The 114,523-nt window shown below is 49.4% G+C and overlaps 4 protein-coding genes across 11 annotated transcripts; 1 reads left to right on the top strand and 3 right to left on the bottom strand.

Moving 5' to 3' along the window:
• Nucleotides 1–5,226: 5,226 nt before the first annotated feature.
• On the bottom strand, nucleotides 5,227–38,033 carry LOC116955634 (very long chain fatty acid elongase 4-like). The gene is made up of 7 exons (XM_032976821.2): nucleotides 37,873–38,033; nucleotides 28,360–28,460; nucleotides 17,218–17,405; nucleotides 16,466–16,546; nucleotides 15,355–15,526; nucleotides 14,825–14,952; nucleotides 5,227–13,566 (listed from the first exon to the last, which is right to left on the bottom strand). Exons 2-7 carry the CDS (start codon nucleotides 28,424–28,426, stop codon nucleotides 13,129–13,131), a joined length of 1,074 nt encoding a protein of 357 aa, XP_032832712.1. The 5' UTR covers nucleotides 28,427–28,460; nucleotides 37,873–38,033; the 3' UTR covers nucleotides 5,227–13,128.
• Nucleotides 38,034–46,633: 8,600 nt separating this feature from the next.
• Nucleotides 46,634–53,933, top strand: RWDD1 (RWD domain containing 1). The gene is made up of 7 exons (XM_032976835.2): nucleotides 46,634–46,873; nucleotides 49,526–49,594; nucleotides 50,028–50,158; nucleotides 50,450–50,593; nucleotides 51,379–51,514; nucleotides 52,744–52,806; nucleotides 53,400–53,933. Exons 1-7 carry the CDS (start codon nucleotides 46,804–46,806, stop codon nucleotides 53,522–53,524), a joined length of 738 nt encoding a protein of 245 aa, XP_032832726.1. The 5' UTR covers nucleotides 46,634–46,803; the 3' UTR covers nucleotides 53,525–53,933.
• On the bottom strand, nucleotides 53,167–70,217 carry ZUP1 (zinc finger containing ubiquitin peptidase 1). Of its 7 annotated transcripts, none has more exons than XM_076053342.1 (12): nucleotides 69,794–70,217; nucleotides 68,114–68,194; nucleotides 67,011–67,594; nucleotides 65,123–65,255; nucleotides 63,926–64,027; nucleotides 63,117–63,229; nucleotides 61,298–61,466; nucleotides 59,012–59,209; nucleotides 57,824–57,992; nucleotides 57,083–57,249; nucleotides 56,054–56,307; nucleotides 53,167–55,330 (listed from the first exon to the last, which is right to left on the bottom strand). In XM_076053342.1, the coding sequence occupies exons 3-12, from the start codon at nucleotides 67,587–67,589 to the stop codon at nucleotides 55,283–55,285; spliced, it is 1,932 nt and encodes a 643-aa protein (XP_075909457.1). In that variant the 5' UTR covers nucleotides 67,590–67,594; nucleotides 68,114–68,194; nucleotides 69,794–70,217; the 3' UTR covers nucleotides 53,167–55,282. The 7 variants fall into 7 exon arrangements, with proteins under 7 accessions (XP_075909457.1, XP_075909459.1, XP_075909456.1 ...); XM_076053344.1 differs by having other exon boundaries at nucleotides 68,141–68,194; XM_076053341.1 differs by having other exon boundaries at nucleotides 69,882–70,217.
• A 5,464-nt stretch (nucleotides 70,218–75,681) lies between these two features.
• Nucleotides 75,682–103,403, bottom strand: RRAGC (Ras related GTP binding C). 2 transcript variants are annotated; one of them, XM_032976818.2, is made up of 7 exons: nucleotides 102,553–103,401; nucleotides 91,866–92,065; nucleotides 90,967–91,081; nucleotides 87,600–87,742; nucleotides 83,639–83,698; nucleotides 81,411–81,559; nucleotides 75,682–80,004 (listed from the first exon to the last, which is right to left on the bottom strand). In XM_032976818.2, exons 1-7 carry the CDS (start codon nucleotides 102,979–102,981, stop codon nucleotides 79,859–79,861), a joined length of 1,242 nt encoding a protein of 413 aa, XP_032832709.1. In that variant the 5' UTR covers nucleotides 102,982–103,401; the 3' UTR covers nucleotides 75,682–79,858. The 2 variants fall into 2 exon arrangements, with proteins under 2 accessions (XP_032832709.1, XP_032832710.1); XM_032976819.2 differs by lacking the exon at nucleotides 83,639–83,698 and having other exon boundaries at nucleotides 102,553–103,403.
• Nucleotides 103,404–114,523: the final 11,120 nt, after the last annotated feature.

Here is a 114,523-nt window from a genome sequence, read left to right as displayed (position 1 = left end):
TGCTGGTGCTGCTGCTGACGCTGCTGCTGGTGGTTGTGGTGGAGACAGCAGGAAACCAAACTGTTTTTATTTTATTTCTCCAGGTGAGCCCCACTGAGCTACACAGCTCTTTTTCAGAAGTGATCTCGCCTCAAATGATAACTCAACAAAGTGGCTTATGACGTGGAAATTTACAGCAGCAAGCAAAATGCCGAATACGCACTTTGATTCTGAATGTGGAGGGGAAAACCGGAGGATCCGCAGAAAATTCCACTCACGGGGAGAGAGAGACACACAAACTCTAAATATACAGCAGCAGGCGTCAGGGTCAGGATCGAATCCATGACCTCCTGTAGACCAGGCGAGGTAGTTAACATCTCCTAGCCACCGTGATGATGATGAGAGAGAGAGACACACAAACTCTAAATATACAGCAGCAGGCGTCAGGATCGGGATCGAACCCACGACCTCCTGCAACCCTGGCGAGGTAGTTAACATCTCGCCACTGTGGCGCCAAAATTAAATGTACATTGATGGTTATAATGGTGACAGTTATTAGTGTGAAAGTGATGATGGTGTTGTACAGAAAATGGTCAAACATCAATTGGTTGCACTTCCCTCTCGACGAAGATGATACTGAGATGGTCTGGATTGTCTCGCATTCTTTCGCGTTCTTTACGTTAGATTTATTTTCCAGATTGAAAACAAATCAGGATCTTATGGTAAACATTTCATTTCAAATAGTTGCTGGGCCCTGGGCTAACTCCACAATGTGGGCCCGTTAGCCCAGGGCCAATGCCTTCGAACTCCTCAGTGGGACCCGTTCCATCTGACTCCGTGACGGCGAAGTGCCGCGCCCCGAATCGCCGTTCCCAAGGGACGGCTTTGCTAGCAGCTGCTTCTTCATCGTCTCGGCTTGTAAGAGGCGTCTCTGGCTACGAGTTGACAACGCTTTGCCCTCTTGGTGATGTTCAAACACCAAGTAGACACTTGGCATCACGAGGCGCCAAGTCCGCATGAACCACGCATCACGCTTGTGGTTAAACGTGCAAACAAATACACGCACGCGCTCTGGTGATCAAGTTGTGACGCCTTGTCCCTGGAACTGACTGGCCTACACCAGAGCCTCAGCCTCCCTCTGTGTGGCCTTGTTAGAGAGCAGAGAGCAACTCCAGAAGGCGAACATCATAAGGTGACGATGCAAACATCACACAGCGTTCATACCTCGGGTCGGACAGTTACATCAATTTTTTGTTTTTCACCAACTTGGTACCGTAATAGCCAAAAAGAAGGCTGCCATCGACTGAAAGGGCAGCATCTCTCCACAGCTCTGTGCTGTCGCCTGCTGCTGTTGCTGCTCGTAATTACTGGTGAGACGTCACGGTATGGGAATTGTAAATGTTGTGGGTTTTACTCTCCAACACATAACAGGGTAGTGCTGAACTAGTAACAAATCGGCACGTTCTGTTGACGTGGCAAACCTTTCTCATGGGCTGCGTTGTTTGGTGGCTGGTTAGTGCTTCAAAAACATGTTAGCACTTCGGAGAATTTGCATACCACAATCAATGTGCTGCCTCCAGGCTCTGAAGACCACCTGGAGAAGATTCCGGGCACGCGTTGACAACGACGGCGAACGAGTGGAGACTCTTTGAAGCTACTAACATTACATTTGTTAGTTTAACACGTAGGCTTTCGCGACCAATATTCATAATAAAGGTTTTTGGGTTAGATCGCGTTATTTGTAAATGGGTCGTAACCCTCCACCACCCGACACGGCCAAACAGTAAAAAATGTCACGTTTACAAAGGACAAATAGTTCACTACTTTAGCCCACCGGTGTGTTGAAGAGTGAATCAACATCATTTACAGTTTGAGTACGACGTTTCGCTGGTAATTACATCCAGCTTCATCGGGCAATTCGCCAGAATGGTAAAGCCCTCATATAATCACAATAACACACATGACAACTGATTACTAATCTACAACTCATTACTAATCATAAGCATTGACTGATTACCAATCGATTATATAATTACAATACCCCCTCCCCCCTCCGCCTAAAATCGCTGCACCTGAAATGAGTTAAATGATGACGTCACCCTGCTGCTCTATTTAAGACCGGGAGCAAGTAAGAGCTTTACCATTCTGGCGAATTGCCCGATGATGCTGGATGTAATTACCAGCGAAACGTCGTACTCAAACTGTGAATGTTGTGGATTCACTCTTCAACACACCTGTGGGCTAAAGTAGTGAACTAATTGTCCTTTGTAAACGTGACACTTTTTTTTACTGTTTGGCCGTGTCGGGTGGTGGAGGGTTACGACACATAAATAACGCGATCTAACCCAAACACCTTTATTATGAGTACATTTGTTATCGTGTTACAGTCTATTGTCCGTTCTTTCTCTATTAAAAACGATAGTCCTATGTAAGTGTTAACATTAATTTGAGGCGCCCATTTGCCCGGTCTTTCCCGTTGGTCGCGAAAGCCGCCTGGTGCGTGTTAAACCGGCGTGGTGCCGTGTTTGCTTGCTGCAGCGGGGACAACGACGTTTCGCAAGTGCCATCCGAACCCGTGCGGAGTAAACGCGTGCTCACGTCCATTGCGCAAGATCGTGAGAAGGATCCAGCTGAAAATAGCGGCGGCGGCGATGGTGGTGGTGGTGATGATGGTGAATGACGAATGGTAACGGTGGTGGTGGTGGCATCGTGTGAGCATTGCACAACGGCGTGAATTAATGCGCATTCCCACCTCGAGCCCCGGGATGGTCTGCGGGTTACCGATCTCCATTCCAACAAAGGCAAAGATCCCCCGTGTAGCCTTTGCAGACTGTTGGGGGCAAGTGCTGTTCGCGAGCAGCACCTGTGAAGGCCGGCACGGCACACATGGGGGTGGGTGGCCAGCACCACGCCCAGCCGCCTTTGTCTCCCCAGTGGCGATGTTTTTACGCACCGCACTGTGTACTCATTTGAGTCTGAGTCGACCTAGGGGAGGCCCAGGACCTGTTTAGATAATCGTCACTGACGTTTGCCATGGTCGGGAATCGAACTCGGGTCACCAGATTTGTAACGCAGTGCCCTTAACCACTACGCCACCGCTCCCCACTCCATTCCAACAACGACATTCGCCACAAAGTGGCGGTAATGCCACCACGGCGCCTGCACCAGGCTAGGTGCACTTTGAGGCCACGTGAAGTGTCGAAGGCCCACTGCTGACAGGAGGTCACGGGACAGATCCAGGTGCCATGGGTTGACGGACTGAGATGACTGGCAGATGCACACCAGCTGTGCCCAACTTGCTGTGTTTTAGCCGCTGGGCGCTCCGCTCGTTGTTGTGAGTGTCGCTCCTCTGCCCTCCGCTGTTGCTGGAGGGCGACTGCCTCCAACCACCCAGTAGCAGCGTCCTTCACGAGCCTCCACCACCACCTATTTATTATCTCTTTACACCCAGCGTCCGCCTCGCCTGATTGGTATAAACGTCAAGGATCGTGCGTGGGTGAGTTAGTTGTTGTGACCTGCAGGTTGGTGTGTGGGTGTGTTGTGTTGTGATCTGCAGTGTCGTGACTGGGTGAGTGTGTTGTGACCTGCAGTGTCGTGACTGGGTGAGTGTGTTGTTGTGACCTGCAGTGTGGTGAGTGAGTGAGTTGTGTTGTGACCTGCAGTGTGGTGAGTGTGTGGGTGAGTGTGTTGTTGTGATCTACAGTGTGGTGAGTGTGTTGGTGTGACCTGCAGTGTAGTGAGTGGGTGAGTGTGTTGTGATCTACAGTGTGGTGAGTGCGTGGGTGAGTGTGTTGTTGTGACCTGCAGTGTGCTGAGTGGTGAGTGTTGTTGTGACCTGCAGTGTGCTGAGTGGGTGAGTGTTGTTGTGATCTACAGTGTCGTGAGTGTGTTGTTGTGACCTGCAGTGTGGCGAGTGTGTGCTTTGTTGAGTGGGTGAGGCCGAGTCGACCTAGGGGAGGCCCAGGACTGGTTCACATCATCGTCACTGATGTTGACCGTGAGCGGGAATCGAACTCGGGTGGGCCGGTTCTTCGGGCAGCGCGCGAACCGCGACCCGACCGCGCTGGTTGGCTGGCGCTGTTGTTGTGTTGCACTCCACCGCAATTCTGCAAGTTCGAATCCCACCTAGGGGAAGGGGGTCGAGTCGGTCCATCATCTGCACTCCAGGGTCGATAAAATATTTACCACTTTGGGAAGTCAACAGCGGATGGATACCTCCTACACAAATTAGTCCGTGGGCCCGAACAAAAATCGGTAATCGCCTAAGGTAGCAATACTTTAGTATCATTAATGTATTTTGATTTATAAGCTAGATTATTTGATAACCGACTCAGTTCAAATTCTTATCGCATAATTCACTGTTCTTGGCCACACCAAAACTTCACCTCGGGTGGAGCCGACAACGACTACAGTCACCAGTGAGTTTGTCAGTGTCTGTGAGTCCACAAGAAGTTTACGAATCTGCATGCAAGTTCACGTCTCAACGGAGCACACAAGCAGGCCAAAGCCCCCCCCCCCAACCCCCTTTGGAAACATTTCAGATATTCCCCAGGGCTACTCCGGAGTGCGAGGCCTTGTCTATATTTAAGTCCATGGTTCTCGATGTAAGTTGATGGAGATCACGTGACGTTAACTACCTCGCCTGGTATGCAGCCGATACGGGGGTTCGGTCCCGACCCTGACGCCTGCTGCTCTCTCTACTTGGAGTTTGCGTCTCTGTCTCTCTCTCTCCCCGTGGTCGCTTGGATGTTTGCTCCGGGTCCCTCCCCTCTACAGTTAGAAACATGCGTTTGGGATTGTTTAGATTATTCTGCGGCTATAAATGTCCCAATGATACGCCACTTTGTTGAGCTGTCATTTGTGATAGCCAGGTCGCTTCTGAAAAATAAAGTTAATACCTCGGTGGGCTTTACTTGGTAGGATGGGGATGTTTTAGTGTTGTATTGTGTTTGTGTGTTGGGAGATTTGTGAACCTTTCTCGTACTTTGCACGACTATCGTGTGTTTGTAATTTGTTGTTGTAACGTTCTTACCCTGTGCCCCAACTGGACATCTGTGAACAAAGAGCTTTACACCTCATTGGATTCCTCCAGCATAAATACATTTGATTCTTATGCAAATGTATGGAAAATCGATCGCCCTGTACCGACTTAATAATGACGCCGATACAAACATTAAGTTTCGCGGCAAGGACTGGCGTCCCTGTGGGTCAGGGTGGGCACACGGAAAATTTCGAAAAACTCCCGACTCAATGGGCAGTCTGCTTTAATAAGCATCGCGATACACTGCTAAGCGTCAGGAATAATGCATGTCGCAGCAACAGCATTACACACACACATTAAAAACCACACCACAAGTTTTATTTCCCCAGACATTGCCACGAGTAAAATGACGCGTGTGCATTCAGCAATACTCTAAAAAGACTTCAAGTCCCCCCGAGGTGCTTTCAGGCTTGTGCCGTGCGCAGGACCCGAGGCGATGTTCCGACGTTTTGCCGCAGGTGCCGGGAGCTTCTTTAGGTCCCGAATTTGCCGGTACGATCACAAACGGAAACGCATGGGAGAGCTCTCCAGCACAACCGCAAAACGAGCCTAGAGTGGCTTCCAGTCACCTAACAACTGGCACGGATGGCTACGTACGGTGCGTAAGAAGTTAAGCGTACACACACACATCACATTCCGAGTCTGGATCTCCCCCACGTCTATTCTTGTGCATTATACAGACAGGGTGGCCCAAAAGTCACAGCACACGTGGTTATTTTAACAAAATCACGTAGGGTTATTTAATTTAATGTAACATTTGTTCAAACTGACTTCCATTCATATTAATGCACGCATATGTTATCTTTCGAAACGGATTGAGAACTTTCTTTATTTACTTAAAGACCACAGATCTTTGAACATTACATCAATTTAGTTTGTTCGTCTCAAATTCATTCGGGCTTCCTTGGTCGAGCTTGGCAAAGGGACGGATTTGATGTGACCTCACAGGAAGACGACAAATAAGAGATCAATGATAAATAATAAGAGATAGAATATTAATTTACAGAAGAAACAACGAAAATGCTTCAATGCCAGTGTTAAAAATAAATAAAATAGCCCCGTGCCCCGACTCGGGCCCCCTTGCCTGTATTCAGGAAGCCAAATGCACAAAGTCGAGGTCCGCCAGCCAGGTGGAGGACATTCGGCTGAGAGTCATTTTCGGGGTTTCTGCTTCTCCATTGATGGAGCGCAGATGACAGTGGTTTACTCTGATGGTCATACCACACCATCCCCCTCTTTCACAGTCTCAATGCCTCGGTCACAGAGCATGGTTAATGTATGGTGGGATCATTGGGGGGGGTCCACGTAGGTTGATTATGAATAATGTAGGGGTGTCCCCTTTGATGTTTATATTGATATTGAATCGTCAACAGTTGAGACGAGCTACAGGCGACTCCTTGCCACCGATCCCGACGTAACACGACGAAGACGACGAGAACCCGTCAGCCACGTCCACGATTGTTCTTTTAAGCGCGCATTTCGGCGACCAACCCGACATTTCGAGTTTGTGCAATCCCACGCGCAACTCGTTATAGCCAAACCACGGCGGCGATGTTAAGTATATATGTACACGGCACAGTTTAATTAAACCACCCTTCCTTTTTAAATGGTGGTGGGGGGGGGGGACTCGAACAGAAGTGAGCGGAGGGGCTGCAGGGAGAGCCAGAAAAGAGTGCCCTGGTGGTAGTGACGCGCCGGGTGGGTTTCCTGGGCGGCGGACGGTGCGAACCGATGGTCACCGGTTCGATCGATCGTCCCGCCGATGCCTTGCGTGTCACCGGACAGTAACCACGCCGTATCACCCACGCCGCCTTGGCGCTCAACCCCCGACTCGGAAGGAGTTGGGAGAGTTACTAATCAACATTAAACTCCTCCGAATTGTGGTCCGCCACATTTGCAGATTTGTTGATTGAAAAAAAAATCGAATCTGTACAATGCAGCGGTTGAACGATTGCTAAGGAAATAACAATGGGTCACGGTGTTTATGCTTTGCACCCGAATGGATTGGTACATCAGTTTGTACTCCAAGGACTCCTCTATTTACTAACGAGTTAGGTTCCAGAGGTCTGTTCGCAAGTCGATTTGTTCGTAAGTCCAACTTGACTTCTGTAAACTCCAAACATGTTGTACGGCATGCACACTAAACACGGAGAATGGCTTTAAAAGTTGTATAATCTCCTGTAGATGGAGAATGCCACTGGTTCTTCACGCTCTGTAGCTGTAGATGCCACCCCCACCGTTTATTGCGCGGCAGTTGAACTTGTGTCTCGGTCCGAAACGGCAACTGGACATACGGACAGGTTTGTTCGTATCTCTGAAAGTTCGTACGTCAAATGTGCCTAAGTAGAAGCGTCCCTGTAATGTTAATTTACTGTGTTATAAGGGAAACCCAAGGCATTTAAAATGTGGCGTTGCCGATTTTGTCTGTGGCTCACCGATGAGCACTGCGAATTAGAAACTGATCAGCACGGATGGCCACGTACGGTGCAAAATAAGTTCAAACATGAACGCGCACACACACCAGAGCCACACGGCCATTTCTGTCCAGGCCATGCACGGTGAGAGGAAAGAGGAACTTCATCCAGCAGTGGATTCATTCGCCAAACAAGCCTCTGTACATCGTCCGTTAAAATAACCTGCATCTCTTTGCCCCCCCCCCCCCCCCCTTGTAGGATGTTGTTCCCAAATTGTATTATAAAGCAGTAACAAACTGATGCAAAGTTAACGCAAAGAATAATGGTGCGCAGTCATAATCGTAGCAATCCATTTCGGAAAACAACAAAACCCGTGACGTGCGTTCCACAACCCCAGGTCACGGTTCGATTATAATTGCAAACAATTCGTAAGGAGGCTCGCGGACGGAGGATAGGTACCGATTCACAGAGGGCTCGACCTTAAAGAAACCATTTAAACATTGCAAATAAAGTTTTACACGGAGGCTCTCACGACCTATACTATGTTTCATAATTGGTTTATTTTGGGACAAATCGCGTAGGTATAAAGTTAACAAGGAATCTTGATTGCTTTAACGTAGCCGGTTTGGTGAAAAACCAAATCAACAGGCACACATTTGCCCATGTGGCAAAGTGGTTTTATTGGCTCTAATCGAGTGGTTGATTGTTTATTTTTTACATTATTCCTACACTACGATATAACCGCCAAAATAAACCAATTAATAATCACCGAAAATTAAATTCAGTTTTTTCTTGCATCTCAATATAATCGGCTTTGACCATCACGTAAAGAACAATATACTCCCAGTGGCAGAGCGGGCGGCTGCTGTGCTGTGGCCTAAGGACGGCTCCGCCTCCCGGTTCCAATTCATTCATCCCACAATTGCTCATGGGGGGGGGGGTATGATTAAAAGAAAAAAGTTAACTTACAAAAAAAACTTCAAATAAAGAAAAACTTAACTGATGTATGCACCGACACAGGAAAGCCATTGCATTTATCAAGCACTGTACTACAACCACAACTTCATAAATTAACGTTCAATAAAAACATTAATATAGTTTAATCACGGTAATTTAAAGCAGTCACAGTATATATGCTTGGACTCTACAAGGGCTTAATATTTACAGCGGCTTACAACCAGACGCACTTTGTATTCATGGGACAAAAGCTGGCTGCTGCGAGCTTCGAGCGAAACGTTCCAACTCGACCACAACCCACGCCTTCGCAATGCTCACTATGCTAATCATCCGGCATGTGGGGTGCGCAACGGGCCTGGCACCTCAAGTGGGCGTTTGGTGGAACTGTGGTGGAGGGCACCAACGATGGGGGGAGGGAGGGGGGAACGCTGCCCTCTGAAGCTTCACCGAATCTCAACTCTTTTTTTTAATCAAGGGAGTCCTGCTTTGGGACTCATTTCGCATTCCTGATTTCGCTTGGGATGGAAGATACGGCAGTGCCTGGGGGGGAAAAAAACCCGATGCATACTCGGGGGAGAACTCAAGGCAGGGCTGGGCTATCTGATTATTTCAGGAATCTCTTAGAGAGTATTCGTTTCAGTTACACGACTAAAACTAAATCGGACACGAAAATACGTATGCTTTCGCGACCAATATCATCGAGGTTTTTTTTGGGTGAGATCGCGTCAGTGACGACACATTTAAAACACTATTTAATACTGAAACAGGAGGAATCCTCCCCAACTCTGGCTGTCGCCTGATGATGCTGGTTGTAATTACTGGCGAAATGTTACGGTAGTCGAATTGTAAATGTGCGTTTCCTCTCCGACAGAATTGGCACGCTTTATTCACGTGACCAACTTCACTAATTGGCTGTGCCGGGTGGTGGTGGGTTTAACGGACACATTTAGATTTATGCAATCTAACCCAAAAAAACTCCTATGGACACGAAAATCGCTTGAAAAAAACGTCACATCCGTTCCCACGTGTGTCTCTGGATGGGAGGTGATGGGTGGAATTTGGTAATCATCAACCGGCTTGCGCAGACAACAGCTCCTGGGGGGGGGTTTCATGCCTTCAGAAAGCAGGATGTTTGGGTGGCCGACATTTTTAAGGTCTGAGTAACCAAACTGACAACAGAAAATCAATTATAATTTAGTCAATTAAGCGACTCAATCAGCCTTGCTCTACTCTCAAGCTCTAAATATACAACTTAGCAACCTACTTGTGTCACTGCCTAAGATAGGAATCTCTACAAATATCAAGAAATGTGGCGCGCATGTGTGTTTAGCCGACTGGATTGTGACGAGTTCACAGATCCATGCAAGACCTGGACACAGTCCCATCAGTGAACTCCTCTGGCTAGCGAGGCTGTGTTGGTTGGGTCATGTAAGCCCACTTTCCCAGCCATCACATGCCCAGGCAGCTTCTGTTTGGCCAGATAGAGGGCGCTAAATGGGCACGGCATAGGCTGGAGAAGAGATGGGCTGATGCGGTACAGAAAAGATGGAGTTGATTGGACTTGCAGATTGACTGGTACCAGCAGTGTCAAGCTCGGCCTCTGGAAGAGGCTCGTAAAGGACGCTACCGAGACAGTCGCCCTACAACCAATATAAGCGGGGTGCCGGGCGGCTAAAACGCTGCAAGTTGGCACTGGGGAATAAAAGTGATGCATCTTAAAGTCTTCCCAGTCCGTCAACCTATAACAACACCTGGGTCTGTCCCGTGACCTCTTTTCAGCGAGCCTTTGACACTTGATGTGGCCTCAAAGTGCACCTCGCCTGGTGCAAGCGCCGTAGTGTCGTCACCACCACTGAGTTGTCGTGCGTGCACGCGAGTTTCGGTTAAAAAGCACAGATTTTATTATTATTATCAGGTCTGGTTGCGTTCAGAGACATGTGAATATTGTAATTTGGAGATAGAACACAACAATGTGAAAACAAAACCAGTCATAATAACAGTTAAAAAGCTACATCTGGTAAGCATGTGCGCTTCAAAGTTGAGAATATAAAACAATTATTTTCCCCCCCCCCCCATCATGCGTGACTTTTACACTCGCACCCGATATCACAAAATACAAATCCTACGACACAAACATCGAGCAAGAGCCCTTGGTGCTCCAGCATAAAACATCACCACAGGCCGTCATCGCCAGCGTCACACGCAGGACGCACATCTGCTCCGAGGACCTTAAGACTACAGCAGCGCTTCGCAAATCGGCGCTCCACGGTATTTTCAGAATCCTAGGAATTAACCTCACCCCCCTTCCAGGCGAGGACTGGCGAACTCTCCTCCTTCTCAGTGTCCTCCAGTGGCCAAACCAGCACCCACCCACCACCCCTCTGCTGGTGCGCGTCACGGCAGACGGGCCCCACCGCAGGCCCCATCCCCGCTGGGAATTGAGGGCCGCGCATGGGCACGCACGGGGGTTGAGCTCGGTGTTCCGTGAAGGTCGAAGAAGCTCAGAAGTGAGCGCCGTGGGGTGAAGGGAGGTTGAGAAGCACCGGACTACAGCCGCACGCGTGCCACTCCCATCACGAGGAAGCCACTGGAGCAGCTATGCACCTTTAAAATCAGTCCAGAAGTAAAAAAAAAAATGAGTTTCCAATCTAGATTCCGAATCAAAAACTCATTCCTTTAGAACTTGCTTTAAGCGTTTAAGTTTGTCGTCCTTCCCCCGCACCTCCGATTAGCACGGTTGGTTACGCACCGTGCGAAAGACGTTCAACAAACATGCGTACATACGGCCATCACAAGTCACGCTTACATCATGGAGCGGGGAACCGACACGGCCCATGGGGGCCAAACCAGACCAGGGCCCAGGGCCACAAGACGCCGACATGTCCGCAAGACGACGTTCATCCGTCGCCCGCAAGCATCCGAGCTGCACGAGTTGGTTACGAGAGCGAGGGGAAACGCATCCGACACATCAGCATGCGGCAGCGCATTTCTAATTGGATCGCGGCCACTCCCGCGACAGCGACAGCAGGGTGCGTGTGGACGAGCGGTCACGCGCTTGACGTTCGCCAGCCCCCACTTTAAAACCTCTCGCCGTTTGTCGTACCGGGGGGGAGGGGGGAGTGAAAGAGCGCTACCTCGGTGTAATTACAGCGAGGGCGTTAAAAACACTTGCTCCCAAATTTCGCTTCAAAGTTCAGTTGTATATAATAATATATATTTTTTTTCTAAATCCCCGTTTAGTGTTTTTTTTTACGTCGCTTCACTAGTGGCCAACCCTTGCGAATGAAATGAAACGCCGCCGCAGACACTCGAGCGGAAAATCCACGCAAATCCTCGTCAACCCGCGTGATGCGACGGCATCTCGCGCGCGTGCGTCCACCGTAGAGCAGACTGGACATGCGCTACCGAGCGGAATGGAATGGGCGATGGGAAAACTCGGCAGTGAACAACGACCACGAAAGCTCTCCCATTGGTCTGTCGTGGAGCTGTAACCACTATCAGAGGCCATGATTACAATCCAATAATGTATGTCCCCCCCCCCCCCCACCGATCTCATTTGTACTGTTCACCAAGTGTTGGTGCTTCGTTTGGACCACGATTCTAAAAAAGGGAAATATTTGTACGTAAAATTGTGTAACATATTCCGCAGCAGTTTTTTTTTTAAAACGCACGTCTCGATGCTTGCGTGCACTGCGAGCGTCGAGAACTGACGAATCGACGTGACGATGATTGCCCACGATTCACGTTGTAAATGTCAATTCAATCGCATGCAAGCAAAACATAAATCCCGTGAAGCCATACCTTGGGGTAATCCCCGGAAAACGAAGCAAACCGGAACAGCTGCCGAAATATTAAAAAAAAAGTAATAACATTTTTAAAGGCTGCGATCGTAAATCTGTTAAGCTGCATGGCTGCCCGCTGCAATAATGCGTGTATGTAATTAAACTTGGGCAATGATGTATTCGCTAATCGGTGAACTGATTGTGATGTGCTGCTGCCGCAGCCGCCCTCTCTCCGCTTGCGAGGACTCCAGGACCGTCCCCTCGCTCCCACAATGAGTGCGGTGGCTTCCAGACGGGTTTTTGAATTTGGTCAAGGAATGAATGCGGTGCGCGCTCCAGCGAGCCCTGCCTGCCACAACAAACCCACCAGAGTGGCAACCTGGATCGGCGGCTCGCAAATGGGACCCCCCCCCCGTCCCCCCCACCGCAGTAACTAAAGCAGCCACGACAACTCAATGATAATCCTGCACAGCCGAAACGAAAACCAAACCATCCCTAACCATCGCCGCAACCCCCCCCCCCCTTTTTCCACTGGCACATCCAAAGCCAAGCCGGTGCGAGGCCCTCTTTTTACACCGGCTATTTGCCGTGCCGAGCCAGAACCAAACCGTGCTACGCCGGCCTAACTAGGGACGTCCGAATCTGGCTCGGCGGGGTACTTGAGGAAGGGGGGGGGACGGGGGCCAAGCAGGGCCAGGGACGGGGCTTAACGACGGGTTCTTTGCGCGCGACAGTCGGCCAGTCGACGACTCGGACTCTGCGTCGCCGCGTCACCGACGCACGTCTCGGACTCGTTCGATGTGCGGCGTCGGAGGCATGGCACGGGCTCGACTCCCGCAGTGTAAAAAAAAAAAAAGAAAAAATCTGGTGGTGCGTCTCGAGCTGCGCACGGGGCTAAGCTCGGCACGGCCCCCGGCTCGGCTCGGTTGTACAGTGGAAAAACAAGAGGTTTAATCTACTCCTTCTTGGCCTTGGCTTTCTGCTTCTTGCCACCGCTCGAGGCCGAGGGCTGCTGCGACGGCCGGCCGTTCGCAGCGGCCCTGTCTGCGTGGGCCTTGCCGTCGGGCGCGGCGGGGCGCCCGCCGTTGGCCCTCACGCCCCCCCGCCTGGGCCCGTCGGCGCCAGAGGAGAGGTCGTCGGCGAGGGCGCCGTTTTTGGCGGCGGCGGCGGCGGCGTCGCGAGCCAAGGTTCTGTCGCCCCTGGACCGCTTGCCCGCCGCCCCAATGGCGCCGGCCTCCCTGCGCGCCTTCATGTACGTGCGGTAGTAGAAGTCGGCGAAGAGCAGGATGAAGGAGACGGAGTACGCGATGAGCGACCAGTGCATCCACTTGGGGAAGGGGCAGTCGACGTAGAGCGAGTAGCCCGTATGGAAGGTCGACAGGTGGAACTGCACCTGCGTGGCGACGAAAGAGGGAACACGTGGGTTGGCGATTGGGTGGCTCACAGGTCAGAGAGCCGACTTCACAGGACCCGACTCTGACGCCTGCTTGTGGTTGGCGAGTGCGGTGGCTGTGGTTGGCGAGTGCGGTGGCTGTGGTTGGCGAGTGCGGTGGCTGTGGTTGGCGAGTGCGGTGGCTGTGGTTGGCGAGTGCGGTGGCTGTGGTTGGCGAGTGCGGTGGCTGTGGTTGGCGAGTGCGGTGGCTGTGGTTGGCGAGTGCGGTGGCTGTGGTTGGCGAGTGCGGTGGCTGTGGTTGGCGAGTGCGGTGGCTGTGGTTGGCGAGTGCGGTGGCTGTGGTTGGCGAGTGCGGTGGCTGTGGTTGGCGAGTGCGGTGGCTGTGGTTGGCGAGTGCGGTGGCTGTGGTTGGCGAGTGCGGTGGCTGTGGTTGGCGAGTGCGGTGGCTGTGGTTGGCGAGTGCGGTGGCTGTGGTTGGCGAGTGCGGTGGCTGTGGTTGGCGAGTGCGGTGGCTGTGGTTGGCGAGTGCGGTGGCTGTGGTTGGCGAGTGCGGTGGCTGTGGTTGGCGAGTGCGGTGGCTGTGGTTGGCGAGTGCGGTGGCTGTGGTTGGCGAGTGCGGTGGCTGTGGTTGGCGAGTGCGGTGGCTGTGGTTGGCGAGTGCGGTGGCTGTGGTTGGCGAGTGCGGTGGCTGTGGTTGGCGAGTGCGGTGGCTGTGGTTGGCGAGTGCGGTGGCTGTGGTTGGCGAGTGCGGTGGCTGTGGTTGGCGAGTGCGGTGGCTGTGGTTGGCGAGTGCGGTGGCTGTGGTTGGCGAGTGCGGTGGGCTGTGGTTGGCGAGTGCGGTGGGCTGTGGTTGGCGAGTGCGGTGGGCTGTGGTTGGCGAGTGCGGTGGCTGTGGTTGGCGTGATGCCATCTCCCTCGCCTGGTAAGCAGGGGGTAGTGGGCTTGATCCCTACCCTGACACCTGCATGTTGGGAGTTTGCACGTTCTCCCCGTGGTCACGTGGATTCTTCTCTGGGACATCCGGTTTTTCCCTCCACATTTAGAATCAACATCACCGTGCGTTCGGAGTCTTTAGCTACTGCTATATATTTCCGTAGGAGGATTAGCCGCTTTGTTGAGCTTATATTGGTTGCAGGGTGCCGACTGCAACCAGGCAGCCCTGAATCTCCCCCGCCCCTGCCTTAGAGGCGAGGGGGGGGGAGGCAGAGTTGGCTGGCTGGAAAACACGGAGGAGCTGCGTGGGAGGGGCGGTGCTCACCATTTGAATGATGGTGAGGTAGCGCTTCCACCACAGGTAGGGCTGCATCTTTGGCCCGAAGGCGGAGAGGGCGTAGTAGGTGTACATCACCACGTGCACCATGGAGTTGATGTGTGCGCCGAAGAATGCTGCGGAGGAGTGGTGGGCAGAGGGGGGCACAGTAGATCATGACAATTAGGAATTATAATTAGTCCAACACGTAGGCTTGTTATCTGTGGTTATCCAAGTTATCTATGGTTCCTCGCACCTCCGAGTTCTCGCTCTTCAAGAGTGAGCGCAGCGATTGGCGCGTGCCCTCCGAACCCGACAAAGACTGGCGAAATGTCTCACCGCGGCTGTACACCGCTCTCCCCCACAACCGGAAAACACTTCCGGCCCATCAACATCCCCGGCTTTTTGCCGCACACAAAACTCGCGCGTGAAAGGGGACAACGAGAAAGATGAACGTAAAAAAACGACGAGTGCTAAAATATTGACGGCACGGGAACGATGGGGGGGGGGGGCGAAAGAGGTCAAGAGGAGCTACTCACACTGGCCTCCGGCGACCCACTTGATGCCAATCCACCACAGGGTGAACATGGTGGCGTGGTGGTACACGTGCAGGAAGGTCACCTGGTTGAACTTTTTACGCAAAATGAAGAGGACCGTGTCAAGGTACTCGATGCCCTTCGACACGTAGTACCACCAGAGGGCAGACGCGATCTGCGGATGCGAGGGAGTGGGGGGGGGGAGACGGACGAGAGGGCGACATGAGACGCGAGGGCGACATGAGACGCGAGCGGACCATCCGTTGGCGGCGGCCCTCCTCACGGAGGAGCGGCGGCACTTTGGGTGGGCGACGATTCTGAAAACGGACGACGACGAAGTGAAGACGCGCGTCCACAAATGGTTCAAGGAGAGACGCACGTCCGCCTGTGCTGCACTGGGGAGTTCGAAGACTCGAGCTCGAGTGGGAGAAGGGCCGTGTTGGTTGGCGCGGTAGTCGTGTCCGTGGGCATCGTGGCTGTGGTTGTGAGTGTGGTGGCTGTGGTTGAGAGTACAGTGGCTGTGATTGAGAGTGTGGTGGCTGTGGTTGAGAGTGTGGTGGCTGTGGTTGTGAGTGTGGTGGCTGTGGTTGCAAGGGAGGTACCGCGGTGGTGAGATGTCATCTCCCTCGCCGGGTAGGCAGGAGGTTGTGGGTTCGATCATGACCATGACATCTGTGTATTGGGAGTTGGCGTGTTTTCTCTCCCCGTGGTCATGTGGATTTTTCTCCGGGTCGCTCCGGTTTTTCCCCTCCACATTTAGAAATCAACATCACGCGTTTAGAGTATTTGGCTGCTGTAAATGTTCACATGATAAGCCACTTTACCGAGCCATCACAATTGCGGCCAGGTTGCTTTGGTATAAGAGCTATATAGCTCAGTGAGCCTTACCTGGTAAAATAAAACAGTTTATTGCAATTTTTTAGAGTGCAGTGGCTGAGAGAAGTGCCAAAAGTCTGGGAATTGCTTGACCCTCCTCCTCCCCCTTGTGCGTTTGCTGCACAGCACTGATGTGAGAATGTCCAACAATTCAGTTGGGCACCTTAACCCGAGATGGCGAGCAATGTACGGGTGCGGCAATTTTCGCCGCGTGGAGAGCGCGCGCTAAAACGCTTACCCTCATCTCGTTAACGTCGTCCGTGTAGTTGACGGGCTGGCAGATGTAGCTGTACACGGCAGCACGCGCTCCCAGGAAGAGCTGAAGATAACGCGGAACACGGAGGGGGTGGAGGGAAATGGGCGGCACAGTACGCGCACACGTATGACGGATATCCCCCACATAGGCTTAGCATCAACTATTGGCGCAAGTGCTGCTCACGATTGCCTGCCATTTATTTTATACATTATTCCCTTGCGCTCATGACCTATATATATCTTAGAATTCAAGGCGTTCAGGAGGGTTTTGCCAAGTTTTTTTTGCAGTAGGAGGCGATGCTGTCGCTGTGTGTGACCCCAATTTGAGTTATTTGACGGTAATTAATCATTGGGATGTTTTGGCCACTTCCATTGTGTGTGCGTTTTGTAGCTATGCGACTCAGCCAAAGCACACATAGGAAACCCCATGCAGGACAGCATGACGGGGTAGTGTGGACAGTAACACGGCCAGACACCTTTGTCTCGCTCGTGCTGATATGTTCACGCACCGCACCAGGTAAGGTTCTAAGGTTTAGTCAGCCGAGGGGAGGCCGAGGATCGGTTCAGACACCGCTCACCGCCGATTATTATCCAAGGCCTGCGTTTTAACCCAGGCTGCGGAACCATCGCTCGACAGAGGTGGGGGATGCGAGCGGCAAGCAGTGGGTGGTGGGGGGGGCGGAAGAGGAGGAGCGACCCTCCGCACGGGTAACCGGGGGGCGTGCGGCGTCCCACCTCGAGGAAGATGTAGAGGTTGAGGAGGACCATGGCGAAGTTGTAGATGATGAGTGGCACACGGAGCTGGTACGCTTCGCGGTTCTGCATCCACTTGGGGCCGAGCCACACGAAGAGCAGGTAGAGCGACGAGATGGCCAGCGTGGGCAGCGGCGATTGCATGAGCGGCCAGTCTGCTACACGCTTGTCTGCACAGGAAGCAACAGGATGCACGCACGTGCCCCCACCATCACGTACATTACCTTGCCCCAGCCTACGTCAGAGGCAGTGTTGCCCCCATAGGTCCCCCCTCAAGGCCTCGTTGATCTGGTTATGCAGATCTTCTCCCGGTTCCCAGGTCGTAGAGGCTTTGGGCCTACGGGCGACCGAGCCGTTTCCCCACGAAGCGGCTCCCAGACTCTGGAACCCTCTTCCACGAGATCAGGATCCCGGAGTCAGTGGAAGCTTTCAAAACTCGACTCGAAAAGGTATCTACACACTTCTGCTTGTTAAAATTTTTGTTAATTCAGCCAATGGCTTTTAGCATTTAAGTTAATGTTTTGCCGTTTCTCAGTTTTTTTTCTTTCTCACGAAAACCCCCGGGGCCGGCCCAGGACACGCTGGCGGGACTATCTCGCTCAGCTGGCCTGGGAACGCCTGGGAGTTCCCCAGGAAGAGCTAGAGTCTGTGTATAGCAGTGTAGTGTATACTAGTGTAGTGTATAGTAGTGTATTAGTGCTGCAGTCTGTAGCCAGGGAAAGGGAGGTCTGGACCGCCCTACTCAACATGTTCCCACCGCAACCCTCACCAGGACAAGCGGATTGAGAAACGACCGAACAAGTTATTGCCACGCCGAGTGTCTCGCGTGTCTTGTGCAGTGCAGTAATTACAGGGCTGCACCTTTACCTCTATTCTGTTTGCGAGCAACTCGGCCTTGCGCAGCTCAGCGAGATTGAGTTGGCGAGACGCAACTCAGTCTAGGCAACGTTGCAAAAAGGCCTCCCCAGTCTCAATCCCTCGCAATCCAGGAATACAGAATGAGAGAATTGCACGGATCGTCATAACTAGCGACGAGGAGATGGAGCGATTAAACTAGCGCGTGTGCAGCTGCTCGAGAAGTTGTTGAATTTCGGGACCGTGAGAGATGGGCAAGGCTTGGAGAGGCATTCATCCAGCAGTCGATTCATCATGGCTCACGATGATATCAAGGACGGCAAAGCAGATGTTAAATCGTCAACTCTGCATAAACTTGCCCCTTTAAAAAGGGGCAAGTTTATGCAACAGGAATTCAGTCCACTGCACATATCCCTTGAATGAAAAGCACCAACCCACATTTCAATTATTTTCAAGCAAGGTTCTAAAGGGTCGACGCATTCTCTCCGCCTTCGCACTCCTCAATGGCACGGGTGTTGTCTGCACGTACGGAGAACTTCTAAAATCGCACCGTACGTCGCCAACCGTGCTAATCGGAGGCGCGGGGGGGGGGGGGGAAGGTGGGTGGGCGCCTACCGCTCGCACAGCGTCGTACAGTAACCACCGAGGGACCAGCGTGTCGTCACCACCGCGGGATCGCTTTCAGCCGGGGCGGGTAACCTTACCCGGGGCGCGTTCACGGCAAGACCGGTTCGCGCCATTCACCGCCTTCGTGTTCCACATTAATTGTGCCACCCAGCTGCTCGCGGGCCATGCCACTAAATTTACTCGCAGACCCCAATTGAAATCCTGCAGAGAGATTGCCCCAATTTGATTGCCGGCTACTTTTCAAGGTGACGGTACGCCGCTCGATGGAAAAATCCGCAAGCCGTGTCGCTCCGGTACGTCGCAAACACGGCAATCAAAAGGTGGGAACGACGGAGTGCGTGACCGCAACTCTATGAGCACTTTCAAAATCGAGGTGGCCCTGGTGGCTCAGGAGGTCGGAGCGCTGGGCTGGCACCGCCAGATCCCTGGGCTCACGTCAAACAGACAGCCGCCTGCAATTAAAGCAGTGTCGAGCGTAGCGAGTTGACGGTCTCAGCCCGGTCACCAATGACTACACGCACACAAAAAAAACCCATTGCATTAAATTTGGATCGGCACTTAATTTGTCTGACGTGCGACGAACTTTTTAATTTTCCACGGTAGAGCAGACAGAGTGATGCGTGCACCAGAGGTCACCCAAAGGATTTTCAGAAGTGGCTCTGTGATAACCTCTTCCATGGGCCGTTCTATGACAGGAAGAGTTGGGTTTAAACGTGTAGGCTTTCACGATCAATTTTATCCATCGTAAAAGGGTTTTTTTTGGAGAGTTGCATTGCTGTACAAGGGATCCGAATGGATTGCGTCTCATGCCATGGATGCTGTCAGCACAAAAATCTGGTAAACTAGGTGAAAATTTGTATTAAAGCAACGGACACCGTTTAAAATGTACTCTAGTGACATCACTCCCATATGCTATAGCACGTCAATGCAATTACATCACTAAAGTGTGAATGATGCAGCACGCGACCCAAACTTTCAAGTATTTTTTCTCATTAATAGGACCGTCGGGCTGTCCGGGACACGAGGCTTAGGAGTTTACAAGATCTTCAAAGAACAATTTGCTTTTTTGGGCTGCGTCTTCCTTTAAGTAGAGTGTCAACCTGGTCATGAAATCAGTGGGAGTTGACGGTATACGACCATAATATAATACAATGCAACGTGGAATAATATAGCATGGAGGAATGCAACCACATCAAGATGCTGGAGAAACGAACCTGGCGACCAGAGTTCGATTCCTGCTCACAGCCAACATCAGTGACGATTATCTGAACCGATTTTGGGCATCCCCTAGGTCGACTCCGCATCAAATGAGTACCTGGTGCGGTGCGTAAAAACATCGCCACTCGGGAGATGGCCTTCATAGGTACTCCCAAACAGCACTTTCCCCAAACAGTCTGTTCATGCTATGGTGGAGAATCTTTGTTTTCATTGTTATGTTAGAGAAAGAGGTGGTCCAGTCATGGACATAGAAAAACAATGCCAAGGTCTTGAGCCTGGAGCCTGGGGGAAGGGAGTCGACAGCACAGCTAGCTGGTGGAAGAGGTCGTCTAGGCAATGCGAGCTCCAGCTGAAGAAGCATGGGTTAACGGGGGGGGGGGGGGAAGCTTCGGTAGACAGCGTTGGTTGCCAGTGGAGAGAGCGCCGGGGAGGGGAAAATGATATCATAACGTTCGGGGGAAAAAAAAATCAATGGAACACGTCAATGTCATTACTGGGAACTTAAAGAGCTCCAAGTATGGGAAATGACGAAAATCGTCGGAATTAAAGCAGCCAACTGGTGGCACTTTCCTCTGACACCATAGCGCAGTGGAGGAGGCAAGGGTTGGTGGATCAACGTATTCCAACCCCAGTCCGAATCCCACTGTAGGGTAGGGGGTGAGGAACCTCCTATGGTACATGGGGGGCCAGACAAGGCCCGTGACTCTATTCACAGTCTGGCCCGTGACCACACCGAGGTCCAAGACTTTTGACAATAAAAGCCCGCAAAACAATATTTATCCATCGCTGCGAACATCCAAGCCATACTAAAATCGGGTAGCAGAGGGCAACGTTTTTGGACCTGGCAGCTTTGGTGTTTGTAACGTGTCGTGTCACACTGTCACTTCCACCGGAAATTATGAAGGTCTGTGTTTATGCGTGGCCCACCACGAAAAGGTGTTTGATAGTCCCCAAGCTGGCCCTCGGTAAAGACAAAAAGGTTCCCTTGACCTCTGCCAATTCTGTGGCTCCGGAGCCGCAGGTGGCAAACCCCTGGCACAGGACGGTGCACGCATACACGGAGATTGCACAACTCGGGGGGGGGGGGGGGGGCAGCCCCCGTTACCCACCGTCGTCTCAAAAGCTGGCGACACTCGACAGTGCGAGATCGGGTTAATCTGTGTCCCCATTACAGCCCGGCGGACTTAGGGGCAGCGAAATCCGCTCATGCACTTGCCCCGTGTTCCCTCTTGATTAGCAAATGGCTCCTTGGACTCAGTTGGCACAAAAGGCAAAGTCGCAGTCTTCCCTCGGTGATGCCGGCGGTTTCATTAACGTCATCAGTGTTCATCGCAAACAAGAAAATTAAACTCGTACACGCGGATTCGGCGCCGCCTTCCAGCGTGCGTTTGGGCCACCCTTTCATCAAAATCTCGACAGGTTCTCACGGATTAGCGGTGCCTCCGTTATAGGCTGACAGTGCTAATGCAATAAACGCTTTCAATCTCAGGTTAGGTAAACGCAACGTCGCTCGGTCCGAAACGTTCACACCGAGCACCCGATTAGTTCTGCGAAAAGACGCTGGCCAACCAACGTCGCTCGCGGGCCGCTTCTAAAGGGGCTTGGCCTCGGGCGAGCACGTGCACCGGCTCTGTGAAACGAAGGGGGTGGGTGGCGGGTTCCCCGCAACCTGCCTCACGATGGGCTTGTAGAGGCGACTATTTTGTCCCCCCACCAAGGGTTGATATTTACACAGAGATTCTCGGTTTAGCCTCGGGACAAAGCGGATGAGCAGCCCTTGCCCCGAGACACGAACGGCACCTCCGATTAGCGCTGTTGGCTACGTACGGTGCGAAAGAATTTCAACGTATGTATGTACGCACAGTGAGGGAAAAAAGTATTTGATCCCCTGCTGATTTTGTACGTTTGCCCACTGATAAAGAAATTATCAGTCTATAATTTTAATGGTAGGTTTATTTGAACAGTGAGAGACATTAACAACAACAAAAATCCAGAAAAACGCATGTCAAAAATGTTATAAATTGATCTTCTTTGGTTCTTTCGGTAAAGTCACGTAGAATGAGAATAAAATAATAAATTGATAAAATAAAATAACAATATTCTCATTCTACGTGACTTACCGAAAGAACCAAAGAAGATGAATCCTTGCAGTCAGGAAAGCTTTAAATCGAAATGTTATAAATTGATTTGCATTTTAATGAGGGAAATAAGTATTTGACCCCCTCTTAAACAGAGATTTCTGGCTTCCAGGTGTCTTTTATACAGGTAACGAGCTGAGATTAGGAGCACACTCTTAAAGGGAGTGCTCCTAATCTCAGCTTGTTACCTGTATAAAAGACACCTGTCCACAGAAGCAATCAATCAATCAGATTCCAACTCTCCACCATGGCCAAGACCAAAGAGCTCTCCAAGGATGTCAGGGACAAGATTGTAGACCTACACAAGGCTGGAATGGGCTACAAGACCATTGCCAAGCAGCTTGGTGAGAAGGTGACAACAGTTGGTGCGATTATTCGCAAATGGAAGAAACACAAAAGAACTGTCAATCTCCCTCAGCCTGGGGCTCCATGCAAGATCTCACCTCGTGTAGTTGCAATGATTATGAGAACGGTGAGGAATCAGCCCAGAACTACATGGGAGGATCTTGTCAAGAAAACAATTGGTAAAACACTAAGCCGTGAAGGACTGAAATCCTGCAGCGCCCGCAAGGTCCCCCTGCTCAAGAAAGCACATATACATGTCCGTCTGAAGTTTTGCCAAAGAACATCTGAATGTTTCAGAGGACAACTGGGTGAAAGCGTTGTGGTCAGATGAGACCAAAATGGAGCTCTTTGGCATCAAACTCACAGTGTTTGGAGGAGGAGGAATGCTGTCTATGACCCCAAGGACACAATCCCCACCGTCAAACATGGAAGTGGAACATTATGCTTTGGGGGTGTTTTTCTTCTAAGAGGACAGGACAACTTCACCGCATCAAAGGGACGATGGACTGGGCCATGTACCGTCAAATCTTGGGTGAGAACCTCCTTCCCTCAGCCAGGACATTGAAAATGGGTCGTGGATGGGTATTCCAGCATGACAATGACCCAAAACACACGGCCAAGGCAACAAAGGAGTGGCTCAAGAAGAAGCACATTAAGGTCCTGGAGTAGCCTAACCAGTCTCCAGACCTTAATTCCATAGAAAACCTGTGGAGGGAGCTGAAGGTTCGAGTTGCCAAACGTCAGCCTCGAAACCTTAATGACTTGGAGAAGATCTGCAAAGAGGAGTGGGACAAAATCCCTCCTGAGATGTGTGCAAACCTGGTGGCCAACTACAAGAAACATCTGACCTCTGATTGCCAACAAGGGTTTTGCCACCAAGTACTAAGTCATGTTTTGCAGAGGGGTCAAATACTTATTTCCCTCATTAAAATGCAAATCAATTTATAACATTTTTGACATGCGTTTTTCTGAATTATTTTGTTGTTATTCTGTCTCTCACTGTTCAAATAAACCTACCATTAAAATTATAGACTGATCATTTCTTTGTCAGTGGGCAAACGTACAAAATCAGCAGGGAATCAAATACTTTTTCCCCTCACTGTATGTACACACACAAGGGGGCGGTGGGGTGCGACAGACGACACGTCTGGTCACCCGCCGTTCATCTCCACCACTGCGGACGCCAAAAAACGAAAACCGCACCAGCAGCTCGTTTAAGACCGAGTCGACTTAGGCACAGGATTCATGGCACTGGCTAAACGACTAAACGACGTTGTCCATAGTGCTGCAAGGAAACACTACACCACCGCTACCCCGTGCTCGCATACACAAAGAGAAAGATCGTTTCCCCCTTTAGCCATCGTTTCCTCTTGTTGGGACCAAGTGCAGTCAGGGAGCGCACTGGGGGGTGGCGTGGTTAACACCGCACCTTTGTCTACCGAGTCATCATGTTTACACCCCGCACCAGGTACTCATTTAAAGCAGTTGGCCTGGGGGAGGGCCCAATCCCAAACCGGGTAAATCGCCGTGATGAACTGGTTTGGCCCAGCTCGTAGTTAGTCGAGGTGTGAACACGTAGAGCGCGGAGAAGACATCTGAAACGAGCGCATGCAGGCAACGCGCAATTTCCCCATTCTCGCTTTACACTTCGTCAGCGCAGCTCTATGCTCGTATCCCATTGGGGCTATACATCGGTAGTGGACTTGTCAACTGGTTGAAAGGACGATGAAGTGATTGAGAGCTTATTGTTTATCAGTGCACATCAGTTTGCTTTATGCAATAACGATGCATACTTTCTGTGTTCCAAGTGGTGTGCCGTGCAAACAATACAAATCGATTACATTCCATAGGTTTCACGACAGCTTGAAACCCAAGGTCACTGCACGGCCGGGGCGCGCACAAAGCACGCGGTTCCACTTCAGCATACAAACGTCCGCCTGGGAAGCCTCCCTCGGACCATTCTCAGTGAAAGTCACACACCTTGTTGCACGCAAGATTACGGGTGCACAAGTGCATGCCCGGTCAACAACAATGTCACGAGCATATTAAAACAGGCAAGCGCAGGCAAAGCCCCGCAGCTGTCGAAACTTGAACGAAATAATAATAATAAAATGGGCACACCACACACCAACTCACTAGGAGAATGTAATAGGACCAGTATTGACAAACGGGTGTATGCACGTTGAACTTATTTCCCACAGTACGTAGCCCACCGTGCTAATCGGACGTGTGTGTGACTGTTATGACTCTTAGATCCAGGGACTGGAACAAAGGTTTTGCACCGTGGGAATAATAAGAACGGATCCACACAGGGACCACAAGACTGGAGAGGGTCAGAAGTGAAGGCCAAGAAAGTGTACCAGAGTGGTGGCATCTTATCTCAGACCAGGTGGCTATAGGTGGGGGCATGTTGTGTCGAAGGAGAAAGGCTGCGAGCACAAGAAGACGCACGCCCAGAGAGTGGCGGATCAATCTCCACGGTGGACATTCTCCTCTCGGACGCGTTCCACTCCGTCCGTCATCCGTCTCAGCCATCAGTCAGAATTGCGTCCAGCGCGGTGTACGTACACTGAACTTCTTCCGCACCGTACGTAGCCAACCGTGCCAATCGGAAGTGCGGGTATCTTGCTCCAAGATTTTTTATACACCCTTCCTAACCGTGGATATAATGGACCTCATTTGATTGCGTTCTCGGGTCCATGGTGCTGCTTCTTTCCGTCTCTTAGCAAGCACCTCAAATTTTGATTTAAAGCTTTCGTGACTACAGGGATTCATATTCTTGGTTCTTTCGGTAAAGTCACGTAGAAGGGAAACAATAAAAATATAAAACAATAAAATTATCACGACGTTTCAACTGCAACACAAGCAATCATCATCAGGTGTGAAAACCAGTTGGATCTAAGAGTCACACCTGATGATGATTTCTTGTATTGCAGTCGAAACGTCGTGAGAATTTTATTGTTTTATATTTTTATTATTTTATTGTTTCCCTTCTACGTGGTGACTTTACCGAAATAACCAAGAATATGAATCCCTGCAGTCACGAAAGCTTTAAATCAAAATTTGGTTTATTTGTTGACCTTTCTTGTACTTTGCACTCCTATTGTGTATTTGTACTGTTTGTTGTTGTGACGTTCTTACCCGCCCCTACTGGACAGCTGCGAAATAAATATTCTGATTTCCGATTCTGGCTCCGGTTTGCGACGATTCCATTTACTGCGGTGGTTTGCCAGGAACGCGCTGCGTCGGAAAAGTGGGGACCGCCTGCATTTACATACCAGTCAACCCATTCCGTTTACCCGTATTCTTATACAGGGAAATTGAGTTTTCAGGTCCGTAATGAATACAGCCGTTTCAATACGGGGGAAAATGTGTCTATATGTTTGTGTTTCTCCCTTGTGATGGAAATGACGAACGTTGACATTCATAAGGGCACGGGGTGACCAATGAGGTCTGAATTGGTCCGTAACACTGGTCTACAGCCAAAATGCTTCCAAAATAAATGTAGTCCAACTTGACTAATTCTGGGTCACTGAGAATGAAAATGATGCTTAAAATTGTTGATTGCCTCTAGTTTGCAAGATATGCTACTGGGTCAGTATATACGACCCTTGACTTACTATTATAATAAGGCAGGCACTGATAAGGGGTTGCTGACAGGTCTGCATTTACTTCCCTGTGAGAGATCACCATGTGCTGTGGTACAATGTCCACGCTGTGCCAGAAGCCAGCATATGCTCGTACAGCCAATATTCTGCTGACCTGGGTGGCGTAACAGTGGCGATGTTAACTCCCTCGCCTGGTATGGAGGAGGTCGTGAGTTCAATACCGACACTGACGCCTGCTGTATATTTGGAGTTTGCGCGTGTCTCTCTCATCATCACGGTAGCTAGGAGATGTTAACTCCCTCGCCTGGTATACACAGGAGGTCGTGGGTTCAATACCGACACTTACGCCCGCTGTATATTTGGATTTGCATGTCTCTGCCACTCCCCCGTGATAGCGTGGATTTTTCCCCGGGTCCTCCGGTTTTTCCCCTCCACATTTAGATTCAACATCACGCATTTAGACTTTGTTCACCATATTCTTGGTTCTTTCGGTAAAGTCACGTAGAAGGGAAACAATAAAATAATAAAAAACGTAAAAAACGCCACATTTTTCAAATTTTCTTGCTGTGGTTTTCACACCTGATGATGATTGCTTGTATTGCAGTCGAAACGTCGTGAGAATTCTATTGCTTTATATATATTTAAATTATTTTATTGCTTCCCTTCTACGTGACTTTACCGAAAGAACCAAGAATAAGCATCTCAAATATTTTTCGTGTGCTCTTTATTATTACTCGACACGTTTGGCATGTCCATTTTTGGCATCCAATTTAATGAGCACTCAAACCTGCCCTTGCAGTTTTTATTTCACCATTTCGCCAATTCCTGCTCTGCCAAAAATCGATTCCCCAGTGTCCCTCCATCAAGTTATTTTTGGAGAGAGCATTATTGTGGTACCCCCGACATCACTCGAATGATACAGCAACACTGCAGATGCCCTATGGAGCTCACTTTGGTGGAGGGGACGTTGCACCAGCAGTGGCATAGGCAAGCTATCGCAGGGCCGCAACCTTTTACTTTAACCACCTTCGCGACGTCGATATCAAAGCAATTGCGTGAAACAAACCTCATCACGAATTTGACCAAAGTAGGTCACAAGGTGTCTAACGTCACAACCCAAGATTAACTTTAAAGTCCTTAAAAATGCTGACACGTTTGCAATGAGTTCAAATTTTTTTGCCAGGATGTACTGCGCTTGCAAATGCTAGGGAAAGTTCCCCCCCCCCCGCACCACTGAGTGAAGCGTTGTCAGGCAGAAACTTTGCACGGGTGATACGACACCCAAAGACAAAGATCCCCCGAATAGCCTTGACAGACTGTTGGGGGAGGTGCTGTTAGCGAGTAGCACCTATGAAGGACGGCATGGCTTACGAAGGGGGTGGGGGGTGGCCAGCACCACGCCCAGCTGCCCTCTCTAGTAGCGATGTTCTTACACACTGCACCAGGTACTCATTCGAGGCCGAGTCGACCTAGGGGAGGCCCAGGACGGGATCAGATAATCGCTATCACTAGTGTTGCGCTGTGAGAGTGAATCTAACTCGGGACGCCGGGTTCGTAGTGCAGGGCGCTAACCGCTACACTACCGCTCCCCCACTCACATCGCCACACACAGGCGAGAACCGAACCAAGCAAGTGGTAAGGAAAGCCACAAACTCGCACGATGTAACCCGGGCACACGAGGCACAGCGCCCCCTCGTCAACCCCACTGCTGGACGAGAGAGCCTGGATGCGCCGTGTGGGTCGTGCAGGGCCATTTGACCTTATGTCATTGCGCTGGTCGGCGCGGGTTGAAGGCGGGGGGAGGAGACAACTAAAAAAAAATGTTTAACCGGGTAAGGCCGACCAAGCTCTTTTTCAGAAGCGACCTGGTCACAAATGATCGCCCAGCAAACTTGCTAATCGTATGGAAATTTATGGCAGCCAAATACTCTGAACGCATGTTGATTCTAAATGTAGAGGCAAAAATTGGAGGACTTGGAGAAAAATCCACGGGACCACGGGGAGAACATGCAATACAGGCGTCAGGGTCGGGATTGAACCCATTAACCTCTTGTATACCAGGCGAGGTAGTCAACATCTCGCCACTCTACAACGACGAATTTCGCCACAATATTCTCCGACGCCCACACACACCTGCCCAGCAGCAGCAGCCTAACAGCAGCCCGTTTCCGTGCACACGAGTCACAACACCCACACACACACCAGCATCCAGGCTCGACCCCTGCTTTGGGTTCATCTATAATCGGACGAGACTGGGGGCATTTCCGGGAGACCGGTCACCAAGCAAAAAAAACCCGGCTCGCGCAAAGAGCTGAGACAACAGAAGCACGCACCTGCGAAGGTTAGAGTCCACTCGTAGAACGCCACGGCGCCTTTGAGATGATCCCCCACGAGCTCCATGACTTCTTCTGTCGTCGCGACCGCCAGAGATGCCCTTAAACGCATGAACATGCAAACGATACACGCAAGCACACAATACGCCCAAGCAGGTCACGACAGGAGGCAACAGTGGTGCGTTTGTGTACGCGGGTGTGTGTGGTAGGTGTAGCGGTAGCGCACTGCGCTACGAACCCGGTGACCCGAGTTTGATTGCCGCTCACGGCCAACATCAGTGACGGTTATCTGAACCGGTCCTGGGGGTCCCCTAGGTTGTCTCGGCCTCAAACGATGACCTGGTATGGGTGCATAAACATCACCACTGGGGAGAAAAAGCCAGCCTGTGTGGTTACTGGCCACCCACCCCCTCGTGTGCCGTTCCGGCCTTCATTGGAGCTCGCCTTCAGCACTTTCCCCCAACAGTCCGTTAAGGCTATACGGTGGATCTTTGTCAGAGTGTGCGCGCACAGGACACTATCGCTGCATCCCGCGCATGAGAGGGGCGAGCTGTAAATAATTGAGAGGCGACAAGAGGCCCTGGCAACGTTCTCCAGGTGAGGGGTGGGACACCCATCAGGCATCATTTACCAAACGCACAGACCATGTACACAGCAAGTTGATGCCCATACACTTTGGTCAGGAGACAAATGTACCACTGTACATACATACATCCTTGTCTATTAGCATTTTCAAATTTGTGCTTATATACTTCATTTATATTTTTAGTGACTTTATCACCATTCCGATACTTTGTACTGCTATTGCGTTTTTGTATTGTTCGCTGTTGTAACTTTGCCCTGCCCCGACATATGTGAAAGAGTTTTATAGCTCATCAGATTCCTCCAGTATTAATACATTTTCTGATTATGATAATATAATCACCCTCATTTTTGTTTCATGTTTCTGCAACTTACAGTAATTGTACTTCATCTGCCCGAGCTGATTTTTACGCTATGGGGGAATTTATAATCTAACATCGATTTGCATTTGTGTGCAATATTGCTGATCGCTCATAGGACGCAAATGTTTTTTGCTCCGATTGCCATTGGCTTCATTGCGGTACTTTACTTGTTGCTTCCGTGAATTTGTGACCCGATGTCAATCTTGCAAACGATTTACACTAAAACAAACTTGACATGGACAGCTATATTAATCCACTGCTGGATGATGACCACCTCACGATGCGCCGGTCATGGAGGATGCTTGACCATACTTCGCCACACCGTAGTATTTATCATAGCAACTATGAAAGAAGTGGACTTGCAGTCACAGTATTAATATAGTAGCGATTTGTAATTGTTACGAAAGCATTCATTTGATAAACTGAGAATTAATGTTACATCCCTGCTTGCTGGATGAAGGCCTCCCCATCCTGTTGGATATGGGTGCTGTTTGACCATATTTCACCACTCTGGTCAGTGCGGGTTGGTGAAGGAGGAGGGAGGTCCATGACCGGTTCAGGTGTCACTCGTCGCATGTGTTAGCCATGGCTGGGAACATAATTATTTCAGTGAGCAGCGGACCACCTTGTGTCCGAGACTATCCCAGGACTATAACAGGTTTTTGGGTTAGATCGTGTAAATATCTAAATGTGTCGTTAAAACCCACCACTACCACCTGACACAGCCAACTAATAAGGGTTGTCACGTAAACAGAAGATGCCAATTCGTCACTAGTACAGCACACCGGTGTGTTGGAGAGCCAAGCCACAACATTTACAAACCGGGTACAACGTTTTGCCAGTAATTGAAACTAGCTTCATCAGGCGACAGCCAGATTTGTGGAGAAGTCTACCTCTTTTGTTCCTTATCTAGAGGCGTAGATGTGGTGACCACCCTTCTGCACTCTTGCACAATGTGGGGGAGGGGTTACTGAGGAAACGTACATTACGCACCCGAGAGGCACAGCTCTTGTATATTCTCTGCAGAGAATGCCAATTCAATGACTAACGAAACAAAGTTTGTTATTACATGTAGGCTTTCGTAAACAATATTATTCTATCAGGTTTTTTTGGGTTAGATCAAGTAAATATAAATGCGTCATTAAACTGCGTTGGTGGGTTTAGCGACTCAATTATATTTACGCGACCTAACAAAAAAACGTATCCGCTGCTCACTGAAATTACGCCTTTTGGCGTCATCTGGTCGAGCACCAATTGGGTCGAGGCTCAAAAGAAAGCCGTCCCTTGGTGTGGACCTATCAGTTTCAAGGACAATGCATATATTATCAGTGTTTTTTGTTTGCATTTTGACTGCAGGTATTGTGGTTAATGCAGACATGAATCCTTGCAAAAAGGTTTCAGTTTTGTTGCCAGAAAAAAGGGGAAACCCCCTATTATTATTTTATGAAAACAAAGCTTGTAATTCCGAGTCGGATTACGCCAAATTGTCCAAACTCAAATTTTACTTTAACCGAGTTTTTCTTGGTGACCAACCAGGCAGCGACAATGAACTCACCAAGCTTGAGAAGCCGATTTAAATTTAAACCTGTATTTGATTGCGGGATCTCAGTGGTGCGGGCACAGTGGCGAGATTACGTTATCCCCAAACAACCTCGCCACCTCGCCAGCGGCCGCTTGAATCCCCTCGAGTTGCGACAACGCCGCCGACGGCAGCGGGTGCCCGTCCGTGTACTCCAGGGGGGGGGGGGTGAGAAACATTTTCTTTTCGGAACTTTCAAAACACCCTCCCCTTTGGGAGGGGCCCCACACTTTGACAAACGCCCTTGGTCAATTCTGAAGCGTCTGCAATGTATGTAATCTAGAGGATTTTGTCAGTCCACTCCTCGATGAAGGTTGATGACCGTACTTCGCCACACTGGTCATTGCGCGTTAGTGAAGGGGAGGGGCAAGGACCGATTAGGATATCGTTCACACACCGCTTATGTTATCCGTCGCCAGGAATAGAAATCAGGTCGCCGGATTCACAGCACAGTGCGCTTCATCCCTGTGAAGTGAATTCGAAAGACAGTGTTCTCGCCGGGGAGTATATATTCCTCTCTCAAACCCAATTCGTGCGGCTAGAAAGCTTGCCAGTGACGGATAAGTGTCGTTTTGTGGGCTGGCTGGCATAACGTATTCATGTATATATGTATGCCAACCGTGCTAATTGAAGGTACGGGGGTTATGACGATTATGCGGTGGTGGTGGGCTGTGTTGAATTAAGCCATGGGTTGCATCTGTCGGTTCCCCACCGTTGGTTGAGTGTATCGCGACGCGGCGTCTCGCGACGCTTCCACACACATGCAGCAGATCGTTACACAATGACTATTAAGATGGGTTGTGTATAAAAAGCCCAATGAAAGGTGTCGTAAATGTATGCGCAGCGCACACACCACACGTCTCTAAGCAACCGTTATGCTTCTCTCAGCAAGCGCCATACTTTCCAACCTGGCACCATGCCCTTTAAATCAGAGCCATGCCTCAAGTCCACAGCATGCCCTGTAAGTCTGTGCCTTGCACTTATTGTCAGTGCAATGACCTCTAATTCAATATCCTGCTGCTCACCAAGTCAGCACCATGTCCTTTAAATCAGTATCCTGCTAAGTCAGCACAGCATGATGTAGTTTTGCAATTTTAACATATTTTTTTTATTTCATCAATTACTGGCCGACCTTTTTGGAAGGGTTTCTTCATTGTTACTATTCTTTTTCCTCAGAAGAACCATTAACGTACCAACTTTCTTTGACATTTTCAGTGCCCTATGGTGTGTAAAGTGCGATTCTCGTTAGAATTCAAAATTCTGTCTGCCGTCTGCTCTGAACAAGGACCATTTACCGAAACAGCAGCCTGCTCTGTGTTAATGATAAAAGGCGGCATTAATTGATGAAGATTCGGTTTTTCTTTTGCTTATATCCCACGACCAACAGTCACTTTAGACTTCATTTGAATTCAACCACTACTTCAGCTACCCGAGGCATTACACCAGCACGGGTGCTCGCCCCGTTTAATAGTCTATCGTTCTACCCACCTTCCAAATACTTTCTAGCGTACTTGTGTACCTTCATACTTTATTGGCCTTCTCCCCGTGTGTCCATTTACTTACCCCATCATGCTGCAGGTTGTCATAGGCTGCTGTGGGGCAATACGGTGGGCGGCAAAGGGCAGTGCGGCAAAACCCATTGTGGTACTGACCTGCACTTCCATGCACTCGAGTTTATACCATTCGCCCTCTTCCTCTTCTTTCGAATAGCTGATGTAGATGCAGAGCAACGACGACAATTTCACATTCAGGTGGTCAAGCCAGACAACCGCGCCAGGAGCAGCGGAGTGCATATCACTGCGAAGTCTCCTTCGGAGTTGTGGACCGGGCATTGCATTGTTATACGTTTGTATGGCCCGTTCTGACCCGCACTGACCAGCGTGGTGAAGTATGGACTAAATAACCCCTGCGATCTGTAAGTCGTGGAGAGACCCTCGTCCAGCCATGGATTGAACAAAAGGGCTGTACAATGTAGCTGTTCCTACCTACCACATATTTCATCCTGCTTACACACCTATTGCCAAATTAAATACTCATGTCTCTGCTTAAGAAATTGTATCCACTAGAAAGAACTCTCCACAGTATTCAGACCAACTCTTCTAGGCTGACAGGGATGGGAATACTAACACTTTACCCCTCCACACAATGACCTGCCGATAAGACTACTGGGGTGGCAGAGGTGGGGGAAGATCGAAGGCGCATTCTGCTTTGCAAGTCCAATTTGCAAAACCATCACACCAAAAGCGAGACGCCTTTGTCTTTCAATAACAAAAAACATGCGTGTGCATATATATAGCTAGATATTTGTACATGTGCGGCACACCAGTTAGCAGTCTTTACCGGGGTTTTGTATTTCATGCGATTACCGGTAATGCAAAAACGAACAACCGATTTTAAACAGTCCTCGTTTTAAAGTTCATCTCCGTGGTGCATTTCCTCAATCCTCGGCTAGAAAACTCATGTGCAACACAGCGAGAACAAGAGCGCTACTGCTTTGCTGCTGCACTGGACTTTCGGGGTCACTGAACCATAAAAAGGGACCCGCATCCCATTCCTCATGACAAACGTGCCGATCTAACTACGAGATGGGGGGAAAAACATTTTGCTCAACCCACAGGTTTAAAGCGCGTGTTAAAATTTAACCACGCAGGCTTTCGTGACCCATGTAACGATTCATAATTATAATTTATGTTTTTTTTAATTTGGGTCAGGTTCACTGGGCAGTAAAAACGTTTTGTTGTACACCCCTCCTCCATCCGATAAGACCAGTGAAATAAAGTTGTAACGTGAACATAACACTTCCATAATGCAGGATTTTGGGTTCAATCGCATAAATAAAAATGTGTTGTTAAACCCGCCACAGCCAATTAGTAAGGTTTGTCACGTAAACGGAACATACCAATTTATTAGTAGTACAGCAATTCCAGTAGTGTGTTGTAGAGCAAAGCCACAACATTTACAATCTGAGTACGACGTTTCGCAACACTTCTTAAAAGGGGTATGTGGCTTGCTCTCCAACGTGCACCGGTGTTCATGCAGCTCGAGTCAGAATCCAACGGGCACACGTGTGTTCATCACGTGACAACCTTCTTTGGCTGCGTCAGGTGGAGGGAGGGGGCACGACGCACGTTATTGGCATTTTACTCACGCAGCGATCGGACCCAAAAATCTATTCTTCCTCGTAACCTTGCATTCGTTAAATAAGCTCGCGCTAGTTAAAAAAATAACATTGATTTACAAATTACAGAACACATGCAGTCATCCACTTACAGTGACACTGCCAAGTGATGAGTGGACAACTGCAGTCATTAACGCGATTATTTCTTGCCCAAATCGCACAGTAAAGTTTTTGGTCAATCAAATAGCGTAATACCATTTTTTTTCCTCCCACAAAAAGATTTGAATGTGTATTCCATTCAACGACATGGTAAAGGGAAAACGTTGTCCATTCTGAGCCATTACTAACGGCATATCTGTAGTCAGATATATTTTTATATTTAATTTTCAACAATGTTTCATAAACGTTATGAATGTATACCTCGATTATTTAAAAAACGTGTATTTAAAAAAAAAAACATTACATACTCGTCAACCCATAAGGTTTAGCCGTATTGTACAGGGAAGTGGAGTTCAGGTCCATACGGCCTACATCCATTTCAATACGGGCAAAAAAAAATATTGTCTATTTGTTAGTTTCTCCCTTGTGATGGGACTTTGTAGGATGAACCTTGAGATGTATAAGGGAAACGGGGGAAACCAATAAGGTCTGAACCGGTCTGAAATAAGGTAGGCACTGATAAGGGGTTGACAGGAATGAATACACTACTATACACTGCACTAAACACTCCACTCTACACTACACTATACACTACACTAAACACGGTTTACCCAGTGACGGATTAAGCTAGCGCAGGGCCTGTAGCATATGTTATAATGGGGCCCTAAATTTGAAAAACCCACAAATATTAAAACACAAATGGTTTACTTGCATAGTAAAGTAATTGTTTTTCTTCATTTTCTATACAGCCAGATAATACGACAAATCGCCAACCTTAAACAACCAGTCGTTCATAAAAGCTTTAGGCAGTATAGTACTACAGTAATAGAGCAAGTGCACTGAACCGGAATTGATAGCTTGAAAGCATTTAGCGCGGGGCCCTTGAAAGTGCGGGGACCGTAGCATCATATGTAGTAGCTGCTACATATGTAGTAGCTACTACATATGTAGTAGCTACTACATATGTAATAGCTACACCAGTAGCTACTTTTGCTACGAGGATAATGCGGCACAGGCTTTAACCCGTATTGTTGCACAGGGGAATTGAGTTCAGGTTTATACGGCGCACAGCCGTTTCAATACGGGCAACAACCAAAATGTTGTGTCTATTTGTTTGTGTTTCTCTCTTGTGATGGGACTTTGTAAAGATGAACGTTGAGATTTACAAGGGGCACGGGGCTGACCAATAAGGTCCGAATTGGTCTGTAATGAGGTAGGGAGGGCACTATATAAGGGGGTTGTGGCAGGTATGACATTAAGAACCACGCCAAAATAATTCAGCGCGGTCGTGAACTAGAAAGCGGCACGGGAAGGGTCTCTGTGTCCACCAGCCTGGAGGCAATCCTTGTCGAGACCAACGTTGGGACATCTGGGGGAAGGGCGGGGGCTAGTCAAAGCAGACATCAGTGGGAACATCCACAACATTGTAATATTTATCATACACGTTCGGTGACTGAACATGTTTTTTTAAAATAATCTCTTGATTTTATACTTTCATGCTGTCGAGAATTGAGGATGCGTTTATTTTTTTAAATTAATGTATTGCTTCGATAATTATGATACACGGTTGTCAATAAGTTAGTGTAATTCGATATTGCCGGAAATCTAAAATACATTGGGTAAATATCAAAACATCGTGCCGTACGTGACATTATTGATATTTGATAGTTGAGAAACGTGGATAATTAAAGGGTTAAATAACGAAATGGACACTCGAATATTTTGTTCCATTTGTCGGATAACTGGTTGGACTACATTCGGCAACGATGATCGAGCAAGGCGAAACACTGCACGTTGTTGACGTACAGTCTATATAGACTGTACTGCCATGTGCAGTCTTTATAGACTGTACGTTGTTGACGTAGTCTTTATAGACTGTACTGCCATGTGCAGTCTTTATAGACTGTACGTTGTTGACGTAGTCTTTATAGACTGTACTGCCATGTGCAGTCTTTATAGACTGCATATGGCAGTATAGTCTTTATAGACTGCACGTTGTTGACGTAGTCTTTATAGACTGTACTGCCATGTGCAGTCTTTATAGACTGCACATGGCAGTACAGTCTTTATAGACTACTGCCATGTGCAGTATTTATAGACTGCACGTTGACGTACAGTCTTTATAGACTGCACATGGCAGTACAGTCTTTATAGACTGCACATGGCAGTACAGTCTTTATAGACTACACGTTGTTGACGTACAGTCTTTATAGACTGCACGATGTTGACGTACAGTCTTTATAGACTGCACGATGTTGACGTACAGTCTTTATAGACTGCACGATGTTGACGTACAGTCTTTATAGACTGCACGATGTTGACGTACAGTCTTTATAGACTGCACGATGTTGACGTACAGTCTTTATAGACTGCACGATGTTGACGTACAGTCTTTATAGACTGCACGATGTTGACGTACAGTCTTTATAGACTGCACGTTGTTGACGTACAGTCTTTATAGACTGCACGTTGTTGACGTAGTCTTTTGGGGTCAACTGGTCGAGCACCAATTGGGTCGAGGCTCAAAAGAAAGCCGTCCCCCCTTGGTGTGGACCAATCAGTTTCAAGGACAATGCATATATTATCATAGTATGTTTTTTGTTTGCATTTTGACTGCAGGTATTGTGGTTATTGCAGACATGAATCCTTGTAAAAAGGTTTCAGTTTTGTTGAAAAAGGGGAAAAACCCTATTATTATTATAGACTGCACATTGTTGCAGTACAGTCTTTATAGACTGCACATGGCAGTAGTATTAATGACTGTTAGACTGTACATTGCAGTATAGTATTTATAGACTGTACATTGTTGCAGTACAGTCTTTATAGACTGCACATTGCAGTATAGTATTTATAGACTGTTAAATTACGGTAATTGTATACTGCACTGCTCAGCCACCAAAGCCGGCTAACCCCACAGTTCAATTCCCGGCCACGGCCAACATCAGTGGCTCGTGATGTACTGTATACAGTGTGCCCTCCTATGCCACTCAACACACCAAACATGACCGCCACGGGCTGCACATTTTTAGTTTTTTTAATTATCCCCACAATCGTGAATGTATATAATTCACGAATGCTCGATGATGACGACGGGAGCCGGCGCCTGGTGGACCTTCTGAGATTGTGACGGCGCTTCCGGGCACGAGTCAGCGGCGAGGTCACCGTTCACTGCAGCGAATGAATGAATGCAGCACCCACCCCCCCAGGGTACGGTGCGAAAGAGGTCCAATATATACACACACACAAACCCAAAGACACCTCTCGTAGAGCCTGTAACAGACTGTGGGGGCAAGTGCCGTAAGCGAGTGTACCTATGAAGGCCCCGGCACTGCACACGAGGGGGTGGGGGATGGCCAACACCACGCCCGGCCGCCTTTGTACTCATTTTGAGGCCGAGTCGACCTAGGGGAGGCCCCAGGACCGGTTCAGATAATCGTCACTGGTGTTGGCCGTTAGCCTGAATCGAACCCGGGTCGCCAGGTGTCGTAGTGCAGCGTAGCGCTAACCGCTACACCACCGCTCCCCGCTACATACATACAACGCGCGCACATACACAGCCTCCCATGCAACACCCATTCATTTAGACGAACGCACAACGAAGTCAAAATGCGTTTGACTTTAACACACAAAAATAAAATTACGTAATTATTTTCGTAAAATATGTTTGCGTTACATATTTGACCTCGTTGTTTCACAGACACCTTTCCGCATACCTGGAATATAATTCCGTCGCTGCCTTGTTGGCTTGCTGCTGCTTGCTGTTGCTTGCTGCTGCTTGCTGTTGCTTGCTGCTGCTTGCTGCTGTTGCTTGCTGCTGCTGTTACCTGCTAGATACAGCTCCCGCGACCCCCAGACTGAGAGCTCCGTCCGGCACGGGGCGGGACGCCGGAGCCTTTTATACTCCGCAGCCCGCACGCGCACGGCCGCGCGTCCCCATTGGTCCAGACGCGCCCGACCCCCGCCGCCCCCCTACGGCGCGTGCGCCGCCGCTCCAACCAATAGGCGCGCTGGAACCAGAGACTACAATGAATCCGCGAGAGAATGAGTAATAAATTATGTTAATGATTTAGGCACGACAAAATTAATTATAAATTATGTTTACTGATTTAGGCCCGACAGAGTGATACATTGTGTGTAATGCTTTAGGCCCGACCGAATTAATTCTAAATTTGTGTTAATGCTTTACGCCCGACAGAATGAATTACACATTTGTGTAATGTTTTAGGCCCGATAGAATGAATGATAAATTATGTTTAGTGATTTATGCCCGACAGAATAAATAATAAAATATGTTTAACGTTTTTTTAGGACTGACAGAATGGATTATAAATGATGGTGCGATCCACAAATCGTCAGATTCGACGGGACAGGAATGAGTTTTAAATATATCTTCTAAATATCACGGCTATCTTCTTTCGTTCTTTCGGCTATGTGTTCGAGCATGGATCAAGCATGGATCGAGCTGTGTAGCCTTAGAAATCGGTCGGTTCCCGATTAATCGGGCATTCGATCGTTTAAAAAAAACGTCGATTTCCTTTCCAGTATCACTTATACGGGGGGGCAAAGCTACTCCCGATTACTCTAGATATGGGCATAAATCATTAAACATGTGATGCTTTCGTGACTGCAGGAATCCATACTCTTTGGTTCTTTCGGTAAAGTCACGTCGGTATAAATAAAATAACATTTATTTAATTGTATACCTACGTATTATTTATAATTATTTCTGTCGGGCCTAAAGCATTACAAATAATGTATAATTAATTCTTTACTGTTCGCCTATTATCGTCGTTTTCCGGTCTGCCACTGGTGGTGAGCCTTGACCATAAAGGAAGCTGCTGTCTCTTTTAAATTTCGATTTAAAGCTTTCGTGACTGCAAGGATTAATCTTCTTTGGTTCTTTCGGTAAAGTCACGTAGGTGAAAAAATAATAAAAAAAAATATATATATAAATAGAAATAAATAAATGTACATTGTTTATTTTTATTTTTTCACCTACGTGACTTTACCGAAAGAACCAAATAGTATGCATCATATATTATTATCATCATCATCATCAGAGCATGTTTGTTTGCGTGTTAACCACAAGTAACGTGTGTGGTTCATGCGAACTTGATTCCTTTTAAAAGGTTTCTATTTGATCCATAATGCTGGTTTTCTTGGGTGGGGGGAGTTAGATCGACACAGCCACTTAGTAAGATTTGTTACGTAAACAGAACGTGCCAATTCGTCACTAGTACAGCAACACCGGTTGTGTGTTGGAGAGCCAAACCACAACATTTACAATCTGGGCATATTCTAGATTTGAAGCTTTCGTGACTGCAAGGATCCATACTCTTTGGTTCTATTCGGTAAAGTCACGTAGGTAAAAAAATACCTACATGACAGCACGGTCCCTTCGCCTGATGAAGGCCACTTGTGTTGTGGCCGAAACGTCGTGATTTTCGTTGTTTTATTTTTTACCTACGTGACTTTACCGAATAGAACCAAAGAATTTGGGCATATTTACGCTATCTACCCCTCCCCCCCCCAAGCAAAAAAACCCTGTATTTTGGAAAGCCTACGTGTTAAACTTTCTACTTGGTGTTTTAATATCTCAGCACCCCTTGTTTTATTGCCAGCAAGAGAAAAACGCCCCCCACCCCCCATATTGTTGTCTTCTTCATATCACTCACTCACTGTCGCGGGTTCACGTGAAAGTCATCCTCCTGCTGCACCCAGCGCGTCGGATACCCTCGCGGGAGGTGACGTCACCCCCCCCCCCCCCCAGGGCGTGTTCCATGTTCGGTGACCGTACCACGATTTGAACCCCGTGGGTTGTTGAGTCGCCGCTTGTTGCTGGCTGCCTGCCTGATGGATTTTTGTTGGAGTCTTGTGCAACAACAACAAAGCAAAAAGATCCCCCCGTGTAGCCTTAACAGACTGTCGGGGCAAGTGCTGTTAGTGAGCACACTATGAAGGTCGGCACTGTGGCACACGAGGGGGGGGGGGGTGGGTGGCCAGCACCACGCCCGGCCGCCTTTGTCTCCCTCGTGGCGTTGCCAACACATCACACCAGGTGCTCATTTGAGGCTGAGTCGACCTCGGGGGGAGGCCCAAGACCGGTTCCGATAATCGTCACCGGTGTTGGCCGTGAGCGGCGATCGAACCCGGGTCGCCGGGTTCCGTAGCGCGGCATCGCGCTGACCGCTGCACCACCGCTCCCCCCACCACCAACAACAACCACAACAACCACTGTGTTACTGGAACCGATATATAATGTGTATGAGGTTGTTGCCACTTGTCCGCTTTTGAGCGCGACAGCCAGCAACACCACCCCCGACGGGAATTGGCGTCACCTGCGTTGCGGGTGACCGAAATCTGGCCCCGTGTTGAACTTATACCACGGGAGGCCGTCAGAGTATTGATGGGAGAGGCCCCAAGTGCTGACCGAGGCAGGGCTTGGTCTTTGGAAGGAAAAGGTGGCAAACCCCATAAATGATGTCACGCACCTAGGGGGGGTGGGGTCCGACATTTGTGACGATGTGTGACGAGGGAGGGGGGGAGGTTTTGAGAAATGTGACGTCACATCAAAATGCGCAACTTTGAATAAATATAAACAACACTTCTACTTAATTAAATATACTTTTTAATAAATGTTTTCTCCTACAACATCAGAGTGCAGCGCCACATTAAATACGCACTACAATGACAATTGTTTAAAGCGATTTGAAGCATGTTTTATGTTTTGGGGGGGAGGGCAGAGCTTTGTGATGTCATATTTGAGGAGGGATCTGACTTTTTGTGACGCCGTGTGACTAGGGAGGGAGGGAGGGGGGTCAAAAATCGTCCAAAATCGCGTGACGTCATTTATGGACGGTCCCATACCGCCCAACCTCGCTCACCTCACCCATTCACGTCCATGGGCCTACTGCGGTTGCCACCTTCTCGGGATTTGACCCGGAGTATTCATTCACAGGCGTTCGGCTGCTGCCAGCAATTGCTTCGTACCGAGTGCCGGGACCGGTGTTTAACTTTCATTATCGTGAACCGCACGGTTCTGATAATAGCAGGCCCCGGTGCTGTTTGAAAACTCTGATATGGTTGGGGTCTGCAGTGGAAACGGTGGCGATCCTAGGAGGTAAGGCTGCATACCTGTCAACCCCTTATCAACTCCTTATCAACTCCTTATGCCCTACTTTATTACAGACCAACTCAGACCTTATTGGTCACCCCGTGCCCTTATAAATCTCAACGTTCATCCTACAAAGTCCCATCACAAGGGAGAAATACAAACAAATAGACAAAACATTGTTGCCCATATTGAAATGGCCTTATGGACCTTAAAACTACAATTCCCTTTACAAGAATACGGGTAAACCGTATAAGTAGACAGGTATAAGACTGATGCGACGCTTTTCAGAGGGTTTGTACTAACATATCATCACCTCGGCACATGTCCTTGGCGGCAATATTCGGAATGTCTGCTAATGGTGATATAACAAATTAAATTGTTCCCCAATGCGCCTCTAAATCTCGGCTCCAAGTGATGTCGGGCACTAAGAATGTAATTTCACTGTCGTTCCTTTGGACGCTAGGCGGCAGTAGAGTCTTAAGGTTGCGGATTTTTTAAAATAAACTTTATCGCAGTCATCATGGGACCTCCTTTGCCAATATCAAAATATGATAATAACTTTTCCCCCTTTTTTCTGGCAACAGAACAGGTGTTAAGATGTTAAAACACCAAACTGAAACCTCGCAGTCCGTGACTTTTGAAATGGTTGTAAACTAAACAATGTTTTAATTTACCAGGTAAAGCCCACTAAGCTGTATAGCTCTTTTTCAGAAGCGACCTGGCCAGAAATGATAGCCCAACTTAGTGGCTTATGCGGAAATTTATGTCAGCAATAATACTCTAAACGCATGTTTCTAAATGTGGAGGGACAAAACCGCAGGACCCGGAGAAAAATCCACACGACTACAGTGAGAGATAAAATACAAACTCCAAATATGCAGCAGGCGTCAGAGTCGGGATAGAACTCACGACCTCCTGTATACCAGGCGAGGTAGTTAACATCTCCTAGCCACCGTGATGATGATGAGAGAGACGCACACACCACGACCTCCTGTACACCAGGCGAGGTAGTTAACATCTCCTAGCCACCGTGGTGATGATGAGAGAGACGCACACACCACGACCTCCTGTATATCAGGCGAGGTAGTTAACATCTCCTAGCCACCGTGGTGATGACGCACACACCACGACCTCCTGTACACCAGGCGAGGTAGTAAACATCTCATAGCCACAGTGGCGCCCTTATTTAGAGCTGTCATTGGTTCCCAAAAGTAATCGGATGTTATCCTTCTATTTTGTTTAAAAGTATTAATCAAGTAACTCAACAGAGAGAATCAGCTAATCCTTAGCCATAGATATTTCCACATCTGACAGCTGCATCGTTCATTAAAGAATGCCGAGGCACTGTTACTTATCGGCGTATTGTGTCGATGAGGATTGTGAAAATAGACAGATCTAAATTTGCTATTGTGTTCATTGTACACATCACTAATTCACACATTTAGTGTATACCTGTGATGGTCAATGCATTGGTTTATACCAGTGATGGTTTATGTATTGGTTAATGCCAGTGATGGCCAAAACACCAACTATTATCCATCTTCTTTGGTTCTTTCGGTAAAGTCACGTAGAATGAGAATAAAATAATAAATTGATAAAATAAAATAACACAATAATATTCTCACGACGTTTCGGCCACAACACAAGCGGCCTTCATCAGATGAAGGGGACGAGACTGTCTGGAGGACAGCGCTGGAGTGAGAAAGCCACGCTGAGATCACGACCTTTAAGCTGTGTGAGAAGAAACAAAGCGCCTTGACAAAGGAATTAGCATATAATTTAGCATTGAAATGGCTGAGTGATTAGCTTGTGACTGGTCACAGAAAAGGTTATGTTAAAGTTAAAGCATACACATCTGCAAAGGCACCCCTTGACAAAGGAATTAGCATAGAATTTCGCATTGAAATAGCTAAGTTAAAGTATACACAACTTTGCTAAATTCTATGCTAATTCCTTTGTCAAGGGGTGCCTTTGCGGATGTTAACTTAGCTATTTCAATGCTAAATTCTATGCTAATTACTTTGTCAAGGGGTGCCTTTGCGGATGTGTATGCTTCAACTTTAACATAGCCTTTTCTGTGACCAGTCACAAGCTAATCACTCAGCCATTTCAATGCTAAATTATATGCTAATTCCTTTGTCAAGGCGCTTTGTTTCTTCTCACACAGCTTAAAGGTCGTGATCTCAGCGTGGCTTTCTCACTCCAGCGCTGTCCTCCAGACAGTCTCGTCCCCTTCATCTGATGAAGGCCGCTTGTGTTGTGGCCGAAACGTCGTGAGAATATTATTGTGTTATTTTATTTTATCAATTTATTATTTTATTCTCATTCTACGTGACTTTACCGAAAGAACCAAAGAAGATGAATCCTTGCAGTCACGAAAGCTTTAAATCGAAATTTAACTATTATCCAATGTGGTGGATCTCAACGGCATCCGCGGTCCATCAGATCATAGAGCTTTGACTAACAATTATCTGGATTTAACCCTTTAATACAGTATAGAGTACTGTACTAGAGATGTAAAGTACTAACGCCATCTATTGGTAGAAATTATCACTTTAATTTAACCATTTTTAGTCGTGGATTTTTATTTGCCATCAGTTGTAACCAATCCTGAAACAGGAAGATTTCTCCACAAATCTGGCTATCGCCTGATGATGCTAATTGTAATTACTGGCGAGACGTCGTACTCAGATTGTAAATGTTGTGAATTAGTAAAGAATTGGCATGTTCTGTTTACGTGACAAACCTTACTAATTGGCTGTGTTGGGTGGTGGCGGGTTTAACGACACATTTATATTTACGCGATCAAACCAAAACAACCCTCTTATGAATCCTGTATTGTTGCGTTGTGTGCTAATGTTCGTGTTTGTTTTCATTTCTCCCGACATCCACCAGTGGATCGCGATCCATATTCGCCATATGGGTGTGATGTTGTACACCAACACAACACCTATGATGTATGTTTCACGTTTAAGACCACACAGTGTTATTGACGAATGTGCCGAGCGTTCTGTTAATTCATGTACAGCTGGATGTCGATCTACCACACTTCACAACAGACTGATCGCCATTGTGACCGACAACTTGGGGAGGCACTCATCCAGCAGTGGGTTGCAAGCTCTTCATATGCATGTACTGTACACGTACTACTGGTTGTACAGGCACTCCTCTACTTACGAACGAGTTAGGTTCCAGGGGTCTGTTAGTAAGTCGATTTGTTCGTAAGTCCAACTTTACTCCTGCCGATTCCAAACGCGTTGTACGACATGTGCACTAATCAGGGGGAATGGCTTTACAAGTTGTATCATCTCCTCTAGATGTAGATGCCACTGGTTCTTCATGTTCTGTCGATGTAGATGCCACTGGTTATTCACGTTCTGCAGATATTGATGCCACTGGTTCTTCACGTTCTGCAGATGTAGATGCCACTGGTTCTTCACGTTCTGCAGATGTAGATGCCACTGGTTCTTCACGTTCTGCAGATGTAGATGCCACTGGTTCTTCACGTTCTGCAGATGTAGATGCCACTGGTTCTTCACGTTCTGCAGATGTAGATGCCACTGATCATTCACGTTCTGCAGATGTAGATGCCACTGGTTCTTCACGTTCTGCAGATGTAGATGCCACTGGTTCTTCACGTTCTGCAGATGTAGATGCCACTGGTTCTTCATGTTCTGCAGATGTAGAAGCCACTGGTTTTTCATGTTCTGCAGATGTAGATGCCACTGGTTCTTCACGTTCTGCAGATGTAGATGCCACTAGTTCTTCACGTCCTGCAGATGTAGATGCCACTGGTTCTTCACGTTCTGCAGATGTAGATGCAACTGGTTCTTCACGTCCTGCAGATGTAGATGCTACTGGTTCTTCATGTTCTGCAGATGTAGATGCCACTGGTTCTTCGTGTTCTGCAGATGTAGATGTCACTGGTTCTTCACGTTCTGCAGATGTAGATACCACTGGTTCTTCATGTTCTGTCGATGTAGATGCCACTGGTTATTCACGTTCTGCAGATATTGATGCCACTGGTTCTTCACGTTCTGCAGATGTAGATGCCACTGGTTCTTCACGTTCTGCAGATGTAGATGCCACTGGTTCTTCACGTTCTGCAGATGTAGATGCCACTGATCATTCACGTTCTGCAGATGTAGATGCCACTGGTTCTTCACGTTCTGCAGATGTAGATGCCACTGGTTCTTCACGTTCTGCAGATGTAGATGCCACTGGTTCTTCATGTTCTGCAGATGTAGAAGCCACTGGTTTTTCATGTTCTGCAGATGTAGATGCCACTGGTTCTTCACGTTCTACAGATGTAGATGTCACTGGTTCTTCACGTTCTGCAAATGTAGATACCACTGGTCATTCACGTTCTGCAGATGTATATGCCACTGGTTATTCGCGTTCTGTAGATGTAGATGCCACTGGTTCTTCACGTTCTGCAGATGTAGATGCCACTAGTTCTTCACGTCCTGCAGATGTAGATGCCACTGGTTCTTCACGTTCTGCAGATGTAGATGCAACTGGTTCTTCACGTCCTGCAGATGTAGATGCTACTGGTTCTTCATGTTCTGCAGATGTAGATGCCACTGGTTCTTCGTGTTCTGCAGATGTAGATGTCACTGGTTCTTCACGTTCTGCAGATGTAGATACCACTGGTTCTTCATGTTCTGCAGATGTAGATACCACTGGTTCTTCATGTTCTGCAGATGTACATGCCATTTGTTCTTTACGTTCTGTAGATGTAGATGTCACTGGTTCTTCACGTCCTGCAGATGTAGATACTAGTTCTTCACGTTCTGCAGATGTAGATGCTACTGGTTCTTCACGTTCTGCAGATGTAGATGCCACTGGTCCATCACGTTCTGTAGATGCCATTTGTTCTTTACGTTCTGTAGATGTAGATGCCACTGGTTCTTCATGTTCTGTCGATGTAGATGCCACTGGTTCTTCTTGTTCTGTCGATGTAGATGCCACTGGTTCTTCATGTTCTGTCGATGTAGATGCCACTGGTTCTTCATGTTCTGTCGATGTAGATGCCACTGGTTCTTCTTGTTCTGTCGATGTAGATGCCACTGGTTCTTCATGTTCTGTCGATGTAGATGCCACTGGTTCTTCTTGTTCTGTCGATGTAGATGCCACTGGTTCTTCACGTTCTGCAGATGTAGATGCCACCACCGCCATCTATTGCGCGGCGGTTAAACTTATGACTCTCGGTCCGAACAGGCAACCTGGACGTACGGACCAGGTTTGTTCGTATCTCTGAAAGTTCGTATCTCTGAAAGTTCGTAAGTCGAATGTTCATAAGTCGAGGCTCGCCCTTGCCTGGCACAGCGAACGTCCCGCGGCACCACGCGGCCCCTTTGAAGATTGCCGATCGCGCGATCGCGACGCCGCGAGCCAGACTCGAGCAGTCGCGCGTCGACTCCACGTGTCGCTCTCTCCTCCAACACCAACCAACACCACCAACACCTCCACTTTCCACGCGCCGCGATTGTACGGCCTATGGGGGACTAGGCGGGCGAAGTCGACCGCGATGGACTACGAGGAGGAGCAGAGGAACGAGCTGGAAGCGCTCGAGTCAATCTACCCGGACTGCTTCTCGGGTGGGTTGCGGGTGCGCCGAGGTGCGGAGCCCTCGCCTTGCCTGACCCGCACGGCCGGGGGATCGGATCCGTCACGGGCGGTGAAAGCAGGAGAGCCCGGGGCTGCGCGAGCTCGCCGACGAGGCCTCGGTGTTGTCAGAACCCGAGCGGGGGTTCACGATGCGCGCAGTGTGCTGGGTGCCGCGCCAGAACTGCTCGGGGTGTGTGGGCGACTTTACCGTTTCACGACGGCTCTGTCATGGTTCACTGAGCCAGCACTGCCGAGAAGCTGGGCTCAAGCCCCGGGGCTTCCTGCTGTAAATCCCCACTCGCCGAAGGTTTCGGCGAGTGGCTGTATCGGAGACGGTGAGCCAAGCGTGGTCTGCTGGTGTCAGCCCTGTCAGGGTGCGTCTCTGGTTCACAGCCGCCGTGCCACTTGCTTCAAGTTCACTGCATGCGGTGATTGACCACGGGGCTCAGAGAAACAATTCCCCCCCCCCACCACGCTCGTGAAGCCGTCTTACTGACGGGCCAACTGCGCGGATTCAAACTTTGGAGCCTGGCCATGCCAGAGCTCAGTGCTCTTGACCATTGATCCACTAAGACAACCGAGACTGAAATTCCTACGCGTCGTGTACGTTTGTTGAACTTATTTCGCACGGAACGTAGACAACCGTGCTTATCGGGATGTGCGGGGTAAGTGTTTGCTTCCACAGAGCCCTGTCCAGGTTTTGAGTGAGGGCCGGTCTATCTTCGCTTGCATATACACGTGTGTGTGTGTTTTTTTTATCTCCATACCAAGCCCCACGCGCATGCGACTGCGATATATTTATCTCTTTAATCCGTCATCTTGACATGTAATTACGTTATAGGGCCTGGGTGGTTGCGTGATTGCGCGTGACGAGAGTGTTTTAGCAATGCAGTAATATTTTAATTTCTGGCTGAACAATTTGCCATTAAAGTACCGTGTTTTTAGATAAACGGACTCAATTCAGTGGTATCAGGATTCAGATTACAATTTATGTGGGTTCTTTTGTCACACCTGTTTTGAATTTTCGCCTTTCCTTGAGGAAAAAAAAAACCCCGAGTGATTTTTAAAGACGCAGCCATGAAATGTCTCAAGACGCGCTCAGTTGCTGCTGTGTCCTGTACAACGCTTTCAGATCCTCGATGAAAAGCGCTCTCTGAATTTAATTATTATTACACCACTGCTGGCAGATGAATCTCCTAGCTGTAGAGCTCTTTTCTACATGGTATTTTGCCTACTCTTCCACGCCAGAAATTAAAGAGATGGGAATGCCCACATTTTACCCCACCATACGTGACCTGACGATCAATTAACTGTGGTACATGCATACCTGTCAACCCCTTATCAGTGCCCCTACCTTATTACAGACCAATTCAGACCTTATCGGTCACCCCGTGCCCCTTATAAATCTCAAAGTCCCATCACAAGGGAGAAACACCTATTTTTTTATGTTTCCCGTATTGAAGTGGCTGTACGCTGTATGGACCTGAACACTCAATCTCTTTGTACAGGTATACCATATGGGTTGACACGGTATGGACACGGTACCCTGTTTAAACTGGGAAGAAGTGGCGGTGGTATTTGCAGCTGTCACGCCGGGAGATTTGACTGGTAACCTTTGCTTGAAGAGTAATCTCACAAACAGCTGATGCCAGAGTTAGGAATACTGTTTCTTGTTCGGGCTAGTGCCATAATGAGCATATTTATATTCGTATTTATAGTACGTACTGTTATTTGACTGAAATGTATTTAATGCCTCTGAATGTGAGAAGCTATTCAAATTATGAACCATTGAGGTCTATTTATATGTTTATTATTCAACGTTAAATCAATGTGTGGGTGTGTGCGAGACCAATTATTCATTTGGGTCTCATGAAAGGCTGCTTGAATTCTTGATCTGCAAAATTGCTTTAATCGAGCCCACTGTAATTAAACACATCTCAGCGCTTTGCCTGCATCGTTGCAGTATTTTTTGTATTTAATGCATGCACGTGTGCTTAATAGTAGTCACACGCAAGTCGAAACAGGCTCTGCTGTCAGAAATCCTAGCCAGGCACTCGTGTAACGCACGGGTCTTTGGGGATCTTCGTAGCATGGAGATCCCTGCTAGGCGATCCTCAGCCGGCACCGTTGAAATCCTGGGTTCAAATCCAGGCGATTAAACGAGAGTTCGCACGTTGCTACGTACAGTGCTCTCCTTAAGTGTGACGCAACAGTCAAGGCGATTGAGTGGGTATTGGTGAGATGGTTGGGTGACTTGGGGATAATGCCCTGTCGATAATGAGCCAGGGCCACCGAAGTCATGGGTTCAAATCGGGCCGGGGTTTCAGTTAAGTGAGTTACACACACAAAAGTATCCATTTCCAGCTCTGAGAACCAAATGGTTTGGTTTGCTTGACATGCAAGTAATATGTGTGCCTCTTGTGTGAACATAGAGGCCTGCTTAAATGACCTTGGATATACTTGTAGAGTGGTTATATGGATCATCTGACAGGGCTGTCCTCTGACAAAAGGAGGTGCGCAGCTCGTTGTATGAATTTGAATAGGAATATAATTGATGGCAATAGCACCATTTGAGTAAAATTATGGAAAAAACCTCTGAAAATCTATGGTACATGCTAACAAATATTGTCACCCTTTGGCAGTGTTGACAGTGGCACCACCAGCCTTCACGATAACACTGACTTCTGACATCGGAGACGACAGCAATCAAGGTATGACCACATTACTCATAATGCACTCGGGATGGGTTGTGGATTTCAAATCTTTAGTTTTTTTCAAGACTTATCATGTTTTGGATTTTCGACCATTTACGTTTTGTAAAATGAATGCGTTCGCGCGAAGTAACGTCACTTATGCCATGTGACACCACCGTCCCAGAACTTCACCCAGTCACCACCACCAAACCACAACCCAACCACCTGCATCACCAATCCAACCAATACCACCCACTGCCACCGTCCCAATAGCCTACTCAACACCACCTCTCCCACACCTCCCACACCTGACTCAACCACCATCACCACCACTATCTCAACACCCTACGTAACTGCCACCACCAACCCTCTTAATCAACTGCCACCAACCACAGCCACCCACACCGCGCCGCACCCAGCGTAATCTCGTCGGTTGCGCTGCGTTGCGCAGATGTGCAGGTCACGCTCAAGTTCACATACGTGGAAAAGTACCCCGACGAACCTCCGCTCTTCGAGGTGGTCGGCCAGGAGAACCTGATGGACGAAGATGTCGCCGACATCACACGGCTGCTGGAGGAGCAGGTAGGGGCGTCGGCGCTGGCACAGTGCCAGTGATGACCCAGAACCTCCCACCTCTTTGTCCACTGGCACATCTGTGCTTGAACAGGGCCAACGATGACCCAAAAATACCTTTGTTTTTACTGCACAACTAAGCTGTGCAAAGACAGCCTGGTGGAGCTGTGCTGCCGACGCGTTTTCTTCAGTCGAACGTTTGCGAAGATTTTTGTCGCCTCAACCAAGAAATTGGGTGCTGTGCCCGAAATTTGACGGTGCGCTTGTGTGTGTCACGTGTGTCACGTGTGCAATACCAAGGCCACGGAGAACCTGGGCATGGCGATGATTTTCACCTTCGCATCCGCCGTACAGGAGCGACTCAATGAGCTCGTTGATCAGATGAAAGTGCGCAAAGAGGAGGACCTGCAGCGGCAACAGCGAGAGGCTGAGGAGGCCGAAAAGGTACGGACGAGAGCTGAGCTATGCCGTGGCCAAGCGGGAGCGCCTCTTCCACTTGTTGCAGGGGGGGCAAGATGTTAATTACCTTGCCTAGTATGCAGGAGGGGCATGGGTTCGATCCCGACCCTAACGCCTGTATATTTGGAGTTTGCATGTTCTCCCCGTGGTCGTGTGGATTTTTTTCCGGGTCCTCTGGCTCCTCCGGTTTTTCCCTCCACATTTAGAGGCATGCGTTGCGAGTATTTGGCTGCCATAAATTTGAACATGATAAGCCACTTCGTTGGGCTATTATTTGTGGCCACGTCATTTCTGCAAAAAGCGACACAGCTCGGTGGGGCTTACCTGGTTTCGTTTTTAAGTTTAGCTTGCGGTTTGGGTGTACTCGTCATAACCTAATATTATTATCACGCTTGTTTACCCAGGAAAGCCTCACTGAGTATCATTACTCTTTTCCCAGAGGGTCCTGCCACTTGGGGAGGCATTTGATCGCTATTTATATTCCAAATGAGCAATTTGCGGGTAATGTTTGGAATGTCATTTTGTTTCCACCGTTGTGCCGCCTAGCTCTCCGATGCGTTTTCGGATTGTGCCACCTGTTATTCAGCACGATGTCCGACATTTCACTCCCAAGTGGTGCGAGATTCTTCAGCTCCAGCACGTGTGGAGCAAAACATCGGAGGACACGCGGCGCAACCCGAAAAGACACATCAGAGAGCGCTCGAAAAATACGTACATGGTCACAGCACAGCATCTTATACCGTGATCGCCCACCCGGTGTGTTGCCCTAGGTAACCTTCCATGGCACACCAGTCACGATCGAAAACTTCCTTTCCTGGAAGGCGAAGTTTGACCAAGAGAGGTTGGAAATGAAAAAGAAGAAACAACTGCGAGAGGAGGAGCAAATTGGGAAATCGAAGCTTTCAGGTATCGTCACGATACGTCTGCCGCATGTGGCCGGGGAGCGTGTGGGTACTCCGATCTCTCCCAGGACTGTCTGCCTAGCGTCAGTGAGTAGGCTAATCAGAGCAGGGTACTCTCTCCAGAGCTCCCTCAAGTGGAGGCCCCTTCTGCCAGCAGTGGCATGAGCAACCAATTGCAGGGCTGCACCTTTACCTGTTACATCTTTATATTTTTGCGAGTTGAATAATATGGTCATGCTGAGACGCTTCATTACAGAAGTTGCGTATACAGTAGACTCGATTAGCAGCGCTAATGACGGGGAGGACGGCCGCGAATAATAAAAAATGGCAGATAACCAAAAAATATAAATTTTCTGCAGATCTCTATCCCAAAAAATCACTAATATAGGTATTTCTGTTTTTGTAAGCACAACTGACGATTTCGATTTAGAACGAATACTAACGATCGACGCATGTGCTCCGTGATAACTTTCCTGCTCCCACACAGAAGACTCGGGCCACTAAGTGGGTGATAGCAGAGCCACGCCAATCAACATCAATCAAACTCCGCCCACTGTTGTAAAGATATGCAACTACTGTACTGTAGAGGCGATCACGTGGATTTAGGATTAACTGGAGCACATATTTGTTCGGTTTAAGCACGTGACTTAAAATAAACATTTCCAAGAATAACATGTATAACTGTTTTTAGACGATTAATTTGGGCTAAAGGGAAAATCCACGAGTAATTAATTTGTCAATCTCAGGTGCGCGGTTAATCCATAAATCGTATAAACTGCACGCGGATAATCGAGTCTACTGTATATATCTGCCTGTTAGATCGTGTTTATTTTGACTCAATTACATGTTGTATTCGGTATTAGCTCAGTAAACGAATGTAGCGTAGCATTGGTTGATGAAGGCAGGCACCACAGATGTGGAAGCGTCAACGTATAGCACAATGAATTTTGAAAGTGAAAAGTAACATGCGCATTGACCATCTACCCAGAGGGGCCCTTGTGCTAACAGAAGTCACTTGAACGCGTGTGTTGTTGTCGAGTCGAAAATATTTGCCTCGTGCACAATTAGTTCAGCTAATATGCTTCAGTGACGGACGATCACTTGTGCAGTGATGGATAATCACGAATGGAAAGTAGGTTGCCACCCCTGCTTTAGCATAAGCCTCGAGTATAACCGCTGATGTTTGAATGGACCCACGTGCGCCAACTTCCATCTCTCTTTCTCGAAACGCAGGGAAGCAGCTGTTTGAGACGGACAGAAACCTGGACACGTCCGACATGCAGTTTCTGGAGGAAGGTACGAGGGCGGTGCCTTTTGGCAGCGTCTTGGACCCACTTTCATTTCACACACTCATTTGCTCCGGGTGGTGCGGCAGAAATGGGAACGCTGGTAGTCAGCACCCCGAGGCGTACGAATGTATGCCAAACTGCTTTCACACCGTACGTAGCCACCTGCCCTAATCGGAGGTGCAGGGAAGACCCACAGATCGGGCTGTGCGCTCGCACCCAGTGCTTGATGTTAAGTTCCAAGTCAGCCTTCGCTCCGTGGGAGGTGTTTTGGCCGCTTTCTGTGGGCCGCCTTTCCCCCAGCCAGCATCTTCAGACGCTGCTCTGTAAATTCACATTGTTTTGTAAAGACTCACGCGAGGACCCAGGCTCGGATAGACTCTGACCGCCTCTTTATCTACAAAACAAACATGCTCAGCTTTCTGTACAGTGCCTTGAGATGTGGGGAAAATGTCCATGCAATATAAATCCGCATTGTATAGTACACGTGCGTGCGGGTGTGGCTTCTGGTGTTGCCACGAGTCACCTCCTTCCTTGCCGCGCTACACGGAAGCCGTGAGCAGTGGGATTCATGCGCCCGCACCCCTCCCCCGCCCTGCGCAGGAGACAACGTGGAGGTGGACGAGTCGCTCTTCCAAGACATGGAGGACCTGGACATTGACGAAGACGACGATGAGGATGAGGACCCGACCTTTAACCCCGCCGATCTGGACAGTGACGAGAACTGAGAGCCCCCCACGCTCGAGTAAACTACAAAAAAAAATACTCTACCTACCCGACGCGTCGGAGGAGCGCGATTGTCGACACTGGCTGCGTGCGTGCAATGTCGTGTCCCGTGGAGTACCAGAGGCCTCCACGATAGCGTGTCGATTCTTTTGTCTTCATTCACCTGGCGGCTTCATATGCACGAGGCTCCGTTTGAAGCGTTGCCTGCCTTTGTTTTACAACGCGGGAGGTGGAATCCTCCAGGCACTAATGTTACTGTCGTCGGACAAGCGCAGTAGTGCACACAATGACAAAGTATTAATGGCCTAATTATTTTGAAGCTCGCTCGTCGATTCACCCGCTCGTGTGCACGCCTTGCATCCCATCGTGACAACCAGCGACGCAACACCGGAATAAACATTTTTACATCGACGCACGAGGGGGTGAATCGTTTGTGATGACAGCGTCTCTCAACGGTGATAACGATGGGGACTTCGCCAGGGCCAAGATCTAGCACGGCTGGTATGGCAATCGAGCTTCCTTTTATGAATTCAAATACCAACGAAATTTACAAATCGTCATCAGCAAAGATATGTTTTTGACATAGCAAGCGTCTATGCTGGGATGTCTCAATTCCCCTAAACCGCTGAAACATAATCGTCAATTATCAAAAGGTGTAAAGGGACAGGCAGACCGAGAAGCGAGGTGGTGTGTCGGGGATGCGACGGACTGGATGTTGGAGATGATGGCCCAGTACGAGTGAGTGTAGAAGAAGCGCAGGAAGGTCAGGCCCACATGAGAGGAGAAACAAGGAAGGAGAATCGATTATGTAGGTTCATAAGACAGGTTTTTTTGGGCTAGATTGCGTAAATGTGTCGTTAAACCCCTAAACCACCGGACACAGCCAATTAGTAAGGTAAACAAAACGTGCCAATTCGGTACTAGTACAGCACACGGGTGTGTTGGAGAGTAAACCCACAACACAACATTCACAATGCAGGTATGGATGTTGAAATTTCGCACTGTACGTAGCGAACCCTGCTAATCGGAGGTCATTAATCATGATCATTTACCACCAGCTTTGCTCGGTCATCAGACATCATCCACCACTTTAAATCTTTTCCTCATCTCAGGGCTGGGTATGAGTATCACGTGGTGTGGCTACACTAACAGGACGGGCTGAACCCTGGCATAGGCACACGGGCGTCATTGTGCACAGTCACAACCATACTTAAAATATATTTTAAAAATATAAAAACGCTTTATTGCAAGCTTTAAAAAATTCTGTGATCAATCCCTGGGCAGACTTGGTGAATATCTGCAGCTCTCACTGTAATGTTTGAGTGTAAGATGGCAGCCTTAACCCGGCCCACTGTTAAGTGAGAAAGCGCGACCTCATGCCACCATCAGCCTGGCGGCCGATCCTCAATCGACGATCTCCCAGCCTGCAGGGCAATGAATCGAGCCACTGTAATGTTCTTAACTTGACGATGTTGGACCACCCTGTCCATATACAAAAGGCACCAGACACGTTTGGCGAACAAAGGCGGCAAATATCCAAACAGCAATGCATTTGTGGCTATCTACCCACAGACGCCACGGCCGTCCTAAATCCTGACATCGTCATTTTAGTCTCGTCAACTTTCGTGACTTCTTGCAGCAAAGCGAGGCAAAGGCGTCCTCGGCTGTGTCGAGTGGTGGCGGGAGGGTTGGAGGGTTCTCCCCCTGCTCATAGGGGCGGCAGGGAGCGGGCCGGCACGCAGTCCCCCAACCAGCGTGTCTCAGGGAATCCTCTCGGCCATGAAAATCTGGGAAGCCGTGCGACGAGCCTGCGTATGGAGAACAAAGAATACAACGATGGCACAGAGAGAGGGAAGTTAATTGGTACGTGCCGGGCATGGGAGTGCGCAGCGAGGGATGCGGGCAATGGAGAGAAATCGGTGGAGTGATTTGCGACCGGACTGCGACGACGAGTGACGAATCGCCCCTTGAAAATATTCCGCTGGTGGTAACCCTGGGCGTTGTTATTTGTTGAGAGATGGCAACGGTTTAGGGAGGGGTAGCCCAATATACGTTTCACGCTTTTATGTCGCGTACAAAAAAAGAGAAAGGGGCGAGGAATCTACGGCCCGGTGAGCCTCGTTTCTTACGGCTTGAGATGGAATCGAGGCCTTAACGCTCCGAAGCGGCCCACAACCGATATTTGTCCACCACTGCCAGCACCTTAGCCGCACTAATCGGGTGCTGGGGGGGAATATTTTCGACCTGGCAACAACACCGTTTATAGTTTGCAAGGGCGTCTCACAGTGACAGAAGTGACTTGAGATCTGTGTTAATGTGTAGTTACCCTTCAAAGATATGAAAACAATCCTATTTGGTGCTCAATAAGGTAAAGCTTTATCACCCCGGTTTTATACTGAATAAATATTTGGCACCCCTCCTAGCGTTGCACCCTGGGCATCCGCTCTGACCGCCCACTCCCCTATAAGGCCGTGCCCTCTTTTCTGTCAGGGAGGGGGGGGGGTGTGGCCATGCGTCTCGTACGCACTGACCTCTCTCTCTGCGTCGGTGAGCTCCGTCGTTTCGGCCGCCAGAACCTGGTATTGGCGGTGCCGCAAGGCCCCGAGGGGCCGGCGGAACGGGCGGAGAGCTGCGGTGGCCACGGCGGCAGTGGCCACGGCGGTGTTACCGGTGGCGGCACGGAGTAGCCGGTCCGTTGTCTGCGCGCTGTGCGCCGGGTCGAAGATTAGCAGCCACACAGTGCCATCTCGCCTCTCCTCCAGCCCCACCACCGTGCGGCTGTGACCTGCACAGCAAGGTCAGAAAGGTCAAGAAGATTAAGGAGGGCTCTCGTTCACAGCAGTGTGAAAATGCTAAGCAAAAACATCATCGACAAATAGCAGCGATATCAACAACCTCAGAAACGGCATCATCGTCATCAACAGCAGCAGCAGCATCAATTGCATCGTCATCATCAGCAACGTTAATATTATTGGTGACTGTGTCGGGGATCTGCGAGCCATCCTCACGCACTCGCACCATGCAGACATGAAATCTCCGTACTCAGCATAGCACACACCAATCACACGCACGGGAACACACTAGACGGGGGTCAAGGGTTAAAGGGCACTGACGTCACACGGACTCGGCGTGCGAGACGGAGATGGAGGGGTTAAAAAGGGGCTGTTAAACGCGTGTTTGGGGTTGGTTTTAGGAACGAGTGTGGCTGTGGTTTAAAGAATAAAGAAGCGCTTAAACAGCCTCCGACTCCTCTTCAACTGTACCAAGTGGGCAATTCAGAGAAGGCCCGAGCACAGTGTAGCTTGTTATTATATTTACTTTCCCATTTTGTTACGTGTAAATTGTCGATACTGCGTTGTTTGCAAACATTGTATTTCGTCTACAATGACTTCCTCAGTGAGTAATTATCTCAAAAAGCCCTTTGCTCTCGTGCCTCAAGATGTACGGGACGGTGGCGCGGAATGAATTAAGTGGCGACGGCGGCGATGATGATGATGATTATCACCACCAGCGAACGTTCGTGAACGCTGGCAAATTTTCGTTTGCGCGCCAGGTCTCACCCTGATGCTGCAGGTAGAGCGGAGGCAGCCGAGTGGACACCACGAGCTGACCCGGCGGGGGCGCCCTCTCATGACCCCTGCCCCGGAAGTAATCCGTGACCCACGCGAAGAGCAGCGGGTGGGTGCCGCCCTCCCCCGTGGCGCGGTGGAAGTCGACGACACGACAGCTGCGCACGCGGGACCAGTGGAGCAGATGGGAGACCGTCAAACTAAACTATAAACTGTTTTATTTTAGCAGGTAAGGCCCACTGAGCTACATAGCTCTTATTCAGAAGCGAGCTGGCTGCCACAAATGATGGCTCAACGAGGTGGCTTATCATCATGTGGGAATTTAGAGCAGTCAAATACTCTAAAAGCGTGATGTGGAGGGAAAAACTGGAGGAACCTGAGAAACATACATATGACAACGGGGAGAGAGAGTACATGGAAACTACAAATACACAGCAGGTATCGTCAGGATCGGGATCGAACTCGCGACTTCCTCCATACCAGGCGAGGGAGATAACATCTTGCCACCGTGGCGCCCAAATCAACACGGAAAAGCAGGGCGGCAGGGCGGCAAGCTGGCGCAACGGTGACGCCCGTTGCCTCGGCAAGAATCGCCCGGGTTCGATTCCCAACTTGGGCGCCGTTCTGTGTTGAGTTTGTATGTTCTCTCCCCCTGCTCCGCATGGGTTTCCCTCCCATAGCTACATAAAACAACACGGTGTAACCGGCCTTTGCCGGTCGCACCGCACACACCGCACTCGCTGCGAGGTGAGCAGGGCGTAGAGCTCCGTGGCGCCGATCCAGGCGCGCGTGCCCCGCAGCTTCCCGGCGAAGTTGGAGGCCCCCTGCGGGTCGAAGCCCTGCTCCCACGCCTCCTCCACCAGCGCCTGCAGCCGCGGGATTCCCGGCATCCGGGCGCCGCCTGCCAAACCAGGCCAGAGAGGGGAGCGGCATGAACTTTAACCTCGTGGGACTAAGCTGTATACAAACCCACGACGCATACATAAAGCGGAACTTTGTTCTGTCTGCACATTATCCAGGTCAATCGACGAAACATCACATTTGCTTTTCTGGTTAGGCCATGTAATGATCTAGCAAAAGTGTGCCGTACACTCGTCCACCACCCGACATAGCCAAACAAATTACATCGTACTCTTTGGTTCTATTCGGTAAAGTCACGTAGGTAAAATATAAAACAACAAAAATCACGACGTTTCGGCCACAACACAAGTGGCCTTCATCAGGTGAAGGGGACCGTACTGTCACGAGGACAGCATTGGAGTGAAGACAGTCCAGCCCAGGTCTTCACTCCAACGCTGTCCTCGTGACAGTACGGTCCCCTTCACCTGATGAAGGCCACTTGTGTTGTGGCCGAAACGTCGTGATTTTTGTTGTTTTATTTTTTACCTACGTGACTTTACCGAATAGAACCAAAGAGTATGGATCCTTGCAGTCACGAAAGCTTCAAATCTAGAAATTACATCGTCACGCGTGCAAGCGTTTAACGCACCATTATTGTTTCGGCTTTGTTAAAACATTGCCTAAAGAGGACAAATATACGAGGCGACGTTTCGGGCAATGACCCTTATTCACTGCACTTAAATTCCGATATATAGTACGGCAAAAAAATTATGGAAGCAACCCAACTTTAACTCTCCATTGCCCATTCTCTTCCCTCCCCTCGCTCCTCCAGTCCTTCCCGTCCTTCCCCATACCCTCTCGTGATCCCCAATTACCCTTCGATCACGGCCACTCGTTCCTCAACCCTTATAGCACGCCCAACGCCGCCTACATCATTTCATTCTGTCGCCGTTTTTTTTCTTCTTCCCAAAACCACATCTTGAGCCTCGAGCGATAGGCACCCTGTAAATAAATAAATAAACTGTTCGACTATCAGATTTCCAGGGCGCGCGGGGAGGAGGTAGACGCCCACGTTTGCACCTTGCAGCCCCAGGAAGCTGAAGCGGTCGAGTCGCGCCAGGCTCGACATGAGCATCTGCAGGTTCCTGTAGCCGCAGCCCCAGCCCCGGTCGCCGCCATCGCCCCGGTAGTGGCTCGTGTCGGCAGCGAGCCACACGCACGCCACGTCCCGCACCGCCGCGCCCGTGCCGTAGACACGTGCGAGCGCCGCCGTGAGGCCTGGGATCCCCGCAGTGCGCGCGGTCAAGTGCCGGGCGGCAGGGGGAGGGAAAGGCTTCTTCTAGCACAGGACCAGAGGCGTTCGTGCGTACGCGTAGATTCTTAACGCGGGCGTAGATTCTTAACACGCGCTTGTACTCGGGAGGGATTTAAAAGGTCGATGAAGCTGCAGGCCTGCAATTGCGTGCTCATGTCATCGCTGGTGGAAGGGCCACCACCGGAGAGAGCTCTTGCGAGCCTCTCAATGAGGTATTTTGGTCTACTCTTCCACGCTGAATGGACGTATTGGAAGAGGTGGGAGCATCCAAGCATTAACCACCATATGTGACCTGCCAATTCGACTGACTGTGGTGCACCCATTAACAACGCTAGGCTTGAAGTATTTAATTAATCATCTTAATGATACATTCCAAGCTGCACAATGAGATGGCACCATGCCTAACCCCCCAAGCGTGTTGAGTGCTGTGCGTCGGGAGGAGTTGATTTAAATCGGTGAATTGTTGCCCGGCTAACAGCCCCCCCTCCTCGTGTGTTCAACGTCGTGCGTCGTTCCGTCTTGTTCGTTCTGCCCCAATCATTCAAGTCTTGTTCATTCCTGTAACCCGACTGCGGTGTCCCGTTCACCGCCGAATCTCGGAACATGCGAGCGGCTCAGCGTTAATTTTATTTGGAGAGGCGTAGCACGGTTGTTTTCTTGAAGACACCGTACTCGCCGCATCGAACTGTAGCGACACGACCGCACTCTATGATAGCTGGCGCCAAACTGTGCCACACCCCCTTCCGCATGTCCTTGTGGGAGCCTCAGTACCGATAAAGTTATTTGATTTTTTCTTACAGTTCCGTTCTGATGACGTACATGTACGTCATCGGTTCCGTACCAATGATGGACATGTACACATACGTCATTTAAAATGTAATCAGAAGAAAAACGTACGTCATCGGAACGGGGAAGGTTTCATAATTCGTATAAACTGTAAAAAATATACCAATTATTATAAATTAAAACCTTGTACTGCGAGTAACTTGGTCTGCGAGTGTTTTGCAAGACGAGCATTTTTTTATAGAAATTTTAACTTGATAAACGAGCGAGGTCTTGCAATACGAGTAGTACGGACAGTATACGTTTTGTCTGCTGAGCGTCACGTGATCACAACTGAGCCGTTGGTTATTTTCTCTCGCTGCGGGATTGTGGGTCATCGTCTCCCATGCTCGGTCTCACTCGGCGTGCCTCACTCGTATAGTCAACATCCGTGCGAGCGTATACTGTTTACTATAGTGTTGTGACCACGTGTGTGTGTTAAGCATTTTTTTATTTTGTGTCCAAGTGTAGTGACTGTTCTTTAGTAACTGTACTGCAAGTGAAAGTCGTCTTACACAATAACCCTCCTCCTCTTCTCCCTCGTCTCCCTCACACCAGCCACGATTAAATTTATTTAATACATTTGATTACTTTATATTAAATTTACATAATAAAAATATAAAAAGGTATTTTGTATTAATAATTTTTATATGAATATTTTTGGGTTGTGGAACGAATCATCTGAGTTTCCATGATTTATTATGGGGAAATTCGCTTTGATATACGAGTGCTTTGGATTACAAACACGTTTCCGGAACGAATTATGCTCGCAATCCAAGGTTTTACTGTATCGACGATTCAATGGTTCGTGGGCATGAGAATTGATTAGAAAAGTACTATATTTTACCAGGTAAGGCCCACTGAGCGACATAGCTTTTTTTCAGAAGCGACCTGGCCACAAATGATAACTCAACGAAGTGGCTTATCGTGTGGAAATGTATAGCAGCCAAATACTCTAAATGCCTGATGTGGAGGGAAAAACTGCAGGACCCGGAGGAAAATCCACGCGACCACGGAGAGAACACGCAAACTCCAAATATACAGCACGGTCAGGGTCGGGATCGGACCCAAGACCTCCTGCATACCAGGCGAGGCAGTTCACATCTCGCCACCGCGGTGCCTTGTTTTATATTACCAGGTAAGAAGGGGTTACACAGTCAACCTCTGTCTGGCCTACCCCGCCGCCGGACGCCGCGTGCTTAGCGTCGGCGGTGTCGCCGGGCGCTCACCGGCGGTGCGAGTGTTGCCGTTGTCGCGGCCGTCGGCGAGGTCCTCCAGGAGCTGCGCCCGGCGCTCGTGGAGCTCCAGCGGGGAGATGACGCCGCGCTCCATGTCTCTCTCCAGGCTGCGCTGGGCCTGGCGCGCGAAGCCCCCGCGCCCGTCCATGCCGTGCTCGCGCTGACGCACGGCGCAACGGCGAGCGGGCACAACGGCGAGCGGGCACAACGGCGAGCGGGCACAACGGCGAGCGGGCACAACGGCGCGGTTTGTTGAGGCGGCGGTGGCAACGGCGCGCTGGCGCGGCCCCACGTCACCCCCCCCCCCCCACCCACCCCCCGCGAGGTCGACGTACCCACTTTGGCCGGGTCGACCGGAATTGGAATATTTATTTATACCGGAGGAATTCGATGAGCTATAAAGCTCTTTTTCCACAGATGTCCAGGAGGTTTCGCAGATATCCAGGCGAGAGGGAAGGGACCCACGGACCTTCGCGGGCAGTATCGTATTCACGATTGGAGTGACGGCACAGTAACACCTCACTGACCAAATCTTTTTGCGAATGCAAATTTAGAATTCAACGGACCGGGTTTATGGCTCAACGTTGAGTTTGGAAAGCAAAATGATGGCGTCTGGAGTCGCCAGATGGATTTCGTTTGTGCCTCCAGAAAACATGCGTATCGGGAATTGTTTGGTGATTTGAGTGATGGATTGCACTTCCTGAAAATTTCGGATCGATTTTGGATTATTTCAACCACGTCCAAATATAAAAAATACATCCTTCGTGCTAACAACAGGGACATCACCGAATGCCACGAGACGTCACTCAGATGATGTCATAGAAGTTAGGTCACTTCCGATTTTGGATAAATCTGAAACAAAATAATTTTTTAGATTGCGAGAAATGTGTTTCAGATTGCCGGAAATTTCTCGGCTTTATGTGGATATACAGGCTGCTTCAAAAAAATGTTAACACTGTGCCTCCAGGCTCTGGAGACCACCTGGAGAGGATTCCAGGCACGCGTTGACAACGACGGCGAACAAGTGGAGACTGGCTTTTTGAAGCTATTATCATGTTACAGTGTATTATCTGTTTTCACATTAAATGATAGTCCCATGTGAGTGTTAACATTTTTTTGAAGCACCCATACATTTTTATGTACCTAACTCCTTAATGAATGAGGGGTTATTTTGAAGTTTATGATGTAGTTTTTTTCAAATGAGGTTTAAATTTCCAGAGTGGCGGGTTTCAGGTGAGTGGCATAGGATGGGCTGCCAACCACTGCAGTTACCAACAGAGGGGAATAAATGAGACTATAACAAAACGCCAGGCACCATTCTTTCCTCTCTGCCATGCTGGCAATGCGACGTCTCGTCAAGTAGGCCAGTAGAAATCAGTTACGTATATAACATTTCTTTCGCACCGCACGTAGCCGTGCTCTTCCAAAGTGTGGGGGACGCACAATAAACTAAACACGAAAAACAGTTCTTAAAGAAATTGGTTTTAAATCTCGATGTAAAAGTGCACAGCTCCAGTGGCTTTGTTTGAAGGAAGAGTGTTCCAGACAGCCACGGAAGCGCATCTGAAAGCGCGCGGTACAGTGACCGTCTTTGTTCCATGGTTGGCCTGAAGCCGCCGCGAGGACGACCGGAGTTTTGCGTGATGATGATTTATGCTCCTTGTCGAGGTCAACCGAGGTATCCGTGGTTCATTAGCGGCGAGCATATTGTGTGCAATGGTGAAGTGGGCTTAAGGCTGGCGGCGCGGCCCGCCCCGTATCCCACTGTGCTGCCGCTGCCTCCGCGATTCACGCCCGCGCTCGTTCACACCTGCAGGCGACGGAACTCCTCGCTCTCTCGCCGGTCTTCCTCCTGGCGCCGCACGACTTCCTCGTTCTGCAGCGCCTCGGCCAGCAGTTCATCCTCCAGTACGCCAGCCTCGCCTGTATCCCGGGACATACGCACGCACGCACACACACACACACGTGTTCACACAGGCATGCAAAAGTGCTCACGAACGTTTACACACGCATTTCATGCACGCGCACAAAGGCAAAGATCCCCCATGTAGCCTGCAACAGACTGTGGGGGCAAGTGCTGTCAGTGAGTAGCTGCGAAGGCCGGCACGGCAACACGAGGGGGTGGGTGGCCAGCACCATGCCCTGCCGCCTTTGCCCTCCCCAGTGGCGATGTTTTTACACCACCGCTACACCAGGTACTCATTTTAGGCCAAGTCAACCAAGGGGATGCCCAGGACTGGTTCAGATAACCGTCACTGGTGTTGGCTGTGAGCGGGAATCGAACTCGGGCCGCCTGAGCGTAGCGCTAACCGCTACACTGCACCCTCTGGGGGTGTAGTGTAGACACGCATGCGCGCACATGCACAAACAAACACACGTTCGCACGTGCAAAAGCCCACACGCGTGCGCGTACACAAGCTCGCATTGTCGCACATGGACGTACACGCGCACGCACCGACGCACGCACGTAGAAGCATGCGCACGTGCTCTCGCGTGCCAATTGGTCCGATCGTTACAAACAAAAAATTCGATAAATTATAATTGATTACCACGCCAGCTTTTGGAATCGAAAACAGATTCCGCATCTAAAAATCAGTGACCGGTGAAGCGGTGACGAACCTCCGGAGAAATGCTGTTCCACGTGCAGCTGCAGCTCCCGTTCCGAGCAGAGGGTGGCGTCGCAAAGCGGACACGCGGCCCTGCCCACGGTCCGCTCCCCACCTACAGAGACGCGTCCGCGGGGCAACGCGTCCGCTTGTGAAAGCACCCCCCTATGGCCGGCCGCCAGACACTCTCCGCCGACACTGGAAATAAGCGGCCTCTTTGCACGGGCCTCTTTGTCAATCCACTGCTGGATGGAGGACCTCCCCGTGCTGTTGAGGGATCGTGGGGGTTAATTTGACCGAGAGGGATCCCCTGGTGGCAGATGTCCTTTTGCGGCACAAGGTTAGCTCCGAGGACAATGTTGCTACGTGGCATTGCGAGAAATATCTAATATTTGGAAGGTTTTGACCAAGATGCCGGCACACATGGCCTACGTCGTGGGATCTATAACGTCCACCGTGTGTAGGCAGATGCACGCATATTTTTTTCGGTTAATACACCCCGCATCATTTACCGGGGGAAGCCTGCCTGATTCAGACCACAAACCTCGGCAGGGAGTGCCAAAACGAGCTTCCAATGGTCCACGTCACCGCCCCTACCTATCATGCCATGGGCTTCATTTTCCAGCGTCATGGAGTCCTATGTCACGAGACACAGGAAGGGAAATCTCCTCGCAGGGGGAAGTGGTGGGGTCTATCGTTGCAGACAAGTCGAAGTGTTCCGCAGCAGCGAGCCCGGACAATGGTGACACGCGCCCGTGATCCAGCGCTGTGGAGGCGGCGAAGGTTGGTGGGTCGCACACACACGTTGACAAACTCTCTTCCCCTGCGGGTCAAGGAGGAGCCATACACTGGGTCGCCGGCGAGAACGCGGTGGAGCAAAGTGCGGACTCCACCTGTGTCCATCTGTTTGGGATTGCGTTTCCCCCTCGCATGCATGGGTTTTCTCCGGCCGCTCCGATTTCTTCCCACATGCAAATGCTTATTAATTGACTGATAACACCTTTATAGACAGAGGACCGCAGATCTTAGGCAATTTGTTGGCACCGGCTCACCGCATAGCTGCCCTTCCTGCTTGTCTGTGGTTCCCGGCACCTACGAGTCGCTATCCGTCTCTTAGAGAGCGAGCGAATGCTGTGCGGCGCATCGCACGTTCACATTTGTATTAATTACGACTGCCATCGGCGTCATAGGCATTTTAAACCTCCGGTACCTTGACTTGGCGGTCGTGACGCGGCCTTCTGAGGAGTGTCCATGGCATCTGCGTGGACACTTTGCAAATGCTGCAGGATCTGCTGTTCCCCCGACTCCTTCAGCCCGCAGAACGGGCACTCCACGCGTACGTCCTACGAGACGTACGTGAACAATCAATGCACGGTGGTCTTAACTGATTGTTCACACTTACGGTGGCTTTCAGACCGCATCCATTATTTTCGTCTCCCCCCTCCTCTTTTCCGAACGTAGATGGACTTGTCCATCTGAATAACTGCCAAATCGCTCTCTGTGGTGCTAACGTTAAAAAAACGCCACTTTTTTCAAATTTTGTTGCTGTGGTTTTCACACCTGATGATGATTGCTTGTGCTGCAGTCGAAACGTCGTGAGAATTTTATTGTTTTATATTTTTATTTTATTGTTTCCCTTCTACGTGACTTTACCGAAAGAACCAAGAATATGAATCCCTGCAGTAACGAAAGCTTTAAATCAAAATTTACTGTGACATCGTGTATAAATCCGCCCCAAGTACTGTACTGAAGAAGCTTGATTCCATCTATCACTCGGCCTTAAGATTTGCATTGAACTGCCCATATAGGACTCACCACTGTGATCTCTACATTGGGTCAAACTTAACATCTCTTAATGTTCGACGGCTTGTGCACCAGATCTTATTTATTCACGATGTACTTACAAAAAAATCCGCAGACTACCTGCTGGATCTCCTCTCTGTTTCAAATAACAAATTTGACCTCAGGTCTTCGCTCATTTACCAGCTTCACATTCCCTATTGCCGTACAAAACTGGAGGAAGGGCCTTTGCTATTGATGCTCCCAGGGTCTGGAATGCTATTGCCAATAAACTGCAACTTGAATCACTACCTATGAGATCTTCATTCAAAACTGCTCTAGAGGAGTTGTACACCCCTAGCTGCCACTGCTATTCAGTTGCCTAAAATAAAATAAAATGTTTCGCTCCGGATGACTGCTGCAAAGTATTAGCTGTATTTTGATTTAGTGTGCTGATCTTAAAGGTGCATTGAAAAATTTGATACTCCGACTGATGCTCCTGTTGTTGTGGAGTGACTCATGCAGCCAGCTGTGGCTCTAGGGTTTGGTGTTACATGTTACGTCGTTTATTGTGAAAATTCGGTCACAGTTCCTATGATCACTGTTATATTGCTTTTATGGCTTTATTTTGGTTTGGCCATGTTTGTTTGTTGTAGTACGGAGTTAGAATGATGGCCGTAATCTAAGTTGTATTGTGGTTGTTGTTGTTTGACTTGCATCCCACTGGGATTTTTGCACACAGTGTTGGTGTATGGTGCTTTTTCAGGAATATTTTGCTGTTTTTTTTTTCCCTGGATTTTCTGTTTGCACAGTCACATAGTTACTTTAAGGTGTTTTCTTGTTCATGTTTTTTTTTGTTTGTTGCGGTTGCACCCGATTCAAGAGCCGAATGGCTCACAAAGCTATACCAAATAAATGAAATGAAATGTGTGCAACAAAGTGACTCAGCACCTGCGAGTAGGTGGCAATGATTGCTGCTGGGTGTAACTGCGATTTGAATAATTTGATGGTGATTTTAGAATTTGCCAAATTGGTTGTTGGCTGCTGTGGGGTTATGTTGCGAGCAGCTGAGATCAATGCAGCAAAAACAAAGAAGAACTTATTTTGTCCTGACGTCGATGCTTCCTGCCTTCACCAACCTGCACTGACCAGTGGGGTGACGTATGATATCAAAATAACTACGAGCCGCATGGCGTGGCGAGGCCCTCATCAACCAGTGAGTTGACAAAAAAGGCCGCACGTAAAAACAACAGAGTCGATAACAAAGCCATCAACTCCCATAACAATTTCACACGAACCACGATCTCACAGCAACGCACCTCCACGCCTTTTCGTCTGCAACGTGAGGGACTCGGAGCCTCCGCCTCCTTGGGGCCACACTCAGAGACGCCGCCCTCTAAATGCCACCGTTCACTCCGGGATTCCTCGAGCCTGCCCGGGAAGCTCCCGTACTTCTCCCCACGGGGACGGGTCGAGTCCGCGGCTCGTGCGGCGACCACTGGCTTAGCGCCGTCGGCCGTGTCGGCACCGTCCGGCGAGGATGTTGCCTTTTGGCCGCCGCTGGGACTGCGACACTTCCAGGGGCCTTGTGAAGGTGCCGGTCGAGCCGAACTCAGCGCATCGTCAGCCTCTCTGCCATCCGCCCCACCCCGCGCTCCGTTTTCCCGACTGGCGGGTGGCGGCGGCGGAGGCAACGGCGAGGGCGCGCCAGCGCTCGCGCTCGTCTCCGCGTGCGCCACGGCGATGTGGAAGTGGAGCTCGTCGAGGGAGACGCCCGACAGGGAGCAGAATGGGCACGAGGGGGAGACCTCGGCGTGGATGAATAAGTGCATCTGCACCTCGGACGCCGACAGCCCCACCTCGCCGCAGATGACGCACGAGTGTGTGGCCGAGGACATGGTCCCTGAGAGCAAGGAAAGCAAACAGGTGTAGGTAGGTGAGCTGGGCAAGCCAATGCAACGTGGGTGTCTACTTAAGCGACAACAAAAACGAAGCACTTTCGTGGTGGCACTGTGACTAGAGCAGGAGTGTATGGAGTGTTTGGCCAAGGGCATGCTTGCTAGGAAAGAGAAGGCTTTTTAAACAGGGTAAGCTGGGAAAGCCAGGCGAATGAAGGTACCTTCCTCGATGGTAAATTTTATCATTTTTCAGGGGGTGGCGCAGTGGCTACGTGGCGGTGCACAAACAAATCAATTGCTGTAATGTACTTCTATGCTCCCACGTCTATCCTTATTGCCATCAAATAAAAAGTTTAACACACGTGGTATTCATGCTCTTCTTATAGTGCAAGGCCATAAAGAAGGCGCCATGTTTTACAGACGATTCTAGTCTGCAGTCGTGTCACAGTAGGGGGGGAGATGCTGCGATGTAGTTCTAACCACATAGGTAATATGCAAGTGATTTTCAACCATCCCGCACTGACCAGTCCGGTGAAGTATGATAAAATTACCCCGACGAGCCGCACGGCGTGGGAGGCTCTCATCCAGCAGTGGATAAAATCGCTCTACAAATACACAGGTGCATTTATATCAGCCTCAAAGTACATGTGTGATTCCATACTGTACAGTATTGCATGGGGTAAACGAGATGACACGGGTTTGTACTCGGCTAATCTGTTCCTCTTTCTGCCTCTCTGTAAATAAAATGTGCCAAGTATCTCGCACCGTTTAGCTTTAGCTTCCTTTTCTCTGTTCGTTATCATTCTTCTGGTCTATGTCACAGCTGGTACAAAACAAAAGCCATTTGCCACTAAGTGGCGGTGACGTCACCACGACGCTTGTGCCAGGCTAGGTGCACGTTGAGGCCACGTTAAGTGTCGAACGCCCGCCGGCAGGAGGTCACGGGGCAGACCCAGGTGGCACGGGTCGACTGACTGAGATGACTGGCTGATGCACCACCTGTGCCCCCTACGATGCCAACTTGCTGTGCTTTATCCGCCCGGTGCTTTACGCGTTGTTATGAGCGTCGCTCCTCCGCCCTCCGTTGTTGTTGGAGGGCGACTGCCTCCAACTGCCCAGTAGCGTCCTTCACGAGCCTCCTCCACAGAGGCCGATCTTGACACCGCTGGTACCAGTCATCGGCAAGTCCACTCAGCTCCACGTCCTCCTGTACCACACCACTCCATCTCTTCTCTAGCCCGTGCCGCTCACTGTTAAGCCCCCTCGATCCGGTCGAACAAAAGCTGTTAGGGCACGCGGTGGCTGGGAATGCGGGCTACGTGACCCAGCCGGTACTGGTATACGGTACTGTATTAATAGTTTAATACACACCGACTGAAAACGTAGTCAGGCCCATTGGTATGTTGCTTGACTCGAACCGATGAATCTGATATGACGAGGTTTCTCATCATTTACGGATCTGATCTCTCTGTTATGATGGGGTTACCTGTCATTTACACGTTTGATTGTTTTGCTGTGATGAGGGTTCTCTTAATTTAAAGATTGACTTCTCAGTTATGATGAGGTTTCTCCTCATTTACAGATACGCTTAATGGTTCTTGTCATTATCAAACGTAGTCTTCAAAAACACAAACGAGAACAATTCTCCACCTCAAGACTTGATCACGACACAGTCAATATTACGCAATATTATACGATTCAATACATGATGCTGATTATATAACGCCAATTACAGGATGTAAATGGATAAATATTATGTAAATATACTCGATACAGAGAGGAGCACGTAGATTCGAAAACATTCGCGTGATAATCACGTCGCGTTTCTGAGACGTGTACATATGTATCCATCTACTGGACATCTGTGGCAAAAGAAGAGCTTCATAGCTCATCGGATTCCTCCGGTATAAGTATTCAGATTCCGATATATGTTGAACTTCTTTCGCACCGTACGTTGTCAACCGCGCTAATCGATGCGCAGTAAACGAGTTTGACCGAACGTCATCAAATGCAGAGTGGAAGTTTGCAAAAGCAAAGTGATCGTTTCGAGGGATTCGATATTTAAATCGGTGTCGCGAACGGAACGCGATGTCGAGGCGGGACAGGGCTGAACATTGCTGTTTGTCGTAGGGAAACTCCGAAATTCGGCATTATAACACATTATAATAACAGCCCCACAAAAACAAGCCCTCTTTGTCTCTCACCAACTCAGCAGACGTTAAAAGTCAAACACGGAAATGTGTTTTTTTAACGTAATTAACAACGCGCAGGATCGGTGTCGGTGAGGCCTACGCTTCGGCGCGGGCAGTCCCGGCGGGAGGTGAGGCGTCTCCCCCCGGCAGGGAAACTAGTCGAGGACGGTCTCCCCGGGACCCCGCGGGAGTCGCTCTCAATCCGTCCACGGTAACCGGGCCTCTCCGACTTCCGTAACGAAACTCCTTGACGAGGTTCACACACGCAGCCACCGACGGCCGGGAATCGCCGTCACTTTAATTATGGCGAAGTTAACGTAAAGTAATAAATGCGAGACACGCACGGGACGACGAACCCGAAACCACCGAAGAGCCGGCGTGCCGGACTCGCGAGGTGACGTTACCCTCATGCCACGCCCATTATGCTAATGAGCAATCGATCTCGACTGTGAGTGACACTGTTTCATTGCATCGCGTGTCAACCCACAGGGTTCACAACTCCGTGCTCTTGTGCAGGGAAACTGAGTTTGCAGGTCCACACGGCGTTTCAATACGGGCAACAACAACAACAATAACAACAAAATGTTGTGTCTCAGTTTTGTGTTTCTCCCTTGTGATGGGGCTTTGTAGGATGAACGTTGAGATTTATAAGGGGCACGGGTTGACCAAGAAGGTCTGAATTGGTCTGTTAATAAGGCGGGGCACTGCTAAGGGCTTTACAGGCGTGTTATCGTTACAATAAGATAGAACCATATATGATAGGCGACGTGTCGGACTAATGGCCCTTTTTTTCACAGCTTATACAGAGAGACGAGTGGATCACAGTTAGAGACTTGCACATTCCACCACGAGGCCTGATGATAATTATTAAATGTTGTTAATCTTGCGAGTGTGGAGACCAATCTCCTTCGCTATTGACCTCATAGAGATTGCATAATTGAGTTCCTTTATACTAAAACTAAACTTTTTATTTTTTACCAGGTAAGGCCCACTGAGCTATGCCGATTATTACTCATTGGTGCTTTCGGTAAAGTCACGGAGAAAGAAAATAAATTAAATAATAGAATTCGACGTTTCGATTGCAACACAAGCAACCGTCATCAGGTAGAACTAACTTTGAGAGCGAGACAAAATACAGACACGGAGACACACAGACGGACACACAATCAGAGAGAGACAACACAGACACAGAGAGAGACACACAATATAGACACACAGACAGACACAATCAGAGAGAGACACAGAGAGAGAGACACGCAACATAGACAGACACACAAGCAGAGAGAGACAACACAGACACAGAGAGAGACACACAACATAGACACACAGACAGACACACAAGCAGAGAGAGACAACACAGACACAGAGAGATACACACAAGCAGAGAGAGACAACATAGACACACAGAGAGAGACACGCAACATAGACACACAGACAGACACACAAGCAGAGAGAGACAACACAGACAGAGAGAGACACACAATATAGACACACAGACACACAAGCAGAGAGAGACAACACAGACACAGAGAGAGACACACAACATAGACACACAGACAGACACACAAGCAGAGAGAGACACACACAGAGACACACAGAGAGAGAGACACAGAGAGAGACACCATAGACACACAGAGAGAGACACGCAACATAGACACACAGACAGACACACAAGCAGAGAGAGAGACAACACAGACACAGAGAGAGACACACAACATGGACACACAGACAGACACACAAGCAGAGAGAGACAACACAGACACAGAGAGAGAGATACAATATAGACACACAGACAGACACACAAGCAGAGAGAGACAACACAGACACAGAGAGAGACACACCATAGACACAGACAGACACACAAGCAGAGAGAGACACACAGAGACACACGGAGAGAGACACACAGAGAGAGACACCATAGACACAGAGAGAGACACGCAACATAGACACACAGACAGACACACAAGCAGAGAGAGACAACACAGACAGAGAGAGACATACAACATAGACACACAGACAGACACACAAGCAGAGAGAGACAACACAGACACAGAGAGAGACACACAATATAGACACACAGAGAGACACAAGCAGAGAGAGACGACACAGAGAGAGACACACAACATAGACACACAGAGAGACACACAAGCAGAGAGAGACAACACAGACACAGAGAGATACACACAAGCAGAGAGAGACAACATAGACACAGAGAGAGACACACAGAGAGAGACACACAATATAGACACACAGACAGACACACAAGCAGCGAGAGACAACACAGACACAGAGAGACAAACAACATAGACACACAGAGAGAGACACACAAGCAAAGAGAGACAACAGACACACAGAGAGACACGCAACATAGACACACAGACAGACACACAAGCAGAGAGAGACACACAAGCAGAGAGAGACAACATAGACACAGAGAGAGACACGCAACATAGACGCAGAGAGAGACACGCAACATAGACACACAGACAGACACACAAGCAGAGAGAGACAACAGACACAGAGAGAGACACACAAACAGGGAGAGACAACATAGACACACAGAGAGACACACAATATAGACACACAGACAGACACACAATCAGAGAGAGACAACATCGACACAGAGAGAGACACACAATATAGACACACAAACAAACACACAATCAGAGAGAGACAACACAGACACACAATCAGAGAGAGACACACTATATAGACACACAGACAGACACACAATCAGAGAGAGACACACAATCAGAGAGAGACAACATAGACACACAGAGAGAGACATGCAACATAGACACACAGACAGACACAAGCAGAGAGAGACACAATATAGACACACAGACAGACACACAATCAGAGAGAGACACACAAGCAGAGAGAGACAACACAGACACACAGAGAGAGACAACATAGACAGACAGACACACAAGCAGAGAGAGACAACACAGACACAGAAAGAGACACACAATATAGACACAGAGACCCAATGCCCCCCCCCCCTCCTCTATTTAAGGCCTCGATACAGAGGCATTGGGTCTCTGTGTGTCTATGTTGTGTCTCTGTGTCTGTGTGTCAGTGTTTTGTCTCTCTCTCAAATTTAGTTCTACCTGATGACGATCGCTTGTGTTGCAATAGAAACGTCGTACTTTATTATTTAATTTATTTTCTTTCTACGTGGCTTTACCGAAACAACCACAGAGTAATTCCTGCAGTCACGAAAGCTTCAAATCAAGTTTTATTCCAGTTCTTTTTTTTAAAGACGCGACCTGGCCATCACAAATGATAACTCAACGAAGTGGCTTATCGTGTGGAAATTTATAGCGGTTGCCAAATACTCTAAAGTCTAAACGGACATTTTTCTAAATGTGGTGGGGGAAACCGGAGAGACGCGGAGAAAAATCCACTCGACCATAGGGAGAACACGCAAACTCCAAATATAAAGACGTCAGGGTCGGGGATCCAACCCACAACCTCCTGTATACCAGGCGAGGGAGTTAACATCTCCTAGCCACCGTGATGATGATGAGAGAGAGATGGAGACTCCAAATATACAGCAGGCGTCAGGGTCAGGATGGAACCCACGACCCCCTGCATACCAGCCTAGAGGAAATTGGTGCAATAAGCGCTCGCAAACCAAAGGGCCGCATCACATACATCTATATAAAACATATCGTAAAACAAAAATACAACATATTTTACTCGGAGATTTCGTGGAGAATTAAATGCATTTTAAGAAGGGAGTGATTTAAGCAGATATGACATCACCACAGCAACATTACAGAACTCCCCTGCTCTGCAGCCCTATTACCCGCAGCAGCTGTTGGATCTGCAAAACGCCCTCTAATTATGCACAAATGTTTACCCTGCGATTAAGAGGAATATAATAGCGGAAACCCCCTGCTGAATCTAATTAAATATCATAATTTACTTATTTATTCAGGAACGCCAAACTGAGGCATGTGGCTCTTTCAGGAGGGTCTTGCATTTGGGTTTTAAAGATGTTTTCAGCCAATGTCCGTTCATTATACAAGTGGGAGGAAACCGGAAAACCCAGAGAAACCCCCACGCACGCGAGGGAGAAACACTCTATCCCCGTACAGATGCAAACAGATGGCGATTAGGCAATTTGCTGTACTGCCTTCTTCTGGCGAGCCCGGGTATGGTACCCCGACTCCCACGGGGAGTTTCACAACACTTGTGCGTGATCCAACAACCCTCGCTGCCTCCACGGCGCTGGATTAAAGGCACGCGTGGCAATACCGCTACCACCCAGATAAACATTTGTTGAAAGAACACAACAACTGCAAAATGCGTCAAACGCACACCGAGGACAATAGTTAAAGGTGGGATAAAATCAGGGTCAGGACACTGAGCAGCCTGCGGTACTGTTGGGAAAACCTGAACTTATCTTGGATTTCACGAAGCGCTTTTATCAAAGCGCTTTACAAGAATTACACATTTTTAATTAGTTATTAGCTCGATGGGGAAAAGGGATGGGGTTTGAGTGTTGGGGAGGGGAAGGGATGGCAAGGGAGGGTGATGGTAGGGAGAGGGAGGATAGGAAGGGATGTCAATGGAGGATGATGATAGGGAAAGAGAGGCCCGGCGAGGCGAGGGAGGGGAAGGATGGTGAAGGTTTTAAGGATGCGGACAGGAAGTAGCAGATAGATACGCAATGGAAAAAAAACTTGATCACGAAATGCAACATTTTAGCCACGCGTCTCAAAAAATGAAGTTTCCGATGCTTTATTACTGACCGCTATTACGCGTGGATGCAAAACATGCACGCTGACAAAAGGGATACACGCTGAAGTGTGCAAAGCAGCATGGGGGAAGGGCACGTGTTTAAAATTACGTATAAACGTAAGTACAGAAACCATAATTAGACACTATAGACTTAACAAACAAAAAGCTGGCTTAAGCGAGAAGCATCACTCGGAGGGATGATGGCTGATGGACAAGACTGATCAAGGAATCGCAGGCCAAGGAGAAAACGGCCGAGAAAAGTCAGCTGCGGAGATGGAGCGGCGTGGTCTACTCGTGCGCAGGAGCGACAGACGGATGGTTGCAGTCGGAGACCCGTGACCTTGGGTGCCTCCAACCCTGCAGTGGATGGGATGCGGTTGATGCCGAAAAGCCCATTAGGGTGGGCGTTATCAGCATCCTTATTTAACCAAGTTAGAGCTCACCAATGTAAAATCCATATTACTCACAAGTTTTCATTGAAAAATATCAGTAACAAATCAAAAGCTAATAGATGGTAATATTTTGCCCTCTATTACCAAGGCAGGAGTCAATTGTTTAACCACACGAGCGCCTGTAGAGATGCGATGATTAACGCATCGTTAGAGGAATTAATGCCCCATGAAAGAGGAACCGTGTCCTTGACCTTTATTCAAAACATTATTTCGGCAATGCTGCATTGGCAATGGTGCACGAATCACTACAAAAAGAAAACAACCCAGCCATTAACAGTGTCCCCTTAAAAGGTGAAGTATACAATAGGCACCGTTGCAAGCAGTGGGCCGCCTTTATGTGCTACGAAGGGCCATTGCTGTGCTGATGTGCGTGTAGTTTTTTGTTATACGTGGTTATATGCTCTCGAAAGCCTGGTCGCATGCACGATCTTAAATCCTTTAAGCTAATGTGCCAGATGCATCTCACATCTCTCATCACGCACGACGCACCAACCTATTTGTCCACCGCTGGAAAGCAATTCGGTTTAATGTGGGCCAGCAGACAAAAAGGAATCGCTCGATTCCTTTCGAATCAAATCGCTTTCTCGACAAGCATGGGCGCGGTAAGCAATTTCCATCCGTGCAGTCAGAATGACACGGCAGACACACAGAGGCACCGCTCACCTGCACGGTTAAATGAACGCCAGGACACGCAGCAAGCGATTTCAAACGTATTTATTAAAGCATAATTATTATCATTACAATACGACAACCCGTTTAGAAGATTTACTCATTCGTATGTGTGCGAATCAAATGGGTACAAAAATAGCTGATCACCTTCGAGAGAACGATACACGACTCACCTTTGTGCACTGGCCTTTAGACTTGATCGTGTGCACCGAGGTTCTGAAGGCATTCAGAGTGGTCAGAGCATCTATGGCTCAAAAGTCTGTGCAGGCTGCAAAAATCAGTGGTGGAACTTTCAGTTTAGCCACTCGACCAAACGTGAAGACGGCGGGCGCAGCGATTGTACTTGTGTATGTAAAAATATTCTTTGAGTTTACGTTTTTAGTCGCCCACGTGCAATGGTTTGAAAGCTCTCCCGACGCGTTTTTTCGGGTCGCGCCACGTGCTGTTCGGCGCAATGTCCGACGTTTCGCTCGGGGTACCCCAGGAACTTCCTTGGGGAACCGAATGAAGCAGTGCGCGTCTCGGGGGCTACACAACGCAAGTAGCAAAACCTCAATGAAGAACGAAAACAAAACTTTAAAACCACAGCTTGGAGAAACTCAAACCCTCAATTCAGCTCGACACGAAAAGCCGAGTTCAGTTGCCGAAGAAGCTCCAGCGGGGGTTGGAGCGAAACGTCGGGCGCCCCCAAAAAGAAACACATTGGAGAGCTATACAGCAACAACACGCGAAAAACCTACACGGCACTGAGCTTTACAAGTCGCGCCAGTTTGCCGCGAGGGTACGAACGCGGTGCGCGGGCGTTGTCGGTTTCCCACTCTTTCCCAGTGAAAGGGTCGATGGCAGAAACCCATCGAAGCCCCCAGGCAGCTATAAATAATCGCACACGAGACTCGCCCACAAGAGATTCACAAACCACGCGTGCATCGCAGCCGCCAACCCCTAACATCCCTGTGCACGGGCCATAGTGCGCCGGCTTGGCGAACAACGGCCAATCAACTCGAGACACCAACTGCTACCTAGCCCAGTGTTTATTTAATCAGGTTTAATTCGAGTCAGCCCGAAGTCCTTAGTCGATGGCAACATCTGTGGGTGTCATCCAGTCATTCTCTTCATCTCGTCGAATAAGGTCCACGTTCAGTTATTCAATGTTTAAGTCTGAGCATATAAACGCTGCTTTGAGGGGAATAGAAATTCAACAGTCCTCCCACCGATTTTGTCTGGTCAACCAATCGGTGCACTCCGTAAACCTTTTTATATACATATACAGTAAGCCAAATGCTATTTTTAGTCTTCCTCAGTCCACCAGATTTTCTAATACATTGATCATATTAAAAATGTCTGAGTCTTCGGACTCGTTTAGTTTGTCACCAGCAAGTCACGCTTCACTCATTGGTGGAGAGTCGCCGTCATTGGTGGAGTCCCCATCACTGGTGGAGAGTCCCCGTCACTGGTGGAGTCCCCGTCACTGGTGGAGAGTCGCCGTCACTGGTGGAGAGTCGCAGTCATTGGAGAGTCGCAGTCATTGGTGGAGAGTCACTGTCATTGGTGGAGAGTCACTGTCATTGGTGGAGAGTCGCAGTCATCGTCATTCATGAGAATCTTCATTCCCGTCGACTAAAATAAACAACGCACGTGGTTTATGAATATTTTAAATCACAAAAACACTGCCGTCAAAAAAACCAGCAAGGGGACTGTGCAGATGTGTGCGTCTTGTGCTATCCAACGGGAGCTGCGTCAGTTAGAGAGAAAACGTCACTTAACATCACGGTCAGGTTGGCTCTAGGTTCGTCAATGCGGCATAGTGCACGTTTGTCGACGTTATCACCTGCAGTCACATGGCTGGGGTCCTGCTGCTGATTTTGAATGATTTTTTCGTCGATGTTCGTTTAATAAAATTTGAACAACTTGCGTCAAGACAGCCCGAGACTCATAGCACCGCTGTATTTGGGATGAGTTTCAAGATTCCTTTTAAAACGACGTCATGCAACGCCGCGCGGAACACACGGCACACAACGGCCCACAGTCAGTGACGACTTATCGTGGACGCCACATTTCCGGACCAATCGTAAAACGTCGAATTCAAATCTTTGTATGTAAATCACAATTAAATTTTGTACTAATCCGAAATTGGGAAACACATCACCCAACTGGGTATGTATCTACAAAGGACTACGTGTCATTTTTTTTCCGTTGTCTTTCTTCAATTAAAGCGGTGTGCCCACACAACCAAAACCACCGACACGTTTTTTTTGCTTTGCCTCGACGCGATCACCCGAGAACGTGGCAGCCTTGCAGGCCGCGCGCGCAGAAAAAAAATCGCCAACGCAAAGGGGCACCGTGTCCGCAACCTTGGACACCCCAACACAGGGGCACGCAAAAAACCTTCGGGCATGCTGGCCGCTTACGATGGTCTACGACTCCCTCCACCGCTTTCCACTGTTCACTCGCAAAAGGGACGGTCGTCCCCACCCCACCCCCTCCCCCCACAGTTCTGCCCCACCGTGGCTGGTAGCCGGTGCCGGAAGCCTCACCCACGACCCTTCTGCCTCGGAGAGACGACGACCACGACGTTGCGACTGGGCATGGGGCATTGTCACGCTCGATTTTTCCACTCGCACGCTGAAGCCATTGCCGGCGAGCGGGGCACTCCTCAACAGTTGCGGGGTGTTTTTCCGCTGACTATTCGGGCAGCCAGGGCAGTGCCTAAACCATAAAAAAACGCCGGGTGTCTCGCAAGACACCCGAATCTGGCTCGGGGAAAAAAAAGGGCCACAGGCACAGAGCTAATCTCGTTATTGTCGTAACGCGCAACTAAATGCATTCATTACGGATGACGTCAGCGGTGAAGGAAATGGCTCCTGCAGTGGAAAAATAGCGTGGCGCCTGGCGACCCGTGCCGGGCTGGCTCGGCGCTCCAATTGCATCCAAATGCATGGTGTCACATCGCGCCCCGATTCAATGTTAAAACAGGTAACCTTGCACATCAAGAGTAGCTAACACTGACAAAAAACTGTACCTTAAAAAAACATTCAATGCTATTCTTATATTCCGCAATTGGCCGGTTGTCGGCAAAGCGGCTAACATGCGCGCCGTCCTTACTGCTTCAAATGACATTTATTTTTAAAAGGCGATCGATTATGCGTCAACGGTGCAAATGCTGCTCGCCAAGCTCTGCTTGTAGCACACGGGTTGCATCGGCCCTCCCTGCTTGCGTCAGCATCTTAAAGCGGGTGTCCCAGCTTTTTAAGCCTCTGCAACTTCCGACCCGACCCCGACCCGAGGCTGACCCAAGGCTGACCGCTCAGCGGTCACACGTTCCTCAATGGGCACAGGGCCACGAGAAAAACGCACAAAAGATTCCCCCCCCCCCCACCCCATACTTTTCTGCTGGGGAGCGAGGAAGAGTAGGCCAAAACACCTCTCCGGAGGAGCACTCTAGCGGAGCCCTTCGGCAGAGAGGCCCGCACCATTACGTCCACGCTCGGGCTATGGCCGCGTGGGGGCAGTGGGCTGACCGCTCCGTGTCCTGCGGTGTGACATGGGGCAGCAAGAGAACGATCGAGGCACCACGCACACCTGTGTGTGTGGGGGCCCACGGCTTTGGATCGAGGACGCTGTACAAGCAGGGGCATCGGCAAACCCGCCAAGCCTCACAACCCCGAGTTGCAGGGAAGAAGAAAACTAAATGACACACGCGTATATGTAAACGGGGAAAAAAAGAAACTTAATAATTTACAGGTTTTACTCTCAACGACAGCAGTGAGTTGTGTTGTTATGCAGCACAGAAAAATAGTGAAGAGTCGCGTGCGCTTTTTACAATCAAAATACTTACGGATTTCTTTTCTTTTAGTTACACTATTTTTGCCTTAACTTATTCCTGTTTCATTCGCCCCCCCCCCCCCATCTCCACCCCTCCCCACCACCCCCCCTCCCACCTTTCCAAGCGCAGGTGGTGGTACAGAAAAGAAGCGTGGAGTCAAAAATGAACCCACACGCAGCCTCGATACAAAACAAAGAAAAACGGTGACGGTGTTTTTACAAAGCGCAAGTTGCAGACGCTACAGCTGTTCCTCCCGATGATTCGTCGCCATGGGGCGGTGGTGACAGCGGCGTAGAAAGGAGGAGGGAAGGTCTGGACCCCGAGGGCGCTGGCCGGGCGAGTGGCGCGGTCGCGTCGCGGGATATCTCCGCCCGGGTCAGGGGGTCACGCCACGATGCCGTTGTGCGAAAAGGATTTCCCGTCGGACAGTTCAGGCGTGCCGTGCGCGTTTGTCCGGTGCGAGTTGAGCCGCACCTCGAACACCTCCTGGATTGCCTTGCGGAAGCAGTGGAAGTTGTAGTCGATGAGACCTGGGTGGTGCCAACGGGGACGGGAGGAGGGAAATGACACGTGCACACGTTCGCTATTACAGGGAAATTTTAATATAAAAAAAAACAAAAAATCCGTCAAGGTAAAAGTGCAGCCCTGCAATTTCTTGCTCACGTCACTGCAGGCAGAACGGCCTCCGCGCTAGACGGAGCTCCTGGGAGCCCCCTTACTCTTCCACGCTGGTTAGAAGCCTTGGAAGGGTTTGGGGTACCCACAATTAACCCCAATCACACGCGACCTGCCGATCACAGACTAACCGTGGTGTACCCATTTATAACGCTGAGTGGACACAAGCGTCGCTGGAGATTTTTTTTAACAAAACTTTCCTCATTGTTTCAACTGCTGCAACCAGGAGATAGGATCAAACCGGCGAACTCTGGACCGCCAAAGTGCGGTGTGCGGACTGCTACGCCATGGTGAGATCCCTGGTACGGGAAAACTGTGGCCGTAAAAAAAACAGATTGGGCCTCGTTTTGGAGACACCCAAGACACTGTCCCAGACTGCCCGATACACTCACCATCGGCATGTGACGTCATCAGCCACAAGTGCGTGACATCGCGGAGTGGGTCGATTAGGCCCATATGATTGACGAGCCAAGTAATGAATTAATTTTGGCCAATTTTGGAATGTTAAACATCTTCACAAGAGTTATCGTGACCCTCCTTACAAACAATAACTCTCTCAAAGTTTGCAATCGACATGTATCCCGGTCAGCTTACATATCAGTACAACATTCACCCTACATATGTTTAATGTTTCTTTAACTCGATGGTAATTGTACTTTGATCAGTAAAATACACGCTGCAGGGAATCTTATTTTTCAACGTTGATTTCTGTTCGTGCAATGTTTTCGGCATCTCATGTGGCTATAAAACTGAAAAAAAATTCACCAATGTATGACAAGAGTGGTTTTTGCTCCGATTTCTATTTTCTTCGTCGTTCTGCTTGACTGACTTTGTCCTTTGTCATTTTGGTGACCCAGGTCCATGCACTCATCCTGCTCTCTTGAATTGTCACCTGGTTGCATGTACATACATATGATGAACTTCTTTCGCACCGGACGTAGCCAACCGTGTTAATCGGAGGTGCAGTGTGTGCATCATGAGGAACTTCTTTCGCACCGGACGTAGCCAACCGTGCTAATAGGAGGTGCGGTGTGTGTATTATCTTGAACTTCTTTCACACCGTACATAGCTAACCGTGCTAATCGGAGGTGCAGGGGAAGGAAGGACAACAAGTGGGGGGGATGGGGGGAAATACCAACAAAATAAATGTGGAACTTAAGCCGATAAAGCGTAGCAAGGGCTGAGTGGGCGTGCGTCATGCGTCCAGCCGTGGGCGAGGAGCCAGCGCGGGGGGGGGGGGCGGGGGGGAGCTTCCCTTCACCTTTCCTCTCGAAGCTGTCCTCGCGAAGGATGCACACGAGCGTGAGGAACTTGGTGACCTCCTTCAGGTAGAGCACCGTGGTGTTGTTGAGCTTGATGATCGCCATCGAGTCCTTGTCGTAGGCACCGCCACTGCCGTCCTCCTTTAACCTGCGTCGTGCAACGCCGGGGAGACACAGCGACGCTCCCGTTGCACTCGGGCGCCAGCAAGTCCCTTCTTGGGCGACGCCATGGGCCCTTCTCAGGCCGACCGAATTTTCACCCGAATTCGAAAATTTGCACTGCCGATTCCTCAACCGGGATGATTCATGGCAATTGTCGCCCCCCACCCCCCGCCCCCCACTACTGGCAGTCAGGCCCCAGGTCGCTTGCGAAGGGGACTGTATATCCTGGTCTCTTGAGTCCTCACCCTGGTTAAACAAAATGAAACTTGACCTATAGCTTTTGGCCGCCATGACCTGTCTACGACCACGGAAAGCTATGCTACTGCTGCTGTCCCAAATGGCCACAATTTCGCGGTACAAACACAATGACAGCACGGCGAGGTCACGTGACACGCAAGGCGTGACCGGTGGACCAGCGCTTTGGTCACAATAAGCCATCTAAACACCACCCCCTTTGCGTGCGTGACGATTGCTCTCGTTTAGTTTCCAGCCTGTACTTTGTCCGATGAGTTTCTCATCATTTACAGGGAAGCGTCAAATCGATTCAGCAGTGATGCAATTTGGAGTTGGTGGAGTAGGAACTCACTCCTGCCACCGTTCGATGGCCTTATCACAGATTGGATTCTTGATTTGCTCCACGAATAAATAAAATTTTGCACCCATGGTGTACGTAGAAATTAGTTTTATGCATCTATAGGATATAGTTTCATAATCACACGTGGATATCTACGCATCATGTTCAATCCACTGCTGAATGAGGGCATCCCCACGCCGTAACGGTCTTGGGGGTTATTTAGCCACGTGACCACGCTGCTCAGCGTGGGTTGGTGAAGGTGGGGAGCATAGACGTTGGTGCACAGCACAGCTATTTATTTTGCGGTCCCGCCTTCCGCTCACAAACTTGGGCTCTGCAGCAGCGGGACGTTACCATAAATATGCGCAATTTGACGCGCGCATCTTGGCCAAGCAAATAACTTCAATCCATGGCCCGCTGAGTCACTGCAACCCTCGTTTCTTGCTTATCCCTACGTTTTAAAAAAAAAAACACAAAGGAGATTTTTGTGGTCACCCCCTTGAGGGGGAAGAATTAAACCAAAATTATTTTTTCCTCTTTAAATCTTGCATAACACTAGCGGTGGTGGTGGGGGGGAGTGCCAAACAGAGGCAGCGCTCGAACAGCGCCCCGGCGTAAACACACGCTGCGACGCGACGGCCAAAAAAGGCTTAGACGAGAAATTAACTTCTCAAGCCAAGGGGGCTGCCAAGGGGCTGCCAAGCGTCACGCTACACCGCCTTTACCAGCAGCCTGGGCCCTGTCGTATAGACGCGGGAGTTTCACCGCCAATTAGCTCAGGGCTTTTAACAAACAAGAGATGAGCAACGCCTCAATGCTCGCGCGAGCAACAAAATCACTCGGATTTTGAGAGCATCGCATTGTGTAGACTGATGGCGTATCGCAGCGCACGGCGTTACATCGAGGCAAACCCGTGCCTTATCATCGAATAATTGACATCTTCCACGCCGATTTTGCCCCACTGCAGCAGCCTGGGCGCTGAAAGCTTTCCGCGATACATTGCACATTCATCGTGTCGCCCATTTAGCAAAAATAACTTAACATCATTTTTGTTTGTGCATCATTTTATGCCTCTATGTTTTTTTGTGAACAAAATTAACATGCAAAGAACAGGTGCGAAATAAATCGTTGAGTTCCAAGTACACAGTTACATTACGAAGCCAACGCGCTTGATTTCCTGCATGACAATTGAAAGTAAGTCGAGTTCACTGAACTACTCGTCTTTTTGTGTAACCGACAGCATATGTGCGTTTTTGGCCGAATAATGTATCACGAGGATTATGGCAGTCATTTGACGGGAGAACCACACTGCAAGTTACAGCACAGCACCAAAATCAGTAACCGACAAAAAAAACGCGGAATACAATTACAGAGTTACGGGTAAAATTACATCGCGATAATCGCAACATCGTGAAAATTAACATCGTATTGTTAATGATACAGATGATATAGCAGCAACCCCAGGGGCCTGTGTCTCTCTCTTTTACTCACCTGCCTGCCGACTCCGTTTCGTCTCCTATGGCCTCAGTTGTCCTGCCGAAATGCGACACACTGTGGGGGGGGAGATGGTGCCTACTTAAGTACCGGCCTTTATTTGTAGCTGCTTTCTCTCGAAAGCTGGCCAGCAAAGTCAGCAAAGTGCTTGCCGTCGACCAAAATGCAGGCACACAAGCGCGGGGGGGGGGGGGGCGAGGGCTGTACAGACAAAAAAGCAAGCGTGAGGGACGTGTGAAAAGCTAAAACGCAGACCCACATCGGTGGCCATCGGTCGGTGTTTTGATGTCGCAAACTGGAGCGAATCTCTGCGACCGCGTAGGCGTTTCACGGTCGCGCTGCTGCGTAGGCTCTCTCCGATCGCTGTCGGTCAGGGTTGCGCCGAGCGCCGTTTCGGCACAACATCCCGACGTTACGCTCGACACGCTCGGGGAGCTTCTTAAGGAAGGAACCGGCACGGAGCAAAACGTCCGAGCGTCGCGCCAAATGGCACGGAGGTACAGCCACAAAACGGACACGTCGGACGGCGGGACAGTCTTGCTTTTCGTGCGTACGTCGAAATTGGCAGTCTTGTTCCATACGGAAGCGCCTATTGTCCAGATTGTGTCGGCCTGACCAGTTGGAGCTGACAGACAAGACCTTTATTAGGAAGCAGTCAGGAGCCGGTCAAATACGTCGCTGGTACATGCCAATGTATTTAGCATCAACGGCTCAAAATTACTGGGGACACGCCGAGTAATTAATATCAATGGGTCCATTCAGCACCGCAGTGGCCACGCGCATCCTTGACTACTACGGCCCTGGGATTTAGAATCTTCCTGCAAGCTACAGCAGCCAGCAGCACAACAACAAGCAAACAACAAAGATAAAGATCCCCCGTGTAGCCTTAACAGACTTTTGGGGCATGCGATGTTTGCAAGCACCTACGAAGGCCAGTACGGCACACACGGGGTGGGTGGCCAGCACCACGCCCGGCCGCCTTTGTCTCCCTAGTGCCAATGTTTAGACACTGCACTAGGTACTTATTTGAGGCTGAGACGACCTAGGGGAGGCCCATGACCGGTCCAGATAGTCGTCACTAGTTTCTGGTGGATGGGAGCAGGAACCGAACTCGGGCCGCCAGGTTTGTTGTGCGGCGCACTAACCGCTGCTCCACTACTCCCCACAACAACAAGCGAGAGGGAGGGGACAGCGATGAAGCGATGCAGCAAGTGCGAACGTCAGAGTGGAGGAAGACGGGACCGCAAGCGCAGCCACAAAACACAACGATCTAACTTGCCACGACGTCGAATAACCCTTGACCCCACCGCCCCCCTTTGCCCCTACAAAACCCAGTCCAAGCTTAGTTAAGGTGAAATTGTATTTTGCAGGGAATGGAAATTGAGCAACTGCCCAAGTCAAAGGCACTGTTTGGAGATTGTGTTTTGCAAAAGGCCCAAGATGAAAGTGCCAGAATCAAAAGTGACCTTTGTGGAATCTCACCAAAAAAGACGGTGCTTTATTGACCGTGCCAAGTTTGCCAGCGAAATGTGTGAGGGCATTTGCTCACACGCATCCCAAGACCCACATCTGCTCTATCCAGTGGTCCCTCGCTTAACAATATTAATGGGTTCCACGAAAACCATCGTGAATTGAAATTATCGTTAATCGAATATAGTAGAGCCCCTCTTAAGGACCAATCGCTTAGCGACGGGCCTCCATAAAGCCGAATGTGTTTCGCTTACCGACCATTCCCCTGTGAACGGCGGGCTGTTGTATGTACAATGAATATTAAATAATGCATTTATTAACAATGTTTATTTTAATATTATATTTTTTTATCTTGTAAGCATCTTTATGTATTACTATCCATTGTTTAAATATTATAAATACATTTTTGGATTATATGTAAACTTCGATGCTATCGGTACGAATTAAATAAGTGGGTCCGCGTGATATCGTAAAACAATATCGTTAATCGAAATTATTTATCGTTAATAGAAACAATGGGACCCTATGAGAGGAGGATCGTTAATCAATGGTATTGTAAACTGAGAGGCCACTGTATAGTTTTAAACAAACTGTTGGGGCGAGTACCATGAGCGAGTGCCTATAAAGGCCGGCACGGTGCCGGCGCACAAGGGCGTAGGTGTGGCCAGCACCACGCCCCGGCCGCATTGTCGTCGTCGTCGTGCAGATGTTCACACACCTCATCACCTGCTCATCTGAGGCCAAGTCAACCTAGTTCAGGAAAAGGACCGATACGGATGACACTCGGCCATTGACTTTAGCCACAGCCGGGAATGGAAATCTCTAGGTTCGTAGCACAGCGCGCCGACCACTGCACCACCACTGCCCACTGTACAACTGTTCATTACAGTTGTTCACACAGACACACAAAGACAAAGATCCCCTGTATAGCCTTAGCAGACTGTTGGGGCATGTACTGTTACCAAGCACCTATAAAGGCCGGCACGGTACACGAGGGGGTGGGTGGCCAGTACCACGCCCGACCGCCTTTGTCTTCCCAGTGTCGATGTTTACACACTGCACCAGGTACTCATTTGAGGCCGAGTTGACCTAGGGGAGGCCCAAGACTGGTTCAGATATTCGTCACTGGTGTTGGCCGGGAGCAGGAATCGAACTCGGCCTGCCGGGTTCGTAGCGCAGCGTGCTAACCGCTCACCAATGGCTCCCCATGACACACACACAAACACAGGAACACACGCGTGCGTGCAAAGATCCAGACGGAAACTCTGCTGTGAGCTCACGAGGACTCTGCTACTTATTTGCAGGCTGTGTGTCAACGTCGCTCGTGACAACAGTTTTCGCTTGCGGAGGTTGTTTTGGCAAGAGATGCTTTCCTCGCCAATCAAGTCCAAAGTGCGGGCAGATCCGCTTGTCCAACAGTTGCCTGCGTGTGGCCCAGGGATTTAAAAGAAAAAAAACTATGCCCTAAACCACTCTCCGCTCGCCGTGGTTATTTAAAAACGCAGGCCGTCACGAGCCGATGGTTCAGCGGCCAATGTTTTTTTCTGGGAGACGAGCCACCGTGGCAGGCTTCACAATGGCTCGTGCAAATGAGCTCTTACTGAAACAACAACAACAACAAGCCGGGAGAGCGTCATATTCAGACAGACCGTGCCCTATGGATTGAAATGTGCCAGTGGCTCACAACATTGGTTTTGCCAAATTCACAACTCGTGACGGTGAAGACCTTCAAACCAAGCCGACTTAATCATGAAAATGTATTCAGTTCCACTATTCAATTTGTTTGATTTTGTAGCCCATACGGTCACACTGATGATGGAAGGGCTCTGTGATAATGTGAGCTTATTGGCCAAGCTAGCCTTTTCAACAAAAGCCTCTTCTTTACCCACTCAAAGACTTATTGTCTATAGACTATCTCAGGAGGGTCATGCATTGGGACATTGGCTAAATCTCTCAAAGCATGCACGAGAAAGAGAGAAAACTTGACTCGCTGGGAAAAAACAACCCAACCCACACATCCGAGGGAAAAACTAAAAAATGCCTTAATAAATTCTAGGACAGCAACCTACTTGCTGTACAGCTGCTCGAAAACCATAGGCAAACCGAGACAAGGGATGAAAGCGGAACAAGCCACACGATTAAGCTACAGTCCACAAAAACGGCCAGCAAGCGGAATCACGCCGGCAGGAGGCAGTGGAAGCAGGCGGCGGCGGTGGTGTGGGTGATGGTGGCGGCTGTGTTGGCAGTGGCGACAGTGGTTATAGTGGCGGCGGCAAATGTGGCGGTGGTGGTGGCGGCAGTGGCGGTGGTGGCGGCAGTGGCGATGGTGGTGGCCGCAATGGCGGCGCTGGTAGTGGAGGCGGTGGCAGTGATGGCGGTAGTAGCGGTGGTGGCAGGACAGTGCAGGGAGGGGACCAGGCAGCGGGCAAAGCGCAGGAGAAGCCGAAGCAGCGGTGGTAGTGGAGGCGGCAGCAGCGGGCCGATTTACCCGTAGATACAGGAGACGTCGATGACGACGTCGATCATGTCGCAGCACAGCTCGTAGGACTGCATGTCGACCGGCGAGCTGTCCGTCGCGATGTAGATCTTGCTGACCACGTCGAACAGGAACGCCTTCTCGATCCCCGAGTTCTGAGCCGGGCAGGGAGAGGGGACAAAAGCGACGAGTAGGGGTCGGTAGGGGTGGGGGGAAGAGAGGCAGGGAGACAGGGTAGGGGACAAGGAGAAGGGGTGAAGAACACACGGAGGAAAGAAAACAGACCAACGTGGTGGAAAGAGGCAGACAGAGCCATGAAATGAGACGTGGAGAGGAAAGGGGGCGAGAGACGTGATGGAAGGAAGGCGGAAAACAGAGGGAGAAGAGACACCGAGACACGGAAGGAGACATGGAGGAGAGAAGACATGGGTGGCAGGCAAGGAAAAAGAGCGAAATAATTCTTTCGTAAATTACATCCATCATTCTAGAGGTGTAAAGGTTCAAAGATGAACCAATTCACAAACATTACAATTTAAACAAGATGTAATTAATGCATTCAAAACACCAGTCTAAAAAAGTATAGATTCGCACCTCTATTTTATATTCTACAGATGCATACGTCGATGGAATCGCACCTCCGATTTGCACGGTAGTCTACGTAAGGTGCGAAATAAGTTCAACATACATACGTACCACAACAGATTATGCGAGTGATCCACACTACTACAGATTATACAGTTCCACACCCCACTATAAATCCTACACGTGCTACAATGGGAAAACAGAGTTGCATCGTCACCCTGAACAGTGACAATTCGCCGCGAATCGCGAAGCGGTGAATCGCCGCGGCGCGCCTAAATCTACAACCCCGGGGGGGGCTTCACACAGATGGATCACAATGAGGCCCTGTGACAGCGAGAGGAACGTCGCTGCACACGCAACCAATGGCTCCTCGAGCCGCACACGAGCTGCTTACCGAGGAGGCGCTCAGGGTCATTTGCACATTCACATCTGGGGGGGCTCATCACAAACGCGCTCGCCACGGTCGCCAAGCGTGGCGGTGGCAAAACGCGGGCAAACGAACGGCTTTTACGTTTGTGCCCAAGCACCACGGGACGGGTGGCTCGGCGGTGCAGTGGTTAGCGGTGCAGTGGTTAACTCGGGCCACCAGAGTTCTATTCCCAGCCACCGGTAACACCGGCGGTGAATTGACATCTGAATGGATCCTCTGGGCCCGTTTCCTCCTTCGCAATCCCGCACCGACCAGCAAGGCGAAGTACGGTCGAACAACGCCTGCGAGTGACGCGGCGTGGTGCGAGGCCTCCGTCCAGCTACATGTTGGCGATGGGCAGGTCGGTTGCTTTTTATCCCTTTACCATGAGATATGTAAACATTGACAAGCGAAAGGACTGAACAGCTGGTGCCACCACTCCTGCCGTCTAGAACCCATCTAAACGAGCGAACGCAACGGGGCCGGTAGCGATGACGATACACCTCCCGGCGGACACGCAAAAACAAAACCCGGCGTGGAGAAAAGCCAACCAGGCAGCGGTGGCTAGGTGCCTGGCCTGGAATCCAGCACCGGTGGAGACGAGGGGGTTGGTGGATCGCACAGACGTTGGGAAACTCTGTTCCCGTGGGCGCTGAGGAGCCATGCCCCCTGGCAATCCACGAGAACAAGGTTCAGCGCGATCGCGGGCTGATATGATTTGTCTCGTCTGTATGGGACAATGCCATGCCATACCTGTCAACCCCTTATCAGTGACTACCTTATTACAGACCAATTCAGATCTTATTGGTCACCCCGTGCCCTTATAAATCTCAACGTTCATCTTACAAAGTCCCATCGCAAGGGAGAAACACAAACAAATACACAATATATTTTGTTATATTCTTTGGGTCTTTCGGTAAAACCACGTAGATAGAAAAAATAACAAAAATCAAAATCACTACGTTTCGATCACAATACAAGCAATCGTCTTCAGGTGAAAAAAAAGAGCGCGTAGGAGAGAGAAATTTTCTTGTAAATGTAAGCTCCGTGGGGGCCAAGCTTGACTAGGGCCCGGACGACGCAGTGGCAAGCCGCCATTTACTAACACGTAAAGGTTGGCTGTGTTAGTGAATGTAACTCAGAGAGTCCAAAATAACTGCTAACATAGGTAGGTAGGATAGAAACATCACAGCCAGTTATGACCTAAACTGGTTAATGACGTCCTTCCAGCGATTGCTCAGTTTGTACCCATCTTCTCGGTTGAAAATTGTGCCTGTGTTTATATATCTGGATGGCTTCATGAACGAATATTTGCTGATAGCCCGTGGGTTTGCAAAGTACCTTCGTCTTGGCAAAATCTATTTCATGTGTGCCCACCGCATTACAATAATGATCAGCCACGGCTGAGGTATTGGTCCTACCGTGTTTCAGATCTGCCTTATGTTCACAAACCCGGTCTGAGACATGTCGCTTAGTTTCCCCAATGTAACTGCTGCCGCAGACACAGCTTAGTTTGTAGACACCGGGGTATTGCATATCAGGGATCACATCCTTCATAGATGGGATAAAATCACGAATTTTATGTACTGTGTTGAACCGTACCTGGATCTTGTGTTTGCTCATGATTTTGGAAATCTTTTTGGTGACCCCTGCCATGTATGGCAAGGTGATGGTTTTTATTGGGTCCTCGGATGGTTCTTTCCCAACGGTTGGGGTGACAGCTTTACGGCTTGTGTAGTCTGAATATCCATTGGTCTTGAGGGCTTGGTGTACGTGCTCCAGTTCACCGACTAGGTGGTGATGGTCGGAAATACATCGAGCTCTATGGTGTAGAGTTTTGATGAGGGAATTCTTCTGGGATGGATGGTGGTGGTTAGGTAGGTATCCGTGTAGGTGGCTTTCCTGTAGACAGTGTCCCATTGAGCCATCAGGTCTCTTTTTGATAGAGACCTGATGGCAGGAGGGATCTATACAAATTGTACGCAGCACTAGAGACACTGCTCCCCTTCCATTGCATAACTGTTGCTGCTGCCATTTTTGCTGCTACTGTTGCTCCTGCTATTACAGCTGCATCTGTAGCTACTGCTTCTGTTGCCACTGCTGCTGCTACTGAATTTGCTGCAGCTGCTATTGCTCCCACTGCTGCTGCTACTGTTGTTGGTGCAACTGCTGCTGTTGCTGTGGCTGCTACTGCTCCCGTAGCTGCCACTGCTCCTGCTGTTGTAGCTGCTGCTGCTCTATAAAAAATGCCAGGCAACCAGCTAAATGGGATAATCTGTGTAACAAATAAACTTAAATAGTAGCTGCTACTGCTGTTGTAGCTGCTATAGCTACTGCGGCGGTGATGGTGATGATGGCCGATGCTGTTTGCTGTGTTCCAACACTCACCGAGATGAAGATGTTGAGGAGGTTCTCCAGGGTGGGCAGCTGGGGGATGAGCTTCTGCACCACTTTGCTGAATGCCTCGAAGATGGAGTGGTCGTAAATACTTGTCAGGTAGAAGCTGTAACGGCATAGAGAGGCGGGGGACACCGCTGTTAACATCGAACCTCCCTTGGGGTGGCCGGGTGTGGCTCAAGAGGCCTCAGCCGGGATACCGATGACTGCACAAAAAAAATCACATTCAATTTGGTGACGGATAAATTCCAGGATCGAGAATTCAAATATCGATTCGACTGTCATGCGACGAAAGTACCTCTGAGGTCCGCTTGAACGGACCTCAGAGGTAGTTCCATGATATCCGCTTCCATGGGCCATTATCTCACCTGAAGTGTGATGCACTGCTCGGCGAGAGGGCCGAATAAATGCAAGGTGCCAGTCGCACAACCGGGTCACTGGAGATAAACCTCAAAAACATATTTTTTAAAAAGATAAAATCTTCCCTCAAAGTGCCTGATCTCACCAGATGCCAGCAGCTAAGCAAGGCTGAGCCTGGTGCGAGAGACTGCCTGGGAATGCCACGTGTTTGGGCTGGCCGGGGAGAAGATTATCCGCCCCCATACGAGCGAGGTTTCCATCAGCCACTTGGGTTTCCTAACCACGAGTCGAGAGATGTGTATACCTTCATGAAAGTGGCCGTGGTAACCTCTCACCCTGCATCGATGTTGGCCCAATTCCTCAACAAAGATTTAGCAATTCCATCCAAAGCGTCTTCCTGCCCAAACGAAAACGGTAAGGGTGTTTACGAAAGTGGTGGGGATAGTGTTTTTGCCCAGCCGGCGGCGATGGAAATATCACATTCCCCAACCCCCGCCTTCCCCTGCCCCCCGTAAGCGTCCCTGTCGCACCTGAGGTGGATCTGCTCGAGGCCGATGTCGGCCAGGTCGTCGTTGGCACGCTGGTGGATGTCGCGCTGCGTCTCGATCTTGTGGTCGTCCGAGAGGCCGTCCACCTTGTGGATGAAGACCTCGAAGCGGATGTCGGGGTTCACCTTGTAAGCGCGTGTCACCGTCAGGTGCAGGCGCAGCAGGGCCTCCATGTAGTCGTCCTGGGGGGCAGGGCAAGGGGCACAACATAAATGCCAGAAGACCGAGGACCAGGAGGGTCACTGCCAGCCGTCGATTATCCGCGGCAACACCTGCCATCAGGAGCGCCATCATGCCGCTGCACATTCACAACAGCAGTTGACCTACACCGACCTGAGACTTAACATCTTACCTCTTTCTTGAAGGTTCACCTCTTTCTTAAAAGGTCAACTCTCTTAAAGGTCCACCTCTTTCTGAAAGGTGTCAGCTCTCTTAAAGGTCCTCCGCTTTCTTAAAGGTTCAGCTCTCTTAAAAGCCCACCTCTTTCGCCCGGTTTTCGAGTGCGACACTCAGCTTGACTTCAAGCCTCACGGTCACATATGTCCATCGAATATCATGCGTGTTATGAATTGCATTACTGTTATTATGACCATTCACCACAGCGGTGAAGCATTTATTTAGTCAGCATTCGTTATTTTCATAGAAACATTTGTTTAGTCGGCAACACGTCGTGGATTTGTAAGACATTTGAAGTGTTACTCTGTGGACGTTTGTGCCAATTAAGCGTTGGGGTTAAGTAAATTTTTTTATTATCGAGAAAAATTGTGAAACCTATATGCTGGTAGGGCAGGGGTGTCCAAACTACGGCCCGCGGGCCAACTGCGGCCCGCCATCCATTTTTAATTGGCCCGTATCAAGTCTAAAAATATAATGGACTACGGCCCACTGTATTGCACTTCTTAGTTTAAAAACTAGGTGGCGCTATTGTCTTGAACAAGGCAGCGCCTCCACAAAGCAAGCAATCGAAGAAAAAAATTGCTCAGGGTCACCAGAAATGCCGGAACCGAAGGGACGCAAGATTGCAAGCGAGTGCAGAAAATTTCAGACTCGGTGGAAAATTTAATATTTTTTCATAGAAACCAAGGGGAAGTGTGTTTGTTTGATTTGTAATGAGAGTGTTGCCGTGATGAAAGAGTATTGCCGTGATGAAAGAGTACAATGTACGACGGCATTATTAAACGAAACATCAGACCTTCACGTCCTACACTGGCGCCGAGCGGAGAGAGAAGGTAAAGCAAATGGCAGCTAGTCTGCTAACGCAGCAGCAGCAGGTTTTTTTCCGTGCTAACAAAGCTCAGAAAATGCAACAATAGCCAGTTATGAAGTAGCTCAACTCATTGCCCTACACGGGAAACCTTTCTCAGACGGTGACTTCATCAAACAGTGCCTCAATAAAGTCCTGGCAATAATGTGCCCGGAGAAAATGCAGGATTTCAACAATGTTAGTATGTCCAGAAATACGGTTGTGCGGCAAATTGAAGACTTGTCGGCTAACTTAAAACAGCAAGTGTCAGATAAAGTTTGTGCTTACTCGATTGCATGTGATGAGAGCACAGATGCCACGGACACTGCACAGCTGTAAAAAATTTTGCGGGGAGTTGATGATAATTTTTGCATTACGGAGGAACTGCTCGATCTTCGGAGTCAAAAGGGGACAAAAAGGGGAGAATATGTGTCTGTGATAACATCTCTCATGACAGAATTCAGTCAGCGCTTCCAAGATTTTTCTGTCATTGAGAAGGAAATCACACTGTTCGCGGCTCCGTTTTCAATGGATGCAAAAGAAGTGGAGGAGAGTCTGCAATTAGAACTGATCGAAATTCAGTGTGATGATTCTTTGAAGAATCAGCATTAGCTTCTCTCCCTACCGGAGCTTGAAAAAGGCCAAGTTTCCCCTGATGAGACGCCACGCAAAACGAATGATGAGTCTGTTCGGCTCAACAAACATCTGTCAGCAGACATTCTCTCTGTTAACGCTGAACAAAAGCAGACTGAGAACCAGAACGACAGACAGCCATCTCCGTAACGTCCTTCGCATCTCAACCACCAAACTTACTCCTGACCTGCCAGCTATCCTTCAGACCAAAGCGCAGCATCACTGCTCCCACTGAGCGCAACATTCTTCCCATTACAAGTGAGTTAAAAATATACACGCAGTTTTCATTTGTTAATAAGCCCAATTACTTACTAAATTCAGTCAATTAAAGTTGATGACAATTTTTTAACGAACGTTAGTTGATGTGTTAACAAGCCCAATAATTTATTTGTGTAATAAGCTTGAAATATCCACATCCCCTATTTCTCTTCTTGTCTCTCCCTTCATACAGGACAATGAAGGGGGATCAGCACCCTAAGAACCAATCTGAGGCTGTCACTGAGAGAATGACCTGCCAACCTTTTTGTAAAAAATAAAATGAAAATCTACTAATGGAGAGCTATGATGGAGGCTTTTTTTTCTTCAAACATGTTCAATTATCAAACGTAATTTACCTGCATTTGATTGATTTTGCCAATATTAGTGCATGAGAAGTGAGGCAGTATACCTCACGTCTAGTGAGTGGCCCAGTCCTTCGTATATTTTTCTGTATGTGGCCCTCGGGAAAAAAAGTTTGGACACCCCTGTGGAAGGGGGTATGAGGCAATCTTGTTTCACAGTTGACACCCAACCCACAATGAAGAAGTATTTCACCACTACTTGGATTTAAACGTTATCCCTCTTTGTACAGCTGACCCAAAGCCCACTCACGATATCCCACCATGTGGGCGTCAAGTCTCTCCCTTGGTCGTCAACCTCTGGATGCCACTTTCCAACGCCCGCGATGTGCTCTTTTCATGCCATGTAGTGTTTTCAGGCCTTGTGGTGTTTTTCAGGCTGTGCGGTGCTTTCAGTCTGTGTGGTGTTGTCAGGCTGTGTGGTGTTTTCAGTCCGTGCGGTGTTTCCAGTCCGTGTGGTATTTTCAGGCTGTGTGGTGTTTTCAGGCCGTGCGGTGTTTTCAGGCTGTGTGGTATCTTCAGGCCGTGCGGTGTTTTCAGGCCGTGCGGTGTTTTCAGGCCGTGCGGTGTTTTCAGGTTGCACCGCGTTATTCGATACGACGCCCGACGTTTCGCTTCACGTGCTGGGAGTTTAAATGAATTCAGTTTAAAAAGTAGTAGGCTTTCACGACCAATGTTATATGTGTCATTAAACCCGCCACCTCCCGACAGCCAATTAGGAAGGTTTGGCATGTAAACAAAACATGCAAATTCGTTACTAGTTCAGAAAACCGGTGTGTTGTGCGCACTCGAATTCGAATGTTGTGTGTTTACTCTCCAACACAGCGGTGTGCTGAATGAGTAACGAATTGGCATTTTAGGTGGCAAACCTTACTCCTGTAATTGGCTGTGTTGGGCGGTGGCGGGTTTCACGACATATTAATACTTTCGCGATGTAACCCAAAAACAACTCTATTATGGAAATGAATGCAGTTGCTGAAGGAGCTCCTGACAAGCAGACAGATCTCATGCCGAACAACACGGATCGGAGAGAGCGCCAATGTCTGCATCATTATCTATTGCTGTGCTTCCACTACACACAAACTCCCACTCGTCATCACAACCTCTCCTCTCTTGATTACATTTGTAGCGACATCGCTGGATGTCAGTGTGGCTGGCCTGGGAAAGGCACGCCATGCAATGTATTGATATCACGGACACCACTGACTGACAGTGAGTGATGGCACCACGCTCCACGTGCAGTGCCAGCGCCTACAGGATAGGGTGCGAGAGTGCCGGCCTCGGAACGGGGTTGGAGGGGGCCATGGCACTCTGGTTGACCCCGGAGGACACGTGACCGGAGGTGTCTACCCGGGGAGCCCCAAAGGGGGGGCTGGGGGTGACCACGTGTCAAGTGGAGATCCTCCTCGAGAATTCGAGAAGGGGGTCGTGGCTAGGGGCAGAGCGAGCCCCGCCACAGAGGATATAAGCCGGTCTCCCAGTGGGACCGGCTGCTGTTGTGATCATCAAGAATCTACGTTCGTCACCCTACGTCCGGAAGACAAGATCAACACGGGGACCGGGACCCAAGCTGGGGTCCCGTCCATAGTAGCTACTCCCAGTGCTGTTAGTGTAGCTAGCCTGGTAGACCACCACCATAGGTTATCTGGTGAAGGGGCAGTTACCTCTTCGTAAGTACGTGTAAATGTTAATAAACGTGTTGCCTCCAAAGTACGACTGAGTCTGCGTTTGAGCCCACTCCAAATTTAACAACACTGTGCATTCCAGGTCCCGTTGAGTCTTAAGAGGCTTTGTAGAGGGCATGTTTGCATGGGATACTTGGACAACTCTTTTTTTACATGTGGAGAAAACCAGTGTCCAAATAAACTCGACTCGTATCTCCAAGATTATCTTTAATTTTTACAGTGTCAAAAGCCTTCGGTAAGGTGGGCAACTATTCGTACCCTAAATGTTTACATCTGAGTTCAAGTTTCCAAGCGATGTGAACAATGGAGCGATGCACAGGCGCTCGATTTGTTATATATACGCGTTTCAAATGTATAATGCGCATTCCATCCTAGGGTCCCAATGCGCAATGCATGAAAAGCAGGAAACAAAAGCAGAACCAGGGCAACCGCATAAACGAACGAGGGAAGGTCACTTCAAAGAAATGTATTTTCAAAGCAGACTTAAATATATCTACAGACTCCGATTGCCTGATTTCAAGTGGCAAGGAGTTCCACAGCTTGGGTGCCACGATAACAAAAGCACCGATCACCAAATGAGCGCAACCTAGACCTGGGAGCGCTGAGCAGTTGGAGATCAGAAGCTCTTCAGGACCTTGATGGCATATATACATGTATTAGTTCCTGCAAGTAATGTGGGGTTGGGCCCTTTTAAAACCTTCTAGGTTAACTGCAGTCTCGGCAGTATCTTTGCAGTAACCGTAACCGATGGCGGTGACTTAGGGAGGGGCCCTTCATGCAGCAGTGGATTGATCATGGCTGCTGACCGTCCAGAGGACAAACCCTTCGTGTTACTCTACTATTATGCAAAACACTGCTTGCCTCCACCTACGATTCTGGCGTTTCTTGTTTTGTTTTAAGAAAGTGGCATCATCATTCCGTACCCCCCCCATCCCACCCCGTTTGCCCGGAGCTTAAAATTCCGTTCTCAGTGGGTGGAAGGTCACGTGGGTGGTGGGGGGGGGGGTAAGGCCGAGGAGTTGGTTGCTGAGTGGGGGGAGGGGAACTCATCACACCAACCTCCCCGGCCCAACCCCGCGAGAGAGCACGTGAGACGCTCCACACTATAGACTGTGACGACGATGAGGATGATGGCGGTGACGATGAGGAAGTGGGGGGCAGGAGGATTACGATAAGTGCCTTTTTTAGATGACTGTACAGTTCCATTACATCGTGAATGGTTGTTTGACCACACTGCTTCGCCACGCTGATCAGTGTGGTTATAATAGGCGATGCTTCAGGCAACGTTCCTTCTTCATCGCACATATATCCATTGATTTTAAGGTCACATTTTTTTCTGTCGACGAATGCATGGAGGTGTTTTTTACTGGCCATCGTGTGAAAGAGCTTCATGGCTCATCGGATTCCTCCGGTCTCAATAAAGATTCTGATTGTATAATTGGTGCGTGCGTGTGCGCCGCTGCCAACGCAGCTGCATCACCAAATAGTTTGATCAGTGTGGGCGTGTTCGGGAGGTGGACTTCATCCAGCAGTGGATTGCCAAACAGGGGGTGCGCACACAACGACACTCACGCTGTGCTTCTATCCAGAGCGTACCGGTTTTACGAGTTTGCCCTTCGACTTTCCCCCCCCACACACACACACACAGTGCCATGTAAACATGCGATGCTCATATTAGACGTGTGCTCGTATAAAGTTGTACGCATGTACTTGTATGTTGGCCTTATTTCGCACCGTACGTAGCCAAACGTGCTAATCGGATGGCTGAGTGTGTGGGTGAGTGTGTGGGTGAGTGACTGTGTGAGTGAGTGACTGTGTTAGTGAGTGACTGTGCGAGTGAGTGACTGTGTGAGTTAGTAACTGTGTGGGTGAGTGACTGTGTGGGTGAGTGACTGTGTGAGTGACTGTGTGAGTGAGTGACTGTGTGGGTGAGTGACTGTGTGGGTGAGTGACTGTGGGTGAGTGAGTGTGTGGGTGAGTGACTATGTGGGTGAGTGACTATGTGAGTGAGTGATTGTGGGTGAGTGACTATGTGAGTGAGTGACTATGTGAGTGAGTGACTATGTGGGTGAGTGACTGTGTGGGTGAGTGACTATGTGAGTGACTGTGAGTGAGTGACTGTGTGAGTGAGTAACTATGCGAGTGAGTGACTGTGTGAGTGAGTGACTATGTGGGTGAGTTACTGTGTGAGTGAGTTACTGTGTGAGTGAGTTACTGTGTGAGTGAGTGACTGTGTGGGTGAGTGACTGTGGGTGAGTGAGTGATTGTGTGGGTGAGTGACTGTGGGTGAGTGACTGAGTGAGTGATTGTGTGGGTGAGTGACTATGTGAGTGACTGTGGGTGAGTATGTGGGTGAGTGATTGTGTGGGTGAGTGATTGTGTGGGTGAGTGACTATGTGAGTGATTGTGTGGATAAGTGACTATGTGGGTGAGTGACTATGTGAGTGAGTGACTATGTGAGTGAGTGACTATGTGGGTGAGTGACTGTGTGAGCGATTGTGTGGGTGAGTGTGTGGGTGAGTGACTATGTGAGTGATTGTGTGGGTGAGTGACTATGTGGGTGAGTGAGTGACTATGTGAGTGAGTGACTATGTGAGTGAGTGACTATGTGAGTGAGTGACTATGTGGGTGAGTGACTGTGTGAGTGATTGTGTGGGTGAATGTGTGGGTGAGTGACTATGTGAGTGAGTGATTGTGTGAGTGAGTGACTATGTGAGTGAGTGACTATGTGGGTGAGTGACTGTGTGAGTGAGTTACTGTGCGAGTGAGTGACTATGCGGGTGAGTGACTGTGTGAGTGAGTGACTATGTGGGTGAGTTACTGTGTGAGTGAGTTACTGTGTGAGTGAGTTACTGTGTGAGTGAGTGACTGTGTGGGTGAGTGACTGTGGGTGAGTGAGTGATTGTGTGGGTGAGTGACTATGTGGGTGAGTGACTATGTGAGTGAGTGATTGTGTGGGTGAGTGACTATGTGAGTGACTATGTGGGTGAGTGTGTGGGTGAGTGTGTGGGTGAGTGATTGTGTGGGTGAGTGATTGTGTGGGTGAGTGATTGTGTGGGTGAGTGACTATGTGAGTGAGTGATTGTGTGGGTGAGTGACTATGTGGGTGAGTGACTATGTGAGTGAGTGACTGCGTGAGTGATTGTGTGGGTGAGTGTGTGGGTGAGTGACTATGTGAGTGATTGTGTGGGTGAGTAACTATGTGAGTGACTATGTGAGTGAGTGATTGTGTGGGTGAGTGACTATGTGAGAGTGATTGTGTGGGTGAGTGACTATGTGGGTGAGTGACTGTGTGAGTGATTGTGTGGGTGAGTGTGTGGGTGAGTGACTATGTGATTGATTGTGTGGGTGAGTGACTATGTGAGTGAGTGATTGTGTGGGTGAGTGACTATGTGGGTTAGTGACTATGTGAAGGAGTGACTATGTGGGCGAGTGACTGTGTGAGTGATTGTGTGGGTGAGTGTGTGGGTGAGTGACTATGTGAGTGAGTGATTGTGTGGGTGAGTGACTATGTGAGTCTGTGTGTGTACGTTCACTGGCAGAGCCAGTGGGGTGGCACGTGCCCCCCCAATGATCCGATCGAAATCCCTAATTTCGAAATCCCTCATTTCGATTGGATCATTGGGGTTTATTAGTAATAAATCGGCATTTTGCGGCCCACACTGCCACCGTGTAGCATATTATTACGTGCCAGGGACTTTATGAGATGATAGGACAATAGTCTGAGTCCATAATTGACAATAGTCTGAGTCCATAATTGGCAATAAGTAACGGCAAAGCAGTTATAAGTGACTCACAGAATTGTGCACGGTTGCGTATACAGGACACGACTTTCCTGAAGGTATCAACACCTTCAATGAGTGCAATGCCGATCACACAACGCGGTTCCAATTCGACCCTCGATCGATGTCTGCGTCATCGCCACACACGCATCGAATAAAAGCAAGGGACAAGTCCTTACTAACAACTCCTTACACACTAACAACTCCTTACACACTAACAACTCCTTACTCACTAACAACTCCTTACACACTAACAACTCCTTACTTACTAACAACTCCTTACACACTAACAACTCCTTACACACTAACAACTCCTTACTTACTAACAACTACTCACTAACAACTCCTTACTCACTAACAACTCCTTACTAACAACTCCTTACTCACTAACAACTCCTTACTCACTAACAACTCCTTACTAACAACTCCTTACTTACTAACAACTCCTTACACACTAACAACTCCTTACTAACAACTCCTTACTCACTAACAACTCCTTACACACTAACAACTCCTTACTAACAACTCCTTACACACTAACAACTCCTTACTAACAACTCCTTACTAACAACTCCTTACACACTAACAACTCCTTACTAACAACTCTATCGTTTTTCATTGCTGGAGGGGTTGCCCCCACTACCTGATAATCCTGGCTCCACCATTGTGTACGTTGAACTTCTTTCCCACCGTACGTAGCCAACTGTGCGGTAAAGTTGCTTACCGGATATCCAAGCTTCGACTGCATCGACATAATAGTCGTCCCCGTACAGCAGTTTAGCCCTAAAGTTATTTTAGTTACTCAAATCCGGGGTGCGTGGTCGCGTTACAGTCGAGCGCTGGCGTTTAAAGTCGCAGCAAGGCCACGCGCACCATTGGATGGACGGGCCTCCCCTAGGTCGGCTCGGCCTGAAATGAGAAAGCTGTTGCGGTGAGTATAAACATCGCCACTGGGGAGACAAAGGCGGCCCCCTTCGTGGTGTTGTGGCCACCCACCCCCTCGCGTGCCGTGCCGGCCTTCACAGGTGGCGCTACTCGCTAACAGCACTTGCCCCTAGAGTCTGTTACGGGCTACACGGGGGATCTTTGTCTTTGGTGGAACACTGGTGCGGAACTTGGTGTAATAATTAGTGTCTAGGGGTGGTTTTAGACAAATGTATAAGACTCAGGCTTTAGTATGTGTACGCTTTAAGTTCGCTTCTGTGTGTACCTGCATTGTCCTGTTATCAATGCACCGCTGAATCGGGGCCTTCCCACAAGTGGCAGCCTTTTGACCATACTTCACCTTTTTTTGCTGCACCTTCCTCTGAACAATATATACATCCTCGCCGCAGCCTGGAAGCACCAGCTTCACTCCAAGATCTTGACAAGATTGGATGCAGTTCGAGTGACCATGCTTAAATAATCGGTTAGGTTTACAATTAGTATTACGCTTACAGCTGAGCTTACGTTTTAATTTGAGGCTCAGGGTTTTAAGTTTCGTCCATGTGTCCTATGCTTAAGTGTTAGGCCTACGCTTAAAGTTCAGGTCAGGGTTATACGTTTAGGCTTAAAGAGTCTGGGTTAAGGGTTACGGATATAGACGTACTGTACCTGAAGGTGGGCTTAGGCCTAAATCTAAAGCGCATCTTAAGTGTAGGCTGAGAGTTAGGCCGGGCTACAGGAGTCAGCGTTAGCGACAGGCTTGGCCAGAGTCATATAGGCTTGTAGGTATAGTCCGTCTGCGCCGCTACAAGTATTTGTTTACACTTGGGATTGTGTGAAAGTCGGCCAAGACTACGTCGTAGGTGGGGCCTTGCGTTCAAGCCTCAAGATTTATGCGTAAAGCTGAGCCGCGTTCTGTCGTCAGCTTCGAGGTTTTTTTTACCCGAGCTTTAGGCGAACAATCAGACTTAACCTTGCCTAGGCTTATACTTTAGTGTTATATTGACTTGTAGAATTTGGCTAGGCCTCACGTTTAGAACCAGTCTCTTCTAGAGCTAGGCTTGGGCCAATCCTTGCTCTTGCGTAAGCTTTAGTCGGGTTCAAGCCCAGAGGCTTAGCCTGAGCACTGTCCTGGTCTCAGGAACCAGGATCATGAGCCTTGGAGTCTGGGGGGATCATGGGGTCTGGGGGGATCATGAGCCCTGGGGGGGATCATGAGCCATGGGGTCTGGGGGGATCATAAGCCATGGGGGGATGAGCCTTGGAGTCTGGGGGGGGGGGGGTCATGAGCCTTGGAGTCTGGGGGGGGGGGGGATCATGAACCATGGGGGGGTCATGAGCCCTGGGGTTTGGGGGGGGGGGGATCATGAGCCCTGGGGGGGATGATGAGCCTTGGAGTCGGGGGGGGGGATCATGAGCCATGGGTGGGATCATGAGTGGAGTCTGGGGGGGGGGGTCATGAGCCCTGGGGTCTGGGGGGGGGGGTCATGAGCCATGGGGGGGTCATGAGCCCTGGGGTTTGGGGGGGGATCATGAGCCCTGGGGGGGATGAGCCTTGGAGTCTGGGGGGGGGGATCATGAGCCATGGGGGGGATCATGAGTGGAGTCTGGGGGGGGGGGGTCATGAGCCCTGGGGTCGGGGGGGGGGGGTCATGAGCCATGGGGGGGGTCATGAGCCCTGGGGTTTGGGGGGGGAATCACGAGTCCTGGTCTCAGCATCATCACGAGTCCAAGCCCCAGGATCCCGAAGCTCCGGGCAGGACGAGGGGGGGGAGGGGGCCGAACCTGCGCGTCGATGACAAAGATGAGCGCCCCGGTTCCGCTGAAGATCATCTCCGAGTCGAAGGTCGGGTCGAAGAAGTCAATCTGCCCCGGGAAGTCCCAGATCTGGAAGTTCACGAACGAGCTGTTGGAGATGTCGTCCTTGTAGATCTTGTTGGTGGACTCGAGGAAGAGCGTCTCGTTGGGCGACATCTTGTGGAAGACCACCTTCTGGATGGACGATTTCCCCGAGCGCCGCAGCCCCATGAGCAGGATGCGAGGCTTCGAGTCGCCGCCGCCGCCGTCGCCACCGCCTCCGCCGCGGCCCGCGCCCTCGTCCTCGTCCGCGCATCCTCCGCTCTCCTCGGGGCCGTACCCGAAGTCCTTGGGGAAGGAGGAGACCACGTTGAAGCTGCCCCCCAGGGGCTCCTCCTCGGCGTACTGGATGGACATGGCCCCGGGCCGGTGGACGGCGCCGCCGACGTCGCCGCCGCCGCCGCGATCGCTGCGCGCTAATCGGCGCGAACTCGCCGAGTGTCGGGCCGGGGTGGTGGGGGGGGGGTGGTGGTCGCCGAGGAGCGACGCGCGGCTCCTTCTGCTGCTGCCCCTCTCCCTGCTGCTGCTGCCCTCTCCTCCTACTGCTGCTGCTGTCCTACTGCTGCTCTTCTCCTACTGCTGTTGCCCTCTCACTGATGGCCTCTCCCTGCTGCTGCTCTTCTCCTACTGCTGCTGCTCTTCTCCTACTGCTGTTGCCCTCTCACTGATGGCCTCTCCCTGCTGCTGCTGCCCTCTCCTACTGCTGCTGCTGCCCCACCACCCCCTTGAAGCACGTGACGCGGGGGGTCAGCGAGGTGGGGGGTGCGCGCGCACCATCGCGCCCGCCCATTGGACGGTACAATGATCGTGGGGACGTCATTTGCGCGTCGGGGTTGAGATGACGTCGTCCAACAAATGTGTTGTGTTAGGGGACGTCACCCAGCTCGGTGTTGTGTTTGGTGACGTAATCCTGGGACTGTACTTGTGCGCGGTCGACGTCATCTCGCGCTGTGTCCTCTGATTCGTCTCGCCCAGCTGTGTTGGTGACGTAATAGCTTATACTATGTGGGTGACGTATTTTGTTTTGGTCCGAATCAGGAGATGAAAGTTAGTTTGTACAAACTTAAGCGCGCATTTAAAACCCCTGGAAGCACGCGCTAAACGAGCCAAAATAGATACGCAGACCGTAGGCCACCTTCCCACATCTGTCCCCACACAATAAAAAATATATAAAAGTATTTTTACACATCCCGTCAGCCAAATGGCCTTCCTGTGAAAAAAATAAGAATGTGTGTTTTTTTAACCCTTTCTGGCAATGAAACAGGAGGTGCTAAGACGTTCAAACACCGGATAGAAACCCTTTGAAAGGAATCGAGTCTACATTAACCACACGCTACTTGTGGTGAACATGCAAAACAAACGTCTGATAATATTTGATGCATTGTCTGATTAACCTACACTAGAGATGGCAGCCTTCACCACCAGCGTGTCACCAGAGAATGCCGAAAGGCGAACAAGCACAAAGACACTGCATCATATTATCAGCGCATATTTTTGTTTGCATGTCCACCACAAGCGCTGTGTGTGGTCAATGCAGTAACTTGAGCCCTTGCAAAAGTTCCTATTTGGTGTTTGAACATCTTAACACGTCTGTTTTATTGCCAGAGAAGGGTAAAACCTCTTCTTATTTTCTCATACTTTGATCCTGGCAAAAAAGGTCCGATTTTGGCATTCCTTCTCTGTGGGTGAGCTTAATTCCAGCAGCATTGCTTCGGCACAAACGCAAACCTCTGGAAACGGCTTCGGCGTTCAGTGGCTCATCAGCAGAGCCGGGATCGCTTGGGCCAATGTTGGTGAACTGTCTAATGCTTGTAGGCGAGGATTCTATCTTTACCATAACACGAAACAATCATTAGGTCATTTAAATAATTTAATTTAGCCTGGTGTCTATAAGCACAGTGTACATTTAAAGTCAGGAGTATGCGAGTGCCAAGCTACGTCAGTCACAGAGATGAGGATGTTGCTGTGGGTGTTGGGTTTAACAAAGACAGGGTGAGAAATGAAGACAGTTTCAGTTTCATTTATTTGGTATAGCCATGGCTCACAGGGCTATACTGCTCTTGAATCGGGTGCGACTGCAACAAACAAAAACATGAACAAGAAAACATCTGAAAGTGACTATGTGACTTTGTCCAAACAGAAAATCCAGGAAAAAACATCAAAATATTCCTGAAAAAGCACCGTACACCAACGCTGTGTGCAAAAATCCCAGTGGGATGCAAGTCAAACAACAACAACAACAACCACAAGACAACTAAGATTAAGGCCAACAGTCTAACTCCGTACTACAATAAACAAAAACATGGCCAAACCAAAAAAACTTTTCTAAATCACCAAAATAAAGCCATACATGCAGTGTAACAGTGATCATAGGGACTGTGACCGAATGTTTAACAATAAACTACATAAATAACATGTAACACCAAACCCTAGAGCCATAGGTGGCTGCATGAGTGACTCGACAACAACAGGAGCATCAGTCGGAGTATCACATTTTTCAATGCACCTTTAAGATCAGCACGCTCAATCAAAATACAGATAATACTTTGCAGCGGTCATCCGGAGCAAAACATTTTATTTTATTTTAGGCCACTGAATAGCAGTGGCAGCTAGGGGTGTACAACTCCTCTAGAGCAGTTTTGAGTGAAGATCTCATAGGTAGTTATTCAAGTTGCAGTTTATTGGCAAGACGTGAGAGGAAGACTCGAGGTGGTTAGAAATCACAGAGAAGATGAGAGAGAGAGAGAGAAAAGGCTCTGGTGAGGTTCGGTCATGTGGAGAGACGACAGGGAAATGACGTGGGTCAGAAGGTGGTGAGTGATGCAGGTGGAAGGAAAGAGATGAAGAGGAAGGCAGAAGAAGACGTGGGATTGGGGAGATGTGGTGCGAGCGGACACGGTGGGTCCGAGGAGCAGAAAGAGAGACGGCGCAGGTCAGGTGCAGCGTGGAGAAGGTTGCCAAGGGCAGCTGGACACCCCTACGTGAGTGGGGCAAACGCGTGGAAGAAGAAGAAGAGTTATGAGTGAATAAGGACAACAATATTCTTAGCTCTTTCGGTAAAGTCACGTTGAAGGGAAACAATAAAATAAAAAAATATATATAAAACAATAAAAATTCTCACGACGTTTCGACCATAACACAAACGGTCGTCATCAGGTGTGTCGGTTTGTATTAATTAAATTTTAAACGGTTTATTTATTTATTTATAAAAACGTCAGCGCCACGCGCAGCGATTTGGCAGTTTATTTAGAAGGACGAGTCCATCTATGTTCTGAAAAGAGGAGGGGGGAGACGAAAAATTAATGTATGCTGTCTGAAAGCCATTGTAAGCGTGAACAATCAATTAAGACCTGAAATGGTTTATCAAATCTTTCCAATGATTGCTAAGCCAGAATCCATCTTCTTGGTTGAAATTGTCTCTATGCTTGTATATGTGGATAGCCTCATGAACGAATCTCTCATGGTAGCCAGATGGCTTACAAAGAACCTCTGTCTTGGAAAAGTCAATGTCATGTGAGCCTACTGAATTATAACAATGATCTGCCATGACCGAGGTGTTGGTCCTACCGTATTTAAGGTCTGCTTTGTGTTCACGAAAGCGGTCCGAGACATGGCGTTTGGTTTCTCCAATGTAACTACTACCACAGAGGCAACTTAGGTTTTTTTTAAAAATAAATAAAAACACCGTTTAAAAATAAATAAATGCAAACCGACACTTCTTTCAAATGTTTCTTGCCGTTGCTTTTCACACCTGATGACGACCGTTTGTGTTATGGTCGAAACGTCGTGAGAATTTCTATTGTTTTATATATTTTATTATTTTATTGTTTCCCTTCAACGTGACTTTACCGAAAGAGCTAAGAATATGAATTACTGCAGTCACGAAAGCTTTAAATCAAGGACAACAATGTTTAGCCTTTAGGGAAGTCGGATTATTCCAAATGCCTCCACTAGATGGCAAACGTTGTACACTATTTTGTTATTTTATTGTGGCCTTTGGAGAGTATTAGATTCACTTGTGAGTGATTTTGCCATTTAATTGCTTTGATAGTTGGTGAATTGCAGATTCACTCATACACTCACTCAAACATTCACTCACTCACCCACCCACTCACTCACTCACCCACCCACACACTCATCCACCCACCTACTCATCCACTTAGCCACCCACCCACACACTCACTCACCCACTCACTCACCCACCCACCCACACACTCATCCACCCACCTACTCATCCACTTACCCACCCACCACCGACTCATCCACCCACTCACTTGATGAGCTGTGTGGTGTGGAAGCCGAGCACTGCCGATGCTGGTGGTGGTGGGGCTCGCTGATGGGCTCCGTGTGGTTCGGGCTTATTTATCCAAGCCCACGAGTTGCTCCCACGCCGTCTCAATGCTGACATTCGCGTCACGCAAAGTCTGCACTGGCCGAGGTCTCGATCCGAGCTGTTGTGCGTGGGAAGTTGTTCAGATCATCACTGATCCGCCAGGAGGTGGTGGTGGAGGGAGGTTAGGTGTTGGTTGTGTTCCGATCGGTGCCCTTCACGTCGTCGTTGTTGTTCTATGAGCGTCGCGACGGTGGGTGGGATATTTGGCTTCGGGAAGCCGAGGCACTGGCGTGGGGTTGTCAAGTTCCCGTGAGCTTTCTATTTTTACATCACAGCCATTTTGTCAATCCACTGATGGACGGACGGTCCCTCGCCTAGTTGGACTACACCTCACCACGCTGGTCAATGCGAGTTGAAGAAGCGGGAGGCAGCTGGTCATGGCCCGGGAACGGAACTCGGGTTTGCTGGCTTTGTAGTGCGCTAATGGCTGCACTGGCGCACCCCATCCAACCCCTTCTGTCATCAAGTTGTTGCGATCTCCTCCTCTCCATCGCTGCCTCGCGAATCCTGCGACGTTCTAAATCCACCGCGCGCCTTCTTCCCCCGAGCCCAGTGTCGTCTCTCCATCCCAGCCGGTGGAGGACGTCGCCTGTCCCTCTCTCTCTCCCTCTCTGGGACACGCGGTCACCGACTTTGTCTTGCCACTCCATCCCGGCATATTGGCGGCGCGTCCGACCAAACCCAAGGCCATTTCCTTCTCTCTGACGGGTTAAATTGTTTTTGAATCTGTTTGTGGTCTCTCATCCACGCTGTCCCCATTTCCTGTGACTTTAATCTGGTATTATAATTAAGAAACCACTGAGGGCTGTGTACTTTTAAATCTAGATTGAAAACGAATGTCTCTAGAACTGCTTTTTTGTGTTTAGTTTGTTGTCCTTCCCCCGCACCCTCCGATTCGCACGGTTGACAAAGCGCGCATCTCTCCGCACTTTGCCATTGCGATATTGTGCTCCATTGTCCTCGTTCCATGTCCACGTGAGCGATGCCTCTTGTCACGTGGCAGCGCGGCCCAGAGGTTCCCTCGATGTCCCGGGCACCGGAGGTCTGGGCCAAATGTCAGGTGGGGACCCGTTCATTATTCAAGAGCGACGTTGTGGGCAGGACCAGCTCCCACCTCCCTCTAAGGACGGACAGGCCAGGTGAAGTTTATGTGTGGGCACCACCGTTACAGCGATCCACCGCTCAGGAGAGTGAACGTGAGTGGGCCGAAGGGACATTTGGTGGTTCGTGACCCACTTCATCCATCCCCCCTTTTCTCGGGGCCTGGTTGTGGCGGCCCTGTCTTTTGTGCGAGTCCCGGGAGGGAATTTCCCTCCTTTTAGCCCCCACCTCTGTAAATAACAGCTAAAACTGAGCTGTAAACTTGATTTGTATTAGACCAGGTAAGGCCCACTTGGGCTTCATAGCTCTTTTGCAGAAGCGACCTAGCTATATCACACATGATAGCCCAATTAAGTGGCTTATCGCGTGAACATTTATAGCAGGCAAATACTCTTAAACGCGTGTTAATTGTAAATGTGGAGGGGAAACACAGAAGGCCACAACAACGGAGAGAACATGCAAACTTCGAACGTACAGGCGTCAGGGTCGGGATCGAACCAACGACCTCCTGTATTCCAGACGAGGGGAGCTAACATCTCGCACCGTACGTAGCACGGTTGGCTACGTACGGTGCGAACGAAGTTCAACATACATACACCGATCAAACATTGCTCTTGCAGTGAGTGCTCCGATTCGGTATTTAATTTCATAGTGCTCCATTTTTTCCTGGCCTTGTACATCGCAGACGAGAGTTTCACCCTTTGCCCGCGCCAAGTGGCACGTGTCAACACTCTTGAGAGGGAGGGCATGGCTGGTTTGCTGGAATTTCCGCCACTGCCTCGGGGCTGCCCACGGAGACGATGAACGCAGCACTCCCTGCTCGCTTTAAGCCGGGGAAGAGAGATCCGACTCGAGCGTTGCCAAACGATGGGAGGCCACGTGCGTCACGTCTCCAAGACAAAGTTCGGCTTCGACGTTCGAGCGACCCGGCTGCGGCCGACGTCGAAAATGACCACCTCACACGGGGGACCCTACCATCGAACCCCACTGGCTACAACCTTCCACGGCCGACCTATGGTCGACCGTCAACACGGAATCAGGACCGGGCACGCGGCCACCCGATGCGCGAATCGTCGGCGTGCGAGTGCGGCCACGACTTCCAAAAACCGTCGACCACATCGTGAACACTCCGCCGCTGGCTGCCGCCTTCACTCCTGCTGCTGTTAATCCATAGGAAAGCAGATGACGGGTGAGGTTACACAAAACCTCAGCCACGACGCGCACGGGCTTGGTGGGGAGGCGCCTCCCTCGCCCATCGGCGGAGTGACCGATGGACGCGTGCACCATTGGGAGCGTACGGCACGGCCGGGCCCGCTCCGTCTCGTGTGCCGTCCCACGGAGCTCCGTGCGTCACACGGAGCTCCGTGTGACGCAGGGAGCTCCGCGCCAGTCATTGCATACCTCAAGAGAAATCCAAACTCGCCTCCTGCGTATCTTCATCGTCACCCTAATGATATTCCCACGTGTTTTTCCTACACGTGGGAACCCACGCGAAATGTAGCTTACTCTCTCGGTCTTATGAATCACTGACAACGTAGCCTCGGAAGCACCTGTGTTTATACTGTATACGGTGATCGCCCATCCAAGCACCATCCAGGCTCAAGGCCTGCTTAGCTTGTTCGTTGTTGTCACGTTCTGACCCACCCCGACTGGACATCTTTCAAAAAGAGCTCTCCAGCTCATCAGATTCCTTCAGTATAAATACATAAATTCTGAGATCAGAGGGTAGAGCAGCGAACCCCGCTGTTGTACTGCACTATGCTCCCTCTGTGCTCCCCGTCTTTGCCAACCCGCACCGAACCAACGTTGGTGAAGTATGGTTAAAAAAAACCCCATCACTCCCACGGCGCTCATCCAACAGTGGAGCGGCTCAACGCGCTGTGAACGCAACGTGCTTGGAACTTTTCCAATGAAGGTTGAATGCACCGATGAACCACAATTTGCCTGTCCCATCGGTCCTGCCTGTCTGTGACTGGATGGGGTCGCCACGACGGCTGTCGTGTCAGATGGTGCAAATATGAACAGAACTTTTATTCGTTGATTCTTTCGGCAAAGTCACGTAGGTATCAAATAAAATAAATCACGATGTTTCGATCGCAACACAAGCGGTCGTCCTCAGGCGGAAAAAAATATAATCCAGCAGTTGCGATCGAAACGTCGTGACTTATTTTATTCTTCTACCTACGTGATGACTTTACCCAAAGAACCAAAGAGCATGGATTCCTGCAGTGACGAAAGCTTCAAATGAAGATTGAACCTGTTTTATTATGAAGCCGCGTTTTGCTGCGAGGGGCTTGGTCTGTAAAAAAATCCGGGCAAATGTATCAAAGGGCCGGCCATAACTCGGGTTTTTAAAAAAACAACAACCACACACCAAATGGACCCAGCCACAATTACATACACACAGGCGGCATCTTGGCACACCGAGATGTGCCATTCTTTGTTATGCGCATCTTAAATACACACACACATACATTCTTTTTTAGTTGCTGCACGAGTCAAAAAAAATTGTTCCCCCCTCCTCCCACGCCTTTTGTGTGCATCGCCAAGGAAACTGTCCTCTTCGGCAAGAGAGAGCGCGCCCATGTGTTTCACATCAAGGCGCGTGGCACCGTAGCCACGCGAACACAGCAGCGCCACATGTTGTACAGTCAGGCAGCTCGCCCGCCCCGAGGCCCCTGGAAAACCACCGATGGAGGAGGCGGCGACGGCGGTGATGGCGATGATGCCACCCGTGATCTCACCGTGACATTGACGCGCAAACGCAGGAACGCGTTGTCTGTGTGTCTCGCACCGTGCGTAGCCGCCCGTTGCTCATCGGAGGTGCGGGGGAAGGACGACAAACGATGAACCCTCACACCCACTCCGATGACGTTCCGACGTTTCGCCTCCACACCTTCCGGGAATGTTTTCTTCGCAGTGTGTTAAGTTAAGAAATGCTTAAGAAAAGAAGAAGTTAACGTTTTAACTATTTTTTTTTAACCAGGCAAAGCCTGCTGAGCTACACAGACATTGTTCAGAAGCGACCTGGCCACAAATGATAGCTCAACAAAGTGGATTATCATCGTCCGGACATTTACAGCAACTAAAAACTCTAAATCTTGAGTTTAATCGACGACAACTAAGTCCAGGCCTGTGGATTCCATGGTGTCCTTCCCATGGTCTGGGGAACGTTTAAGTCAAATACTGTGAGCTGCAGAACAGCATTCAATGTTGGAGCGAGGAGCACGCAATTTCCTCCACCCTGATTCATTTTCAAGTCAGCCAATCGGTGAACTCGGCGAATCTACACGCGTACACATACGGTACATAGCCAGTCGCCATGTTGGTCTTCCTAGGCGTGCTGTCGTCACGGTTAGTTCCTCCGCGTCACAGTTCCGTCGCGTCACGGTTCTGTCGCGTCACAGTTAGTTCCTCCACGTCACGGTTAGTTCTGTTGCGTCACAGTTCCTCCGCGTCACGGTTAGTTCTGTCGCGTCACGGTTAGTTCTATCGCGTCACGGTTAGTTCTATCGCGTCACGGTTACTTCTATCGCGTCACGGCTAGTTCTATCGCATCACGGTTAGTTCTATCGCGTCACGGTTAGTTCTGTCACGTCACGGCTAGTTCTGTCGCGTCATGGTTAGTTCTGTCACGTCACAGTTAGTTCTATCGCGTCACGGCTAGTTCTGTCACGTCACGGCTAGTTCTGCCACGTCACGGTTAGTTCTGTCGCGTCACGGCTAGTTCTGTCGCGTCACGGCTAGTTCTGTCACGTCACGGCTAGTTCTGTCACGTCACAGTTAGTTCTATCGCGTCACGGCTAGTTCTGTCACGTCTCGGTTAGTTCTGTCGCGTCACGGTTAGTTCTGTCGCGTCACGGTTAGTTCTGCCACGTCACAGCTAGTTCTGTCACGTCACAGTTAGTTCTATCGCGTCACGGTTATTTCTGTCGCCTCACGGTTATTTCTGTCGCGTCACGGCTAGTTCTGTCGCGTCACGGTTAGTTCTGTCACGTCACGGTTAGTTCTGTCATGTCACGGCTAGTTCCATTGCGTCATAGCTGGCCTGAGTCATTGACTAACCATGACGCGATGGTTAGTCAATGACGTCATTGCCATGCTCGCTGCTCACCGTCCACGTTTCCAAGTGATCACGTACTCAAATGAAAGTACAAAGTCACTTTAACACGACTACCAGGGTCGTCGATATAATGAGCCCCACTTTGTGGAAACTCGCCCCTCTCATAGGAATGTGGAATTTTCCACCGCTGGCTCTGCATTGGCTGTAAACAGGCGATTAGCACCAGTGCCTCAACGTTCACTTGAGCAGTGGGAAATCACTTGGACCAGACTTCCATCTCACGAATAAAAAAATGAGCACTGTCCATTCCCGAGCCACGCAGAGTGTACGGCACTGCCGCGAAACCCCAGGGCAGTCAATGCAACAACCTCTCTGCCTCCCCATCGCTGCCAAGCGGAATTTGCCCAAAGAAAATAGCGCACCCCCCCACCGCATGTGCGCACCAGAGCCTTTTGAAAAACAAATAGTAAAGGGGAAACACATCAGAAAGCCAACACCGTGTTTTTGGTTTTTCTTTAAAGAGGCCGTGGCTTCAAAAAGAATCCTTCCCATAAAGGCATTTGAAACATCTTGGGGCCTGCCGAGAGCAGATGGAAATGGTGGCAAGGCTTTGCAGGTTGTCTTTGGCCGGCGGTTGGAAGGGGGTCATGGTGTTCCGGTGAAGCGAGGCCCCTTTAGATTCGGAGCCGTGAATTTGACTCCACGGCCCATTAGGGTCGGCGGGCACGGCGGGCGAGAGACTCCGAGCATTTGCTCGGCGCTTCACCATCAGCAGCTGCAGGAGCAATGGTCATTATCTATATTCTTTGGGCCTTTCGGTAAAGTCACGTAGATATAAAAAATAATAACAATAAAATAAAACAAAAAATATGACGTTTCGATCGCAACACAAGCAATCGTCATCAGGAGAAAAAAGGAGTGGGAAAGCCGCTGCGGCAGGCTCTTTTAAAGGTTTGAAATGGGTGAGGCCCAAGGGTCATAAACGAAGTGGGCAGGGCTAGTGATGGTAAAGTGAAAAATTTGCATGTAAATGTAAGATCTCTCCGATCTTACATTCATTCACTTTACTTTTAAAATTGTATTGTTATTTTTTTCTATCTACGTGACTTTACCGAAAGACCCAAAGAATATGAATTCCTGCAGTCACGAAAGCTTCAAGTCAGGGTCATTATGAAATCTTGATTTAAAGCTTTCGTGACTGCAGGAATCCGTACTCTTTGGTTCTTTCGGTAAAGTCATCACGTAGTAGGTAGAAAAATTAAATAAAATAAAACAAATCACGACCGCTTGTGTTGCGATCGAAAGGTTGCGATTTGTTTTATTTAATTTCTAACTACGTGACTCTACCGAAATAACCAAAGAGTGCGGTCATGATCTATTCACAGCTGGATGAAGGCCACCTCAAGATGGCGACACGTTGCAAACAATGGACATGTTGCATTTTACAGAGCTCTGTTCGAGGCAAAATCGAGAGATTTGGACGTCAGTTTTCACGTCCAAACGAAAGTGAACAATTAACGTCGATGCTTTGCTTACTGCGCTCGTTGACTCATCCCATCAAACAATCAACTGCTTGATAAAGGCCTCTCCAAGCCATCGCCACCTCTCACTAAACCGCATTGTAACCATCTACCCAGCGCCTGCACTGGTTTCGTCGCTCCATCTCCGCAGTGGAGGTCCCTCAGGGGCGTGCGCTCCCTCCTTTGGCTGCCACTCCCTCGCAAGTCACGACCGCCGGCCGTTGTCCCTTCTTGGCACGACGTGTGCCGCCCAGGCAAGCTCGCTTTGCTTAGAACGTCGATAGGACATCTGCGTTCTGCAATCCACGTGCCTCCTTCTGTCGTGGGGTTTCAATCCCAAGCAAGCAACACTCTTCAGTTTATACTTGGCCTTCAGTGTCCGTGGTTTTTACGCTTAAAAAGACGAAGCAACCTCAGAGGCATCACAAAGAACGACGATGATGGTGACCCAGGGGCAAGCGTTTCTCCCTTTGTAGGGAAATGTCTACCGATGGGAGAGCTTTGAAATGTTTTTTTTTGGTTGCGGTGGAATGAGAAATATGTTAAAGGAAAAGCTGTGGCTCGGATGGCAGCGAGCGCTACAGTTAGGGACAGGGTTAGTGTGAGGATGAGTGTTATTTATTGTGGCTTTTATGCCTAGAATTAGACTCAAGGTTAGCGTGAGGATGAGTGTTATTTATTGTGGCTTTTATGTCTAGAATTAAACTCAGGGTTAGTGTGAGGATGAGTGTTATTTATTGTGGCTTTTATGTCTAGAATTAGACTCAGGGTTAGTGTGAGGATGGGTGTTATTTATTGTGGCTTTTATGCCTAGAATTAGAC

This window comes from Petromyzon marinus, chromosome 60, assembly GCF_048934315.1.
Source record: "Petromyzon marinus isolate PM22_M1 ecotype Great Lakes invasive population chromosome 60, UKy_Petmar_22M1.pri1.0, whole genome shotgun sequence".
NCBI classification, from domain to species: Eukaryota; Metazoa; Chordata; class Hyperoartia; order Petromyzontiformes; family Petromyzontidae; genus Petromyzon; species Petromyzon marinus.
Note: the sequence above shows the minus strand (reverse complement) of the source record. Positions and strands in the feature narration are given on the sequence as shown.

Bases quoted from the DNA above. Each gene is read 5' to 3' on its own strand.
- LOC116955634 (XM_032976821.2), bottom strand. From the start codon at position 28,426: ATGGAGCTCGTGGGGGATCATCTCAAAGGCGCCGTGGCGTTCTACGAG. The intron at 15,527-16,465 runs GTAAGCGTTTTA...TCGCATCCGCAG, and splicing joins ACGACGTTAACGAGATGAGG to ATCGCGTCTGCCCTCTGGTG. The intron at 13,567-14,824 runs GTGAGCACCGCC...GTCGCCACGCAG, and splicing joins ACCTCACCATCATTCAAATG to GTGCAGTTCCACCTGTCGAC.
- RRAGC (XM_032976818.2), bottom strand. From the start codon at position 102,981: ATGTCCATCCAGTACGCCGAGGAGGAGCCCCTGGGGGGCAGCTTCAAC. The intron at 81,560-83,638 runs GTGAGTAAAAGA...TGCACGACGCAG, and splicing joins GAAACGGAGTCGGCAGGCAG to GTTAAAGGAGGACGGCAGTG. The intron at 80,005-81,410 runs GTGAAGGGAAGC...GGCACCACCCAG, and splicing joins GGACAGCTTCGAGAGGAAAG to GTCTCATCGACTACAACTTC.
- ZUP1 (XM_076053342.1), bottom strand. From the start codon at position 67,589: ATGTCCTCGGCCACACACTCGTGCGTCATCTGCGGCGAGGTGGGGCTG. The intron at 65,256-67,010 runs GTGCGTTGCTGT...TACGTCTCGTAG, and splicing joins GCAGACGAAAAGGCGTGGAG to GACGTACGCGTGGAGTGCCC. The intron at 56,308-57,082 runs GTGAGACCTGGC...CTTGCTGTGCAG, and splicing joins GCTCTACCTGCAGCATCAGG to GTCACAGCCGCACGGTGGTG.
- RWDD1 (XM_032976835.2), top strand. From the start codon at position 46,804: ATGGACTACGAGGAGGAGCAGAGGAACGAGCTGGAAGCGCTCGAGTCA. The intron at 50,159-50,449 runs GTAGGGGCGTCG...TGCAATACCAAG, and splicing joins CACGGCTGCTGGAGGAGCAG to GCCACGGAGAACCTGGGCAT. The intron at 50,594-51,378 runs GTACGGACGAGA...GTGTTGCCCTAG, and splicing joins AGGCTGAGGAGGCCGAAAAG to GTAACCTTCCATGGCACACC.